At 37.8% G+C, this 144,179-nt stretch overlaps 2 protein-coding genes across 8 annotated transcripts; one reads left to right on the top strand and one right to left on the bottom strand.

The window, feature by feature from the left end:
• The first annotated feature begins 28,946 nt into the window (after nt 1-28,946).
• Nucleotides 28,947-77,987, top strand: TMPRSS15 (transmembrane serine protease 15). Its single transcript, XM_064701864.1, is given in 29 exon segments — nt 28,947-28,982; nt 30,430-30,497; nt 31,262-31,303; nt 33,533-33,669; nt 35,397-35,441; nt 37,925-37,966; nt 38,314-38,355; nt 38,646-38,687; nt 39,032-39,073; nt 40,965-41,084; nt 45,452-45,560; nt 48,321-48,430; nt 49,309-49,446; nt 50,015-50,164; nt 52,439-52,541; nt 53,008-53,158; nt 54,347-54,488; nt 57,808-57,897; nt 59,153-59,278; nt 59,722-59,853; nt 62,341-62,451; nt 65,335-65,467; nt 69,067-69,159; nt 72,384-72,433; nt 72,891-73,065; nt 74,643-74,824; nt 75,020-75,115; nt 75,993-76,132; nt 77,817-77,987. Coding segments are annotated over 29 exon segments (3,018 nt in total).
• A 3,461-nt stretch (nt 77,988-81,448) lies between these two features.
• On the bottom strand, nt 81,449-107,966 carry CHODL (chondrolectin). 7 transcript variants are annotated; one of them, XM_064703340.1, is made up of 8 exons: nt 107,783-107,966; nt 92,770-93,082; nt 91,926-92,083; nt 88,182-88,229; nt 87,730-87,813; nt 86,307-86,409; nt 83,830-83,908; nt 82,159-82,293 (listed from the first exon to the last, which is right to left on the bottom strand). In XM_064703340.1, the coding sequence occupies exons 1-8, from the start codon at nt 107,868-107,870 to the stop codon at nt 82,291-82,293; spliced, it is 876 nt and encodes a 291-aa protein (XP_064559410.1). In that variant the 5' UTR covers nt 107,871-107,966; the 3' UTR covers nt 82,159-82,290. The 7 variants fall into 7 exon arrangements, with proteins under 7 accessions (XP_064559442.1, XP_064559407.1, XP_064559410.1 ...); XM_064703357.1 differs by lacking the exon at nt 83,830-83,908 and adding an exon at nt 84,040-84,112; XM_064703349.1 differs by lacking the exon at nt 82,159-82,293 and adding an exon at nt 84,040-84,112.
• Between the last annotated feature and the right edge of the window lie 36,213 nt (nt 107,967-144,179).

Below are 144,179 nucleotides of genomic sequence, written 5' to 3' on the forward strand. Positions count from 1 at the left end.
TTCACAAGATATTTCTCACTAAAGGACGAACAATTTTATTTGGCTACTTACTATCTTGATTTACAGATTGCTTATATAGAGCACAGACTGTCTCTGTTTAGGGCATTAAAATTTATTGCTTAGGTTCAGAAAATAGCTACAAGTGTGTGAGTGTTTACTGTCCTGTGAATGATCCCATTTGTCACAGCTGTTAGATTGAGCTGGGGGATGTAACCCCTGGATGCCACATGTTTTCCATAGGAAAACCTGTTAACAGAACACAACTACACCAAATGGGTGTAAAAACAGTAGTAACAACAGCAGGTGGTAAGTATGATGTTGTTTGGGACAGAAAAAATGGAAAAGGAAGAGGAATTGTGGGTACATGAAAAAAAAAAATCAGATGGGTTTATTTTAAACCTAACTGTGTTTAGCAAGAAGTTTACAAGCAAAGGAGGCCTGACAAATAGGTTTGCATGAAATATATTGAGTTGAATTTTGCTTGGTGGCCAGTGTTTCCTGCACTCCTTGCTCTGATAGTCCCCCTGAGCAATGAAGGCAGGGATGAAGTCATTATTACCTGTCTTCTGATCAAAATCAAACAGTCCTGCTCGATGGTTTTCTCTCTATAACCTTTAAAATTACTCTTTCACAAAGTCATTGCTTATTTTCATTTGTGGAAATGTCTCTTCTTTTCACTTTGCTTGGCCTTAAGTGCTAGTTTTTCAGCAAAGAGAGGTTAGGGACCCTGGTGACCCCCAAGGAAAAGAGAATTTTATTCTAGGCTGGACAAAAGAGCAAACATAGGGCCACTCACGTGTATTCTTTCTTGTATTCCTTATGTCTCCCTTCTTCATCATAAAAGATGCATCACTGAAAATTAACCCCAAAGCTTTTTTTCATCTTCATCCTTCCTACATGAGAGACTGGGAGAATTATCTCAGGATGCCCAGGGAGAGAAAGCAAAAGACATGGTCAAAGCATCACTCTCTAAAAGAACAATTCTCTTGCTTTTTTCTCCTGGACCTGGAGCTGGCTCTGGGTCTCTTTCTTTAATCATGTACAACATAAACTATTCTGGGATTGTGATAATGTCTTGCTGCTGCTTACCCAGCAGATTTAGCTTCTCATTCATTTGATGAAATACTGTATTTGTTGAACTTACCTGTGACAGTTTGACTGGGTGCTGAGGCTATAAAAACTGCTTACCTGCACTTAATAAATAGCATTTGCAGTCATTTTACAAGTATCTTGGCTATTTTAGTCTTGCCTTCTGAATATTGTGGATATGGAACAAACAAATCTGAATTTCCCTTTAAAATTTCATCAAAGGCATCGTTCTCAAAAGTCTAGTTTTTTGACAGTCCAGGAGTGCCATCCACAGGATGAAATTCATATTTTATGCCACAATGTCTTTGATACTTTAGTTGGAAAAAAATACTTAAAAAAAGAAGAAAAATCAGCAATCAACTTTTGATACCACTTAAATTTTTACATCATAACTAAATAGGAAAATCTTTCTTTCTTTCTGCTGGAATTGAATGACAACAAAAGATGTGATTTAGATCTTTTAGGTGGTTGATAATTGGCTTCTGACAGTTTATAAAAAATAATGGTAAAAATATAACAATTATGGCTTGGGGTTTTTTTTTAAGACTGTTCTGTGATATTGACATAGAACATAATTCTTCTGTATTCATTGAAATCTCTAGGGAAAATACTCTTTGCCCAAAGAGAGCTCATTGGATATTAAAACCAGGAAGTTGTGCAGGTCTGGATTTTCTAGTTAAGGTGATAACATTTAAAGCCCATTTTCCAAACTAAGATTATATTCTCAGAAATAAATCATTAAATAGAAAACATTTCTTCATGTATATTCTGTTATTGAGTCTAACACTGCCTTGAGAAACTACAATGAGAATAAAGAAATTATGGTGATTTTGTAATACATAAGAGGAAAAAATTCCCCTCTCAAGTAGAGGGGAATCTGCAACTAGAGACAAGTATGTTTATTAAAAGGTAACTGTACATAAACTGTAAAAATGCAAATGCTCTCTCACATCTTTCAAAATACCTGTGAGTTATTATTTCCTTGAATACTTTCAATAATGGGAGTCCACATACAGCAACTACTTAAAACTACAATCGTTTCAACACTAGAAACCATTGACATACATCTTCATGATATCTTTGGCCAAGATATCATGAAGATGCATCTCAATGGTTTCTAGTGTTGAAACACTAGTTAGCAGCCACAGTGACAAAATCAGGTTTTGGTGGGGAGTTCTAAGTTATTTTTAGTGGTCCTCTATCATCACTGGTATTGGTACCATAGTTCTGGAATTTCTGGCCTGTAATTTTTGTGACCCTTCTGCCATTAGATGCAATGAAACAAAAGATGGACAGCTGCTCAAGGTCTCCTTATGGTCAGGAAAATTTTCCTTCTCTTTCCCTTTTCCTATTCTCTATCCCCCAGTACTGTTTTCTATGCCGGTTATGATTTGCCAACTCACTTCACACAATTTCTTTTCTCCCCTCTGTGCCATTTGTCTGTTTTACTGCCTTTCCTCTCTCTGCTGAACACAAGGCTGTGCTGCTCTGAAGTATGTATGAAAAAATTATGAATGACCTCAAGTCAAAACCCACTGAATCTGTTAATTTCTTTGACCTTGAATGTACTGAAGTAAAGTACAAGATAAATCTTGGTGCAATTACTAACAGAGTAAGTGTAATTATCTAACTGTCAGAATTTTTTCCATTTTCTATGCTTTTTGTGTGGCTAGGTCAAGCACATTTTCTTTCCAGTCCACAAAATGCATTCCAAAAGGCTCCAAAGCAAAAGTGATTATGATCCAGCTATCATTTTGCTTTAAGAAGAGATTAGGTTTCATTTGATATATTTGGGAATGATATGCTAGGGAAGCTGTAGACCAATAAGCAGTTCAGATGCCCAGTATAGCTTGCAAAATTAACCTTCCATGATTAACTAACCTTCTGTGCTCTCAGCTGAAAGTAACACTGAATGGGTTGGGATTACTTAAGTGCAACTCCACATACATACAGAAATACAGGTATTAGGACTGATAAAAGTAGACAGTCCTGACAGATTCCCAGCTGAAACTGCAGGAATGGTGTTTTCATATTAGTTTATTAGGCAGGAATGGAGAAGAAATCCCTATTGGATTCATAATCTTATTATGCACAGCAATATTTCAGAATATCCTCCCTGAAAAGTGTGACCCAGAAATTTATGTTATTTTTTTTCTTTTGTCAGAATGCTGGTTATCATTGCACAGGTCAGTGCTTAAACAATGCATCACTTAAGGGCTTTTCTCTCTCTTCATTTCTCATGGAGAGTAAGTTCCGGTATCATGGGGATTCTTTGTTTATGTTATTAGTCTCTGTGAAGTTCACACCTGAGAATGGAGAATAATCCTGAAGTCTGGAGAAAAAGATATCTCAACACTTCCAAGTATTTTTTTCTGGGTTTCAGATATTTTTCAGCTTTTTATTTTTTCTTCAAAGAATCTTTATGTTTGCTCACTAGACTAGCTACTCCTCGTGTCTAATTATTTTTATTTGTACTCTCTGCAGCCTCATTCTCCCATATTCCAATCTGCAATAAACTCATTTTGTTTAAAAGTGCCAAGATCTTTGTCATGTCATATATTAAGCAAACCAAAATGTACCATTTTCTCTACATTTTCCTGTGTTTGTAATCATTGACAGAATCATACTTGGCCTGAAGCTTTTTATAGCTGTGGAGCTCTTTCTGTACTGCCACAGCATTCCTACAATGGGATTTTAACCGATCATTAAAGATGCAAAAAACTCCAGTGATTTAGGTCACAGATAAAACAACCATTCCCAGAAATAGGTACCTCTTCCAGGATCATAGTGGGAGGCTAGAAAAGGAAAAAAATAACAGTTCATAAATGGAAGACATAAATGGAGAGTTCTGTGAGATGCCCAGAGAAGCTGTGGCTGCTCCACCCCTGGTAGTGCTCAAGGCCAGAACACTGATTTAATAAAAGGGGGATTGGAACTGGATGACCCTAGTAAGGTCCTTTCCAAGCCAGGTGATTCCATGAAGGTTGTGCAGGGACTAAGAGAACAACAGAGCTTCTGCTGTGACACCAGTACCCTCTAGAATGGTTTGCAATCATTCTAATGTACAGAGCATGAACACTGAGAATTCTGCCACCCTTGAGTTTCTAAGCAAGGCACATTTATTGCCTGATCAAATAATGATGTGGTGAGAGGTTGTGCTCTTTTCTGAAATCCCATTAGTAACCTGTGTACTGGGGGAGAGCACCAACATTTTTTTTAAATTTGGTCGCTTTAGAAATTCTTGTTAAAGATACCCAGAAATAACACATGCCTCAGGCCTGGCCTAAAAATATCAAATTCACTCTGAGCTGCTGGTCTTGACTGGAAACAGACAGCAAATGGTGGACGAGGTACAATTTGCTCAGACTTCTTTTTCAGGACAGCTCACAACAGTACAGAACAGAAGTGCTGATCACTTTTGGAAGGTCCCATTTGAGTGTTAACCTTCAAAACTGACCTTCCCAAGCCTGACAGGAGAGATGAGCCCACTGAAGTTTTTGAAGGGCAGGGTCTACTGGGGGAAGTATGGTCTAAGGCTGCAAGGAATTGCCACTTTTGTTCATGGGCTTTAAAGCTGAGTAAATGAGCAGGAAAAGTAAGGAGAAAAAAAAGCCTGCTAGGCCAAGGACAGATTTATTTACTCTACAGGCAGTACAGAGCACAGTGCATTATAAGCATGTTTAACAGGTTGCTTGGGAACCATCTCAGACTTTTATAACATGATATGACAACCTTTGCTCAAATTTGTGCAATACCAGCCTGGATGTAGCTGTTCCAAGGGCTCCTTATCTTGCTTTTCCACCTGGTCTATGAATGCAGCAATCATTAACAACTTCACTGATCCCATGGCTAGCAATGATAACTAATAATTAAGTTAATATGAGCATTCATAGTGTTATTATTTGTCCTAATCACAGTACTATTTGTGCACCAGAGGAATGTGAGGTCCTCTTTCAGTAAACATCATTGTCACAGTCCATTTGAATATCTCAAATTTAGGGAACAATGGTCTCTGGAAATTAAGCTTTATTTTATGAGCTCATTAGCCAAAATAAAACCAAACAAGACAAATATTGCCTCAATTCCCTTTGTACAGACTCACATGTCTATGAGCAAAATGGTGAGAGAATTCATTCTTCATCTTCCTCCCCTGCATCACTCTGGCAAGCACAAAAGCCTTGGCAGTCCAGCTGCTGCTGGAACTGTTTCAATATATTTTTCAAAGAATCATTCAATCCTTATGGTTGAGATAGATCTCTGAGATCACAGAGTTCAACCTTTGACTGATCAGCACCTTGTCAACCAGACCATGACCAAGGGCCATGTGTCACCATGATAATTTCTGAAAAATCCCTTTGCCAGGATTTCTTCTCCTGGGAAGCTGGGAAACTTCAGCTTCTCCCTGTTTTGCTGCTTTGGAATGTGATTTGGAGATTGTTTATCCAGCATTGTTTTAACTTAATGGCCAATCATAGTCCAGCTGTGTCAAGGCTCTGAGGAGTCATGGGTTTTTCTTTATCATTCTTCTTAAACCTTCTGATGTCTCTTTTCTCTTTCTTTAGTATAGTTTTAGTATAGCATTCTTTAATATAATAAAATATCATATAATAAAATAATAAATCAGCCTTCTGAGAACATGGAGTCAAATTCTCATCTCTCACCTCATCCTGGGGACCCTCCAAAACACCACAGCCACATTCAGTCATTTCTTGACCACCTTCAGGGAATTGTGACTCCAGTCTCCTGGGCAGCCCATTGCCATGTTTAACAGCCCTTTCAGTGACGAAATTCCTCCTTATGTCCAATCTGAATCTCCTCTGGCAGAGCCCAAGGCTAAGCTTGATGTAAGCCAATGTATTTCCATCTTGGAAGTTTGGTCTGTACCACATCCATTACTTACTGACTCTGAAGAGAGTTCCAGACAATTGCAAGAGGGCAGTGGGTGATGTCTTCAGGAAAGAGTGAGCTTAGGGTGATAAAGCCTCTGCTTCTTCCTGTGCATTGTATCACAAAAACACCTTGTCCTGTCTTTGAACAGAGCATCCATCTGACCTTAGCATGGGGAGTGTGTCAGGCCAAAAATGGGGCAGCAATTGGGCCAACAGCTGGAGTCATGCAGGCATGAATTCAAAACTCCCAGGACAGCCAAATTAATTGTTGGGTATTATAAGGTTATCTTTATTCAAAGAAGAATTCAGAAGGATGTTTTGTTCTTCCCTGGACCACATCATAGGGCCCACATGGTATGTATTAGCCTCCAATGCTTTGGAAGTGTCCAAAGGAATGCAGCACAATCACCAACCTCTTCAAAGTCAAAGACATTCAGATACACTGTTCTGTGACTGAGGTATCATGACTGGCTCAGGAAATTCTGACCCAGGAAAACTGGAATGACAGCTGGTGGATGAGTGCTCAGAACTTATGTGAGAGGAGCTGTAGGTGTCTACTGCCATAGGAAATGTCAACATGCATTTTCTTCTTAGACTGATTATTTATCTTTATAAGAAACATCCAGTTTTCATATTCTTTATTTGGAAGATTCTCTCAGAATGTAATATTTTTTACAGGTAGCTTGTAACTATTTGCATTTATATGGATGAAAGACTGTTATTTCTTGCAACTGACACATGCTGATAAAAATAAATATTCTTGGCATAGCTAATGGTTTCCCAGTAAGTGATCTTCCTATCTGTGAAGGATTTCTTCATGGATTACTTGGATTCCTTCATGGGATGATTCTGATGGGAGAGAAAAGGGAGAGAATGTTTTCCCAAGTTAAATAGGCAAAATTAAAATAAATATTCTTTTTTTCCGATCTGACCTAGTTTACTTTTCTAGATTCGTGAATGACTCTATGTGCTAAATATTCTCTCCCAATGACTTTCTTCAAAGAGATAATATAACATCATTTTCTAATATAACATCATTTTCTACATGTAAGTCTTCTGGATCCGCTTAGGAGTAGGCTGATTGATTATGGAAGTATTCCTGCTGCTTTACAACAGTTACAGTGTGGTTAAAAGATAGGATTTTTTTTCTTGTTTTACTTTTAGCTATTAACTGTAGCAAAAATCAACTTTCCAATATAAATTCAGGTGTCCCTGTTGTTCCCTTAATTTTTCTTCTGGTTTCTAGAAAACATCAGAGTGAGTTGGTATTCTAATCATTGCCCCAGGAACTAAAATGGGCATCATTTATACATGGAACAAAGTGTTTTCTCCCTGAGGTCAAGAAAAATTCTTAGGACAGCCTCAGGAAACCTGCTTAGAACTATCAGTATATATGTTTTTCTCCTGGGAGTTATTTGCACTGGAGTGTCCCTGGCCTGAGGAGGGCTGAGCTGGGCTCCCCCTGCCCAGCCTGTCTGAGCTCCAGCTCTGGAAGTGCCTCCAGGGAAGGGATGCAGCCCCAGGCAGACCTCTACTAGGGGGATGCAGAGCAGCTTCCACCCTTTCTCTGGGAGCAAAGGAAAGGCAGCAGGGGTGGCAAGAGAAAATTCACCATTAACATCCTTCTCCTGAAAAGTCTTTGGTATGCTGATGCCACTCTAGATGTCTCTGCTTCAAGAAAATTGTCACAATTGACTGTAGCACTTGTAGAAAAGACGAGCATAACACGTTAGAGGCACAGACAACTTGTAACTCCACCTATACAGCTCTAAGTTTTTATAGTCAGTAAGCTGTTTTTTTTTTAATTTGCTAGTTTGAACTATGTGTTAGTATTTTGTAACTCTAATAACTACATCTTCATTTGCATTTATGTTAAGATTTTTATTAGGCTAACAGGAAATTCTTGGCACCATGTTTAATGTGTATTCCACTCCATCCATCACCTTATTTTTAATGGTGTTCAGTGTTATTCATTCAGCAGATCTGTGCAAGGCAATAAGAAAATTTGATTTGCACATCTATTTTTAAGTCACCCTGAGGCAAAATCAAGGCCTAACACAACATTCACAATAAGTGATGAAGTTGGGAAGATAAGTACATATGAAACTATAGAAGAATTTACATGTGGAACCTCCAGCTAAAACAGCAGATTCCACCAGCCTTCATTGCCAGAAAAATGAATTAAAATAAAGAGTTAGAAAAATGTGCAAGTAGATACATTAGCTACAGAGAGACTCTTTATAAGCTGACAGCTATTTTTCCCCTTATTTTTCTTCAAATGCCCTTGTTGACTATGTCAACAACTTCTGAGATATCACTGTCATTTTTCAGGCAATTTGTGCTTATTTAGCTCTCTATGCTTCTTGTTCAAAGGTTAAGAGAAGTGAGCAGAGTTTCCCTATTTACTAATTATTTGATTATTTGCAGTCTGTCAGTTTAAAACCATTTAGCAGTAAGAAAATGAAAAAGAATGATTCTTTATTAACTTTCTATCTTTCTCCTCATAGTTTCTGATTATGGTCCATTATGATAGCATCCAAATGGATTTTTGTTATGGAGCTAAAAATCAGTGAATTTGAAGACACAGGGATCTTACTAGAAGTGAGCTGTGGATGTGGGTAGGGGACTGGAAGGTGACAATATAAAACTTTTGGGACATGCACCAAGTTGAATTTTGAGCCTTGGAATTACCACACAAAACTTGTCCTAATTTAATATCAGATCAGATCTGCCTTTCTAGTTGTGAGAAGTGCAAGTGGTGCCAATACAGAGTTGACAAATCTAGAGGGACCCTTTCAGTTATCCAAAAGGGAAGTCACAGATTCCATATCCAAATCCTCTGAAAAATGGTGATGTGAGCAAGATTGGAAAACAAGAATCAGGGAGATGTAATCAGAATAAAGCTGGATTCACTGATCTTTATCTAAGAAAATATTCCCTGGAAATGATTTTTCAAGAAGCACTCTAATTTGGCTATTAAACTATAGAAACCAACTAAAAAGGACTATAATTTCACAAGCAGGTCATCCTCATTCTTGTAATTATTTTTTTTTAAACCCATGTAACTGGATGAGAGTTTTAAGACCATAATTCTTTCCCCAAGACAGCTATCACTCTCTTCTGCCTATAAATAATGATCCACACATAAATCTCCTTTGACATATTCAATCTCATTTCCCATCTACAGCTGTTGTTGAGCTTGGATGGATTTCATTAAAAATCCTGTAGAAAAGACCACACTAAATTGTGCATAAAATCACCACCATGCTGGAGATGTATCACCTTAGAAATTTTGTGGGATACTTCTGGGTTCTGTAAACATGAAGAAAAAAAATTTGGAGTTTTATTTTTCTGTGCTGAAATCCTGAGTGACTAAAAACCACTGTATCCTCTTCACACATTTGAAGTTAATTAAATAACAATATTTATATGGGTACTGGTAAAGCAGAACCTAAGGAATGCTTTTCTCATCTTAATGAATGCATTACAGAGGGTAAGAACAAATGCTAATAAAAATCATCAACAGCTTTTATTCCTTTTTTTATCTTTCTTAAACTGAAAGTTTTCAACAAAAATAGGCTAAATTAATTTTTGGTGGTGTGCTGCCTTGTTTTCAATGATTTGAATAAAAAATTAGTCTAGAAGATACATAAACATGTTTATTGCTGAAGGATCCATGCCTGAGGAGTCTGTGAAGCCATCTGGAATGCATTGCTTTTCCTGATTTTTAGGAAGAGGCAATCCTTTTATCAAGAAGCAGAATTGTTCTAGCAAAGTCTGTGTGATCATCAATTTCCAAGTGAATGAAAGAATGAAACTGTTTTGATAATTACTCAGAGACCAAAATATAATGCGTGAAGAATAAATGTAACAATTTCTGGTAACTGCAATTTTTACCAGAAACAAAGTTTGTAATTATTTTCTAAAATTTCCTAACTGTAACCATAATAACAAATCAGGAAAAATGTCTCTCCGGAGTAGGAAATCAAGGCTGGCATTTTCAGAAATAGAGTTTATTGTTAAATTCTCTTTTTTTATGTAATTCAAACTAGATCTATTATTTCTATCAAAGTTTCATAGGCTGAGTATTGTCAAATCAGAGTGAAACTAAATTGTGGAAGTATCAACACAAAGATTTCATTCAAGCATGGTTTCACTGGTTAGTTAACTCCATCCAGAACATAATTTTGGGAATATTTCTGTGTGTTTTCCCTATCCTAAGCTGTCAGAGCAACACTAAGAGCCTTGAAACCCAGGCTTCTTTCTAATGCTTCCAAATAAAAAGAGGAAAAATACGGGATTTGGAAAGAGCAGCACTGCCCTCCCGTGGGCAGATTAAGCCTTCACAGAGGGAAGCCTTGGTTTTCCTTCAGATCTTGGAATATTTAAAAAGCAGTGCCTTGAACTGTACTCCCAGCAAAACATAAGGATTGAAACTTTCAGGGTAAGGTTTGGATATGAATAATGAATACCCTTTTATTTTGGAGGATTTGGGGGTTGTGTGTTGTGTTTTGGTTTTTGTGCTTTTAGTTTTTGCCTTTTTTTTCAGAAATCTGTAAAATATTTCTATGTAAGATTAGAAATCACTGCAAAATAGAAGGGGAGTGTTTATACCAAAATGAAATGATTCTTCCTTGCACCTGAATACACTGTCTCACATTTTCACCCTTCACCATGCATTCACTGTTGAATTCATATTCCCTTTGTTATGACATGCCAATAATCTGAATAATAGAAAATCTTTTTAGTTATTGAACAGAGCACAATAAAGACTAACTCAAATCAATAGCAAAATGGTCTTATTTGAAGTTAATCAGAAATAGCAAAGGAATAAAATGTGTTTGTTTTAAGTTTGCATATATACAACTATGTTTACATAGAAATAATGTTGTTAAGCAGTTATTTCTGCTGAAATATAATTCTTATGGAACCCTTTCACAGGCTTCCTTCCAGGTACCAAACCACTGATAAGAGCTTTCTGAGAACAGGATTTCAGAAACTTTGCATTCACCTTGCAAATCTTAATTATGATGAATTTATATATAAAACAGAATGAGCAGTCTGCTTAAGTCAAAACATCTGACTAAGCCAATTTAAAACCTTTGCTATCGTAGAATTCTGGAATGGTTTGACTTGGAAAGGACATAAAGATCATCTCATTGCAACCTCCCTTCCATGGGCAGGGACACCTTCCCCTAGACCAAGTCACTCAGAGCCCCATCCAGCCTGGCCTTCCAGGGATGGGCAACCTCTCAGGGAATTTTGTTTTGTTTTGGTTTGGTTTGGTTTTGTTTTTGTGGTATCTTGTTTAAACCTGATCTCTTCCTCTCCTAGTGAAAAAAAAATTAGTGAGATTGTTCTGAGTGAATTGTTTTTAAAATGTCCATGTGCTAATTCTTCTGTTCTCCTAACATTTATGTGTCATTTGGGATGCTTACAATGAGTTGGAGTATTTTTTTCCATTTTTTTCCAGACATTTGGCCTGCGAACTCAACCTGCACTGGTAGGTTTGGGGGTTTTGGCCAGCTCTTTTTCCTTTTTTTTTCTAAATATATTATGTGGTGAAAGTCCTTCTGGATTCCTTTAACACTAGTAGTTTAAGATTAATTTAGGGAGATGTTTGGGGTCTTTTAAGTACCTTAAGAAAAATTTCCTCAGACCCAGTTAGCTGAAAGCATGTGCTTAATACTAAATACTTTCTCACCATGACTTTTTCACCCAAACTTCGAGCTAAGACCCGCTCTTGCTATATTCTCTTCTCTATGGACATAGCTGAAATTTCTTATAAAGACACAACATTTGCTCCTTTGCTGATTTTATTGGCACATCTTCCCTTAAAAAAATTATTTTTAATGTTCCAACTAATTTTCTACCCTTGGATAATCTCTCTGGCTCAACAGACATTCCTCAGAGGGAGGACTTTTTACTTCACTTTGAGGCTGACTGGACTTACCAGCTCTGTGTCAGCTTTAAGCATGTGTTTTCATACTTTACTGAATTGGTGATAAAATTATGAGTCAGGTTTAATTTTCTCCTGCTGATTTTCCAAATGCCACAGCAATATGTTTCCCCCAACAATTAATTTGTTTAGTATTCATGATCATGCAAATTATTCTAAAACCATTTTCAAGATCATCACCATCTCACCTAAGCCCTTGTTAAAATGTGGGACTAAACTTCAATGTAGAGTTATTAGTTGAAATAATGTAGAGACTTTTAATGTGGCTTAGCCTCTTTTTATATGCTGAGAAGAGTTTAAAGTTAAGCTGACTCTTTGACAAATGCAATAACTCAATGAGATATACATTACAGTTTGTTAGAAAATTACTTTTAAACATTGTTTCTTAATTAAATATATGTTTTAAAAACTGAATTTGAATAGAGATTTTAAACATTACTGAAATCTGAGATATTTACATTGAATTTCAGTTTTATTTAACCAGAATAAATATAAAGTGTAATAAGATTAAAATGCAGGCATGATTTTTTGAATATTTTTTTAATAAATATAATCACTATTCTGTGATGTCCTGGGGCTTCCTCTACCACCAGTGATGGGTGCAATGGTGATGTCAGTGAGAGTCTCCCAGTTTGAGTGGGTTTTGGTTCAGGCCTGTTAACATCAACTTCCAGCTATGACCAGCTGGATTTTTAAGAGTTGGTTGACATAACTCCTAGAAAAATGGTGGGCTGTTTCTGGAGAAACAGGCACTACATCCCCAAGCTTAGCTGATACTTCCAGATATTAGAAGAGACAATTTAATGATCTGTATCTGTACATTTTGGGTGATGAAAGGGACATATCTCCCTGCTATCTAAATTCCAATGTACAGAAAAAAGACCTAATGAAGCTGAACTCACAGCTCCAGGAAAGAACATTTTAGTTCTATTATTCTCCAAAATTGCAAAAGGACTAATACAGCCTGAGGAGGATTGTAAAATGAATTATCCTTGGCTGCACTTTTCCTTATGGCCTGGTTCCAAAGCAAAGCACTTTCACTTCACTCCCTATGAATATCTTTTGCTGTCATTCTTTGGTTTATTTTACTTCAGGGACATGGTCAGCTTTTATCTGCCATTAGAGATCCATTTCTGACAGCAGGTAATGACATTTGAAACCTTTTCCCTGCACTATCACTTTAGACTCTTTGTGCCATGAAATTGGTCTTTTTTTCTTTTTCACCTTCTTAGTTTGCAGATAGTGAGTTGATGCATCTGCCTCCTTGATGTTTCCCATTGGGCACTAGGAAATGACCAGGCAAAAAGCCAAGTCTGGGTGAGATCAACACAGAGACCAAAACCAAACAAAAACCAAAATAAAACACACCAAAAAAGCAACACCAAAAACAAGAGGCTTTTTCCCCTTAACTTCTCATTTAGCTAGAATTTTATATTGACTCCCAAGCACGACAGGCTGACTTTTTCCAAAGCTCCCTTTTTTTAAGAATTGAAGGCTTTTAAAAACCGAGAGCTTCAGTTCTTGGCTTAAATCTGTCTTTAAAATTATAGAAAAAAAATCTATTACTAGTTCAGTCACTTTGTCTACCTTGATGTCTAAGGTCAAGGAAGCAGTGAGTGACTCAGGGTGTTTGCAGGGCTGCCAGACTCTGGTTCCATATGTAGCCCACTGAATTGAGCCTGAATATAGGTCCTGAATTTGTCTCCCTTATCCATGATACATAACCTATGTATCACTTCATCAGCAGCTCAATCCCCAGGATCACCTGCCTGGATTTGCTTTGATGTTGTTAGGCAGCATGAGGAGACCACATGTCATTTTCTGTGAGCAGCTCAGTGGTGTGGAGTGAAGGGTTAATTCTCTCTGACCCCTCTTCAGTCATGTCTGGCTTAGCTGAGCCAGCTCAAGGAGCACAATTTTAATCTGATATAGCCCAGTGGCAAAAAACCCCTCTCCTTTAGAGAGCCCAGAATGTGCTTAGAAAGCATAAAAGGTTGTGTGACTCAGAGAAATCTGTTAGAGTCACAGATCATATGGGATTTGCCTAAATGGGCATTTAGCCAATAGGAGGATGTGATACAGCTGGAAACAAGCTATTTCCCACTCACATTGATACAGTCTAATATTCTATTCCACATTACCACAGAGTCAGAATGGCCAGGTAGGAAAGGCCCATACATCTAGTTCCAACCCACCACAGTGGAGAGACTTTCCACTAATTCAGAAACCTTCAGAAGTTCTTGAAAAAGTTCTTTTGATGTACCAGAAGTCTAAAATCTGTGTACATTAACCAGTCCTTATGAAGGAGGACTTTTAGAAAGATATATCTTAAGGTATCTGAAAATAAGAACTGTCCAGCAGGTCCCAAAATTATCACTGCAGGTATCTTGCTCAGTGAGTGCAATGGACATGCTACAGTCAAATGCCTGTTCCAAATTTGTAATATTGATTTCAATGCACAGTGGAACATGACTGTGAAAGTTTAACAGACTGTAAAAGAAGGAAAGGATGGTCAGTGAAAATCCTGTAGCACAAAGCAGAAATCCCAGCGGTTCATACAGTGGTATAAAACCTGATCAATGACAACTAAAAAACTTGTTTTCTAACATGGAAAAAGAAAACTATGCTTTATTTTTCTGAGTTAAAATAGGAAAACTGTGCAGAGAATAAGATTCAACAATAAACACAGTGGCTGCCTCCTGATATTAAATATTTTGTTTCCAAAAGGGTGGCAGATCAAGCAAGGAGTGTGATTTTTAACAATATTGGTCTGACTGTGAGTTTTGTTAATGCAGAGATTCATATCTTCTTGCAACTTTTCAGAATTGAGCAGTTAAGAGTTTCCTTCCCAGGAGGTTAACATTCCTCATTACATAAACAGTAGTAAGTATTGGAAAAATCACCTTCACCTTTCTTTTTTTCCTCTCTTTACCTTGTAATTTAGTGTCACCAATGTGAAAGCTTGATATCATTGAAGTAGATGTAGTGGTTATCATATCTACTTTATTGATACTTATTTACTCACAAAATTGCATCATTAGATTAAGTAATATTCTTTTTATCTATAGTACTGGGTCCAGCTGGGGTAGAGTTAATTTTCTTCACAGCAGCCTGTATAACCCCATGTTTTGTAATCATGTCTGAAACTCTCATATTTTGGCTCAGCAGTGCCCAGGTTTTCTCTGTCTCCCATTCTGTCTCCCACAGTGAGCAGGGTGGGACAAAGTCAGGTCAGAGGGATGGTCCATGCCATATAACATCATGCTTAGCAATGAAAAACACTGCAACAACACTGGTTTGTATCTCATTTAACCTTTGGAATGCTTTGCTGTGATTTGGAAGTGGCGGTGTCAACACAAGACCAATGGCAGCTCTGTAGGAGTCGCTGGTGTTTGTCCCTGTCCAGCAGTACTGCAGAAACAGCTTTGATGTCAACAAAGCCACATTCAGGAAAGGAAATTTAGAGCATCCTTTCCCAGGCTCCAGCATTGCAGGCAAGTGCGGTTCTCTGACATGTTTAGTAGAGAAATTTCTTTACAAAATTTTAGAGGTCAACAAGTCAGCATAAAATCAGAGAATGTTAAAAGGCTGGAAAGGACCTTAGAGGCCATCTTGTTCCAAAGCCCTACCATGGGCAGGAACATCTTCCGCTATCCCACTTTGCTCAGGGCCCCATCCAACCTGGCCTTAAACACTCCCAAGGATGGGGAATCCACAGCTTCTCTGGGAAACCTGTGCCAGGGCCTCACCACCCTCTCAAGGAGGAATTTCCTGCTAATATCTAACCTAAATTTCCCCTCCTTTAATTTGTACCCATTATCCTGTCACTACACGTCCTGATGAAAAGTCCTTCTTCAGCTTCCTAGTATATGCTCACAGTTTCCTTCAACAGCTCAAATAGGGCTTAACAGATATTTTCTTCACTGTAACATGCAAAATTTCTCATTACTGTAGAGAAAAGGAAACAATGAGTTTCTTTAAGAAGAATTTGAATAATTAACACCTGAATTACTCATAGCTGACAAAATTTTTTTTCCACATTATGTCATGGTTTAGTCTAGACATTGTGATGTTTTCAAAATACATTACCTTCTCTCATTTTGGGATTGTTTTTAATTTTTTTTTTAATTTTTCCTTTTCTGATATTTATGGTATTTTTTGCCTGGATTGTATTTTTTTCTCATTTTCTGGCATAGCCTTCCAACATGTTACCTCTTTAACTTTGATCTTACCAAATCTAAAACTCACTTTGAACAGAATGTCTCCTAATTCTATGTATTTTAATTTTCTCTCTGATGAGTGAGGATTTTAGTTATTGTGAAGATTCAGCTTTTATCCTTTATTTAACAAATTCTTTATCTTCATTTCTGTGATTTCTGAATGATCAAGTATACCTTGCTGACTTTCCCAAGGGTGGTGTAAGTGCTATTAACAACCTCATCTGTTTCAAAAGTGTCGTGTTTTTCATGTATTTACAGGAGATGATTTAAAAATATTTTTAAACAAAAATAGCTCTAAATATTTTAATTTAGAAACTTAAGAAATAAGAAAAAATAAAAAAACCTAGATTAAATTGTCATGTATGCTTGTTTAGAAGCAATCATCAATCATGATTATTCTTTCTCACTTCTGGCAAAGTAATAGAAGCTTAATATTTGTTATAAAATATGTGGGACTCATTCAGCATTTACAGATTCTGAATGTTATATCTGTCTTGTTCTGTCAACTTAAATCTCTAAAAACTTGTTAGACTTAAAAGTCATTCTTTCAGAGCAGAGACTTTGAGGCCATTTTATAGAAGACTCCGCTAAAAGGTTTTGTCCCCAAGACAATAATTCTAATAACTGTAAATATATATGGAATTTTTTCAGTTGGTAGTAACAGGAAAATTTTGCAATACAGTTGTACACTAACAATGATTCCTAAAATTATATTTTCAACTCAATATGATCTTACCATTTTAAATTCAAGTTCAGTCTTTTGTGACTGAAACAGTTTAATTTCCCATTTATAATTTGAAGAATTGACAGAAGTTTGAGAGAGGGAACTGCAGCCTTTTGGCAATGAAATTTCCAACTTAGTTCCACTTCTGTAATCTTTCATCAGTTCTGTATGTAAATGAAAAAAAGCAGAGATCTCAAATCCATCTGCTGGGCTTGTACTTAACAGGATGTATTTTTAAAGGTAAATTATTTCAAAATGTGTTGTTTCTGCAAAGTTGAAAGAAAATCAAGGGGTTTATAGGCAATATAATGTTTGCAGGGTTATGAGTTTTCTATTGAAATAATTGATATATATGTTAGATGGAAATGCTAAAACTCTTTTGTAATTATATAGTGATAGATGAATACAAGGTAAAATGCAGATATATTTGCAAGCTTTTAAATGCTTTTTGTAGAATTGCACTGAATCATTCCATTCCCATTGCCTATCCCTTCCTTCCTACAAGGGAAAAAAATATGAAATCTGAAATATTGGTCACTTCTTAAAGGGTTTTGTAAGCCCTGGTTTTTGACATCATTGTATTTGATCTGCTTCAAATAATTTTTATGCTTTTGCCATGTTTCAGACTGACATAAAAGAGCAAGCTTTTCCTCTTTTTGTTTTTGTTTGTTTCTTTTCCTCCAAACCACATGAAATCTGTCAGAGTTGATTCACATTGGGATATAAATCCTTCCATGCAGAATAGTCCTGTGTCTCAGTTGTCCACTTCTCATTGGTTTTTCAGTGGAAATTTCAATTTTTAAATGAAGAAAAACTGAAGCTGAAGGCTTGTAATAGAAAAAAGCTATAAAATTTCAAATATCATTGTTAGTATTTTCTGCTGTGTTTGATATCAGGTTTTTTTCCCAGTTTAGACAGGCATTAAAAAAAAAAAAGAAGAAGAAATTGTTGATAGATTCAACAACAGAGAGTTATAGAACATTTTTCCATTCAGTATCTCGGGAACATTAAAGAGTTTTGAAATTAAAAGTGTTCTCTTTGTAGTACCTACAATGGGTAATGAGAAACAATTTGAACACAATGACCAAAATTCGGACTCCTATTCAAATTGGTGAGCCCAGTTCTTTGAATCTTTGAAAAAGTAATTACATGCTTAGTTGCTTTCAAAATCCAACAGCATTTTCCTCATCCTTCTGTGCTACCTTTCAGCTACTGCTAAAATAATTACTATGTTAAAAGTAAAACCAAGAAACCAATTGTACTTAAATTTCTTTATTCATCATCTTGTCAAAGGTCCAATGTGAAAAGTTAATTTGGTGCAAGAAGCTAAATGGATTATCATAGAGGTCTGAAGTGAATATCTCTCCACATGTGTTTAAAAGAATATAAATTACTTTTAGTTCAGTAGTTATTTAGAGGGTCATGTACAGAGGACAAGAAAATAAGAATGAACAAGTCATTTACTGCTCTAACTTGAGATCTGTTGTACTTGGTTTGGGGAATCTTTTAAGAAGAGGTACAATAGTTTCCTTATCACAACTTTCCTCCAAAACCCACACCTAATTGTTGTCATGCTGTTGCATTAGATACAAAGTGGGATTTTTCAAAGGATCTGCACTGATATAAATCTTTTTCAAGTCAGGCTCAGCTTCTACTGAAGGCTGCACTACAAATTTCAAAAGGAAAGGAGCAAGGCTGAGGCTGAATGTTTTTGGAAGGAAGTGTAGATAATTTTTAACATCAAAAAAGTGTCATGCTGCCAATATGCTTTGGAATATGTGTATTTAGAGAGTCAGCTTATTCTTACACTTGACACACTGAGCACTAGGTAAATGCTCATCAGTTCTGTTTTACAGCCTCTCTGGCCTCAGCTTTCACCTCATTTTGTGTGCTATTTGGGAGTGAACTGCAGAGATTTGAGATTTACTTCTTCCCATCTTCCCCCTTTATTTGGGTTATCTGTTTCTGACCCACATATCTGATTTTCCTTTGCTCTGTCTGATGTGGACAAGAAAAAAAGTAACTACATGAGGTGGCAACAAAAGGTTATAATAATGGAGAAATTGGAGGGTTTGTTTCTTATGGTCTACCCTGCAGAATCTCAGACAGTTAAGTTACATCCATAACACAGGAGAGCAAATGCTTCATAAAACCAGATTGGATTTCACATAGAGATTTCCAAAATCATTCCAATGGGTTATGGACAGGCTATCTTTGTATTATTGATTGTGTAAGTTAGCAATAGAGATAATTATTGCTTCTTAAGCATTTCTTACTTCTCCTGTTATGGAGATACCAATGGTTAGGGTTTTTCATAGTCTTAAGAAAAAAGATGAGCTTTAATATCTGTTGGTCTAAAAGAGACAGATATTTAGCAAGAGGACCTGGGAATTTTAAAGTACTTACATTTCAAAGAAACAGATGCTATTCTTACTTTTAATAATTAAAATTTTATGGCCTTTTAAGTACCTGTAACAAGCCAATATGTAGAATAGGGCATAGCAATGCTTATCAAGATCTGAAGTCAAGAGTGTTCATTGAACAGTAGAAATAACACTCATGAAATACAGATCTTAATGTGTTAATTATTATTTCAACATTAATTTTCCCATTTTTCATATTTTTGAGACAAAAATCTCTGAGTATTCATCAAGAAGAACAGTTTTCTAAGTATCATGGACAAACTCTGGAAAATCTGCTACAAACTACACAAAAGATGAAGATGCATTTTAATGACAGGAAGCCTTGCCCCCAGATTTTTCCCCATATTTTGCAGTGGTTATAGATATCCTGAAGTGGTTTACATCGGAGAGAAAGAAGTTAAACTACCCCACATCTAAATCCTTGTTTCAGACCTTTGCCTCTTCTGTGTTTTGTGCCCTTTAACCTGCAAGCAGAGATAAAGATTTCCTTTCAAACTTCTTTGGAAACAAATATATACTGACAAAGCCCTTTGATGTGTAGCACAGAAAACTTAGTTTGCATTTATTCTATCATTCTGAACAAAAGGCAAGGATGAAAGAGGAGAACCATTCCCCTGCCACTTGAATTTCCTTTTCAATGCTTCCATAACAGCCTACAAGGCACAAATCTTTATACACAGCAATGTCCCTGTGATTTGTTTTTTTCATAGAAACTATTACATTGTGGCAAATTCACTGCTGTTTTCAGTGATTGCTCCACAATGGCATCAATTTACATCAGTTAATCAGAGAATTCAGAAAAGCAATAATGTTGCTACTTCCTCTTGACCTTTGTCTTTTACCTGCCTATTTTGCTGTGCAGTGTTATCAGCTGAGCTGACTCTGATTCTTTCCCAGGTGTGCCATATCTGCTCCTAACTCATCCCATTTACTTGTCACAGAGAACTTTGCATTGACATGCTCTTTCCATTGCTCAGATGGTTTGTGCTGTTTTCTGTTTTCTTCTTGATTGCTGCTGTCTTCACTTTATTCCCATGATCCACATCTTTTTTCCCATAATAATAAGGGGAAATATAAGGAAGTATGTGCATGTAGTTGTTTAAACTCAGCTAAATAATTCAATGTGGTCTATCAGTGTTGCAGATTTATGAAAAATCCTTTCCTTAGGATTTTTCCTCCTGAGAAGCTGGGAGGCCTCAGGAACAAAATTTAAACATTGATTATCTGCTGCTGTGGAATGCAACAGGTGCATCTGTGATTGGCCCATGTTGGATGTTTCTAATTAATGGCCAATCACAGTCAGCTGGCTCAGACAGAGAGTCCAAGCCACAAACCTTTGTTATCATTCCTGCTTATTTTATTCTTAGCTAGCCTTCTGAGGAAATCCTTTCTTCTATTCTTTTAGTATAGTTTTAATGTAATATATATCATAAAATAATAAATCAAGCCTTCTGAAACATGGAGTCAGATCCTCGTCTCTTCCCTCATCCTAAGACCTCTGTGAACACCGTCACATATCAGTTTATTTTTTGAATGCAAGGCCTAATGTAATAATGCAAGGCAATATTCTCATTTTATCTAATTTTAATTTATTAAAAGTTGGATATTTATGATAAGATTTTATTTATGATATTTTTTCAATGTAGAAGGATTTGATTGCCTCCAGAAGCAAATTCTTACCCTCACCGTTGGGTCTGTAAAGTTAGGTGAAATTCCTCCTTTTTTCTGTGTCTGTTGCTGGCTCTGTGATCACTTCTGCTGAAGTCAACTGGATTAATCATAGATTTCCTTTCTGGATACTTTTAATTAGCTCCACTTTTCATTATAATATATTCAGAAACATATTTCTCTGAGTCTGACTTAAAATAAGATTCTTTGATTCTGTGTTGGAAACTGCTGGGAAGAGGAAGGGAATGCTGAGCTGCAGCTAACCAGTCAGACATGCCATGGACTGACCCAGAAAAGAACCTCAGTGCTGTCCTGTGAGATCTTCCTGGATGTGCTGAAACAAGGTCAGGTTTTTGTTTGCTTTAAAAAGGACTTCCTCAAATTGAGGGAAAGGTGACATGTTCCAGTTTTGCTTTCTGTGCAATTTTTTTTTTCCATGACAGTCTGAAGAACTATTCCTAATGACAGCAGTGTCTTTTTAATTACTTTTCTGATATAGATTTGTTAACATGAAGACAGATTACTTTCCAGCAATTTATTTGGTCTTTTAATTGAATAGTTCAGCTTAATCCTTATTTCTGAACACTTTTCAAGGGATACATAAAATCTGTAAGGGATTTATACTTCTTTTCTTCCTTTTTGTTATGGTCTTACTGGAAGTCAGAATTTAAACTATGAATGCAAACAAACAACATAGATATTTGCTCATGTGATAGGAATGTAAAACTCCTCAGAAACTTTTGTCAGTTTCTATATGGTCTTCCACACAAAGCAAATGTATTGGTTACTTCATCCATTACTATATTATCCATTGCTGTAGATATGAGGTCCATTTTCCTTCTCTATCTTCCCGCCTCTGACATACCACAGCCCATGGAGATCTACATAACCTAGACTTAGGGGCACTTACACTTGTTCCATGGCCTTGAAAGCAGGTTGGGGTTCTTTCAGCTTGGTTTTGGAGGGCTTAGCATGGTCAATTGGTTGGTTTTTAAATTATCATAAACAGTAAGACTTCAGTAGGGAAACAGAGACACTGTTCCTTCATACCTTTCTCTTGATTAAAATGCAGATATTCCCAAATTTGTTCAATACTTTTGTGTACCCTCTCTAATCCAATTTAAATAAAATAATATTGCTCATTCCTGATATCTTTAATACATCATGCACTTTTAAAATTTTGGGATCTTCTCTAAGAACCTCAGAATAAGAAATAGCATTCCAAAAAACAGAAGATTTACCAAGTCCTCCAAGCTGAGTTATTCTGGAAACAGGTGAAAAGAGGGGGAATACAAGGGCTATGTACTCCTCTGCTCCCATGACTCCTCTGAGAGTTATGGATTGCTGGGTCAAACATGAGAAGATCTTTGAAGAGAGTATAGCACATTACTGATGTATATTATGTGACTTTTGGTCAGGCAACATTTAATAATGAGCTTCCTTCCTTCCTTCCTTCCTTCCTTCCTTCCTTCCTTCCTTCCTTCCTTCCTTCCTTCCTTCCGCCACTTCCGCCACTTCCGCCACTTCCGCCACTTCCTTCCGCCACTTCCTTCCGCCACTTCCTTCCGCCACTTCCTTCCTTCCGCCACTTCCTTCCGCCACTTCCTTCCTTCCGCCACTTCCTTCCTTCCTTCCGCCACTTCCTTCCTTCCGCCACTTCCTTCCTTCCTTCCTTCCTTCCTTCCTTCCTTCCTTCCTTCCTTCCTTCCTTCCGCCACTTCCGCCACTTCCGCCACTTCCGCCACTTCCGCCACTTCCGCCACTTCCTTCCGCCACTTCCTTCCGCCACTTCCTTCCGCCACTTCCTTCCGCCACTTCCTTCCGCCACTTCCTTCCTTCCGCCACTTCCTTCCCTCCTTCCTTCCTTCCGCCACTTCCTTCCCTCCTTCCTTCCTTCCTTCCTTCCTTCCTGTTGGAATGGGATGATCTTTAAGTTCCCTTTCAACCCAGGCCAGTCTCTGATTACTGAGAAGTTGCTCTTCCATGTAACCTCCATTTTAAACTTCTCCTTTTGCTCCTGTGGTGAAAATAGCTCACAGTCTGTTTCTGTACCTTCATAGCAATCTTTTGCTTTGGTATTCTATCTTTCCCTTGGGAAAGGGCCAAACACTTTAGGCATCTGAAAGGAGCTGGCAAAAGAAAGCAGATTTTCATTTCATTCTGATAGGTCAAGGCAAGTCTATGGGGGTGACAAAATGTTTTCCCACAGAGAGCTGGCTATTAATGTAATGTCAGGCTTTAAGTATGTTTGTGATAGTCTGGGTATTAGAGGAATTATCTGAGCACAACATCCCCTCTCCTCCTATGTCAGCAGACTTTTCATCTTGTGCTGGAGACTGATCAAGCAAGGAAATGAAAACAGCCCAATAAAGCTAGAAAACTTGTGGAGCTGCAGATATGGATGCAGTATAAATGACCTAAATTGTGAATCTCTTTGATTTCTACCCTGTCAATGGCCTATTTCTTTTAAATGACCTAACCTGATGTTTTCCTTGTATGGCTATATTAATTTATAGAAACCTTGATTATCAAAATTAAATGAGTTGTCGTCTTTCTCTGGGTTTCATCACACTAATAGAGTATTTGCCTTTATATAATTTAAAGTATTTTAAAATCATATTGAATTATTTTATCATAAAGTTCAAAAGTAGTGTCATAAAACTAAAGTTTAGAAAATAACATGCAACTGATTTTATTCGTTTCAACGGAGTAATCTCATTTCTTTTTAATTTTGCATTATTTCCTTAGGTGATTAATTTCTTTGCTGCAAGGTGTCCATGATCTGTGAGTATTCACAACTTGCAGTAGATAGTAGTAAACTGTTAGTAACAGTGGCTAATGCTCACTCTTTTCCTGATTGGATCATACCATTTCACCAGTTTAGTCATGTACCAAACCAACCAAATCCAACTTTCAAGAGTCTTATCAACCCACAAAAGAAATTAAAGTGAGAAACAAATTTTAGGATTATGCAAAAAATTAAAAAAAAAATGCAACTAAGACTGCAGAAGAAGAATTAACAAGAAAATTATGTGAGGACTAAAAGTAGAAGAGAATTAAGTCAATGTCTAGAGGGCAGTTTGCAGTCACAGGATGTGCTTGTCATTAAAAGGCATAGAAATGGCCTGGAATAAACTCCATAATGTTCAACCAAGGTCAACAAGTCCAAACTCCAGCATCTGGGGTGAAATAACCCAATGTCCCAGCGCTGATTGAGCCTGACAAGCTGATAGGGATGTCAAATTGCTGCCTTCAGATATCTGAGGGATGATTGCAGGGAAGGCAAATGGACTCTTCTCATAATTGCAAAGGGAAAGCCCAAGAGGCAACAAACACAAATTGCACAACTGATATTCCAATAAGACACAGAGGGGAGAAGAAAGTCACCATGGAGGGAGTCAATGCATTGTGTTTATGGAGTCTTCCACCTTGGAAGTATTCAGATCTTGCCCTGACATGGCTCTACAGCCTGGTCTAATTTCAGTTAACCCTGTCTCAAGCAGATGCTTGTCCTAGGGCCCTTTCAGTATAAACCTCTTTGCTTCTGTAACTCCTGACTGCTGGCAAGCAAGCATTGGCTCACTGTTGAATTCTGCTCCCCTCATATTGAAGGTTTACAAATGAAAATGTGGAAATGCGTTCATTTATAAATGAAATGTGGGTTCTTCTACTGTTAGAACTTATAACCAGCTCATACTAGTACAGACTATAATATTTTGCAAACCAATTAATCCAAGAACTCACTTTTAATTACTATTCGCTCAGTGTCCTTGGCTTGCCTATTAATTATTGCTACCATGGCCTTATTGGCAGATAAAATTGTTTAGCAAATGACTTCATTTGCAGGAGTCACAACTCCAACTTGAGACTACCCATGTTAAGCTATGTCTTTGGCCAGACACTAATCAATCTGCATGAATTGTAAGTGGCCACAGTTTTTAATCTTCTGGGCTAATCTCTTCACCATTAGAGCATTAATTCAGAATTTAAAATGCAGAGGCATCTTTGGGTAATAAATGTTTGTCTTTTATTAATTATATATAGTGTCAATGATATAAACAGATAAATTATGCAAAATATGGCAAACGAGTCCATCAACACAAAATTCCTCCGATTTGTGACAAAAAACATTTGATTAGGAATAAAGCAGGACTAAACCATGGACAATTGCAGAGATTTAACCTTGTCTGGCTGTCAGATGCCCACCCAGAATATTCCTCAGTGCCCTCCTCAGCACAGCAGGGCAAAAGTCATTTGTAACCATCCTCAAGGGGTGCAGAGAGATGAGGACTGAGGGTTTGTGGTCACTCCATAACAGCTCGCTGTCACTTCCTCCTCTTCACATCCTTTCTCTACTCCCTGCAATGGCACAACTCTGCAAAGTGAATTATTTAGAGACATCCTCCATTTGTGTTATAGACTCAGTGTTCAGAAAGATGTCGAAACTTAAACCCCTTAAAAATGAAGGATATTAAAATTATTGCTGAGAAAGCACAAAAAGTTACAAAGACACCACTATGGAACAGTTCAGCAGAGCTCAGCACTACAAACATGACCTGGTCACAATTATTCATCTATATCTACACACATTTGTACTCATATATGTGTGTGTCTGGGAGATACAATATATACAAAAGCAATTCCCACTCTGTCTAGCATGTTGACCCAGAGATCTAATCCATTTGCAAGATACAGACTCAGTTTTCTCTTGCTCTGTAAGGGCAGTATGATTAAGCTGCACTGAATTTTGTTTTAAAAACTTTGGGTTTAAGTAAATAAGTATATCTTTTTAGTAAGGTGAAATATTAATATATTGCTTTCATTATGGTATGATATTATACTAAATTGAGGTTCCTGCTGTCAGGGCAATATTTTGAATGTGATTTAGTGCTTTATATCCTTTCAAATGGCAATTCTTTCAAATACCATAGTTCTCAAAGAGTGAGACAAGGGACTAGTTCTCAGACTAGTGAAGGAAATAGGGACAGAGAATTGCTATGTCATCCAAGAACCTCATTTCAAGACTTTCTCATTTCTTCACAGTTTATATTATCTCCATTTCTGCCAATTAACAGATAGGTGGAGCTTCTCTCTTCCAAAGATTGGCTCAGAAGTTTCCTTTTCCTTTGACAGGCAGGAATGTGGCTGGTGTGCTCAGATTCTCCACAAGGAAGAGTGTCATACCACAAATCTGGGTTTAGCACTCTGATTGAGAGTCAGAAACAGCAACTCCCAGGGCTCAAAACATAGAATCAGTATGGCTTTACTTTTCTGAAGCTCAAAAATTTTGACAGATTAAATTTTTAAACAAATGGTTAAATTGGTTACTACACTGCCTGTTTAATTTATTCTTGCTCTACTAAAGCTGCAGCTCTCACCCTACACAGCACTTTAACTTTATCAAGGACTTGCATCCCATGGCACATTTATGCCTGGCAAGAAAATACAAAACAAGCACGCATTTCACAATGCCTTCTCTGATTAGTTCTCCAGTTCTGTGGTCAAAGAACCATGTCTTACACAGATTAAATTTGTGCTGCTGAATTACTGCTCAGTGCTGAACATGTTGCTGAGCTATGGCACATTACTAAACAATTCATTTCCCAACACTTCCTTTATAAATGAAATTACTTTTAAAAGAAATTTCTAAGCAGAATGAGGAAAGATACAGCTTTCACCGCTGTCCTCATAATTACCTTTGTGAGGAATTATCAAAAGAAAACTGTACAAGCAATAAATTTGGCAGCAATATTTTATATTGTCATTTTAAAATATCAAATTACAAGAAATAGTGCAAATCCAGTGACCTACCTTACATTTCTGTGGGTTTGCTTGTGTTTTATCTGAGACAAGTGTCTTCAGTGCTTCCCCTCTGAGTGGATTTCTTTTCTTCTTATTTGCATATCCTGTGCATGATTATGACTGCTCAGAATGTTGTAAAAACCTGTGTCAGTGAAGTTTTATGATGTAATTCATTTACAAGCAGCTCCTATAAATATCTCTTTGTGTGGATTATTACTTTCCTTTTCAAGCTGTGTCTTGTCAGGCCCTAATTCACAGAAGTTTTTGAGACAGAAATGAAGCTGAGAAAACCATCTGATGAGAAATATGTTTCTCCTAGTAGCTATGAGATTTTCTTTGCTTCTCTGCTTGCAATTTTTGTGTGTGTTTCTGTTGGACTGATTGTACTTTCTTGGTTATCAATCCAGGAGTTGGAACGAGGTAAGTAGTCAACCTTTAGCTACAGACTTCTAGGAATTTCTTAGACTTTGAAGACAGTGCTCTTACAACTGTAGGGGGTTTTATGTTTGTTTGTTTTGTTGTTGGTTTTTTTTTTGTTTGTTTGTTTTCGGTTTTTTTTGGTTTTTGGTTTTTTATTTCATGCTATGTTTTTAATGCTGGGGGCAGGGGAAGTGGTGTTCTAGGGTTTATGTGTTTTCCTTCCCTGAAAAATGATGTGAGCAAAATAGGGGGTAACACCAAGATCTATAATCATACTCTGAAGATATATAAAATAATTTTCATGGTTTAGGCTTTGGAAAAGATCCCTAAGATGAAATCCAAGCCATAAAGCTTGGGTTATTCCCCCATATTCATCAACTGGTGAAGGTAATATGGAAAACTGAGAAATTTTACCTTTTTCTCCATGTATGAGTTTTGAATCAGAATAAGAAAAATCCAGTGAAAGTCTAATAATCTCCTATGGTTTGTGGGGCCCATCCCTTGGAATATATTAATTTTTTTTATTTAAAAAATATTTTTAAGTCATTTATTGGTATGAGAGAGTTCCTGCATAAGTCAGTTTATTTGCCCCAGGTAAAGTCACTCTTAGTCTTTATTCAGTGCTTAGAATGTGATGGAGGAAGTTACGGATACTCAAAGCAAACTAAATTAAAATATCAATATATCTATATCTATATCTATATCTATATCTATATCTATATATCAAATATATATATATAAAATACATATATTGATTTATATAATATATATAGATATATATGTGATTAGATAGATAGATAGATAGATAGATAGATAGATAGATAGATAGATAGAATGTTTCATGATTTTAAAATGGAATTAAAATTTTGGTTAAGAAATCATGTGTATATAAGTGAAAGGGCCACATCTGGAGGACTGCATCCAGTTCAGGGCTCCAAAACATGTGAGGGATATGGAGCTACCAGAGTCTCAAAGTGATTTTTGTTGCTGAAGAAATATTGTGCTACATTTATGATTTTGCTGCTTTCATAAACCAAAAACCCACACTATTTCATTCTGATGGCTAAATTTTCATGAAGACTAAACTTTCTGTTAGACTTTTGTTAAAAAAGTAAAACCAACCAACCAAAACCATTATGTCAAGATATCACGTTTGTTCCTTGGGTTGCCATTGGTTTTATTTCCAGATTTTAAAAAGTGCAACACCTAACAACTTTTTTATCTTCTTACCAGAATTTTATCACACTTCAGTAAAATAAAATGGTGTATTATTGAATCTAGATACAGGCTTTTATTTAATGATTTTGTTTTTAGAAGAAAAATAGGAAAATATTTTTAAAAATATTATTAGAACATATTTTTAATTATAGTTGATATATAATTTTAAAAGGCTTTTGCTATTTAGAAATATTTTTAAACAGATTTCCAATTATTTTAAAGACCAGCCTTCAAAGAAGCTCAAAGCAGTCTGCTATTATTAGTTGACATTCAATTGGTGTCACTAGGCTATGCCTTCCATAATAAATTGTTCACTGTAGTATTTATTGCTTATCTGCTGTTATGATTCAGTTATTAAATTTATTAGAAATGCCTCTGCCCAAATTAACGTGCAAATGAGTTCGTATGCCAAAGTCAATAGTATGGGTTTTATCTAACAGTAAATAAGTGAGAGATAAAAAGGAAGAAATAGGAAAGAGGGGCTTGGGATGGGAGAGTAAGGTGGAGAAAGATTAAGTAGAAAATATCAACTCCATGGATCCCGATGGCATCTTGTTGATCTTCTTGGTGGTAAGGGTTTCTTGAAAAACACCGAATCCAGTGGATTAATGTATGTTTGGGCCAGGTGGGAATGCCCAGGTTCCTGTTAGCAGGTGTCCTCAGGGAGGAGAGGGCTTTAGTGGTCACAGCCTCTTTATACAGTTTTGCCATAATGGACAAAACTCCTTTACAACAATGTTTAAGCCATGAACGATAATATTTCAGTCTCTTACATCTGCTTTTGTCTTAAAACTTGCTTTGATGTTAATGCCTTCAAACACAACCTGAAACACCACTGTACTGCAGCCAGTAAGCAAAAGGCATTTTTCCTTTATGTATACATCATGTCCTGTAGCATATTGAAATCAAGATTAAATTTGCAGAAAGGACCAGTTGTCTAATTTCTTTATAAATTCTCCCAGAATTTCATGTGTATAAAAGGTCAGGTCAAAAATAATTTCACTATTCTGACACTGGATGTTTCCAGTGCTGTCATTGAAAACAGTTTACACATATAAAAAAGGGCAAAAATACATAAAGTGTGAGGCAATAATTCATAATACTTTTTTTATCCAGAACATACAAAATACTCATAATTCACTATTTGCCTTCCCATTTATCTCTGTCCCTTGTGTTAGACATAACTGGGCATATCATTGTATCCTTTATGCACTCAGTGTTGCAGGAAAACAGCATCTAAAACAAAACTGAAAGTAATGAGAGCTAAGGGCAAATAGAATTCATAAAAATATGATTACCATTATAACTACTGTAAACATTAAAAAGTCTATGTTTTCTTTAAACTCAGCACTAGGCAGAACATCTCTGATCACAAAGCAGTAAAAAAACCCCTAGAAATTATTGTATTCATGATCTGTGTGAAATGAAATCTAATGTAATATTTTTCATTTATTTCTATATAATTAAAGCACCTTTTTATTTTCATTATCTAGTTGAATCAGAGGGAATTACTCATATCTATATGGGAATATTAAAAATAGTCTCTGGCACGTCTTTCACTTCAACCTTACAAAACAGTTCCTCAGCTGATTTCAAAGTCCTTGCCTTTGATGTCGAAAAATTGGTAAGAACCTATCAGGTTATGGTTTATTCAAGACTATTTGTAGGTACATTAATTCCTTAACAATAACTGCTGTCAATATTTTTTTCTTTCCAAAAAAAGGGTTATTTCAGGTCCTAAGCCTGGTCAGAACCCAATATATTCCTTATTTGAGAAAATCAATGAATCATCAAACAAATACTTTGTTTCTGTAGTCTAGAAAAAGTTATTTAGTACTGAAACCATGATTATAGTGTGAGAATGTGTGTATATTTCATTATTATTACTTTATTATTAATATCTAATTATTATTACTTTATTTTTATTAATATTAGTATTTATTATAATAATATTATTATATAGTATGGGGTTTTTTTTAATTATTGTATTTGTTCAAGATTCCTCTTTTTCATATAGGTACAAAATATCTTTCACGAAAGTGATCTGAAACACAAGTTTGAGAGATGTGAAATCTCCCAGTTCAAGTAGGTACAGCTTAATTTAACTTTGAAAATAAATGTCAAAAATCTTTACTTAGATATTTCTCTCAGAAGTATTTACCTTGATTATCAAGACATCCTTGGGAACCTCCTGTGTTATGCCTTTCACTCTTACATCTTCCAGTGTGCTCAGTTTGACACCAGTGTGTTTCCTTGGGTGAAATTCCCTCTCAAGCAGTCCCTGCCTCGACCAAGCCAGTAAGGCTGAGCCCTAACACCCACTCAGAAAAATTCCATATTTCAAAGAACTGCTGAATTATTTTTTTGCCAAGGTGCTATTTGCAGGGTTGCTGATCCTTGCCATGTAGAGCAAATTTCACGTTAGAGATCTCCTGGCATAAGCCTGGAGGCTCAGGCACTGATATGTCCCTATGATCCACTTAATTCACATTCCTTAGGGCTTTAACAAGTAAGGCTGTCACTTGACACCAGGAAAAGCTGCAGCCTCTGTGTCCTAAAGGTTCTGTGAATCTGCTTCATTTAGTAAAGCTCATTTTCAGTATTCTGAGGTGTTGGTTGTCCTACTGAAGACCTGCTGACAAAAGTTATACAGCCAGGTCTGTGCTGTTAATTCCTTCTTCACTACTCTTAATAAGGTTCTGATTCAGCAAAACACCTGTAACACTGTCTCCCATTATCCCACAATTCCAGGGTGTGTTCCCATCCTGTCCAAAACATTCTAATCCCAATGAGAACCATGTGGTGTTGGTTGTGGTTTTTCTTTTTTATTGTTTTTCTTTTTTCTACAGGAGGTCAGAAGATGATCATGACAGATTGACATCAGAGACCAGGTAATTGTATACGACAAAGTTTACTTAAAATATAGGCAAGAGACAATGATACTAGTAATTTAGACAGTTCTTCTGTGGACTGTGAATAGATTTAAAAAAAAAAAAAAAACAAAACCCAAACATTTTTATAATTTAGATAAGGCCCTCTAAAGAGGATGAAGCTTCAAGACATCTTTTCTCTTAAAACTTCCTTTAGGATTAGAGTTTAAAAAGGTGATAGTCTCTGGGACTGTCCATTTAGAAAGAAAAATGAAGAGTGAGAAAGGTAAGAAACTGTCTAGAAAGGAAAAGATATAGGTTTGTGCTGAGTTTGCTCATGTAAAACTGCTTAAAATGAGGTCAGATCTTGTGTCACTACCAGCAACTCAACTTTTAAATCAAGAGAAGTCTAATGACACACTGTGATAGGCAAGAACAAACCAGAGGATAAAAGATTGACTCTAGCAGAACTGAAGAACCCTGGGAAATGAATGGTAAAACTTGCTGTCTCATAGGTGAACCCAGAAAATTAAAGTACACATTACATGAAAACAGATCAATAGTTTTGTGCTACCACATGTTCTTGTGATACCAGTGTAAGTACATAAAGTTGATAAATATGTGGAGGAGATTAGTTTATTTGAATGATTGTCCTTGAAAAAAAACCCCACAAACAAGATATTGGGATATTATCTGACCATGAATATCAATAAGTAATGGGAAGCAGATTAATATTGGAGCAATCTTTTCACTATAGTGAGGAATAGTGAGGACATAACCCTATTAGCTAGAAAGCAGAGTATGATCACTTTATGAAGGATTATGTAACATAAAGGGAATGGACTGCACAGCAGCAGCAACACTTCCAAAGTGCTGTCCTTGTAGGTAGATCCACTCAGGAAATTTGGGTTCTGCACAAAGAAAGGGACATTTCTCATCAAAATTTGGGCATCAAACATGGAGACATCTCTGAGGGATTTGCTCAAGGCTGCCTTTGTAAGTGCTGGGTGTTTAGTTTTCTCATCTGGTCCATTTAGATGTCTTTTAGGAGGAGACCAATTATGCCAAAGAACAGCTCATTTCTTTCTATCAACCAAAATGGGAATCTTGATATCTGCACTGTAAATAACTGTTGGCAGAACTCATCCCACCACTGTATCTTGACACAACAATCATAGAAATTGCAGAAAATCTGCTGGGTTTGAACCTTGGATCCTGTTTTTAACACAACAGAAAGGATTTGTCTTAACTTCTGCATCAAATAACTTTGTCTCAGACACTACTTTCTTTTCATTTAAAATGTGTTTACCCCTTCAGGCAATCTGCTTGGCATTTCACCCTTGAAACGCTGCAGCTGAGTCACAAGGAGAGCAATAAAAGCTTTTGTTTGCTCAGCATGGCCTAGAGGTTATCAGAAATAAGCAAGGAGGAGAGCTTTTCTGCATATTGCAAACTACAAACTATGCTCAGCAAAACGACAAATCACAGGATTAATCACTCCTTACAGAGAGCACGACTGAGTCAGTTGCAAGTGGGTAGTTTAAGGATAAAAAAGTTTACACCTAAATTTAAGTGAAGGAGAAAATGTTTATCTTTGGCAAGTGTCATACTTCAACATTATCTTACTCTAGCTGCAAATATAAAACTTCGTAATAGTGTCTAGAAAGGATGGAGAGAACAAACAGAAAACACTCTGGATAAAATTCATAGAAGTTAAATGCAGTTTAACCACAATTTCTAAATATCTCTGTTTTCAGCCATCATTTTTTCCTTGTGAGAATCCAGGCAATCACACAGCAGATCTGCAAAAATGCAGCATCCACAGATTTTCTTTATAAAAATGGTCACTTTGTATTATATTTTGCCATATTATACATTTTCATAATACTTCCAGGTGCACCTTCAATATTTTAGGGCTAAAACTAACAGACCTGTTGAACAACAGTAAAGCTGTTTCTTTAGTTTTCAGCTCTATTGCATCAATTGAAATAAATGTTGTCTTGTAGGGTTTTTTTCTGATAGTGAGAGTAAGAGTAGATAAAGAAAAAACAAAGTTTCTCCAAGATTCAAACCGCCCTGATGATTAAGAGATGTTTCTTTATATCATCTTTGCCAGCCAATATTTAAAAATCAATCTGCCTTTGCCATTGGAACCAGAGTTAGAATGAACTATTGTCTAGATGATGTCGCATAGCAAATTTTTTTCATCAGTTTCAATAACGAATTAATTTCTCTGTTTTGTGTTGCTAGTGTGGTTGTGATCCTCACCCTTTATTTTACCCAGACGGCAACAGCTGAGAAAATAAAAAATGAGCTGGTTTTGGGTGTCACTGCAAATAACCCTACCGAGACTTTGAAAATTGATGTGAACAGCATACAAATCACAGGTAATATTAGAAAGGGGTTTTTTTGAGGTTTTTGCTGCTTTTTTTTGTTTGGGTTTTTGTTGTTTTTTCGGGTATTTTTTGGTTTTAATTCTAAAAATGCCTCAGAACTACAGGTAGCAGGAAGGAAAGTTTTGTCTCCCAGACAGTAATTGAATTGTTACTTTTCCAACATTCCATAACTTTCAGTAGCAGCTTAAAGAAGAATTTACAACCTTTTCTACTAGAAAGTATGACCAGCATTGTGTACATTCCCTAAGGAGGGAGTAAAGGGCAAGGTAGAGGTTTCCCAGTGAAAACCACTCAATTTCACTTCTTATGAAGCGTAATATTTGTAATTTTTAGCCCTCTAATTAAAGCAATTAAGCCCCAACTATGTTGTTTCATAAATAAATACAGTTACAATTTTATTCTGCTAAAGAATGAGAAAAGGGCTCAGAGTGGCAGTGAGTAAAGACGCATTTACTGAAAAATATGTCCTGTAGGAAAACAAACTGCTTTGGGAGGAGTGCACCCAGGGAACTGGCTTCATATTCCTGTAGAGCCTAGGTAAATGTAAGTGATGGAGAAAGGAACAGGGCTTTGAGGACTAGGTATGTTTAAATTCTGCAAATATCCAGATATTTTATGTAAGTACTGGAAAATATACCAAAGTCTAAATGGAAGCCCTTCAAGATCAGTGAGAATCCTTTTTCTTTACCTTAATAAACCTTCAAAACAGCCCTTCACTGAGGATGAGGTTAAAAAACAATCTGAATTCTTTGAAGCAGAAGTTGGTAAGCTGACATTTGAAGACCTGCTGGAGTTACGACTAAGTAAAAACTGAGGAGTGGCAATCTGCTGTGCCATGTCTCTTAATCTATACTAAAAGCTGCATTTTTTGCTAAGTACTTCAAGTATTCAAAGGCTAAATTCAGAGTCTGGGCATATTTAGTTCTCTTTACTGCTTGTTTATTACAAGTTACCACACAACACTGTGGAAATTGATTGCTCATTATACTTCACAAATGCCACCAAAAAAATAATTAAGAGCCTCTTAAAAGGTTCATCCACTGATGAACTTTGAAGTAGTCAAACTTTTACTGCTGTGGATCATTAAAATGCCTCTTTTCACGTGAGAAATCACCTGTCCATTCTACCAGGAGTGCTTCAATAAAATAATTGTAACTAATTAGCAATCACAATCATATGAGGCACTTTTGAATGGTGTATTTCAATGTGTTCTGCCAGAGACATTCGTCTTTCAGAGAGGGAGAGAGCTGTCACACAGTCATGGCTTGCTTGAAATGAGTTTTCACAGTGATTAAAAGTAACTTTCTTTCTTGTAAACTATGCCAGGTCAATTTTAACTCATTCATCTCTTCTAAATACTGTTCTCTAAGACACAGGTGCTCTGCAGATCTGTATAGAATAAAAAGCCTCGGGAGAGGTTTCCCAGGTGAAGATATTCTATGTGCAATACAATCAATAGGGATTGAGGATTGAAAGGAACTGCAGTGGCTTTGAAACCTCATAACTCCAACTCATTTTTGGGATCTTTCTTCCTTGGGAACATCATGGAGTTTGAGAAAAGATTGGGAACAGGATGAGGGAAAAGGAGGGAAGCAGGACGCTGACAGTGATTCAATGAGAAATAGTCACAGATTACTTCTTTTAAATCTTTATTTCTGTCATCTAAAACTAGACTCTGTGCTATAAAAGAAGTTTATAATGAACTTGTTTTCTTCCAGTAGCTGCTGAAAATCCTACTACAACAACACCTTTAACCTCATCAGGTCAGTATCTTTCTCAAAGCAGGCACTAATTTCTGTTACCAATACAAGATGAAGGAAAACAAGAATTGCTGTTCAGCTCACATAACTTAGTAAAGCTGCCCTGGCAGTCAAGCTGGGGCTTGACTGCCAGGGTCCATTCAGTGATAATTAACTGCTTTCACCATTTCTGACTATTTGAGAAAGCAGTGAGTGATCTGTAGTCTGTACAAAATCTGTAGGAGCTTAATTAGAGTATCAAGCCAAAGGCTGAGTCTCCATTAACCAGCTGAGCTGCAAGCTGAAGATTTTGCAGATTTGGGGAGGTAGATCAGGGTGGGGAGTCCTGCTCTCATGTTGTGGTTATTGATTTACTAAGCAATGTTGACAAACACATTTTCCTTCCACTATCCCTGGAAGTTTTACAATGATAAGACACGAAGCAGACAAAATTAGTCTCACAAAGCTGCCAAAAGTCAGCAAGAGAGATAAACAATACAGTAAGTGTTTTATAGTACAAGATGCAGGTAGTCACACACAAACTGCATTCAAATTATCACACACATACTCTCCAGGGCACAGGGTACCAGACCAGAGGCTAAACAACTGCCCCTATAAATATAGGAGACAAGTATTTATTAATATTCTAATTACAGCCATGGTGATGAAAGAGTTACTGTTAGTCTGGTTACAGGCCTTCCAACGTGTATAGTCCAAAGTGTGCAAGTACTGTGTCTATTCCCAAGATGTAGTTTAAACTGCTAACATTCAGGTTTTTCCCTATCTGTCCCTTCCTCTGGCATGCTATCTTAATGCTCCCCTGGTCCTAAGTTCAATGTTGCTAGTCATCCTCAAGCAAAATTTGGAGACTGGGGGAGGTTCCTAAGCAAAGGGAAAGGGAGTTGAGAATCGTCAGCACCCAAGGCTGGAATGGCAACAATACTCCTGGTGTGAATTTCTTCTCCCTTGGCCTTGGGTCTGCTTGAGGTCATTTTTGTATTTTTGTTAATATTTCCTGCTTCCTTCTTCTTTATGTTTCAGTCCAAATGTCACAAAATACCCACATTTTACCATACCAGATACATTCACACCTGCTGGATGCAGGGTTATGGCTCTGCTGACCCTAAAAACATCCTTTGCCATCTCAACCTGTTACTTCAGTGAGATTTTCTAGTAATTGTGCTTATATCACTGCTGCTTCTGTTACTGTCTTGCGTTTTCCTTTTTACTGTCAACTTGTGCATGCACTTTTGGGAACACCTATAGCAACCACAAATTTTCAGCAGTTTTCAAGATGCAGCTCCCTGATTAACTGTTTTCTTAGAACTGTTTGCTTCTGCATGCACTTATGTTTTAGGTCTTGGAATGTTTAATTACTTCTAAATTGGTTATCCTGTAGTGAATGTATAGACAGATATGTTAGTATAAATATATATATATATGTGTGTGTATATATATATATACACACACATATATAATATATATTATATAATATAATATAGATAATATATTATATATTTATATATATGTATATATATTAATATATATAATATTATATATTTATATATAAATATATATGTATATATATATATATATATCTTTTGAAGTTATTGAAACACTTGGGTTTCACATATATATATGTGTGTGTGTGTGTGCATCTCTTTGAAAACCTGTGATGGTATGAATTAAGCTTTTTTTCTCTGCAGTAGCTGTGAGAACAGTCCATCTATTCACTGCTCTTCTCTCTCTCTGCCAAAGAAATTGTGTCCCTAAATTTGCTGACACAAAATGCACTGTAAACAGAATGGCCCAGTTCAGCTTAACGGTATTTGCTAAATAAGCAGATTTTGAGCAAAAATTGGTGAGAAATCCTCCTGGAAATTTATGCACTAGGTCTGGGAGAGCAGGAATATCTAAAAAAAGTCATTTGATGATGGCCAGTGGTCAGCAGCTTCTTCCCACAAAACTATAGAGAAATCCTTACTGCATCTTCCACTTTATTCCTTCAGGCCCCTCATCCTATAAACTGAGGTTCAGAACCCAGTACCTGCAGTGACTTGGGAATTGTTTTCAGCCAAAGACATCATTATTCTTCTCACATATTTGAGTCTTAATTTAGAAAGTAGAAATAGTAAACAGGGATGCTAAAGCAAATTCAGAGAGGAAAAGTAAAAAGACTGTTTGGGAGCTGGAAACGCCAGGTGCATCCTCAATGAAGTGAAACGTATTTTGGAGTAATCAAAAATACACATTCCATTTTTCCAGATTGTTTTGCAGTTTGCAATCACTGATATACATCTGCTTATTTACCCAGGGATTTTTTCATGTGTAAATATGTACACCCACAGTATATACATATGTATATATATACAGACCTGTATGTAAATAGAAAAACACTCAATAGGTTGGAAGCTTCTAATTGATTTGTAGAGCAATTTTATTTGTCAGAAAATGTATTTCTTTTAGTACTACTGTTGAAGTTGTCATAACTTTTCTTGTTTCAACAGATCCCACGAGTTTCATTACAAGTTCCATGACACCAACTCCAGGTCAGAACTTTTACCGGGGAAGACAAGAAAGAATTGCTCCTATTTTGGTGGGGAGAAGGTGGAAGGAGGAAAGGAATCTTTTGAAGTTATTGAAATACTTGTGTTTCACATATTTTTTTCTTATGTTTATTGTGACACTGGAGCTTCAGGACCAAGCCACTGAAGCTGGCACTGCCTGGAGTGTGGGGAGCTTTTTTTTTTTTTTTTTTTGTTTATTTTTTCTGTAATATCTGCAAAAATGCAGCTATAAAAGCAGATTGGCTGCTGCTTACTTCTGCCCATGCAACCACAGAGGTGCTCCCAGAGAGCAAGAAGAAGAGTTCTAACCTTGGGTTGTGTTTGTCCAGGTTCAGGACAGCTCACCACAAGCAAGCCCTCAACAACAGTGGGTGAGTAACTGTGTGTGTGTGGAGGATATGCACGGAGGTTCCACAGAGCAATCTGAGATTGCAAAATTGCACTGCTCATGTGCAGCATCTCCTCACAGCATTCAATCCTTGTATTCTATTCCTGAATATATATATATAAATATATATATATACACCTGTATGTAAATAGACAAACACTCGATATGTTTGAGGCTCCTGATTTATTTGTAGAGCAATTTTATTTGTCAGAAAATGAACCTTACCTTTTAGTACTAATGCTGAAATTGCCATCACTTTTCTTGTTTCAACAGATCCCACGAGTTTCATTACAAGTTCCCTGACACCAACTTCAGGTGAGAACTTTTACAGGGGAAGACAAGAAAGAATTGCTCCTGTTTTAGTGGGGGGAAGGTGGAAGGAGGAAAGGAATCTTTTGAAGTTATTGAAACACTTGTGTTTCACATAATTTTTTCTTGTGTTTATTGTGACACTGGAGCTTCAGGACCAAGCCACTGAAGCTGGCACTGCCTGGAGTGTGGGGAGCTTTTTTTTTTTTGTTTGTTTATTTTTTCTTTAATATCTGCAATAATGCAGCTATAAAAGCAGATTGGCTGCTGCTTAATTCTGCCCAAGCAACAACAGAGGTGCTCCCAGAGAGCAAGAAGTAGAGTTCTAACCTTGGGTTGTGTTTGTCCAGGTTCAGGACAGCTCACCACAAGCGAGCCCTCAACAACAGTGGGTGAGTAACTGTGTGTGTGTGGAAGATATGCAGGGAGGTTCCACAGCGCAATCTGAGATTGTAAAATTGCACTGCTCATGTGCAGCATCTCCTCACAGCATTCAATCCTTGTATTCCATTCCTGAAAATTCAGGATACGCAGGTTTACCTTAGACCAAGGAGACCTTTTCAAGGAGAAGGGACTTCTAAGACTGTAAATGCTACAGAAATGCTGGATGTGTTATGCATGTTGATGTACACATTGGCACTAATACTAGTTGCTCTTTTTTTAAAATTCATATAATTTTTTTTACTTTTATGAGGAAAATAAAATAAGCAAACTGATAGCAAAGTATGACTTCCAATGGACAGAAAGCTGAAGATGTTTGAGTCTTTAAAAGCATTCTCCAGCCTTCTTACATACTGAAATATATATGATTTCTACAAGCAATCTAATGTGTTCAAGTCTTATGTGCTTAATGCCCTTATTTAATTGAATGTAAGACTTACAGCACAATTTAGGGTAATTTGCCATTTAAAAAAGAAGTCAGAATGTTTAAGCAGGAAAAGTTGATTTCTTTCAATCCAGGAGGTGGCAGTGCTGTTTAGTTTTCTGAGTTGAATAGGCCCAGAATTGATCATGTTGTGTGTAAACAATGATTTCTTGCCTGATGAGCTTGTGCAAAATCTCTTCCCGGGTTATTGGTTGGAATTTTTGCTCTGGGTCTAGAATGCTCAGTTTTGTTTCTGCTCATCTGTGGAGATTCATTCACTGGCCCTGTGTCGCCTCCAACACTTTACTGCAGGATGTTTGGTTCATTTTAATTTCCAGTTGTATGCAAAATGGTAAATGTTGTGGCTTTGTGACATTTGCATTGCCAACATTGAGGGTGTTTTGTAAAGCACTTTGAGTGCTGCAATGCTCCACACCAATGTCAGTCTGGGACACACAGTAAAATGTCATATTTAATCTGATTACAGAACTAACAGATCTATGGAAAAAAAATAATAAAAGGATGAAATTTTACAGATTACTATTTCTCCTTCTTTAAGCATTTATTGAAGTAGAGACAAGGAACTGTGTGAATAGTTCTGTAGAATTTAATGCAATTTTAACAATTTTCAAATCAGTAGTTCTCCAAAGCTTAGTTTAGCTGCATGTTTCTGTTCACTTTAATAGGACCTACTTCAATTCTAAAGATATCTAAGACCAAAACCCTCTAAAGATTAAGAGATTTTTTTTTTGCAGTAGATGAATATTTATGCTCTAGGAAAAGGCTATTAGTAAGATCTACAATTTCAAGGGTCTGCCCATGTATTCTTCTAACAGAAATTTGCTCTTATACATTTAATTTTTAAATCTGAACAGAATTATGGTTTCTGATAATTCTGGTGTTTAAGAATCTAAAGGCTCTTTTTTTTAGGATGTGCTGGTTAAAAAATCAGATTTCTTAGCATGATGAGGTGCAACAATATGAAGTGTTAAAGCTGAAGAAATCAATTAAATTCTGTTTACTTAAACCCAGAGATTTTTCACTGTTATTTAAACCAAAGTACAATTTTCTCACGTTATATGAACACAAGAAATTGGAAAATGTCATTCATTATATTGCATAAAGTAGTTTATTTGTGTAAAGGGAAAAAAAAGAAATTCACAGACATTTTCTTCCAGCCTTGCTTCAAGCTTGGTTTCAAAACATATTTCACTTCTGAGAACTCTCTCCATTCTCTGCCAAATTTATCTTTTTAGTATGTGATATTTCATTCCAGGCTTCTAAAAATGCAGTTTTGTAAAACACAATAGAGTGGTTGATTTGATTTGCGGTAAAGCAAGCAGAGGTAAGTCAATTTTCCTTTGTAGTGAGACTGCATTACTGTTGTGCTGTTATTGCTCTCATCCTTATTATTCCAGCTGAGTGTTTGCCACCTGCTGAACTCTGTGCTGATGGTGCAACCTGCATTAGTGAAGAGTTCTTTTGTGATGGAGTCTTGAACTGCCCAGATGGTTCAGATGAATCTGAAAAAAGATGTGGTAAGAATGTAAACTCCTGTGAATCATTCTTTTTACACATGCTTAACACTGTCAGATGTTTGTAAATAGTTTATGGGCAATAAACCTCAGAGGGAAGTCCAAATCAATTATATTAAACATAATAATGAGTGATTTTTATAATATTTATCTTGCAAGAGGGAACAATGTTCTGTAAAATTCTCACTAATGAAGCATATGCTTAATAAATAATGAAATATTGGAGTCTTTCTCTTTTAATATAAAGGTATATGGGACCGTGTTCACAGGGATCTTAGGATGAGGGAAGAGATGAGGATCTGACTCCATGTTTCAGAAGGATGATTTATTATTTTACGATATACATTGTATTAAAACTATACTAAAAGAAGAGAAGAAAGGATTTCATGAGAAGGCCAGCTAAGAATAGAAAAGAAAGAATGAATAACAAAAGCTTGTGGCTCGGACTCTTGCGGCTGGGCTGTGATTGCCATTAATTACAAACATCCTACATGGACCAATCCCAGATGCACCTGTTGCATTCCACAGCAGCAGATAACCATTGTTTACATTTTGTTCCTGAGGCCTCTCAGCTTCTCAGGAGGAAAAATCCTAAGGAAAGGATTTTTCAGAAAATATCATGGCTACAGTTATACATTTTTTGCTTACTGAAGAAATATTACTAACATAAATCCTATGTAAATTACAAAATAATACACTAATTTAATGTGCAGATTTGCATCAGTGATATCAAACAGTGTTCAGAGCAGATGACCTATACAGGTCCCACTCAACCTCAGCCAGTCTGTGATTCTATGAAATTACAGACCTGAGACCCCATTGAAGTTTAACAAAAAGAGCTTTTATCCTTCTGTACCAGTCAGTTTGTTTGCTTTTGCATTATCTTGGAGTACTGTGCCCATTTCTGGCCCACTCACTACAAGAGGGACATTGAGGGACTGGAGAGGAAGGGCAATAAAATTGCAGAATAATCCATGTGAGGAGCTGGGAGCCCTCAGCCTGGAGAAAAGGCAGCTCAGGGATCAACTTGTCACTCTGCACAACAAGATGGAGCCAGGGCAGGTAGAACCAGTGACAGGACAAGAGGAAATGGCCTCAAGCTGTGCCAGGGGCAATTCAGGTTGGACATCAGGAAGAATTTCTTCACAGAAATGGTTGTCCAGCATTGGAATGGGCTGCCCAAGGAGGCTGCCCAATTTTTCCACATCTGTAATGTTTCACATTTGTCCCATTCCTAGAAACTTAATATGGTCACATGAAATCTAAAATTGCTTAGATTTGCAGAATTTCTTTAGAGTTTCACAATGAGATTTATGACCAGTTCATAATTCATTCTACAAGTGCTCCTGCATATAAAAGGAGTTGCTGTCCTCTAAAAAACTTGGTTTGTTTTTCATCCTGATTGTTATTCCCTCTAGTATTTCTGATTTCATAATGCCAATGGTTTAAAAATATAGGATTAAAAAGTGAATTTTAGTCATCTGTTTCCTGCATTAGAGAGAATTCAGTAAAATCTCAGATTCTCAGAAGAGATACAGGCAACCGAACACCCTTTTTTTTTGTTTGTTTGTTTTATTGATTAAAATTATCTTGAAAGGTTTCTTTCTGGCTCTGCAATGCAGTGCAGTAACAAAAGGCTTCACAAAAGTACAGCTAGCAATTTCAGTGAAAGGGTCTCTAGAGAAATGTGAAGTCTGTGCAGCAGCCACTAATAATGACTGGCATTGCTGTAAAGCAGCCACGTAGGGGTACAGAAAAGGAGAATGGAGGCTGATCCCAGGAGGGGTTTCTGCAGACTCTTTGCAGTTATTATATGTCTAGACTATCATTTTTGTGATTACTCACCTCACAGCATCACTGCAGCACTGAGAGAGATTAATCAGAAAGTAATGGACTGGCCTTTGGCAGAGGAAGATGCTGTCAAGTGAAATATGTGGGCTGGATTTGACCAGTTTGGGGAGATTCTCCCTCAAATTCAAGGCTAAGAGGGTGAAGACCTTGTAATGTCCCATGTATGCAACAAAAATAAATAGAAGTGAATAGCAAGATACATATCGGAGAAAGAGTAGAAGTGGCTCCTTCAAAGGATATCTCCTGTCTCCTTAGGAGAATAACTGCAGCTTTTCTTTGGGCTCCAGGATGAGGCAAAATGTAATGACTTCCATGCCCATCCATCTTTGACCACAGCTGCTTTCTCCCTGCAAGGAGGAAGCACTGGGATGTTCTTTAGGGAAAAAGGACCAGTCCCTGCTGTCTTCCTGCTCGTTCCTGACACACTAAGCACTGACTATTGCTAGTCTACCTAAGGACTTGTTTGAATTTACTCACTTAAGAGGTAAGGAACAAATAAAATATAACAATAAGAAGATAAGAACAATCATAATAATAGGGGGCATCTCTTATGAGGAAAGGCTGAGGGAGCTGGGGCTGTTCAGCATCAAGAAGAGACAACTGAGAGGGAACTTCATCAGAGTCTGTCAGTGCCTGCAGGGAGGGGTCAGAGCAGGGACCAGGCTCTGCTCAGTGCTGCCCAGCAATGCGCAGGAAGTTTCACCTGAACATGAGGAAGAAATACACTGGGACAGATCACCCAGAGAGGGTGTGGAGTGTCCCTCACTGGAGATATTCCAGAAACATCTGGACACAAGCCTGTCCCATGTGCTCTAGGTTGATCCTGCTTGAGCAGGGAGGTTGGACCCATTGTGGTCCCCTCCAACCTGATCCATTCTGTGATTCCAAGAGAAATGAATGAGCAAACACTTGTCATTGATTTTATTAGAAAAGTATGCTTATCTTTTTTATTGTTGTCCATCCTATGAGACTCCTTTTAGATCAGATTATGTCTTACTTGTTAACAGGACCACTTTTTCCTAATCTTCACTGATAACAAGCTCAAGAACAATCAGTTCTTCTCACACTGATTTTCTTCTTCTCATTGGTAAGGACAGGAAATATGTGAATTAAAGTGGAGAAAAAAAGTACTTCTATACCAATACCCAGCTCTAATGCTAATATAGAATAATAACTATCATTCATGGACCTTTTCTCTCTATGTGCTTAAAATCTTATGTGTTCTGGTTTCCTCTCAAAGATTGCAAAAGGGAATATGTTTCTATTTTGACTCATGCATTAGGCATGTTGGCAAAGTTAATTCTGCACAGTCTTTATTTATGGTGTAGGGCTGCATGAAACAAAGCTTGACTTTTATTTTGTGTTTGCTGCAGTGATAGGCAGAAAGAATTTTGCACTTATAAAATGAACACACAAGGAGGCCCAATTTATTAGTTTATATATAATTTCCCAGAGGAAGACTATGCTCAATAAAATTCCCATTTAATTTTCAATATGTTTGGTTATTCATAATTTGGACTGTCATTATAGGTATGGTTTCATTTCTGAAATGATTAAAAGCTCTGTATAATTTCTGATGAGCTGCCTCAAACTGATGAACTTGTCCTTACCTCTCCAGATAATCATGTGCGGTATTGATTTTATCTTTGTGTGAAACCACTATGATACTTTTTGAACAACTGAAGAGAAAACATTATTAGACAGATTCTAATATAATGTTCAAGAGATGAAGCAAAACCTTCAGCAATTCCTCAGTGTCTGCTGATATAAAAATCTCTACATGAATTATCATTTCCAATCTTGCTGAGGCTTAAAAATACTTTTTTCCCCCTATTTTTTAAGTGAAGAACTTTCATAAAATAGAATACCAACACTAAAGAAAAGACCTATTGAAAGCCCTTTGAAAAAATAGATGATGATAAATGGCATTTACCTCAGCTGAATGAATTCAATAGCTGGCAGGAAACTTGGGAGATCCACTTATCTCTTCGAGTACTCAGTAATATATAAGGCAAGGAACCAGGAAGCTTATAAAAGTAGAGATAACAATAGTCAACCATATCCCCTTTTGCTTTTATTCCTGTGATATCAAATTGTCTCTGGTAGTACAAACAGTTTTCTGATTTAAAGTAGTTGTAGATAAGAACTGGTAAGGCAAGATCCTGCTTCTTTATAAAAGTATGGAGTAAAATGAAAGTATTGGATTAGCTAAATCCAGTTGCTGTTTTTGAATTATTTGGATTGGTTTAGACTAGTTTGGATTAGCTGGATTGTGTCGAATTTAAAAATGAATTTTCTATACTACTTTTCTTCTCATATAGTACTTTGAGATCAAACAGTGATAAGAATTAGAAATGGGAATAAGTTGATATTGTATTTTATTTTGTCTTCCTATTGTTGCTTACAAAGCAGTTCCAAGGTAATCCATGTAAATCAATATCCAGGGTCACCCACATTTTGGCTCTGATTCTGTTTTTCAAATGTCATTCTGACAAATGCTCTTCATTATATCTTTACAGCTGCAGTTTGTGATGGACAATTCATGTTGACTGGCTCCTCTGGGTTTTTTCACTCAATGAATTATCCAAACCCATATAATGAAAACATTGTTTGCAAATGGATAATAGTGTAAGCCATTCTCCAATAATTTTGTATCTAACATTTTTTTTTTGATTATGAGGTGATCTTATTTCCTGCACAATAGTCTTATGTCATTTGCTTTTATTCCCAAATACCTCAGCATAGAAAATATATAATATCATTTTCTCCTTTCTGTTTATGTGAATTTTCTTTAAAAACCTTCATGCATGAGCTCCATAACTATATCAAGAATTTTTCCACTTACAAAAATTCTTAGGTACAATTTTCAGAAATCTTGTATGTTATATACATCTAGAGGAACATAAGTGTAAGTTCAAAATAAATCACAGAATTCAAAATAATTGCAGGATTTTTCTTCCCCAAAGGATGATATTAAATAGTAGCTTTCAGATAATGTCTTTATATGATGTAATTCTTATTTAACAGAGTTTTCAAGAATTCGCTTGTCACTTAGGTGTAAAGGGTTTATATGTGAATTAAGAGTATATGTGTACCCATGTAATTTAGAAATATGTTTTAGAATTATATTATATTATATTATTATATTATATTATATTATATTATATTATATTATATTATATTATATTATATTATATTATATATGTTTTTACATAATAGCACCAAATGCCTGTTAAGCCTTAGGAACAAGAAGTAGAATTATTTTTTTTTTATTTTTTTATCAAGGATATGTACCTACAGACAGGGACAACTGTTTGATTTTGACTCTCTAGGTCCAGTTCTTTGGCCAGGGACAAAAAAAATAGCCACACTATATGATGAAACTCATCCAAAAGTACATATCAAAAAAAAATTAGATGATCGCAAGTTAGACAGTCCTAAAAATCTTTCCTATGACTGAAAATTCAGAAGTTACTGCTTTGAAATGCAGTAATTCTTACTATGGTTTCATAATAATGGCTGCACTTTGATTCTGAGAAGTATTAATTTGGCAGATTTCAAAGGAGATTAAGAAATTGCCTTTAAAATTGCAAAAGGTTCAAGCTTCTCATTCCAAAGGCTCCTTTGAAAGTGTTATGCTTTGATTTTGTTCAGAACTTTCATCTTTACCCTGAAATTCTAGTTTTCCTTCTGTTTAGCACATTTTTTCCTTCTCATCCTCAGTGGTACTGCTCACCAGTAATTACTGACAACGCCTGGCTTTAAAATACAGGTGTGTCCCAGGAAAAGAAAACAATTTTTTCCCTTCTGAGTATATCTGCCTTGTTCCTCATTTCATGGCATTGCAGAATTTGAGCTCAGTAAATAAACATGGCCCCAGTGCCCTCCCTCCTTCTACACTGTTGGTGCTGCTCCAAGAGCTGCTATAGCTGCAAAAAGCATTGTATTAGGTAGATATCTAAACCAGAGATGTGGCTAGTAAAAACATCATTTTGGAAAGAATCATGAGCAATTGCAAATAATATGATAGAGGTTCTGCAGATATGTGTAATTACAGGTTGAAAAATGACAAAAAGCAACCATCTGAATTAATTTTCCACTTTACTGCTTTAAGAAATCAGGCAACACTGAGAGTAAAGCCCAAAGAAATTCAAAGTGGCACTCAAATTTTTTTTTTCTTTCAAACAGAGTTTTTTCCATGAGGGAACTTTTGGGTTTTCCAATAACCTACATTTTTATTATCCGTATAAAAATGTGTTAGAAGGCAACCTATATTACATCTGAGATTGGATGTGCCTTTGTCTAGAAATATTTCCCCATTGCCTTTAGGAAGAGCTTTTACATTTTCATGCCCTTTAACTCTAAATGAAGATCCAATGTCCTCTCCTTAAAGAGCAATATGCTCAATATTTCCCTGGAAGTTTAGCTTCCTGAACCTTCCAACTGCATGTTTTACTCTTTTCTAACCAAAGCTGTTTCTTCCATCTGGAGAAATATAAAATTACAACAACAACAAAGAATTTTAAAAGGCAAAATATCTAAGTCTTTATTTCACACTTCTGTACTTATCATTACTGATAAGCACCAGCAGATTGCTGTTAAAAGCTTGTTTTCATTGATGCCCTGAATTCTGAAAAAAAACTCATTGTGGTAGCTAAGCTGGTAGTTTAGAATTTGTACTACCATATCTGTCTAGTGGAAAGGAAATGGGAGAACAAATTAAATATAGATTATTCATAGAGCATAACAGTAGCAAAATAAGGCCAAGAATTTTTACGCTTTACTTCAAGTGACTTCTGTCATTAAACTTTGGGTGTGATGATTTGGATTTGTAACAATTTCCCAAAGAGTGTGCTTGACGTCATCAAATCTGCATGCAAATCCTGTTTTTGTCATAAGAGACAATGTTTTGGACTTTCAGGAGAGACATTTTGCTATCTTGCTGTTCATGTTGATATCTTGATACTGTTCCTCTGGGTTTGGGAAGTCTACCTGAGCAGTGCGATATCTAAGAGTAAAATGTATGAAAAAAGGGATTCAGTTCAATGAGATGCAGAGGACAACAAAACCCTCCAAAAAACCATCCAAAAAAAACCCTTCTAGAACTGATAATCACATTGTAGAGTTCAGAACATTCAGTTTCTAGAATACATTTAACTCCAGTGCATAAAAGTGTGCGCACACTGTTACAAAAGGTTTATGTCAAATTTCTTTGGCAATTTTACAAGCTGAAAGTTAGACAAATAGATCATCTTGATTAATACTCTTGATTAAAATAATTTCATGTTGCTTCTGAATCTATCATTCAAACATTCAATGACTTCAGTGACTTTACTAAAGTCAAATAATAGATTTTCAGTTTTGAGTTTGTTTCTTTTGTTGCCTTAGAGTGCCTCCAGGATTGTCCATTAAACTGAACTTCACTTCTTTTGAAACACAACCATATGCAGACGAGCTGAGTATTTTTGAAGGACTAGGACAAAACAAGGTTTTAAGAGGTAAGTTTATTTTTCAGCTAATAATACTAAAATCTAAGTGGTAAAATAAGCATTTTGAGGTATCAAAAGCTGCACATGTATGTTTAAAAGGAAGACTGGATCTGTGTAAAGTTGCACTTTTAGATATTAATTTCAATGTACCCGTCTTTTAATTTGACCAGATAAAACCCTTATACATTATGAAATTTTTACTTGGTTTTTTGAGATCTTATTTGAATGATCTTGATAATTTTATCAGCCTCATGGTCCTGTGGGGTCCATGTTTCATTGGAAATATATTGTCAGAAGTTCCTGTAATATCACACACAGTAACATAAAATGAAAGCATCTAAACTAAACAGGTGAGAGAATTGCTACAAAACTTCCTGAAAATCTTTACAAGTATTTGTAAATACATTGTTTTCCTCAGATCTTGAAATACTGATAATTCCTTATCTCTGTCTCTATATTCTACTCTGAAAACTAGGATTTTACCCATTTTTCATATGACTCTGTCTATACAGCTGAATTCTATCAGAGATTGAAAGCATATTCTGAAGATAGACTATAGGAAGATAAGAATATCAGAAAGACATTATTGTTTTTCCTTATTTCTGGAAATAGGTGGAGAATGGGAATGAGAAATGGCAGAAGACTAGCTGATATCCATACTGATGGATATGAGAGATGGAATATGCAGAATATTTATGTGTCAGCCAAACAGCTAAATGCTTCAAGAGTTTGAAGCTATTGTAGCAGGATCACAGTACAACAGGAAAAGCATTCCTTAAGACTCAGTAAACTAATCCACTATGGTTTTGTGACAATACTGGAAATTTTAATGTGCCTGTGATTATTTTCTCTCTGACTGTATGTTGGTTTTTTTTATTTGTTTTCAGCTTCTCTGTCAGGGACCAATCCTGAAACAATTTACATCTTTTCTCATGAGGCTACAGCACAGTTTATGTCTGATTATGCAGAGAATTATAATGGCTTTAATGCAACATACACTGCATTTAATGCAAGTGAACTAAACAGTAAGTATTCTGTTTGTGTGTGTGTGTTTGCTCTTTTGTTTCTTTTTTATCCCAGAATTTTGGTGAATCTACACTTTCAGTTTGAGAAAATGGCAGTGGAAAGGGAAGCAACATTTTCTGGCCTCAGTCCAATAACTAGATCCACTTTGAATAAATTCGTACTGATTTAAATATCAAATAAATTATTTCTGTAAGGCCATTCACATGTTTACAGGCCTGTATCTAGCAGTAGGGTGATGTCTTGCAAAACTCATCTGTGTAAATAAACCTGTGTCTGCACCTCCATCAGATTCCTCTCAGCCAGCTTGTTCACTAAACACTATGAAATCATTGACCACAATGTCTTTATAAAATAAAACATTCAGAACGTCATCTAGAAACAACATGCAGAAAAACACACTTATTTGAGTAATTTTGTTGCATTTCCTAAAGAGAAAATTAAGTCACTATAGGCTGGTTTACAAACATATTTAAAAATTGACATTATTCATCACTGCTCCCCATGTAATTCTAAGAAAAAACTTACCATCTCTGTCATCTTTTATTTACTAGAAGTTCTTATTCACAGATTATGAGAAAATCAACTGCACTTTTGAAGATGGCTTTTGTTTCTGGATACAAGATTTGGATGATGATTCAGACTGGGAGAGAGTTCAGGGTCCCACCTTTCCCTTGATGAGTGGTCCTGAATTTGATCATACATTTGGCAACTTTTCAGGTAAGATCAAAAAAGTGGCTTGAAGATTGAAGGAAAAACTTGATTTAGCTTATGTCACTGCATTATGGATTCTTCATAGTGCTATTACTAAAATGTTGTATTATTCTGCCATAAAAATGTCAGTGCTACCAGATTAAATGTTTTATCCTTCTGATTGCCATCTTGTGGAAATATACCAAAACTAAAAGGAAAAAAAAAAAAGTAAAATTATTTAAGTGTGAAGTACTAAAAATTTCAATGCTTTTATTGCACCAAAATGCCTCATCTGAGAAAGGAATTTCTATTGGGCAAAAATGTTATAGGTCAAAAACCTGCATGTTTAACTTGAGGGGGAAAAAAAAGTATAATTGCATTATTAGGCAAATCACTTCTGTTTCATCCCTCTCTACTGCTGACATCCTCATGGTTGTCACAAAATAATTTTGATTTGAATAAAGCTGACCTGCAGTTTTCAGGGGGCATCTGTGTCCCTGGTTACTGCACAGCAAAGACACCAACTGTGCCAAACACCCCACAAACACTCCAGTAACTATTAGAGTTAAATAACTTAATTGGAAGAGTGGTCATATCAAAAGTGGAATCTATTTAAAGAGACAATACTGATAGGAATTAGATTTTGAATGTATCATGAATCCCTATACCAGCATTAGATTCCATAAGTGTTTTTCTACTTTAATAATAAAGCCAAACAATCACTCTCTCAGCTGATTTGTCAGTCCAGCTAAAACAAGATAAAATACAAATTGGATTTTGCAATGTTTATATATATTCTATGCAAGACTTACATAAAATTTATTCAGTGACAAATGAATGGGAAAATTGCAAATTATTCTGAAAGAAGTTACTCCTGAGAAAAGAAAAATAGTATTCTGCTCTTTATCAGATAGAAATTATTCACCCCTCTCTGAGTAAATGCACATTTTCTAAACAATCTTCATAACACTGTTTTGTCTTCCCATTGGGCTCCTAGAATGCAAATCAGATGAAAGAATGTAATTTTTTTTTTTTTAACAAAACACTTGACAATGATTTCTTTCTCTCAAAAATATTAATGCATTTTAGGGACTCTCAGTTTTCCTATGCCAAGTCTAAGCTGAAATATGCAATGTTCCTATGTGTAATGTTACTATTGTATTGCATATTTAAATTTCTGTGACCTGTATTTTGAGGAAATTGCATCATAAATATCAAGCTATTACATTCATGAAACACTTTTGTTGTTTTTTTCTTCTCCAAAAAAGTAAAGGCCTTAATACACATTCAGAAATTGATTATGAATGCTCAGAGGATTGAAACAAAGACAGAGAATTGTCCCTTTGACTATATGAAGAACTTTTTTCTTTAAGTTAGACACCATCTCTATTTTACTGCAGGCTAAGTGAAGGAAGAAAATTAAAAGACTGATTCATATTTCAGATTAATTTTCAGGAATTTTAGCCTCCCACATGAAAAAAATGAGATAATCTGGAAATATAAATAACAAAATACAGTGTACATAATTTAATTAATATAATTATAATTATATTAATTTGAAAATTCTGTTAATATAATATTTGCATATATATGTATTGGTTAGATAGAAGAAAATACAAGATTACATCCATGATTTAAATAAAGCAAGAATTTTATTTTAAAGCTGCCTAAGTTTGCATTTCTTATGACAAATCCCAGTGCTTCTATGGCCTGGCCTCATATGGCAACAAGAAGTCAAAATTCCCAGCTGCAACAAATTATCTCAGAAAAAAGCTACAAACTCAATTTCACACATAAATTTTGTTGTTGTTGTTGTTTGTTTTTTTATAATGCCTCACCTTGCTATAAAATATTCACAGTCATTCTGCCACCCTCTCAACACACAATCCATATTTCCCATTGTCATTTGTGGATACAAATTATGAAAATGTTAGGAAATTCTTCTGCAAAATCACAAGCAGTATCAAACATTTTTATAAAGGCAGGAGAATTTCCCCCTTCACAGAATATAAGGCAGAATTCCCACTGACTTGGAAAGGGCTATATTGGACTAGTATATCCCATTGCTTATCTAGTTCTGAGGAGTATCCAAGAAGCTTAAAAGCTCCATTTAATATCTCATTGACTGATGAATGTATCTTGGGATAATCCCTGACATTTACTGTATTGGGAATCTTCCAAAGCATGGAACACTGTCTATGCTTGATGTCATTTTAAATATAAAAACTCTAATTCAATAAGTAAAAAAGCAAAAAAAGAAATTTCTTCTGTCCTGGCTAAAGTGTGACCATTATCTTGCAGGATTTTATATTTCAACACCCATTGGACTTGGATTCATAGAAGAGCGGGTCCGGATTCTGAGTTTGCCTTTGGTCCCTTCAGACACCTATTGTCTAAGCTTCTGGTATTGTTACATAATTCCTAAACTTGTATTTTGTTTAAGAATGTACCCAAAGAGTTTTCTTTCATTTAAAATATTATTCCCACTCAGCGTGCCAGCAGCACCAGCCTGGTTCTGTTTGGATTTCCACAATCAGTCTCAGCTCCAGGCCTGAAGTTTAACTCCTTCACAGCTTTGACTTTTGCAGTTAGCTATGAAGTGTTTTATTTTTCACCCTGCATCCAATATTGATTTCTATGCAAAAAAGATATTAATAATCCTTGAAATGTTTTTTTTTTTTATGTGCTTAATTAGGCCTCTACACTTCCAGGTGTAATTTAAACATGCAATTAATATTATTTTCATGCTTGCATCAAATTAATCCTGATTTCATGAAATATTATAAAATTAAAAGAGTGACATTTTTTCGTGGATTCTGACTTTGTTCTAATTCTGACTTTGTTCTAATAAAATGCTTTTCCCCCTCTAGGTATTTCATGTATGGGGATAATGTTTACCGTTTAAGAGTCAGCATAAGCAATGAGGGTGGTAAGGAAAAGATAATTTTCGAGAAAGAAGGAAACTATGGAAACAACTGGAATTATGGACAAGTAACTTTAAATGAGACTTCTGATTTTAAGGTTTGTTAAGCTGCTTTTTTTTTTCTTTTTTCATTTATTTTAGCTAAACTGATGTCAGAGATTTTTGTGAAATGAATCCAAAATTCCACTATTCCAAAGATAATACTTAGTATCACTTTAAAATATCTACCATCAAATAAATATTAGCATACAGAAGACTGGAATCCCCATTTAAATTCCCACAGCCTCCCTTCCCTACTCTGGAACTTAAAGTATTAATATTTCAGAAAACATGATCATTGTCAAGGAACAATGAATGTTATCATGAGAGCTTTCCACAAAACAAAAATGTTCAAAGCCTATCAAAATCTGCTGTGGAATATAAAATCTCAATAGTGAGGGTGATGTGAAGCATTTAGCCATGAGAAGATTTCAATTTAAATTACTTCAGATTGTGAATCAGTGTTTTCACTAATTACTTACAGATTAATCCACTGAAAGTGTGTTGCAGATGGAAGTGCAATGATTAACAACTGACTTTGACTTATTTGTAAACAAAAGGATGAGGTTTATTCCAGACAATTCTTTCAGCACCTCTCTTTTGAAAACAATGTCTTTTTATATGCATTTGGGATGGTTTTCCTTGCTACAGTAGTTTTGATTGATTTCTGGCAAGCACTGCTAGAAAGATGCATTTAACATCTGAGGAAATAAATGCATCTGTGACCTGGCTGCATCAGATTTCCAGGAAATCTGCAACCACATATGATCTCAAGAAGATTGCTATATCTAACTGCAGTTCATCAGTACTAATTCTTTGTTTGCAGGATTACTTTAAATATGTGGATATTAAAGAGCAGTTAAAAACAAATGAGATTAATTTTAGCTTTTTGTGCCATTAGTTCAGGAGAAGTTTGGGCTAATGAGCAATGCAGAACTGCTTTTAAAATTACATTTTAAAAATAGATATAAAAAGCAAAGGTATTGAATATTTTCGAATCATGATCATCATTTTAATGAAGAAGCTACTACATTCCTTCGAATGATCCACTCAGTTTGCATAGTGTTGTTTTGTCTTGTGAGAAATTCTCTCTCATCCCCAACACCTTCCCCTGAGCGTAGCAGCAATGTAGATTACTGTGGAAATAAGAGCATTCAAGCAAAGACAGAATGGTGCAGCCTAGGAAGCTGAAAATGGTTCATTAATTTATAAAATTCAGATTTATTTTTTTTTTTTTCTGAATTCAGGTTATTTTTGATGCCTTTAAAAGGCGTGGTCCCAGTGACATTGCCGTGGATGACATTGGCCTGACAAAGGGAAAGTGTAACCTAGACAATTATGTAGAGCCCACTGTGAGGCCAACTACTGCCACCACCCCACTGGTTCCCAGTAAGTCAACACCAAATCACTGTTAATTTCCTCTTGATGTATCTGAGTTTGAGTGGATCAGAATTTTCAGCCTCAGTTTTATAAAAACCTCTCGTCAGCATTATAAAATTATCTCCAGGATAACACACTAAGATTAAGCTCCATGCCTCTCCAGACCCTTCCAGCTGCAGAGTATTTTAGAGCAAAGTACAGAGGTCAAATCTTACTCCAAGCATTCCAGTTTCACAGAGCTAAACAGGAAAATCTCACAGCAAAATAAAAAATAAATAAAAAAAAACCCCACAGAGAGAATACCTGTAACTATCCTTATAAATCTGAATAACTTATATAAAAGAGAGAGGAAACATTGTATATGATGATAAAGAAGTCCAAGCCCATTCAAAGGAAAAACCAAAAAAAAAATTAAAATCTGATAAAATCTAAAAAATCTGATATTTTAATGATTTTTCCTTGTGGAAATATCATTAAAATTTGGGATGGGGCTCGCTTTGTAATTTATTCTGCAAGTGGATGAAATTTTGGAAAAAAAAAATCTACAAAAGGCCTGTTCAAATATAGATTCAATTCATTAAAGCAAACATTGAGCAGGTTCCAGGACTGCCTTTTATTAGATTTACTGTGCCTTTCAAAGCACAGCTGGTTTCTCTGTAGACAAAATAAAAAATTTAAAACATAGTCTAAATGGTCTAAAATTAAAATAGTAGTAAGACTGTTCACATTGTATTCATGTTGAAACACTGTATACTATTATTATTCCCTCAAATCTGTACCTCCAAATCTATTGTATCAGGACAGGTAAGCAAAAACCTTTTAAACAGAAGAGTAAAATGCAGTTTCAGAGCTCCATCATGAGACACAGGGAGGTAAAGTTCAACAAGGCGTGTCTGTCAGCAAAATGAAATTTTAATAACAGTAGTAATTTCAGTCCTAGTTTCTCAAAATGAGTTTTGGAATTCAATAGCAGTTTTTATTAAAGTAATTTTGTGGAGAGATGCTGATGCCTGCCCCCTCCAGCTAACCTTCAGGTGCTGTGGGTAAACACACCTCACAAGTCAGCAGCACTCATGATTAGTGGTGGAACAGCCCTGTGCTAAAAGTGGCTGAGTGCTTCTGAGAAACACCAAAGGAATATCAAACCATACATCTCTGCCCAGTGCATGGTCATAAAATGTTAGCATTCTAAAAAGGGACATGGTAATATGGCTTATAACTCCTTATGAAAGAGATTAAAGGGAGCCATGGTACGAGAGGACAGTCTAAGCTGTTGCTGGGGAAAAAACAACTTTCATATTTTTATGAAAAATAACTGCTACGTGTTATCTGTAACCTGATGAAAAAAAAGTGAATGTTATCAATCATCTTCAAAGTATGAAATGACTTTGATGAATGTGTACAAGCTTACTAACACTAATGATTTCACTGCAAATGTCATGTCCATAAACAAGACATGAAAGAATTTGAGCTGAGTCAATTTCTTTTACTAGAATTAGAGCTTCAGTACGAGTCACTGGCATCATTCACAGTGCCACAAAAGCTCCTTGAAATGTAAAAAGGGATATTTTTGATGGTGGCATGGAAAAGCCGAATTTGCTTTTGTCTTTTGTACAAGTCTGTCACCTTACACTTTCATCTAAAACAAAGATTGCTTTCATCTTCATGTTAATTTATAATCTATCTTTTAACACAAACAACAGTGTGGAAAAGTGTACATTCCATACTTATGTCAATATAAACTGAAGTTTAGACCAAAAAACAGAGATACAGGTCATATACAATTTCTGAAATGTTGAGAGAAGTTGTGCTCTCTCACACCTCTTTTGCTCAACCAAGATTGTTGGTAGTGATTACTGTTTGGTTCTCAGCTGTATGAATAACTCCTTATGAATTTATGTTCAAAGATCACTGGAAACTTTTAAAACATTTTTTCAAGAGATGAGTAAATTCAATTTCTTCTCTCATTTTTCCATGATAGACAAAGATCATTACTAATGTGCCGTATGTGTAGTCAAGACCAGATCAGATTTCAGGAGCCGTAATATTCCATTAAAAAAAATGTAATCTTTATCTGCTGTCCATGGTATTTATAGAAAATAATCTTCCTTGTGAGCCATATGGCTGAAACATAATATAATTATTAGTCAGGATAAGATTGTTAACAGTTCCTTTTCCTTTCTGAGCTTTTGGCTTTTCTTGCCAGGAGTGATTCAGTGAAATAGAAAGTTCTAGAAAATGGCTGTTGTGAGGAAGTTCAAATTTTTCTTGGTTTTGGGGTTTTGGTTCTTTTTTTTTTTTAAGCTTTCTGCCAATGGGATTCAGCGGTCAGACTTGGCAGAATTTATAGATTATGCAGTCCCCAACCAAGAGGCTCAGAGTGTGAGATGCTATCAGACATCATGGCACGCAAACTTGAGCCATAAGGGATGGGGAGGAGAGAGTTAAAGTTTAGCCAAAGTCTGAGAGATAAAAAAAAAAAAAGGCAACAATTTTAATTCAAGAAATAAAACATTAAAAAATATATGTAAGGTAAAGCTATTTTGCCTTAACTACGATTTCCTGAAGCAAGTGGAGGAGCACTGTTCATTTTGAATGAAGTGATTGTGAGCAACAAAATTGGGAAAACACCAAAGTTCATTCTCATGATTCATTTAGTCATTCTGATGGCTAAAATGAAAAGAAATAATATTTCTCAATATCAAGTAAAGTTTTTGAACACAAAGCTGATATATTTGGGATGTAAACCACCATCAAAATTATAATTGAAACAAAGTATTGAATATATAGAGTTAGCTGTGTCCCTGTTGTGAGTGCATGTTTATGTGTGTACAGAGATCTACAAAATTTGTGTTTACAGAAATTTTATTAATTTTTACCTGTAAATACATATACATCTTGATGACAAAGGTCTTTCCTACTAGAACAGTTGTTTTAAGGAAAAGGCAAATGACTGGTTTAACTACTGAGAAGGTTTAGCTGTAAAAGGTTTTGGGGTCCTGAAGAAAACAAAGGAATGGTTTGTGGGTTTTTGCAGGAAGTTTACTTGCTAGATGACAAAAGGAGCTTTAGATTTGGGTATCTCTGCTGATGCTGCAAGAATAATTTCTCCACCAAAAGAGTGGTCAGGCACTAGCTAGGTCCTAGCTTTTTTATTCCTGTAAATGAGGCAGATGACTGTATCATATTCTTGTCTTCTTATTTCTGTCATGGTTACGTGTGCAAACCAATAATCATGAATATTACTTTTAGAAATTGTCATTGTTACCACAGATTAAAGGATTAAGAGAGCAGGTTAATTGTGGTTTTGAAATGTTTTCTTTTCCAGCTGACTGTGGAGGGCCGGTTGAACTCTGGGAGCCAAACAGTACATTCAGCTCTGCAAACTTTCCAAACAATTACCCTAATTTAGCTTCTTGTAAGTCATTCTTTTCCAAATCTTCAGGCGAAGTTTAACCATATAAAAGTAGAGATACTAAATCTGCTTTTCCAACTCAGACACTGTTAAGCAAACAAAACATCTAAGGTATATACAGTGGGATCTTTTAACTGCATGCTATATGGAACTGAGCAGAAGCTAAGGAATTACGTGCCAGCTGAATAAAAAGGGATGAAAACAAGCATAATCCAATGGAACAGGTCCAGACAGGCCAATTCCATCCTGCCTCTGATGTCAAATGTCTTTATGTCAATGCAGCAGCACATAAGGTGATGAAAGTCCCCATTTTGCCATAACCTGGTGTATCTGCCAGGTTAATATCATCACTTCTGCTGTTAAATAGCTCACATTTTCTAGAGGCAAAGAATATGCGCATGCATTTTATAAAGAATCCTCTCTTTATTGAATGTTTCTTAACACACTAGCGAGATCTTATTCCACTGATGTTACTTGATTTATATTAAATGAGAGCTGACAAAAGTGAATGCTTCAAGGAGGATCACTATGTCTTGTTGATGGATAAAGCAAGGAAGAGAGTTTTGTCGTTGCTTCTTAATGAAATTTTAATTATTTATCCCTTCAATTCTGGAGAATTGTGCTGGGGTGGTAATCATAAGAGTTGTCATTTTGTGTTTTTGTTCACTTGAGATATGTCTCACATTTCCAGGATTCATTCCACAAGTTCCCAAATGAGAATCCTGCTAGTGAGAAAATACTTTTCACTCCATGAAATTTATTTTTTTTACTTTCTTTACAAGATTTGTATAGTATCCACACTTAGATGAAATATGAAAGTATTGGCTAAACAGAGGCAAAGAGCTATTTTAACTTCAAAGACAGGCTTCTGTGACTGATTATAAAAATTTTCTTACTATCAAATGAGACTTAAGTGACAAGACTATTTGTCACATTGTCACTGTCAGAAAATAGTGGGATATACTACCTTGAGAAAACTCACAGCTGACACAAATGATTAAAAACACGTGTATATGTGGTAGAAGCCTAAAATTAGTTTTTGAAAATGTTTTGAGAATGACGAGCAATAGAATTTTGGTTCTTGACAGCTTTTAAATACAAGATTTAAACTTCTTAATTTCTTGGGTGATTAATAACAATTTAGGAGATTCCCCCCCCCGCCCCCCACCAAAGCCCTTCAACAGGAAAAAGGCACAGTAAATGTAACAACAGAAAAGGTGATTTAAAAGGTGAGTGTATGTGTTTTACTATTTTCCAGGTGTGTGGTACTTGAATGCTGAAAATGGAAAAAACATCCAGCTTCATTTTCAGGTCTTTGATCTGGAAAATATTTATGATGTGGTTGAAATCAGAGATGGCAGAGGACCAGATTCTTTACTTTTGGGCAAGTAGCAGCAGTGGGTACTAAAATGAATGTAATCAGACAGCTGGAGCAAACTGATGGATATAATATCATGGAAATTAAATTCCTCTCATTTCAGAGGAAATTCAGAGAAAAAAAATTGAGAAAGCATACTTTATGTGACACCAGGTTTCCAAAACATTTGCACGCACTCAGCTCTCCATGCAATCCGTGTGAGATGAAATTCTCAGGGAGTCAGACTGTTTATGTGTGTGGACAAACAGATGGAAAATCTCTTAGCTGAACCTTATTGCTCTATGCTGATTAGTCAAACCTGGTGTTGGGCTCTGACCACAGCAATCTGAATTAGGTTTGGGGGAGCAGCTACATCCCTGTGGTGGCAGTATTTGCTTGTGAACCCAGAACATTTTGAAAAACACAGGAACAAAATATGTTGAATGTACTCATGTTTTCCTGGTGAACAGCTGTCTACACAGAGAGAGGCCCTCTGCCAGATGTCTTCTCTGCAACAAACCAGATGACAGTGATCCTCCGGACAGACGAGTCTTCAACTGGGAAGGGATTTCTTGCAAACTTCACCACTGGCTACCATCTGAGTAAGCATCTGAACCTTTGTAATTATGAGGTTAAACCACTGGCCAAATGTATTTCAGAAAACATGGGGAGTGCAAAGTGACTCTCAGCACTTGCTCAGTAGAAAAAATGGAAATGTTAAAGAGAAAAAGGCTGGTTACTCATCTGTACTTTATATTTCCTGGCAGGAAAAGTGATGGGTTTGTTTCTTAGTGTAATTGGAGCAATGTCTAGATCATGTGCAACTCTGTGATATTATGCGGAAAATTGAGTCATTATTTTGACCAAAATCTTTTCAGATGATAAGAGGGCAAATACTAACAATTCCCTATTAAAAAAAAAAAAAAAAAAAAAAAAAAAAGCCAAAACCAAAAAAAAAAAAAAAGTGCCAAAAAAACAAAACAAAACAAAAAAAAAACCCCAAAAAACCCCAGGAAAATATATCACTTTTTAAATCATTTCAGTGGGTCATTAAAGTGTGTTTAAATGCATTTGTAGAATATTTACTATTGATAACATGCACTAGAAAAGAAAATATACCACTGTGTGTGGTAACTCTGATCAATATTTGTAATATAGTCCTTCTTGCATCTCTAAAAATTTGGTCTTCAGTGTGTGAATAATCTAAGAACTAGTCTCTTAAATATTTGGGCAGCAGTGTTTCTGGTTCCAGCCAGATCCCTCCTGAAAGGCTTTTGATTTTCTTGGGGGCTGCAATTAGACTTGTCACTCATAATTCAGCAATCAACTCACCAAAATATGCAAAATGAAGCATAATGCAAATTACATGGAACAGTAATAAGCTTAGCAGGACAAATAATTATACAAACTCTAGGCCACATCTTGACTGCATTAATTAGAGGCTTTGTATTACTTGTGTAGAAGTTTGACAGGAGAAGAACAGAGAAAGAAAAAGCAGTATGTATTCAGAAATGTGTGAAGTACCATGCACTTACCGGAACAGAAAATCAGCAAGGATCTAGGCTCTTTTTCTTACTTTAACTCTCAGAAATCTTTCAATTTCTCCCAGCTTGTTTAGCCAGTGGCAGATTTTTCATGGATTCACAGTAGTAAAAATAATATTACTTTTATTAATATTTTTTAAAATCTTCACCTTTGGTCTGCATTTATAAAATTAACTCTGTTTAATCCCATTGTGCAAGACTGAGATGTTAGTTTAAATGTCCATATGAAAATTTTGCTGCTTCTTGTTCTGCCTTCTCAATCACATTTGTTCAGTCCAACAACTCTCTGCCTTTTTCTTTTATAGCTGGTTCAGCATATTTACTGGGCCAGCCTTGCCCACACTTAGTAAAATGAAAATTAAGCTTAGCAAGGCAGAATTCTCAGAGTTGCCATTGCCAGTTCTGGTTAAATATATTTTAAATGTTCCATTTGCAAAAGAATTATGCTTATTCATGATCTTTGCAGCCAAAGAAGAGAGACTAATATCATTAGCATGCAGGCTTAAGGACAAAAGGATTGTCAGTAAAAAAATTAACTTTAAAAGAAATCAGATTTTTCTTTGTTTTTTTTTTTTTCTATGAAATATTGGGTTTTGGAAAAGTAAGACTTATTTGAACAGAAATAATTTTTGGCAGGATGCAATATAATAAAAACACTTTCAATTAAGAACTAAATTCTGTGTAATATATGTCATTAGTTATGGACACTGAATGTGTGAAAATCTGGTTCAAGCTTTTTATAAACCATATTCTTCTGCTTCCATTTGGTACAAACCATGCTGATTGATGAATGAATCATTTTATAAGAATATTAAAAATTCAGAAGTAAAGCAATTATCTTGTTTTAAATAAGACTTATAGATAATCAAATATTTCTGTCAGTATGTCCAGGAAGGTAAAGTAAACAATTTGTGGAATTTAAGTTTATGCCTGTATATTTCCTGTAATACAAATGAAGCCATTAAAAATAAATTTTGGCTGCAGAAAGAATTAGAATTTTACATTTACTCTGTCCCTCATTTGTCTTTATTGTATAACTGATTCTGAAGTAGCTTTTATGAACACTTTCCTCATTCATTCCATTTACTTTTATTTCTTCCACCTTTCCCAGCAAATACATTTCAGAAGGAGACTCAGCTCTCATTGCCTCTTTGCTCATATGCTTGATTTGACAGAGCTTAAGATCTCTAAAATTTGTGAAAGTGATGAACATTTGAAAATTGAAATCATTAGCCACTTTTGACAGGATTTGACTTTTCAATCCCATGTTTATCACTTGCAATGGAAGAACACTACTAACTGAGCAACACTAACTAGAGCAGAAAGTACAAGGCAGAGTACCACAAATTTTATTCTTAATTATCTTCTATTTATCTGAAAATTATCTTTATTTTGAAAGAGAGATGGGTGGAAATGGAAAGAAAAGGAAATCAAAGGTTCTTCATAATATTTACACAGTTTTCTTCAGGTGAACTATAAGACCTCCTGTGAACATCAACCTTCCTCACAACTAGAGATTAATTTTCCTCTCTTGTTTCCCTTCAGGGGCTTGCACAGTTGATGAGCATCAGTGCAGTACTGGGAAATGCATCCCATTGCACAACCTGTGTGACAACATCCCTCAGTGTGAAGATGGCTCTGACGAAGCAAAATGCAGTAAGGTTTCCTTCTTACAAAGAAAACATAGATTAATTTAGGTTTGGAAAGATTATTAAGATCATCAATTTGAACCATTAATCCAGCACTGCTAAGTTCACTGATAAACCACGTCCCTCAGTGCTACATCTCCACATTTTTAAATCCTTCCAAGGATGGTGACTCCATCATTTTGCAGGTTGACATGCTTAGCAGCCCTTTTGGTGAAGACATTTTTCCTAATATCAAACCCAAGCCATGCATATTTAGCAGGAATTGCCAGGAAAACAGCCACAGAAGCTCAGCTGATGTAGAGCACTGCAGGCCATGCCAGTTTGCACAGCAATAGCTCACTGAGCTTGTCAGGACCAGGAAAACAGTCACTTTTCTGAGATAGTGTACGGAATCTGGTGAAGAACTCTGGAAAAGGTAGGAAGCTCCTCTGTGCTGAAAACTGTAGTTGTTTTTAACGGCCTCAAAATTAAATGAAAACTCACCATATGCTTTTCTTCTGTATTCATTTTGTATTTCCAAATTATACTGGGTTTTTCTGTAACTAATTAGAGTGAAAATTCTGCAGTGCAGGGTAGAGAATAAACATGTTCTTGGTGGAAATTCCCAAATAGTTTTGTGGGTGTGAAGCCAAACTATAACACATGGCACCCTCCAGCCCACCTGGACTCCATGGGGTGAATGGATGGCACAGCTTCAAAAGCAGCATCCATTGTTCACTGCTATTCCTTACTTCTCTGGTAAAGTGGTTCTTTCCAAAGAAATTCCAAGATGCAAATTTCCAAATTCATTCCAAAATGCATATGTACAGTATCTGAATTCATTTTACATAGCAGGGAAATAAATAATTTAAATGTAAGACTAATGCTAAAATCATGTTTGCCTTAGCTCAGCAGTAAAACTGGTCTTTCTGACAATCTACTTTGGAGAACTAAAGGAAGATTTATGGTGGTCTTTAAGCTTAGCACAATTCCTTTGTTTTAAGGAGCTCTATTAGGGATCAGATGTGTTTTAGATATGTGCTGACAGTCAGTTGCTGATTTCAAATTTTTTTGACATGCATATATATAAAAATATACATGGCATATGCAAATACATGTAGATAGATGATAGATTAGATAGATAGATAGATAGACAGACAGATAGAAAGATAGACAGATATATAGATAGATAGATGTCTGAAGACACAGATTCACTCCTCAAATTAGTTCCATTGGCTATTTTGTGGCAAAATAGCCACATATTCATCCTTTAAAATGTATAGAATAAAATTCACTTCAGTTTTCTTCTTAAGAAAACTTGAATTTATTTTTTCCATTCATTGCTGAAGTAGATCTGAACAAGAAAACCATCACCTACTTTAACATGACATACATTTTCCCAAAGATTTATTTTGCCACTGATTGTCTATTACTTCATAACAAATTACCTCACATGAAAAGCCTGGGAGATTTGTTTCCAAAAACCCATTTAATCCAAACTTTGGCTAAATCAATCTATGTCTTAAAACAAAATGAAAATTCAATTAGAAACTCTCACATTGAGTCTTTCCAGTGTCCAAAAGCCTTGCTCATTTTCCTGAAACCAATTTTAATGACTTATCAGAAGTGGCAACTTGAACTAGACAAACTGTCTTTTCAAATCTTCCAACTTCTGAAACTTCCAGGGACTGCAAAGAAATGCCAAAATTCTAAAATATATGATATCTGAATTAAGCAGTTGTTGGATCCTTAATGACTTTATTATTCCTTACCAATGATGTATTTGAAGAAGAACATGGATCTGATGAGTAGAAAGGAAAAGGACTTATAGTTCAAGTTCTCTCAAGAAGAGAGGTGTCAAAAGTAATTTGGAGAAATCTTGCAGTGCAAACAATTCCAAGATGCTTAAGAAGCTCAAAAAATTAATTTAATTTAATCTAAAATCTACCTTTAATTAATTAATCAGTGTAAATCACCCCTTGCATTCATGCACTCCAGGTGTCACGGAGGCATTTCTAAAAATCTAAATGTTTTATTTACTATGGTGGGTACTCTATGTGAAAGCATTTTGGTGAAAAATGTTTTTTGCACAAGTAAGATTTTTTTAAAAAAATATTTTGGAAAACAATAAATGTCAATGCATTGCATGCTTTTTCTACTTCTCAATGGCAATACATGTAATCTGCCTAAAATACAGCTGTAGCTGCCAAGTCATATATGAGACTCTGTTGACATTATTATATATAAATCTAAGATTATATAATAAAATTCTTATTTTATATAGATGGACATACATGAGATTCTGTTGGCCATACAGTCCAACTTCCTTAGTCTCTATGCTGACAGCATAAGACTTTTTACCAATAAGTTAGATTTTCTGAATTCTTGTTTTGTATATTTTCTTTTGGGAAAAGCTTTTATACAAGGACTGGTTTTTCAGTGAGCTTTAATTATTAGTATGACTGTTTTAACTAAAACTGCAGTGAAAATAGTAGCAATTGGAATTGGAAATAATTTTTTTTAACCTTATTTCCAGTCAGTATTACTGAGCATTATGGAACTAAGGCTTCACTCATTATTTGGAAATTATATAATGCTGACTAAGAAAAAAATGCATTGTTTAGAGTTGATGGAAAATGTACTGTTTATTGTCTATTTCTGAGACATTTGCAAAATACAAGGTATGAAACTCTCCTGTGGCAGAAATATAGGAAATAACAATAGCATTTCCTTCCTGTGGGAGCACAACATCTTGGAGATGCTGGGTTTATTACCTCTATAAAGCATTTTACCTTTTTTTTTGTATTCTTCATTGGCAATAATAAATCTCTTTATATTACATTTCTGTTTGCTTGGGGTGGAAAGTGGTTTGCCACCTATCTAAAATGCTTCTGCATGTTTTATTCTCCAGTGAGATTGCTCAATGGCTCTCAGAGCACCGAAGGGCTGGTACAGGCCAGGGTTGGGGAGTCGTGGCACCTGGCATGTGCAGAGGATTGGAGTGGAGAGATTTCAGACAGTGTTTGCCAGCTGCTGGGGTTGGGGTGAGTGATAAATATTCATTGCCCTTTGTGACTTGTTTGCAGATTTGTTGAGTGTATATTGGCATTTTCCTCCTTGTTTCACTGGTGTACTCTCCAAAAAAATGGCAAATGTATCTGTCTCTGTCAAGTGCAGCGCTTGGTGTGCCAACAAATTTGAGAACGTGGCAAACTCTGTCTTGATGACATTCAGCACAGGATTGATGACTCTGAACATGGCAGGTTGGGCATGAGGATGCATACTGGAGAACACTGGGAAAGTGTTGTGGATGCATCACCCTTTTATCACTTTATGTCATCATTTACATCTTCACTTTCATAAGGATGGCTCAAGAGTAAAGCTGGAGCCAACAGCAGCCTTGGCTGCTCTGCTTTTGTAGTGCTGCTGATCATTCCAAGTAGAGATCATCACTTGGATACTCTGCTCGAATAGAATGGAATTCTAGAATTCTGCTAGGTAGAATGGTGGACTTAGAGCAAGGATAGAGTAGCGAAGTATATGGCAGAAATATAGATTTGGCTTTAGTCCCTGTTCAGAATTTTCAAGGGAAACTTGGGATTGTTGAGTGCAGGGTGTGGCATTTTTCAATCTGTGGTAAAATTTATGGCCTAAATTTTGGCCTTACTTACATCATGTTCTACTCCACTTCCATCCACTAAATAATAATTAGCTTTCCTGCAGGGATGAATTTTTTAGGGAATGTCACTCACACAACTTATGATCAAACTAAATTCTGACCTTACAATTCATTATTTTGGTCTGTGACCAAAGAAAGATGCTTACAAATCCCCTTCCTATAAATTAATTGCAGTAATCACAGAGTTAGAATGACTTAGAAAAATATCCAAGAGTTTTTTCAGAAATGCTTCTAATTGGATGAATGTCTGCTGGTTTTTTGAGTTTTCTACTTTTTTCCTTTGGGTGAGTACTGAGTTTACATAAAAATCAGGTAGCTACATGTAAAATTCTTGACTGTAATTTATATATGCATACATATAAGAACATACAAACTGTGTGTAAATCTTCTTCTGGTCAAATCACCTGATTCCTTAGAGTGGCCTTCTTCCTCTGATTCTTTCTGCCCCTACCCTGCCTCCTGTCCCTTCTGGACAGAAGTAATTTTGTGGTCTACTGATTTAATTGACATATTTGATAAGCTTCAACAAGCTCTTCCTTCCATGGAAGGAACTATTAAATAATAGTTAATGCTTTTTTTCTTCATAGCATTCTCAGTTTATTACATACTCCCATTGTCTAGAAAAAATATTTTTAAACCTAACTTGTATTACATTTTTGTAACCTGGGTGCTACTGCAGTTACAGCACAAGACAAAATTCTCATATGGGTGTGTCTATATTCATGCATATATTAATACATGAATAGGTGTATATATATATATATATATATATATATGTGTGTGTGTGTGTGTGTGTGTGTGTGTAACTTCGGTGAGCACCACACTATTCTGCTTTCCTTGACTCCCCCTGTAGCAGCATATTTCTTAATAAGCATCACCACAGTTGTTACTAAATGGATGTTTGCAATAGCAGGTCCTGAGTAGGCTGTAGCTCATGCTCCTACACTGAATTACCACCTAGAATCATGTTTTATTAGAAAGACAGGCTAAAGTTCATCTAGGACAATTTAGTTTTACTATTAATTGCTTATACATTTGCTAGTCTCACTTTCTGTTTAATTTATGAAAAGGCTGAGCTGATAGGAGTCCTGTATCATATCCTGATTATTTATGTACCCAGGCTACAAAGTGCCATGTTCCTCACAGGTTCCAGTAAATCTCAGTGTGAATCCTTTTGCCTCCATTTATTAAATATGTGGCTGTTGCATTTGTGATTTGTACCAAACAAGAAGCCAGTCTGGGGACATGCTTATCGTGCATCTACAAAACACACCTTAAGCAAATAATTTGCAAATCTTCTTAATTAGTCTGGGCTGCAAGATGAGCAAATTGATGCTCTGGAGAAAACTGAAAATTATCCTTTGCTCAGCTTGCACTTGTATCTGTGTGCCTCTGACAGCACTGCTAAAATCTGTTGTCAGCATCTTTTTTCCTGGAACCAAGGAAATCACACACTGAGTTTTTCACCATTGATTGGGCCAATGCAAAACAATCCTGTTTCCCTGGGACCAGAGCCAGCTGGGCCTTTGCTAAATTGTACCCAGGAATGGGGGTAGACCTGGCAATTTTATCACACCTAAAACTCCAACAAGAGTGAGTTTTTCGTCTTTACTCTGCAACCCTTCATTCTATTTTCTTCATGAACTTGCAACATTCTTCAGAAGGCAATTAGGTCCTGGGAATACTTTGCTGGTCTCAGCAAAGTTCTTCATTACAGAATTTGACTCTGCCTACCTGGCTTGGCACTTTACTGCTCTCTCAGACTGTCTAAAAGCACTTCCAGGCTGGGAAATGCAGCAGTAGTGACTTTTCCGGCAGGTGGATCATACAACTCTCCTGGTGGCACAGCAGCGTTGTTGAACACCTATTTACTTCATACACAGCAGATTTGCAGGCAGATTCCAGACTTCATCCTCCCCAGGAGAGTGAGATTTACTGCATTTGAGGAGAAGACACAGTGCAGTTGCTCCCTGTGCATTAAACCTGCAGGTGCTCCTTGTGCATTAAACAAATGGTTCCCTTATTTCTCCTGAGTTGTGTAAGGTTAAAGGGCCAAATGGGAGGTTGTCATCCCCCCAAAAATTATTCAGTCTAACCACAGCTATCATTTTTCCCCATGCTTCCTCAAGGGAAAGCAAATATGTTTCATAGTTATGTGTTCTAAACTGGTCATATGAAGTATCACAAAGTGCATAATGCAGAATGGACTAGAAAGTAAATCTGGATATGGGTTCTAAATGTCAAAACTATTTGTCTCACCAAAAAGCCATTGCTACCTAAACAAAACCCCAAAAAATTAGTTGAAGAATAGACTAATTGATTCCTTTAAATTGTGACCTTTAAAGCTTCCATCCAACCCAATCTGTTCTGTGATTCTGTGACTCTATGAATACACCCCACTCTTGATCAATAGCAAACTTGACACTATTGACTTATTCCATAGCCACTCTGATTTCAGCAGATCTATGACGTGAAAATTAACTATTTTTTTTACTCCATTAGATTCTTCATTATGCAAAATACAATTTCATTTCTTTCCTAGATATTATAGTATAACTGCATCCCTTCAAAAACACAAGATTTTGATACCCCAAGTTTCAGATATTACTGCCCTAAGTTCTAGCTCCATACATTTAAGAACTGATATTTCAAACCCTTCATTGTGGCAGAGAAAAACCAAACTAAATATTTACTGCTGTCAAAAGAACTAATATCCCTTTCAATATGAATGAAGCATTAGAAATCTTAGACTAAGATGTAAGACTGGAAGTAAGAGACTCACATTTTAATCCAAACGAGTTTCAAGCCTCAAAAATCCTCTGCTAAAGGGTCATTATTTGAGAAGAAGAAAAAAAAGTTTAAAAAGTTGGTGTTTATTCTATCAGCATCATCATTTCCCAACTATTGCTCTACTGGTGGATTAGGGTATATATCTAAAAATATACATGTGTCTTTTTGTCCCAGGCATGCAAATATGTCATCAGCTGTATTATTCACTGGAGATGGTCCATTTGTCACCATCACCAAAGGTAACCACAGCCTAATTTTCACAAAAAGGTGGGTACAGTGAGATTTCTTCCTCATACAAACCATGTCTTTAAGTGTTGTGGTGATTATTTATGCACTAATATACAGCTCAAATCCTAATTGACATCTCTCTCCATTTACTGTGGAAATGATATGCTCTTTTATGAAAACATTTCTTATCTATCTAGAGAAATCTCTAAATTATGAGTACATAATATAATAGAATTAAGACTGCCTATATATAGTATAGAAGAATTAGGATGGAGTGAGAATCACCCATAGTTACAGAGTAGTTGTCAAAGCTGGTTCTCTCTCTAATCAGCAGAGAAAAATAGACACTCCAAAATGTGATCCATCAAGGCATCTCTTGAAATATGATGAGTCACACTCTATAACTCTTTAACCTTATTGATACAGACTTTGGACACACTGAGGATTGCCAATTTAAAGCCATTCACAGACAGGAATCTATATTTAAACAAACTATACCCACTCAAAAATGACTTCTGGAATTGTCTCCACCTTTACAAGTGAATCATAAGATGACATGATCCTCAGAATACTTTTGATTCTATTCTAACCTTTCTCAGTCCAAATAACTGCTAAGGGATTCTGAAGGGTACTAGAAACTGGTCATTTCTTGTAGATGAAATGAAAATGTGTAATTAGCCCAGGATTACATCCTCAGGAAATGATGGGATTTACAACACAACTCCCAAGCAGAAAGGCTTGCCATCATCAGTTTAAAGAATTGTAATGACTTCAATTACTATTTTCTGTTTATAAGAGGCTTTACTGTATAATTTTTTCTGGATTTCTACCAGAACACTGAGCCAGAAAATTACTGTCTAATTGCTAAAATGCTGAAACCATGTTGAGGACAGCAAGAATCCACGTTCTTTCAGTTTCCCTTAATAAACACAACACATAGTGACAAAGCAAGAGACATGTCTTAATTTTCTGTGGTCTATTATTTTGTCTACGTGAAAAAAAAAAAAAAGTTACATTTTATATTCTAATTATACTCTGTTAACCCCAAACATTTATCATTTTTATGAGTGCTAAAAGTATCTTAAACTAATGGAATATCATTGGAAGCTATTTTTCTTTTTTTCTTGAGTGAATGTCTAAACCAGCATTGCCACAAGACATCTTGAAGAGCAGTAATGATTTAAAGATGTCTTCTGTTAATACCTGTAAAACACTAAAAGTTATTAAAGCAGGAGGAAATGGAATAAATTCATTTATCTTAGTTGTATTTCTGTGGCAGAAATAGGTATCTTCTCCCATGTTTCATCTGGACAGCTGATAGGAATCATTTTGCAGGGTGACACTATTGCAGATTCACACATGGTTTTTCTACATATAATGAGTGCTAGAAAGATCACACAGATTTGATAATTTAAGCAACTGAATTCTTTAACTGGTAATCCAATTATCAAATGTATTTTTTAAATTGTTTTTTTATTCAAGTGCATCCACCATTGAAACAAAGGAGGGCACATGTAATAGGGCTTGAAATCTGCAGTGACAGAGAAAGCAAAAGAATTCTCTGGTGCCCTTAGGTAATGTGATTTTTGGCAGGATTTTTTTGTAAGAGCCCCAGATCCTGCCTTTTTGATACATGTGAGCAGATTCCACAGGGACTAATTGTTTTTGCCAGTTCTAAGTGAAGATCACGCTCACAGATGCCCTAACTACTCCAGATTTCTGCCTGGCGTGCTGCTTGACAGCTGACACTCAGGGAGGCACAGAGGAGGGTGCTCAGCACATGCCTCTGGTGCCTTTTGGCCACTCCTGTGCAGACCAAGAGGCAGCTGAGAATTGTTGGGCTCAAGTGCAGGCAGGAATGTGCTTCTCCTGCTGGGAGCTAGCTCCACAAAGAGGAAGAAGCAGAGGCAAATGAAGTAATTTCTGCTGAAGCACCCAACCAGTGGGTGCTTGTGGTGGGACAGGCAACTCCCTTTACATGAAAAATGTAAAATTACTTATGACACTTTGATTGTTAGCTCAGGTAGTTTATGCATCTACCTATGAGAAAGCATAGGATTAGATAAGAGACCTAATATACAGCACCACTGACCCCCACATTGAAAGCCTATGAAGGCATCATGGAAAAGGGTATTTAGTTGAAGTTTATGCAAAGGTGATTTTGGTTTCTTGCATTTTTGGTTTCTTAATATTTGTCTGGTTACGGATTTGGATACGTCACAGAAAATGGTTTCCACTTTTTAAATTACAGCTTTAAAATTAGGTACCTACCTTGAAGTGGAAAATGGCAATGTGGGACTATTCAGGGCCAGAGGAATATCTCATCTGAACCCCACTATAGTGAAAGTTTAACTGGGGTGGTGGTGGGTGGTTGCAGTTCCCACTTTATTTCATGTCCCTCTGTGCCATTGGGAAATTACTGGGTCACATCTCACTCACAGCAGATAACAAATTTTAGAGCAAACACAGTGAGGGATACATCATTCCCTATCATGTTTAAAGTATCCTTCACCTACTCTATTTACAAATGGAATGTGGAAATGCTCACTGGAAACAAACTGTTGGCAGAGCTTGGTTTTCTATCTTCCCCTCATTCTCATTTCTGTATCAGATTTGAATTGCTAGCACGCACACTGTCCCAAGTGTTTCAGATTCATTACAGACTATGAACATAATATTAAAACCTCTGGGTATCAGAAATGCTTGAGCAGTTTTGATCTATGGTCTTGTGCTCTTCGGACTCTGGCTTTATATATTTGCTAAATAATTTCTAGCCTAACATATGCAACTGTGTATTTTACAGTAGCATTATTTTCTTAGTAAAATGATGCAGGGATATAAAACTAACCTCTTAAATTCTTTGGCCACACTGATCTCTAGTGGTAAGGTGTTGAAAACATCTCAAAAGGTAGGAAAAATACCATAGGCAGCTATAACTTTATTGCAAGTCTCAGGCAGATGATCCATTTCCCTAAAACACAAGAGTATACTTTTATTTCCATAATGTAAATGAATTAAGTGCCCACTGAAGAGGAATATATACATTTAAAGTTGTAGAACATATAATGTTGTATACTTATAATTAAAACATAATTTAAACATATACTTAACAGGCTGATACTGCTAAATGAATGTGCTTTCATATATATGATTGTATGCATTTCTCTCTGTGTATATATATATATATATATATATATATATATTTGACAGTCAGAGTTATCTGTTGTGCAGACACTTGTGATTTAATTGCACTTTTATTCTAGAGAACACTGTCGGGACAACCTGGTGGTTCATCTGCAATGTAACATTCAATGTAAGTACAATGATATTCAATGTAAGCACACAGAATCCAGGAATGTTTCACAGAGAGATCAAATTGTTCAGATCATAAAGCCAAATGTTTATGGCTTGAATGGAAAGGTTAGGGAATGGACTATAAATGCTATACTCATAATGATATAAACAAAGGAAAATTTAGTCTTCGCTTGATTTCAGTGTTAAGTGTATGCTAGAGTTGGATCTGTAGTGAAAACATTTATAAAATAAATGTATAAAAATTCCAGAAGATCTGAGGAAAGAAAACATCTAAATCCAACTTAGACAGTTGCATCTTGATTTCAGCTATAAAAACCCAAAATTTTTCCCACAGTATTTTTGAATAGCAGTTCAGATTCTACAAAGCCTTGTTCTTTCCAAGAAGATGGACTAGTCTAATAAAATATGCAACATCCCTTTAGTTTTTTGTTTTATTTTATTTTGCTTTCTCTTAGCTTGTGGAAAAAACCTGCTAACTCAGAATAATGGAACAAGAATTGTAGGTGGAAATGATGCCAGAAGAGAGGCTTGGCCCTGGATAGTTTCACTCCATTTTAATTTCCAACCCGTTTGTGGAGCTTCCCTTGTCAGTGACGAGTGGCTGGTGACAGCAGCACACTGTGTCTATGGGTAAAGTTATTTCATGTGCAAGTTCACTGAGGAGGCGTCAGATTATGAACAAATTGTGATGGTGATATGAAAAATTAACAAACTCCTGGTTTAATTACCATGTTTTGAATCACTTGTAGTCTCAGCTGAAAGCTCCCAGGTAAATCCTCAGTCCTTACTTTAATGCAGACAATTGTGGAAACAAAGCAGCATTTCCTGAACAATAAGGAATTGCACTTTAAATGCATGGTATTAATACTGAGCATTGGTTCTTAATCCATAATTATTGTGGGTCTCCATAAATTGGGTGAATTCCTCTACCAGTGGTATAAAAGTTGACATCATATCCCATAAATTAAACACAGCATTCCTCCTACATATTATCCTGGATTGATCAAGATTTACTGTGCATCACTGGAATGACTCTTGATTTATGTGCATTGATTAGGCAATAGTAGATATCTTCTCTATGGTGTAATTTGTATCATTCCAAGAAGTGATGCATATTGAAATATTTTCTAGGATATTTCATAATATCTACAATAAAACCAGATGTTTTAAAAGACATATAGAAACTGGAATGGCAAAAAAAAAATCAACCAAAAAAACCCTAAAAGCAAAATTAGAATAGAGCTTTCACTACAAATAGCTAAATGGTAAGGCAGTGGAAACTGCCAAAATCCCAACACTGCCTCATGGCATGATGAGCACTACATTCCACACAAAGACACTAAAATGATAAGGATTAAGCCCCTTAGTTTCCTCACAATAAATCCACAATTGTCTTGATACTTCCTTTTCATGTGAATCACCTTTCTCTTTTCAACTAAATCTAATTTTGCCTTTGCTAGAATTTTCCTAAATTGAAGCTTGTGGTTTCACATGTTCTGAACATTTAACTTGGACACTCCTAGTTTAGAACAAAAGAACTTCTTGATGTCAAACCAAAAGATGAGCAGAAACCAATTCAGTCCAACAATCAGGCTGAAAATGTACTTTTTAAATCATAAGGTGATTGATTAAAAACCAGAAAATATTAAAGTTCTCTGATGAATACAGCCTCAAACCAGCATGTGTAGATTAAGGAAAAAATGCCGATTATGTCATATTTTGCTTTAGCATATCTTGTTTGACTGAGATTAAACCTGAGGGACTAGTTTTCTGAGTCTGTGAGCTGCAGCATTTCCAACATCTCAGACCTCTTATCCCTTAGACATTCCATTACAATTTTCTAACTAGGACCAATATTAATTGCCAGCAGTCAGCAGTATTCTTCATAGTGTTTAAAAAGCCATGGTAATTTAGTTAATGTATTTCCCTCCTCTGCACCACCATCTGATTAATTCATTATAAATAATGCATTATAAGCTCACCATAAAAAAATCAGCAACGCATATCTGCAGTGTGGATGTTTAAGACAGTATGCTCATGGAATTCTAAGCACATCTACCTTGTTCTATTTTCTATGTTTTATTTGACAAAACATGCAAATGCTACAGATTACCACAAGGCTAGATATCAGCATTTTATCTGATACACATTTTTTAAGACTTCCATTAATCATTCCTAATTGTGAATACTCTCTTTGATATTTCCAGGAGACAGCTGAAGCCATCCCGCTGGCAAGCAGCTCTTGGCTTGTACAGCCAGTCAGACCTGGCAAAGCCTCCAGCAGTGGTTCAAAACATTGACAGAATAATTATAAATCCTCATTACATGAAGCAAACAAAAGACAGTGATATTGCTCTGATGCACCTTCAACACAAAGTGCAGTATACAGGTGAGTTTTTGTTTTTCCAAAAGACCCATTTATTCTATTATGCTGAGCATATGAGGGTGGTGGGGAGTCTGCTCAGTAATTCCTGGATATCTTGGCAAAAAGTGGGTTTGAATGAATGAACCTTTTCTAGTATGACTTCATAAAACCTGAATACAGGGAAGAGGTTGAAATTGATTACTTGTTTCTCATTCACAGATTACATCCAACCTGTCTGCCTACCAGAAAAGAATCAACAGTTTCCACCAGGAATTAACTGCTCCATTGCTGGCTGGGGGGCTATTCGCAATGATGGTGGGTCATGTAGCTGTGAGGGCAGGCTTGTTCCTATCCCACAGGAGTTGCTAAGGTCAAATAGTTTAGAGAGCTACTCTTCCACATGAAAATTTAAGAAATATCCCATTCCACTATTCCTTCTCTGAAGCAAAATTATACTTATATCTCTTAGGAAAAAAACCATGCGTATCTAAGTTCATTAGGCTATGAAGAAAGCTTCTTACATCCACTTAGAAGTTATGATGACTGCTTTTCTCAACATGAAATATGTACATCTGAGTTCCAGATATTGGGTGGGGGAAGAGGAAGATTAGTCTTTGTGACAATGTGCAAATGATTTTCCCCAGAAGTCAAGAAAGCTGACTGCAGTGTGAAATGTATGTTCTGTTTGTATGTCATGTGCTCCAGATTTGGAGTCTCTCTGAAATAATGAACATGACATTTCTCTTCCACAGTTGAATACATTGACTTCTACGTTAAATTGCATTTAAAATTTTGGGTAGGAATTATTAAAATAATTTAAAAATAGCTTTAAATAACCAAAGTTACTCAATGAATAGTGAGGAAACACTGGACAACCCATATTCCTAAGTCTTTAATCATCCCTTAGATCTCCCCACAGTGAGTTCATAGTCATTGATTTTAGTAATCTTGATTCAATTATAACCAAATTCAGTCCCATTACAAAAATGAAAGACAGGATTCAGTTAATGAGCCCTGTTTAATCAGAGACTGCGTTACAGGGGCATAAGCCTGAGTAGTACAGCAGTAAGGCAGGGATTCCTGCTGCTCAGGAGTGTGCTGAGCATACTGGCACAGGAACAAAACCATCAGCGTTCCCTGTGGGATGCACGTATTTAATGCCGCAGGTAAATGTACTTTGTATTCTCATCAGGTCCCTCTTCAAACATACTGCAAGAAGCAGAGGTCCCTCTCCTTTCTAATGAAAAATGCCAGCAATGGATGCCAAAATATAATATTACTGAGAATATGCTCTGTGCAGGATACGACATGGGAGGAATAGATTCCTGCCAGGTAAGTAGAAGCAACTCATTTTCACTGCTGTCATAAACCTCATCTAGTTAACTGAATAAAACTCTCCCTGATCCTCCACTTATGAAAAACAGAACAATCCCTGTCCATTAATGTAACTTCTACTCATGGTACTTTGCCCATTTAATAATTTATCAGGATACAATTAAAATTATTTGTGTGTGTGTGTCGTCCTGGCATAAACAATCATGGAGGGAGATAAATATGAGGACTGGGAATTTTTTGCACTAGGCTTTGAATAATTCCTGCTGAGTAATTCCATGAAGGTGAGAGGCACACGCTTACAGAAATGCAGAGAACAGAAAAATAAATAAAAAATAGACTGAAGTCTCAGAAATCCTTCATTATGGGAAAGAGAGAAAGCAAAGCTGCTTTTCCCCAGAATCTGTAGACTCTGGAGACCTTTCCCAAGCAGACACCAGAGTATTTCAGAGGCTGCCTTTCTGCACTGATATATGTTCATGTGGGTTTTGTTTTTATCCATTCCAGCTCTTTTTAACTCCCCGCTTCTCTTTGAGAATGTCCTCAGAGGTGGCTGCCACGTGATTTTTATTCCAGCAGTATGGAGTCTGAGGCATGGAGACTGGCTGCCCTCCCTCAAGGCTGATGAGGAGCATTTTCACATAATTCCTACTGCCTTGCCCTACCAACCTAAGCCTTCACCACCTGCCCTGACTTTGCCCAGTTCAGTCTAGAACAAGGATTCTATTCAAGACTAATGTCCTTTCCCCTCATGGTTTTCCTCTTTCCCTTTTTCTTTCTGAACCTTATACTGAACAAAACCAAAACAAAACAACAAAAAGAAATCCAAAACACAACAACAATTCCATGTAGGAGCACAGGCTGATAGAGAGTACAAGTGACCAGCCCTGTGATCAATGACCAGTCAGCCATGAGCAAAGATAAACAAGTGATTCCTGATAGCACATCCCCCTTTAGGCTGCTGTCACAGCCTTTAACATTCTGGGATGCCTCAGGGTTATGGGCAGAAGCATTTTAATGGCCGGGTCCTTGCAGAATTCTCTGGTAAAGATCCATTCACAGGGCCTGGAGAAGACACAATTAATACTGGTTCAACTAACTTGATAGACAATGAAAAATAGTAATTGTTTTCTTTCTCATCAAAACAAGACACCCACGGCTGACTCATCCCAGCTCAAGCTAAATCAAATTCAGTCTCTATTACAATGCTATGTCTGCTAAACTATTGAAAAGGAGGTGAGAGAAAAGAACACCTCTTCTGGCAATCTTGTTATTTTGTTCTCTAAATTTGAAACTGTGGAAACTCTGGGGTGACTGAAAATAGAACTGTGTTTTGGCTGAATATATTCAATTGAAAAAAATCCTCCACATTTACTTGGACTTTGTGAAATATGAAGGACTGTACGTAAAAGGAATAAGATTAAAAAAAAATCTCTTGAAGTCCAGTCCTGAATTGGAAGACTAATGACAGCTTAAGCTCACATAATTTAAAAAAATAAAGAAAAAAAAATGGATAATTTCAATTATTTTTTCACATGGAAATATTCATATTGATCTTTCTGGTGCTAAAGACATACAGGGGTGGAGCATCTATGATTAAGGAACAAAATGAACAGACATCATAAACAGGCTCTGCCTGAAAGTTGACACTGCTCACTTTTAACTTTTGAATTTGTCATTGCAGGGGGATTCAGGTGGCCCTCTGACATTTGAAGATGGGGACAAGTGGTTTTTGGTTGGTGTGACATCATTTGGAGAAGGGTGTGCCCTTCCCCAGAGACCAGGAGTGTACGCTCGAGTCACCATGTTTGTGGACTGGATCAAAACCATCATCTATTAGCTTGATATTTTTTAATTATAGCAATGGAGTTCAGATGTTGAAAGCAAGACATTGCATAATGACCTAAACTAGGCTGCCATTTCAATCTCACAGAGAAACTAAATAAACACGTAAATCTTGGTGAGGAAAACATTGGTAACTTCTGTTTGTTAATAAGAACCATTTCCAAGGGAGCACAATATTTCAAAAGAGATGCTGTGGTTTTGTTAATAAATAGTTTTTTCATTTTAATTCTTATTTTATATAGGATTTTAGGAAAACAAATTCTTAGAACATCAGTGCACTAACTGCACAGTGGAGGGCCTTACAAAGCACGGGCAGTAAAAAAATGTTTGCAAACTGTAAATTCTGCAGTGGAAAAGAATCCAAATTGTCAATATCAAGTGAAATATTATCTGGTTTATGTTTTTACATTGTGTTTTTCAATGTGCAATTTCACATTAATGCAGTCAACTCTTCCCAGCAATCTCTCTGCACATCAAAATGAAGGTGCATGTCCTCTCTTCAAACTGGCTCATGGGAGTTCCTCTGCCTTGCCTCTTACAAAAGGCTCTGGAGTGAGGTTTATGGATTGTGCAGAAAGGCTGACCATGGATCATGCTGCTTTCTAATGAACAAACTGAATGTCAGCCAAATGTTCTCTCTTGTGTAATGTGCTTGGAATTAATAGAGTTAAAAAAGGATTGAATAAAGATTTTTAGTTTTCTTTCTAGGCAAGTGTTTGGCAATTATTCAAACAATTATAGAGATGTGCTTTTCCACACCCAAGCACAGACTCACAATACCACAACTTCTTCTCATAAAAAGCGATGTTTCTAAAAACATTTGACAATAATGGGTACCAGTTCTCCCTCAAGAATAATAGTGTTTCCATATTACAAGCTTTTTCTGTACTGGCGATTTTTAATATATATTTTGGGTTTTGTAAAAAAACCAGCAGGGTATCCCATTACAGCATTCTAAAGAGGAAAGAATATGAAAACTAAAATAAGGGGTTTATCTTCTTGAGCTCTTTTATAAATAGGTTTCTATTAAAAAATAATTGCTTACTTGTTCAAATGCCTTAAATTCTATGGCATTAGCGTAATATGATGCACTTCTTTATTTCTGTTTTCACACCAGTGTAGGACCTTTATGTATTTATCATTCCATACCCAAACTACAAATGCATTCTCACTTACTGGATTTGGTTCTTACAACCCTAAATGAAGGTATGGAATGCTTGCAGAGGTTGGCAGTCACTGATTAAGAAAATAAGTCCCAAACTGCTTTCAGGTCTTTGTAATTAGAGAATTAGGTCCAGACCAAAATCTGTAGCTTTATCAAAGACATCTGTGATCACAAATAACACAGATAAATATAATTATGACAGAGAGAGGGTAAGAAGGTGTTTTAGACACAGTCTCTCATATGAAAGACACAGTTTTTCAACATTAAAATATTAGAGTTGCAAATTTTATCTTTCTTAGTGAACTATTGTTTCTCCTATTACTCTAAAAAGTAGAGCATTTTGCTACCAGTATAAATCGATTTGGATTAAGCACTTACATTAAAATGCTTAAGTACAATATGACCTGATTTTTGCATTATTTACCATAGATCACTATTGTACATTGTGTTTCAGTCTATTAATGAAATACAAAAACCAAATGAAAGCAGATCCAGCCACTAGAAAATATGCTTCCCAGGAATACAGTAAGATACTTTTATCTGGGTGCATTTTCTTGCTTTCCAAAATGCAACGCATATTTTGAGATATACATTGATAAAACAACTCATCAGACTGAAAAAGTTGTGTACTTATGCAGTATACAACTGTATAAGTATACATAAATATATAATATATATTTTAATATATTATATAGTATGTTATATATTTATACCATATAAACCATGGCATAAAAAGATATATCACAAAAACTATTTTAATTTTAAAAACCATTTTATTTCACCTAATTATGTTTAGATAAAACTGACATAACCTTAGTCAATCACATTCTAGCCTTTGGTCAACATCCATGGCTTCAGTTGCCTGCAAATTAACCTGTGAAGAAACCAGTCAATACTATGTTAAAACACTTGAGCAGAACAGATTATTTGCAGTTGAGTCAGTTCCAAAATGCTATGAAACAGAGGATGGTTATGGTGATAGATATGGAAATATTTCACCCCAATAGCTAATATTTCTTATTTCTACGTAAAATCTGAGCACACTACAACAGAAGCACTGGATCCCACTTCCCCATCTGCCTTCACGCAGAGTTTGAGACAGGTCTGTGCCAATGCCTGCCTATCCATCACTTTCACTCTGTAAAAAACACTCCTGAAAGTATTTGCACTTTCCTAACTGCTGCTTCAAAATCACTTCTGCTGCCATTAACCATGATATTGATAGTGACAACTTTACGTGTCCTTTGGAAGTATGAAGAAATAGTTAATCCCTAAGTTAAAGGGAGTTAATCCTTCAAGACCATAAAAATGAACTAAGTTCTTTTTACCACAACTCTTCTCAAGAAAGAGGTCTCTCCTCCCCTCAGTTGAGTTCATCAATATTTACATCAGTAGGAAAACAATTCTGGTCTTGGTGATTGTGTAGGATCATAATATTTTCTCACTGCAAAGGAAACTGAAGTAGGGGATTGAACAAAGAAGTTCCTACTGACTGGAAGAACTATAGAATATTTTACGTAGGAATAACAATACTTAACCTGAACTACAGGAAGAGTTTTCTTTGAAAAGGAAGCAGAACCACTGCATAACAGCAGCTTTAAGATACTTCCAAAAGTGCTTCAGCAGCTAATTCCACAATTAGTATTAATGGAAACTTTCAAATATTTTTTTCTGTACTCAGAAAATTGAGACAGATTTGTGTCTGAAGTGATGTGGTGAACATCAGCCAGCACAGTGCAGGCAACCCCTCAGCTCTGCTTTGGTCAGGCTCTCCCCAGCCAGTGGTGGTTATCAATCTGTGTTAAAGCCAGCAAGGTTGAACTCAAGCTCTTGACCTCCTGCTGCAATGGCAGTAAAATACCTGAACTTTTGCTCTGACACCAGATTGTCACCAACAAATCAACCAGAGTGCTACTGCCACCACCCCAGCTGCTCTAATGACCAGCACAACCATTCCTAAGGCACAGAAAGCTCTTAAGCTACCAAAGAGAATGGACATTAATGATGTTAATCATAACTCTAAAAGCCAGCTTTAAATGTACCACAGTTACCTCTAAATCTATCCATCAATTAATATAATTAATGTGTTTCTAGATAATAGTCTGAGTAATGTAGGAATCAATCTATGAGTGCCACTTCCAAGAAAAGGGCTTTTTCTTCTCTTTCTCCAACATTATATTATTCCTAACAAACTATTAGCTATATTTAAATGACCTTTAATGCCTTTTTTATGTAGACTTACTGAAACAGTAATTTTAATCTTAAACTCTTGCCCAATGTGATTTTTTTTCCATCAGAAAAATATTTGACTGAAGTAACAACTAATAGCTGCCTTTAAAGGGCACACCATTAATGAGGTACCACTTTCCAAGTTTTATGTTGACCTTGAGCCAGTATGAAAAAAGGCTATAGTCATTCCATGGCAAAATGAATTAATTCTATGACAGCAAAGGGCTTTGATGAATCCTTGAATTTTGCCACATCAGGTTGATGTCACAATATGGTGGCTGTTTCTGTCAGCAACCATGTCATTATTTCATAAAATAATATTTGTTCCCAAGGTTCAAAAACTGTGTTAAGTGCGCAAATAAATACTAAACAAATATTTTGTATCAAACTTTTATGCAAAGATAAATAATTGTTACACTGTAAAATTGTCAGTTCCATTTACTGTACATTGACTATACAATACAATGCATGAGAGACTAAAAGAAACAGAGGAGGTTTGTTTAACTACAAACAGTCTTAAAACTGACATACACTGTGGATATTTCCCCATAAAAACTTCAAATGCTCTGTTCATTTCATTGCTCACAACTAGCTAACTTACATCTCTTAGCAAAATAAACACATACCCTTTATTTAGCATGGCATATTTTGTTACTGAATTAATAAACAAACATCATATAAAAATGATCTGAACATTTGCCTCAAGGGGGAGCTTACAGTTCATTCTTGTAGATCCTTTGCATTTTCAAGCCATTCCAAGCTAATGTTCTTTGACGACATTATAATACAGCCTCACTGCAAAATGTTATTTTTGCCTCATTTTCAGTCAGTAAATCATTATACCTCCATGCTACTGTCCTTCCTGGGTGTCTTTGAAATCCATAGTGTGGATTGGTTTGGACTGGTTTTTGTTCTTCCTTTACTGAAAAATAAAAATACAAACCATTTTCAGTCCATGTGTGCCTCTGCAGTCCTGATTCAGCTCTGTGATCAGACCTGAGCATCCCATCCCCAGATCTCAGGGCCACATTTGGTGCTCTCACAGTGTGGGCTCCCCATCCATTACCAAAAATACCAGACCACTCTGCTTAGCAGTGCTGGTCCCAGGAACTGCACTGAATTTGCCTGGATGGTTTTTATTTCTTTTTTCCCAATTCCCATCCAACCACACCTCTCGTACAGAGTAGTCTTTTCAGAGAAGGACTCTGTTTCACCAGGGCTGGTGAGAGCTGAGCACTTCCCTTGTCTGGGGGTAAGCAGAGCACACAAACCCCCTAAATCCATGCCCAAGGTGCAGCCCACCCACCCCAGTGGGTACCAGACCCCTGCCCACCCTGGGTACAGCAATGGGGTCACTGCACACCCCTGCACCAGCAAGCCCCTTCCCCTTGGGGCTGGACCTGACACTTCATGAAGTGATGGCACATGGATCAGACTCCTGGCAATGAATGACTGGTAGAAAGCTTCCTGAGGGCTGGTTTTCAGTCAAAACTGTCAATAGCAAGGTTTGTGTTTGGTGTTTTTCAATTAAAAAAAGGAAAAAAAGATAAAACTGGTTCCAAAAAGTTCTTGCTCTGAAATGCTGCTAATTTGTTTGCCCTGATTTTTCCATGGAGTCCTGGCACCCTGAAAGTTTATGGCAGTCTTTCCACATGGCTACAAATGCCACAATACACCATCCTCCCTCACTTAGATTGAGAGATGACAGTGCAATGCAGACTACTGAAAGAGGAGCCACTTCAGGAGCCATTGGAGCTGCATTTCAGTGAAAATGCTTCAATCTCTGGGTAGAATATTGCACACTGGTGATTTTTTGGTTTTATTTTTTTCCCCAATTAAATAAGAACCAGAAGAGGAGAAGTAGCCCTACATAACTCTATAAGGTGGAAACCTAAGAGTCCCAACAGTCCTACACATTCAGTTTTATTCCTTTCCTGGTGTGTAACTGTGAGCGAGTCTGAGTTGATTTAAAACGCACTTCGAGGGTGCTGAATGCTACAGTAGTTTTCAGTCCCTCCAGACTTACCTCTGAAGTCCTACAAAGTAATGCATTATGTACCTGAGCCCATTGGAGTAACTGGAAAGACTCCCTTTGGCTTCAGTGGACTTTAGATCAGGCCACAATGCTATAAACAAAGCAATTGCAATGAATCGAGTAGTTCCAGCGCTTCCATCTTAAAGAAACGAAGTCACTACTTCCCTCTGGATTAATCCAGCAAAAGCAGGCACAAATTAATGATGAAAGGCTTTGAATGGAGAGTTCTTGCCAGACAGCAGGAGCAATTTCTAAATACCTTGGATCAAATGTGTCAAATGAGCTTATCTTCAACAAACCTACGCTGATTTTCACAGCTGGTTCAGGAAACAGATTTTAGTGACAAAGGTAAGATGCAATAAATAGCTTGAGCATATTGGTGTTTTGACCATCAAATGCAATCATAGAAACTGAGAAATATACCAGGTTGGAATTTAAACTTTCTGCAAGGCATTCAGATGATAATGGAGATGGGTCTTTGAAGCAGTTTCTCCTTGCTTCCCTGGAAGAAATGAAAGGGAGAGCATCTAAGCATGAATGAGCTGATCATTTCTGCCAGCTACAGGGACGAGGTGCTGCTCTGCCTCATTACTACCCTTCAAGAGCCCAATGACAGGCAAAATTAGTCATGACCTTTCAAGCTAGGCATGTCCTGGTTGGCCATGGGTTGTGGCTTTCAGAGGAAAGGTCACCATGTTGTGGAAGCCTAAAAAAGAATGAGAAGTCAGGTTCATGTGGAAAGTTGGGGGTCCCTCCTTCCCCAGCAGGACAGAATCCCTTTCCTAAAGTTCTACAGTGTCCAGATGATAAGTTCAAGTGATTGTTTCTTCTTTTGATTTGGTTTTTGCCCAAGACCTTCATATTTGTGGTGAACTAAAATGGTTTGCAAGGGAGGTCGTAGGTGGAAATCGAAAATAGATAGGAAAATATTTTTTAAAAAACAGTTTTGTGTCAAAAGATAAAATACTTCATTTCTGGTGATAGTTTTTTTGATCTAAATGTTTTTTTTAAATGGTTTAATTTCTTTATTTAAAGGTTTTGATGTAACTCAAAATAGACATTCTGGGAACAAAAACAAACAAACAATCAACAAAAAAGAGAACCCTGTGTTGCATCAAAACCATTTTTCCTTGATTTTTGTATCATTTCATCTATCAAACTAATCAGCTGACAGAAAAAAAAAATAAAAAGGAAACCTTCCAAGGTGAATTTCCAATATCTGTGTCATGCAATTTTGAAGTATTGGAAGTTCAGATGAATTACTTCTGGATGAAGTGCTATAGCATCAAAGGCCTGATCAAAGCCCACTGAAGTCAACACTACTTTTTCTATTGATTTCAGTGGGCCATGAATCTCTCACTGCTTTCCCAGGAGCGTTCAAGGGCTGAAACTTTTCTCAGAAATGAAGGACTTGCCAGAAAAGCTACTAAGATGTACAATACTTACCAGGAAATCCAGGGCCACTGGTTACAGGGTTCCAGAATACAATTACTATGCAATTCTTAGTGTTATACATATTATTTTACTACTCTTTTCTGCTTTGAGCCTCCAACCAGTGGTGAGGTTTCTATATAACCTTTCACAGGCTTTGTGAAATGTTTATTTGCCTGTCATAAGACAGGTTGGAAAGTGTACCTTTTCCTTTTCTTTATAGAAAATGCATTTTTAAAAAATCAAGTTTTTTATGCAGACCTCATAATATTCTGCTGTTTATGGCTACTTGTTTCAATGAGGCATGGTACCAAGGAGTACTGCTAATATCACAGTACATTCACTCACACAGACAGAAACAGCCTTCACATTTGGAGTGTTTTCTCACCTGAAATAAGTTACTGCAGCTATTGGCAGGAAATACTAAGTAAAAACCATAAGGAAAAAATAAAGAGCTAAAAACAAGGATTTCTTTTTTTTAATTTCTTAAAACAGTGATATCATATTCCTTTTAGTTATTCCTGGTCTTCAAGAGGGAAAACAGCTTACAAATCTTCTCATTGCTCTTGATATTTTAGGTAAACAGCATTTATCTACAAAACATATTTCAATTTAAACTCTTCTGGATTACATAAAGCTGAAAAGACTTTCTGAACTAAAGGCTAAATGATATTTCAAAGTTTCAGAAACATTCTGTTCAGAAAAAAATATTAATTATATGCTGTCATGTCGTTACGTATCTATATCATATTTTGACAAAAATGAAAAGTCCAAAGAATTTTAAAGCCTGAAGCAAATTATACTGTATTTCAAAGGCTGAAACGTTTCTTTTTTGCATAATAGTACCCCTTGCTACGAATACATATCTATTTCTTTTATGCATCCTCTTAAGCACATACATGATGTACAAAGGATATCACACTAGTGTGTGGCTCAGAGCAAGCTTTTGCTTTTCATTTTCAATTTCTGCACTCCAGTGGTCCATCTGTTGCTTGTATGGTATGTGTAGTGGAACAGGATTAAGCAGCTGCTGGCCCTTAGGCTTGTCCTTGGAACAAATTTTTACTTTGGGTTAGAAACTGAGTCCTTCGGTTCATCTGTGAAGGACCCCTCTACTATTTCCCACAGCCCAGGTACTTTAGAGGTGGTAATCACCATAAAAAGAGGTGAAATAAAAGTGCTGACAACTGCCCTGACTATCAATGGTCTGCAAAGAGACTTTCTTCAGGAACAGGTGGAGTCCCAGCAGCAGCATCCTTTGAGACCTAGAATTATCTCAGCGTGTTGTGGAAAAAGCCTGAAGGTGAATGTTCAGCTGTAACAGCTGTAAACTACTTGCATTTTAATAGATGAAAAGGCACTTATTTGCATATTTGGGGATAGATGTAAGCAGTCTTTCAGTAGGAATAGCTTGCCAATGGAAATATGAATTCTGCATCATAAAACCACTATGGATGAGTATATTTTACCTTTTATGAAGCATCTGGAAACAGCAAGTCCCAAAAGCCACCAGTATCAACAGCAGCAGTGGTATAGTGGGTATTACAACATAAATTAAATTCGGAATTATACCTACAAGACAAAAATTCTCATTAATGTCTCCCGTGTTGAAATGCTTTTAACCATGTCAGGAAAAATCTGGCATAAAATTACAGGAATACATTAACTTACACAAAAGAACACATATATTCCTTCTATAGGAAGAGCTCCAAAGAGAAGTCAGCAGTATCAAGAATAATGCAGCGCTTGAGTTATATGCAAAATGTATCTTAAGGTCTTCAATTCTGATATTTTCCAATTTTGTAATTCAAAATCCAAGTGTTTTAATGGAGTACATTTCACTGCCTAATTTTTTTTTTTTGCAGTCCATTTCAACTGTAGACTCTGTCATCTTCATATGTGGATTCCCTGCCCATGCAGGACCACAGGAAGAATGAGCCTGGCTCTCATCTTCCCTTTCCCCTTAAAAGACACAAATTCTCTCCTTGACTAATGGGGAGAGCTAAAGGTGCTCCTCTGCAGGTGCCTCCACAAAAGGAGTGGGAAATGGCACAAGCTGAGACTCTATAACCTGTCTGCAATAGAGGATGGGATCTGCAACTTCCAGAAGGGTCTTGTGTCCCAGTAACCACATGCCCATGTTTTGTACTAGTACACATTTAATGTACTAATTGTGGAGCTTTTATTACCTATTGTCCTATTTTGAAAATATTTTCCCTAGCAAGAATAAATGTGAATATTCGTGTTGTGTTTGAGTTTTAGAGTCTTCGCACAGTTTGTATTAAAAGGAATAATTGATTACAAACCACAGTTCCTCAACATAATAATTCCTCTGGAGTTGAAAATAATGGAAACACCAGTTAGGAAGCTGGCTCAAAATCAGTAAACCAGTGGGCAAACAAAGCACCCCCTTTCCATAACTTCATGGTGCAATCCTGTAAAATTCAGGGCTGCTCCTTAGACATGTTCAGTTCCTACAACTCTTCCTGAGCCTCAGGATTTCATTCAGAAGATAAATTGCTGAATGAAGCAGCCAGGGGCATTGCAGAACCTGGGAAGCAGGTATCCACTTCCCAAACATCACCTCTACTGGGAATCTCAGCAAGGCACTGAACTCCTCTTAGCATGTGGTTTTCCAAAACCATAGGGTACTTGGGGCAGCTATGGACACAGTGTCCATTCTAAGTTTGGTGAGACAAGGAAATAATTTGTTTCCACAGCAACTAAAAGGGACTAAGACTCTTGAAATGTTATTAAAATATATGTATTTTCAGGGCACTTCCCAGGGAAACAGACTGTTTCTTCCTTTTGACAAAAATGGAAACTGAAATATTTATTTAATTCCACTGTTAATATTTTTAGCAGAACACTACATTCATATGAACACATTACCTGTTTCAGTAGCAATAATATGATACTGATCTTCTGGTTTGCTTGTGTCATAAGGATTTCCTGCTGGCACTGTTGGAAAAATATCTGAAAAGGAGATCAGAAATTTTAGGAAAACAGTAAAAAATATGGTCATTATGTAGTTAATAAATTAATAGTAATTATATTTTAATTTATATTGGTAAAATGAATATTTTTATGATTTATTAAATATACATGTAAACAGGATTTTATTACAAAATTGGAATTATATCTGGAAGAATTACAAGCAGTGTTATGATGAAGAACAGCCATATATTTGTAGCTGTTGCTCTCTGAAGAATGAATTTTTCGTATGTTTTTTCAGTTCTTAACTGTGCCTGTTAAACTTGAGTAATTTTGGAGGCTCTTGAATGGTATCCTTACAATTATGTATTTACCAGTGCAATGGAATTTAATGTGTCAAAATTTCTTACCGTATTCTGGCTCTGCTCTGTCTCCTAATTCTTTTTCTAAGACATTATCTGTTAAATCAATATTTGAAATTGATTGTTGAAGAATGAAAAATGTGTGCAATAAAACAGATGTTTCCATTTTTTTTCATGCAGTATCACAGAAATAGATACATTCCCCCAAACAATAATTGCTTAATTCTTCAGCATTTCATCTTCTTACCAAAGACTCTTTGCAAAGTACTGTCAGATCACCTCTAGTTCATACTTTTTGCTCCTTAGAAGGCTATAATTTAGTCTAGATTCAATTCTTGGTGGCCTCTGATTTAATGGCTAATAGTCAAACCCTAACTTCCTGTGCTGAATAAATTTCCTAACATATCCAAGGCTTCATTTGTGCAGATAATTCTAGAACAATATATGAAGTTCTCTCTATCATAAGGTTATACTAACTTAACAGTGCTATGAGACTACAGTTCTGAGTGCCTTGATAAATACAAACTGCTAGGAGAAATCAAAACAGCAATAAAGCCTTCTAGATAAAGGCAATTATTTCACCTACTTGGTAAAAAATAGCTACATTTGGCCTTATATAAACAAAGACACCAAGATACCCCAAAGAACTGAGCTGCTGTCTTTTGACAGCAGAAGAGGAGATGAGTTTTTAATTTGATTGCGTAATCAAACCTACAGGAGCTGGACAGGAACTAAATGAGGTCGCAATTACCAACCTATAATTAAGTTTAAGATCACTGAATGATCAATAAGACCCAAAGCCAGACTGAACATTGCAGCAGTAAACGCTGTCAAGGGAGGGCTTGGAAAAATAAAAGTGTCCACCAGAAATGTAGCTGCTACTTGAGCAAGCTGTCTAATGAGCACTGTCCTGGACCTGCTGATGATACAATTAGATGCAGCTTTATCAAAGTCACCTGCAACCTGTTTTGGCCTGTGGTTGGTGTCATGCATCCTATATTGAATACAGACAGGAGAGTTGTGAAAAACAACATACTCGGATAACAAACTGAAATTCAATATGCATGTGGCACTTCAGCACTCCTGGTGAAATGGATGTATTTTGCACTGCTAAGAGCTGACACTGAAGCCTTTACAGTGATTTAAGGGGGGAAAAAAGGTCGTTTGTAAGTCTCACTTGGTTTGAGATAACAAAAGTAATTTTCCTACAAACATTATGTTACTTTCTTCAGGCAGTGAAAGAAATTACATATATCTATTTATATACATTTTGCATCTACTCCTTTCCTCTATATGACAGAAAAACACATTTCTGGAGAATACTCTGTTTTGCTAAAGAGCACAACTCCAACAGTTTGGAAAATAAATAGCTACAATTCAGTAGCACTGCATTTAGCTGCATAACAATGTCAATACTAACAATAACCTACCTATGCATTGTTTGCCTTATATGCCTCATTATAAACTAATAACCCACTTTCTACCTAGAGAAAGAAATATAAATGTATTTTCATTGTTTCTATTATCACCTTGTTTTCTGACAATCCAAAATATCCAGCATTTTCTCAGATGGTAAAAGCAATAGAAAAAGCAATTCTTTATCACATCTCAACAAGAATGGTAAGCCATTCACAAGCAGAGAATAATTATTTAATTTAAATTTGTTTGCTTTTAAAGCTACAAAATAGACCTGAAACCAAACCTTTTTAATAAAGCCCGCAATTTCTGACATAAAAATGTTGGGCTTTTAACAACATGAAACATTTTTATTTTGTTACGCGATTTCAAAATAATTCTAACAGTTCTAAAAGTGATAAAATTGTCACATTTCCTTGAAAGGCCAATGATGATTACTGATCATCATAAAGAGTGATAACCACTAACAATTTCAAAGGCAGGAACAGGTTTTGGGGGTGGTAGTATGCCAAAACATGTTGGTATATCAACTCTGCCAAATATTTAGTATTTGCTGGCAATATTAATTAACATCTTCATTAAGTGAACAAAAAGTGAAAAAGATATGTATCCACCAAAACCAGAGGAACAAAATAGCCTGGATTTGTATGGACAGATAGATCTCTACAAAGAGAGTGATAATTTTCTGATCATCAGCATAGAGAAACAAGGTAGGAAACTGCAGATTATATAGTTCAAACAGCTGCTAAGAGTAGGATTTCACAGAATCATAGAATGGTTTAGGTTGGAAGGACCTTAAATAACAGCTTTTTTCCAACCCCCTACCATGGGCAGGAACACCTTCCACTGCCCCAGGTTGCTCAGAGCCCAGTCCAGCCTGGCCTTGAACATTCCAGGATGGGGCACCTACAAATTCACTGGGCAACCTGTGCCAGGGCCTCACCATGCTCACAGCAAAGAGTATATTCCTACTGTCTAATCTAAGCCTGTCTAATCTTTCACTTTGAAGCCATTCCCCCTTATCTTGTCGCTTCAGGCCCTTGTAAGTAGTCTCTCTCCATCTTTCCTGTGGGCTCCCTTCAGGCTCTGGAAGGCCATAATTAGGTAATCCAAAAACCTTCTCTTTGCCAGTCAGAACAATCCCAGTTCTCCCAGCCTTTCCTCCCAGCAGAGCTGCTCCATCCCTCTGATGCCCTTGGTGCCTGCTCTGGGCTGGCTCCAGCAGGTGCCTGTCCTTGCTGTGCTGGGAGCCCAGAGCTGGATGCAGCCCTGCAGGTGGGGGCTCAGCAGAGGGGGCAGAGGGGCAGAATACCCTCCCTGCCCTGCTGCCCACGGGGCTCTGGGTGAGCCCAACACACGGGGGGCTCTGGGCTCCCAATGGCCAGGCCATGGCAGCCTCTCACCCACAGCACCCCCAGGGCCTTCTCCCAGGGCTGCTCTGGGTCTGCTCATCCCCAGCCTGCATTGGTGCTGGGGCTGCCCTGACCCAGGTGCAGCACCTTGGACTTGGTCTGTCAAACCTCATGAGATTCCCATGGGCCACTTCTTGAGTTTTTATTAATTAACAAATGAAATAAATCCATAATTTCATATGCATTCTTTTAGCTTAGTTTTGAAAAACAAACACGCAAAAAATTATTTGAAAACATTTGCATGGTCCTGCAGAAAAACACGTTTTCATTCACTTTAAGTATGGCCAGGAACAGAAAATTTTACAGGCTCAAACTGGAAAGTTTACTTTTTATGTCCTTTCTGGTTTTGCACCTTGTTCTAGTTTATAGTTCACTTTTCCTCTATTGACATATACAGAACTTATGTCATGTCTGAAAGTACAGCCAAATTGCTGAAGATCTGTTTTTTCTGTCACCATCTCAACTAGCATGCATCTGCTTTTCATATCTCTCTAAGTCTACATGCAGGAATGCAGAAATTTTTCCTGCTGTTCTGGACTTCATTCTTCAAACCATAACTTTTTAAAACAACCACCACATGTAAGTTGGTATAAAATGGGAGAGCTGCAACTATGAGGACAGCGCTATATTTTTTACAGTAGGACCAAGATGTCATAGTCATCCATAGAAAGTAGAAAAATGTACACTTAAAACACTTTGTAAGGGAATTAATTAAATCAAAAAAACCCTGGGAATGCATGATAATGAAGCTAACTTTGAAATCATGCTTGTTAGATATAAACAGGTTTATTTAAATGTACTAAAAATGTATTTTAATAGTTGTTATTGACATATAATATCCCTTGTTAATGCCAGCTCAGGCACACACCAAAGGAATCAGTACCACAGGCCAAAAGATACTTGAAGATTCCCTCACAAACAAGACAATGTCCCACCAGTGAAATATAACTTCAGTTTTACCTACCTGGGACATATTTGCAGATAAAATTGTGCTTCATGTTGCATCTGTCATCGTTCCACTGATAAAGGTATGGCCCTCCCAGACCAGGGTTTGCAGTTGGCTGGTGATACATCACCACACAGGCTTCGCTTCCACAGGAAGGCTCATCTGTGTACCAGTTTCTAGTTTTTGAAGATAAGGTTCAGGATGACAAAGAAAAGAGTTTGCATCACTGTAGAAATATCAACCCAAACAGTCCTATCCTCTTCAAAGGCATCCTGCATTTCCCACCCTTCTGTGAAAGACCCAAGAATATCTCTGAATATTAAACAATTCTGATCAAAGCATCTCTGCAGAAATAACACCCTACTGCCCTGCTTTCCTCCCTGTAAGACTCTTATCTGTCCCCTTGTTTTCAGTTCTATGATTTGCTGTGACTCTGGCCTTTGGCTTCATCAGGAAGTTAAAGGCTTTTCAAAAAGGGTAGAAGCACAACAATTTATGCTGAGCATCTCACAATAATTTATTTGGTGGCTGACTCCCTGATTTGAGGTGGCCAGAGCCCTGCAGAATTTACCTGCCTGCTTTCAGACCACACCTGAAGGACTCTGTGTGTGGCAGAACAACCTCCAAACATCCTGCAGAGGCAAACTCTGGGGGTGGGAGCAAAGAAATTCGTAGGCTGAAGCCACACACACAACACCATCCTGTCACATCTTCAAATTCAAAACCCTGATTGCCAGCTACCCTTCATCTGGACAAGTCAAGGGGTAGATGCCACAAACTTCATGCTGGCAAGCAAGGTTTAGCATTTCAGGGACTATTTCTTTCTTTGGAACCTTCTCAAGGAGCAGTTTCACGGCCTTACCTGAATGGTGACATACTTCCATCGGCCCACTGGTAGAGGTCGGGGCAGGCACTCGACGTGGCCAGTCCATCACCGCTCCTCCACAGCCCAATCCAGAAATCACCATCAGAAATCCCAGAGCCCGATTTGGTGAGGTTCTGCAGCATGTTTTCTATCAGCTGCTGCTCAGCTTCACTCTCCAAGCTCAGCAGAGCCCCGCCATCGATTTCACATGCCTGGCGGGCCTCCTGGAAGCCCACGCGTCTAGACAAGTCCTGGAAATAGGCTAGTTTGTAACAAGAATGCTTGAAGGCACCATAGCACACCTTCTGGCCTGAAAAACAAACACACGGGGCTGTTCAGAGCACAGTGATGAATATCAAACCTGCAAGAAAAGAATACAGCACTTCATGCATATGGTGGTGAAAGACGGGAGATTTTTTGCCTGAGAGGATTCACGGTGATAACCTAGCACCACTGAAATCCTGTGCTCTAATTTACATTTCAAACAGCACACAGTTCATGGGAATCTATGCCATCTTGCCATGGCCTGTGAAACTCTCCAAAACACTGAAGATTCCCAATAGGCTCTAGAAAAATATTTACTTTATAATGACTGTACCATCAGGACTCTCTGTTATAGCCAGGATCTGTTTGGAGTGTATTTCCTTGACTATTGCATACTAAAGGACTAACTTCACTTTTATTGTGTAATCAGAGCTATTCAATTTGAAAAAAAAAGTTTCAAATACACATGTTTAGTGGCAAGAAGCAGCTGAATTTTTTTTGATACCTTAATTTTGAGAGGCTATATATGAGAGAAACCCATAGGAACTCTTCACTTCAATGGGCTGAGGCACAACCTGTAAAGTCTATGGGAGGAGAAAGTCTGCTCCTTACAGTTCTTTGTCTGAGAAAGATTTGTTTCCTAAGTCTGTTAGAAAGTCTGTTTCCTAAAAAGGAAAAATAATTATAATTTTCAACTCTCTAGAGTTTATTCAAGATATACAAGATGAGGAATTAACACACTCACTTATCAGCCACAACTGAACTCCAGTATGTTTATTTAGGGAAGAATAAGGCTTCTAAATATATCTCTTAAAAAAAAAATAAAATCAAGCTTTTCCAGTATAGAAATTTATCATTGGAGAAGAAAAGTAGGAAAATTTATTTTGTTAAGTAAGAATGACTGAAGGATACCAAACTAATAAAAAACTACCAAGCATTATCTAGACTGTTTAGAAATCAACAAAAGTCACTATTTTACTGGAAAATCTGACAATCACACAACATGCTTAGCTGGAAAGGATCACTGAGGACCACTGAGTTCCAACTCCAGCCCTGTGAAAAACAGAACACGTTTCTGAGAATGTTGTCAAAAATCTTCTTGAGCTCTGTCAGGTTTGTGCTGTGACCGCTGCCCTGGGGAGCCTGTTCAGTGCCCAGCCACGCTCTGGGTGAAGAACTTTTTTCCTAATATCCAATCTAAACCTCCCCTGACACAGCTTCAGGCCATTCCCTTGGGTCCTATCACAGATCACCAGAGAGAAGAGATCAGAGCCTGCCCCTAACCCTCATGAGGATGTAGAAGACCAAAATGAGGTCTCCCCTCAGACTCCTCCAGGTGGAACAGACCAAGAGACCTGAGCGGGTCCTCATAGAGCTTCCCCTCAAGGCCCTTCTCTATCCTCATAGCTCTCCTTTGGGCACTCTTTAAAGGCTTTTTATCCTTCATATATTGAGGCACCCAAAACTGCTCACAGCACTTGAGGTAAAGCCACATCAGCACAAAGTACAGCAGTTTATTGTACTGTATCGGATTTGCATCTGAAAATCTCATATTTAGTCTCACTTTTAAGCAAACCCAGATATGTGACTCATGTAAATAACATCTGAACATGATTTATTCTGTTTCACCTTAAAAAAATTGCAATTTGTCACTGGGAAACAGCAACATCCTCACATAACTTCAGCTATATTTATGTTTTCCCAGGCAACGTTTTTCTGTGCACAAAGAGTAAATATCAAAGTAAAAAAAAAACCTTAAAAGCTACATAAATTTCAGTCTTTTTGCATTAGCAGTGCTTAATTTTTGTATTTAATAAATGGGATGTTTCCAACAGCAGACAGCACAAGGGCTGAGTCAAAGACATCTCTGTATTTGCACAAAGCATAGTTTCATGTATTTGCAGAGACTAAGCAGATTGTATGAAAGATGCATTAATATAGGAATGGAAAAACAGGATCAGCTCTTGACTTTTAGCTAAATCTGAAAGTAACTCATTTTTTTGGAACCATTTCTGTTGTAGAAAGCTAAATTATAGGGGCAATAAGGATATATTATGCTTAACTTTCTAGGGTTTCCTACAAATCTTGTAATATTTCTATTAAAAAAAACCAAACTAACAACAAACTCTGAAACCTTCACGTTACCCTATTAGTTCATCTGGAGAAGAACTATCAGGAAGAAAAGCATCTTTTTAATCTCATTCTTACCTTGGCAGACAGACTTCTGAACATTTAGTTGTTTATCAGTAATTTATCTACCAAAATAACACAGGAACAAAGAACAGTCTAAAAAAGGACAAGCTTGTGCCACAGATATGGAAATAAACAGGCTCTGAGATCAGGCAGAGAGTGCCAATTTTGACTTTCTCTGATAATGTCCTGACAATACAATGTATGTCCCAATTTTTTTCCTGATATTTCCCTTTATTTGTATATGTTAGGAGCCTTGCTCCCAATAAATGTAGCAAGGGCCATAGTCCTAGCTGGGCTGTGGTGCTGAAGAAGCAAGGGACACTCCATTTAACAGAGCTACACATGAAATAATGGGCTTCCTCCTAGGTTTCTTGGACAAAAAGAACTACTATTATCAAAGCAACAAAGTGATAAGTCTAAATGTTGCAAAGTGGGAAGCACAACAATGAAAGTCCATTGTTGAAATGAAATCCCAGCTCATTCCCTTCCTCTACAATGCTGAAATTCCAATTTTGCTAACATGATCGATTTTCCCCCTAGGAGCTGTGTCTCACTGACAGGACAGAGTGCACAGGGAAGGAGGAGCTGATCAATATTTTGGCCCTCACTGCTGGGTGAGTGACAATGGCTCATTGCCAGAGTACACATGTGTACACAGCAGCACAAACAGCCAAAGCCCAGCATTGAATTATGCAGGACACTAATCACTTCCAAGGAAAAGTGACCACCCATTTCTCTGTAGTTGGAGATTGGATTCAAAGCAATAATTCAAGATGCACATGTAAATTTAGGAAGAGTGCTTTGTCCATTGTCTTGCTCTTTTTATTTTCCCAGACAATCTTTGACATAAATTCTTCCTTGATTCCTTTCATTCGGTGCACATACCTCCCCTTGACATCAAGGAGTAAGTTATAAGCAAATTCAGGTGTCAAAATATCCTGGTCACAGTTTCAGTCATGCAGGAATGTTCAACCAACTGTGATGAGCAGGCTGATCACTATGGATCATAATTCCTGTGCTGTTCCTCCCTCCCATGGGAAAACAACTAACTTTGCCTTTATAACACACAATCCACTCCCACCCCTGCATGTTTCTCAGGTGGCTGAAGTGCTCCCCTCCCACTCTGTTCTCATGCACAGCCTCTGCTTTTCTGTGACTATCCCAAAATCTGGGCCAAAGAAATGGATCCTTGCTGGCTGAGCTTCCTCAGGATGTTCATCTGCCAGTCAGCTGCTAAATAGGGACTCAAACACAATCATAGAATCTTTTAGGCTGGCAAAGACCTTGAAGACCATCAGGTCACAGCAAGTGCTGTTTCTGACCTGCTCCAAGGCCTGTATCCATAAGCTGTGCTGTGTTCTTGTCCAACACAGGGGCTGCATCAATGCTCATCATCCACACAAGGAAACCAGGTGGGACTCTATGGAGCAGCAAGGAGGATGACAAGCATTTGTGATGCACAAAGGCAAAGAGCTACTGCAGCCCTAAATATGTGCCCAGCCTGTTCCCATTGTGCACTCAAAGCAGGGAGCCCTCTCAGAGCCATCAGAACACAGATGTGAAGGCCCAACTTCTATCCAAGGGTTTGCAAGTTAAAACCTTGAAGCTTTGTGGAAGACATTTTCTTCCTTCCCTTAAACAGACCAGAATAATTTTTAAAGACACCGTTTTTATTGCAGATGTTTGGGCAGGGTTAAGTAACTCTAAAATCAAGTTTTACAAAGTGAAAGAATTGAAAAAATGAAAATTTGAATGAAATCCAACTCCTAAATTACTGCTCTTTCATTTCTTTTTCTCTCTCTACCTGTGGCAAAAGAAATAATTTCCTCCTCACAGGTTGATCATTTGTGCAAGAATATACCTCCAGAAACCAACAGAGAAAACAGCAAGAAACAAAGAAATAATTGGCATTAGGACCCACAGACTCAAAGAGTGTGAATGAAGCATGTGAGGCAGAGCAGTGAGCTTTCTGGAAGAAGCTGTGAATTTCTCTTGTTCTAGTTAATTTAATCCCTGTGTTTAGGCAGTGACCTGCTCTGAATCTTTTCTTTCTTCTTTTGAAGCAGACTTTGAACCAGTTCCACTGCAGCAGATAAATGTGTTAATGGAAATCTGCAGTTGTGCCTTAATAGCTGGCAAATCAGTTGACATTTTAGTGCTCTTCTCGGAACAGACTGAGATGTCAGGTTTTAAAGCTTCATTTTTTTCTCTCACTACTAATTTCTGAACTACAAAGCAGAAATAATTTACCACTAAAAAAATGACAGAATGGACCACATTGTACAGGAGACAAGATAAGTATGGAAATATCAACTATGTGCTGCTTTACCTTATTCTAACACCTTTCAGCAGACTCCAAAATTAGTTCTAAAGCAACATTTTGTTATTTCAGCTGTATAAATTGAGTTCCAATTTTTCTGTGCCAATTGAATAGAAACTAGATTTGTAAGCAAGACTATTGGAATGAATCACGCTAAGATACTACCAATGTAAATAATCCTTTTTTGTTCTCATCATCCCATTAGCTGATGAAAGCAAGTGAACAAGATTTGCTCCAGAAAGTGCTAGCTACCATCTATATGGGTCATTTTTCATCTTTGGGTGTTTCCCAGAAGCTCCACAGTAGAATGTTTAGATATCAGCCTCAGAATAAGGATATTTATAAACTAAATTATTCATTAAAATATTTCTGGAGATAATTGTACAGGGGGGAAAGAAAATCTCCTTCAAGGAAAAAAAAATAAATAAGCAAATAGCAAGCTGTTATTTCAATCAGTTATATCTCCATTATGCTTTAATAACCATGCTTCATTAAACAAATAATAGGTTCCTTGATTACTGTCATGACAGAAGTTACAGCAAAGTGTCATTTAGAAGCAAAATTGCTGATAAAATACCCAGGTCAAAGACTTCTCTCCCTAAGAGCATCAGGCTTATTACTAAACTAAGCCCCCACAGGCCCATGAGAGGCACAGAGGTCATTTTGAGTGACACACCTCGCTTAGCTGGAGTCTTTGAAGACATCAGGTAGAAGATAAGCTCCCTGCTGATAAATCCTATTCCTCTTCCTCTTGACCCTTACAAACTAACCCTTCTTGAACCTTAAAAACTAACCTGCAATCCAGGGCTTGATACCATTAGCATCCACCTACATTAGGTCAGCCACTGCATGTGCAGAGCATATGTGAAGAGAGACAAAAATGAATGCACAAAGCCTGATGTACTAAACTCCATTATGTTTTTGTATTTTGACTTTTTTTTTCTCCCCAAGGTAATGGATTCAGCAGAAAAAACAGAAGAGCACTTGGCAAAAAGCAGTGTGAAATATTTAACATTAACCAGAGCAGCAAGAGCCTGATGGAGACCTCTGAAAACAAAGTGATAAACAAAAACACAAGGACTTAAGTGAAAGAGATAATGAAATAGCAAAACAGAAATCTATGGCAACTAACCAAAATCTTCTCTGCCTGTGTTATGAAGACTAGTCTTGCCCTTGAGCTTGCATGAGCTCAGTGACCTCAGGGATGACCAACCAGCATGCAGGACACTGGGCACAATTTTGTTTTCACCTGTCCCCACACCAAGTCTCAGTGATGCACTCCAGAACGTGGCCAGGAAGAGACTAAGTGGTAATAAATTTTCCTAATCACATTTTGTTCCAAAGCTGATGCATCTTGTCAGATGGTCTTTGTATCACCCAGTCAGATTTTGCCTGGGTTCAGCTGCTGCTCACATTTTGCTATATTACATTACTGCTGTTGATGTTTTACTGTATCATATTTGCGTTCATCCACCAAATATAATTTTTTTTATGATTCATATTACTTTAAAAAAAAATGTGATAACATTTTATAATTACGTTCTGTCTGCATTTATGATAAAAGCAAGCTGCCATCTTTTCTCCCAAAGTTTGTAACACTCAAGGCACACCATTCTCCAGCTGAGCCAGTGTTCAAAGCACTGATGTTTCGCAGCTCATAGTCCTGAGCAGTTTAAGGAATTCCATAAAATTGACATTCAAATAAAACCTGCTGTACAGATCATATGCCAGCCTTTATCTGATATCTTCACAGCAATCTCTTCCATCCCTTAGCAGGTACTTTTTTCTCCAATCCTCCTGAAAACCCAAGCCTTCTGAGGGAAAAGGAAGTTGTTACTGATTTATTCTGGATTAAGGATTATGCCTAAAATGTCATCATAGAGCTTTTTCTTAAGTGATTTCCCAGGGTGAAAAATTTTCACAGGTTCCAGGTGACTTTTAATGGCTTATATAAAAACCCCTGAGGGTCACATTTGCCTGTCCAGCAGCTGTGCTAAAGGCAGATGTGCACAGCAGACAGCTTGAATGCATCATACCAGAGCATGCAGACCATGCCTAAGGTGCCTAAATGGAGGCTCCCCCAACCTCAAAACTGCAAAAAATTCATCTATCAGCCATTCTTAAAATACTTCTTGTAATGGATATCCTTCTTGCTAAATACTTGTGCAAGTAAAAGTTATTGATGCATTCATAGACAGCAAGTCTAAAATGATAAATAGGATTTTTTTCTATTCGCTCTCAAACACAAGCCACATAAAGTAACTTTAGCCATTAACCATCCCATATCTTGTGAATTAGCAAAGATGATGCAAGAGGTCCTCAGACAAACAGGTGTCTCTAGGATTAATGCAGCTTTTGCAAAGAGAAAAAAAAACAGGGATGATGAAGCTTTAAGTAAAATCAAATTACTGTATTATACCATTTATACAGAGATTTAGCACAGTTATGCAGAATATGAAGCTACACAAGATGCATTTATCCTGTCCAGCCCTTTTTTTTTTTTCTTTTGCCATGGAAAGTCATTTTCAGTACATTTATTGCTGAAAATGGGTTTTCACCTGTATGTTAGCCTCTACCAGATCAGTTATTGTGTTTCTAAGCCCTTTTAGGGAGAGGCAGTGGGTTTATTTCTGAATGACAACTGTCCTCAATAGACCCATTATAGCTACACCTTTTAAAAAACACAAGCAATCAAAAAGGAGACAGTGCAAAGGAGCACCTGGCAGTGCCCATTTATACATTAAATGTTGCTCATTCCTAACACCTGGATTTTGCCATCAGCTGAATGGAAGTGCAATTAAAATTGGATCTGAGAGCTTCCCTGCACAATGCAGCAAGATTGCTGGTCACAAAAATGGGTAGTTAAGAGTACACATATGACAAGTATTGATCTAAGCAGGTTATTTTTGGGAGGTTTGTCAAAGCCTCTGTGAGCTCAGAACCTGTGCTTTTCTATGTCTTGGGAAGATGCAGGAAGAGTCCTTGTCCTGCAAAATCTTCTTCATCGTGTTGAATAAATTGGTGAGAGAATTTGTCTTTTCCACTGCAGATTAAAAGTTTGTCTGGATTTTCAAAATCCGTGATGTGGTGCTTCAGGCTTGTTCTTGATGTACTGGAACTGGAATACCAGCCAGCATGAAAGCTGCCATCTTCACACAGCAATTCACTTATTTCCCAAAGAAAACAACACACATTTATTTCTTGTACTTAGCTTCGCAGCCCTGGTGCACAAAGGAGGGAACTCAGGCCATTGACAACAGAGCTGTAAAGAAGTAGCTTGATGTCTAAACCTCATTAGAAGCTAATCAACACTTCACCGTTCATAATTACCATTGCAGGAAAACATACATTAATCAATACAGGGTGTCTTCAGCTGGAAAATTAATATCCATTTTTATGGAAAAGTTTTAGTCACTGATTCAAGTCATAACTCAGAGTCAAAAAAAAGTATCTAAAGTATTTCCCAAAAACTATTTCTTTTTTCCCCCAGGTCAAATCATTAAAGCCCTGACAGGTTTCCTTTCTTCTAAGTGAAACATATCTTCATTTTGGCATCAGCTCTGGTTTCAGCTATCTAACACATCATAAATTTCAAGCATGAGATCCATTTAGCTTTTCCTGTAATAACTATTTTCCTTTCTTCTGATCATGTGAACTTAACAGGTGTATATCACAGGGCTCGCCATGGCAGTCAGCCACTTCCTTCTCTAAGGGGCCAGCTCACAGCTGCACTGTCCTGGGGGCTCACAAAAAGTGGCAACATAGCTGCTAAAACAACCCCCTAAAGCTGCCAATTGCCTTCCCTTTTTTAAGGAAAAACTTGGACAGGATCAGGCAAATGATAACACCCAAGCGTCAATGGCATCTATTTGAACCTATTCAAAATAAGAGGAAATAGAGTGTGTCAGAAATAGCTACATATCTACAAGTCTGCTCTGGGATGTGAATGATTTTACCCAGAACTTTAAAACCTCAGAACAAAAAGAAACCAAACCAAACAAAGCCCCCCTTAACAGCTGAAGCTGTTAGCAGTGGGTTTGCTTTGTTTTGTTTTTTCAGTTCTTACAAACACAGTAATACATGGGTTAATTCTTATAAACACACACAGTGACACAATAAATTTTTATATATCATAACCTGAAGACACACCAAGCACTCTACAATTTCAGATGTTTATTAAAAAGGCATAAATACTGACAAAACTGGCCCAGAGAAACTGGGTGTCCCATCCCTGGAAGTGCTCAGGGTAAGGCTGGATGGGGTCCTGAGCAATCTGGTCTACTGGAAGGTGTCCCTAACCATGGTAGAGGATTGGAATGAGATGATCTTTAAGGTCCCTTCCAACCCAAACAGTTATATGATTCCAATTAAGTCCACTCATCAATAGTTTTCTATGCAGCTATGAAGCCCAGAACAGAATTCACAGAAACTTTTAAGACAGACATACTAAGTATGGCAGCTAAGAAATTGTTGTTAATTTGCTGTGGAATAGACATAATAGACAAAAATTGTACTCTGAATGTTTTAAGTGTGTGTGCCGGCCAAGGGGAGCAGGGAATAGTTTTGTTCTCCTATCCCAAACCAGCAGACATTTTTCCAAATACCCACTTTTATACTCATCAGTCAGTTCCCTCAACAGGTTTTCTCCCAGGCATAAATATAAGCACTTCTGACAGTTTCTGCTGATGGTTTATTTCTTATTTTTGCCTCCAGAAGGAAATATTTCACAAGTCTTTGGTCACAGAATCACAGAGTATCATTCATTTGGAACAGACCCCCAAGGATCATCAAGTCCAACTCCTGGCCCTGAACAGGACCATCCCCAAGAACTCCACCAAGAGAGTGTTCGCCAGCTCTTCTTGAGGTTTCTCAGGCTTGATGTGACCAGTGACTACCTCCCTGAGGAGCCTGTTCCTGTGCCCAACCACCCTCTGGGTGAAGAATATTTCCCTGATGGCCAATACAAATCTCCCCAGCCAGCAGGTCCCCTCCATGTCAATTAAACAAAGAAAAAAGTGAGAAGAGAGAAAACATACTCCTTCTCAATTATTTTTTATAGCAAGTATCATCCATTCTCAGTAATTTTCAGTGAAATTTGAAAAATGCCTTTTTTCCAAGTAGGTGTAGTTTCATGCACTTGTTACCAAAGTATTTGCAATAGATGTAGGCAATATATATCGGTGCAAATTATATTAATTCCCTTGGTTTGAGAGCTTCCTAGGGTGTAACACCCTTTATGCATTTTGGTGCAGTACTGTAGAGTGCTTTCTTTTTGGGGCAGTTTCACAATTAAAAGAGAAAGCAACAAGCAAAGCCCTGCTCATTCACTGCTCCTAAGAAAGTGGGAAAAGCCAGTTCACATGGAATCTTAAAATTGATGACAGTTCACTTAAGGCAAAAATGGAGAGGAAGTTTGAGGGGAGGAAAAGTCTGCTAGAATATTTTCAGTGATAATTTACACTAAGAGAAAATTCAGAGGTAAAGCATCACTGGTTAATTCACATTACATGTAGTCCTCAAGATACAGTGTGGGATTCATCTCACCAACCTTAAGTTCTTCTCAATAACCTGTCCATACCTAAACTGACTCACTGACCTCAGTGTAGACAGCTGAACAAAACAAACACAGACTGTAGTATCCATTAGTGCAGATCTGCAGTATATTCAAAATCCAAATTTAAATGAAATTAATCCCACTCTTAAGATATCAACCTTTTTCCATCCGTCCTTATAAAGCGAGCCTAGATTAGCTGGATACTGCAGCTACATTCAGATTTAGTTAGAGACATGCCAACTTTTTAGTTTGGATTCATTAATACTGGTCAGAACTGTAGGTTCCACTGTTTGTCAGTGGTGGCAGTAGGGACTGCTACAGCAAGAAACTCAACTTCCAACTAGTGAGTGAGAGGTAAGAATTAGATTATAATGGGATTAGAGTGTAGCAATTACTATCAAAGGATTGTTTCATCTTACCTATTGCACATTAGCATCTACCTTCTTTTCTGATCCATCAGAGATTTGCAAAGAGAAAGCCATTATGGGAATTAGTTTCAGAAAAATAATGCTACATAGAACCCTTTATGAACCAAAGCATGTTCCCCTGCAAACATCTTATAATTGAGAAGTTTGACCTGCACAGGATCAGACCTGGCCTACAGAGAGGTAAAATCAAGGTACAGAACAGGAGTTCAAGCAGGCAGGACCCCATATTTCTCTCTCTGGGAGCAAGAAAAGCCATGTGAAAGCAAGCACATTGTCCATACCATTCCACAAGGTTTTACCATAGCTTCCTCCATGGCAGGGGTTCCCTCTTGGGCTCTTTAGCCAAGTGGAAAACTGGGACTTGACAATTGTGAGTTTGAGCTTTGCAATGCCCTTCTATTTTTGCACAAAATGCTGTGAGCAAAAAGCTGTATTCCTGGAAAAGCAGCATGCTGGTCTGAGTCACAGCACTAGGATTTTCCAGGTCTCTTTCCTTATCCCTGAGCACAACTGCAGCCTGGCCAACCTGCACAACTCTCACTCATGAGGAAGGTAAGTACACATGGTTGACAAAGAGGGAGGGGGATCACCTCTAATACAGAAATCTAACTCTAGAAACTGATTTAAGTACTTGGATATTTCTACCCTGCTACAGAAGGATAACTCCACCATCAGAGGTCTCATCAAAACTGGGTTGTCATTCCACATTTGGAATTTCTTGGTTTGCAGCAAGGTGTGTTTAGTAGAAACACGTATTATATCCAAAATCATCACCAGATTTCACTCTAAGAGCCCAGCTCATTGATTTGCCCCCAAAAAGACAGTGCTCAATACAGCTGGATAAGGAGAAGAAATAATAAAGGAGTCCATGGGAATTCAGTGCACAGCTTCTCCTGCACTTCTCCAAGTCTCAGCTTTAGTGATTCCCGAGACCTTCAGCTGAGCAAAAGGATCTTGTACTATCTGGGTATGCCTATCCAAGAAAAGATTTTGCAGAATGGAACTAAATGCTGCATATTTCCAACAAATGTGTTCAAGACACACCTGTTGCACATGTAGATGAGATGTCAGGTTTTTTGTCAGGTTTTATCCTTTCAAATTCTGAGCTGTATTTGTATCTTGAAATTTACAGTTCACACCAAAAAAAATCCAAAAAAACCCCAAAAACAACAAGGCACAACTTTATAGCAGGTTTTATATAGAGAAAATGCTTGCACTTTGACAGACAAAACTCAGGTGTAATAAGCAATCAAGGAAATTGAATTAAATTAAATCATGCATCTTTTGAGAAAGGGTTTGTTATCTCTAGTCAATCCAGTATCCATGAAGACATTGCTTTAATTCTCTTACTTTGCAATACTTTATGCAGAACTCAAATCTGATCATAAGCCATGTGAATGAACATATTCACTTCCTTAAAGGCATCTGAAGCAACAAAGTCAATAGTTTAGGGGCAACGCTGCTATTTTCCTGACTCACCAAGTGGTTTTCCTCATTTAGTGTTTTATATATCCAAGTTTTGCACCAAAATAGATACATACTGTTTTAAAATAAATCACTATTTAATCTGCTATTGATGCACAGCAATAGCAAAGAGCAAAACTTTAAAAGCTGCAGAAATACAACTAGACAAACAGCAGTCATTAAGCTATAATATCTATGATTAATACATAGGCTGTTAAATGATTAGTAATAAGATTAGCTTGCATCTCTCCTGCCCAATAGATACTTAAAGTAATTGCATCTTTGCAAACTGCATTATCATCACTTCACGTTCTTTATGATGTCATGGGACAGCAAGGCAGACTCAGCACTTTCTCCTGAGACTGCTTTGGCTTTTTTCCTATAGGAATCAATTCTCTGGCAACACTAGACAGTTGGATATGGAGGCTTTGAGCACTGCTCACAAAACATGTCTAGATACATTAAAAATTAAAAAGCATTTTGCATCACTGTTTAAGACTTCCCAAAGTAAAGATGGCAAAGAAATAACACTAAAATGCAAATTGCTTGATGCCAGCAATAGTTTTAATTATATCCTAGGAAAACTAACATACTTGGAAAAAGCAACAGAAACCCTTTACTTTAAAAAATGGCATTATGAAAATTCAGGCTTTTTCTTCTCTGTCCTCTTGACACTGTGATCAAAATGGTAGCAAATCTGGAGTTATTCCTAGGTCTGCTGCAAACTTGCTGCAGTCAGTGGGACTCTTTACAAGGTCCAGCCAGCACTCCAGCAGCCTCACAAACAGCTTAGGGGAGAGATAGGAACTATATATTTATTTGGAATGAGAGCTGTGGAATTTCCTACTATGCCCAACTATTAATCATGACTGAAGCATAAACATTTCTTTTTTATTAGGAATAGGTCTGTTTAAGGTATAGACTTATGGTTTCAAACATAAGCTTGCTTAAGTCCAAACTGCTGGTTCTTATGCAAGAGAGAGGTAAGATAGATGGGAGTCAGGTGACAGCACACACTGCCCAATTATTCAATGGTAATATTTCTTGCCTAAAATAGTGTCAGCTACTGCTAGTACTGCACCTATCCATGTGCATGTGCCAGGATATGGGTGTGGTCCTTGAGAGAAAGAAAGGGGGGGAAAGAAGTTCTTCCAGTACATAAGAATATTTGCAATAAGCATAAATAAATAAATGTGGCTGTTTTTGTCTAGGAAACCTTTATCTAATGAATACAACTTCAACCAATAAACTAAGGATACATAAAATGGTTCTGTCTATAAGTAGCTTCAAACCCTCTCCTGTATTTTATCAGACAAGAATTATCAGCATGATTCAGTGACATGAGGCTCATCATATGGTTTGAAATGCTTCAGGGAAATTTGGGGCAGAGTCTGTGTCCTCCCAAAATCCCCAAAGCCTAATGTGCATCTAGGAACAGCCTGACAAGGCACTATACACACATCACACATGGCTTTAAAAGCTGCACCTCAGTTTCCTATGTCTCAGTTAAACACAGAAGCTGCAGCTGGAAGATTAAGGGACTGGGTTTCCTCAGCCACAGGGATTCCTGCACTGAGGCTGCTAATGCCAAATGCATCTCATAGATAATTATTCTTCACTATTCCTTTAAAAAAAACCCCAGTGTTACATAGCAGTCATATAAATTGTAATACTTAGAGCTTTGATGTACCATATAAGCCAGTATAATTCACAGTATAACAGAGATAGATTAAACATTTCAGGTTACTGTTGAGGCAAACAAGCTTTTTCAAAGCTACTTAGCTATTATTTCCTGAAGATGCTGGTTTACCAAACCCCAAGAGCTCATCTCAGCTATAGCATCAGAACCTACTTCAAATAGAGCATCATCAAAATGGTCCAGTGACTGCAACTAAGAAAGTTATCTGAATTCAGCAATCAAATGCTTGCAACAAAAAAAAAATCTACAAAAAAGTTGATTGATATGCTACTGTTACAACTTCTGAAACAAAAGTATACAAATAATTTGGAGATAGTTTGTAAGAACCACGATTTTAGCCACATATACACACACAACTTGCTAAGAAACAGAGTGGAGAGTGTAAATTTTTGTTTCCAGCCAAATGCACGGATCTGTAGGCACACACAACATAGCCCCAAGAGCCTGTCAGCTTTAGTCTGGAGACAGTTAAGCTTAAAAGGGGTCTTTTCACTAAATTTAGCAGTTTCTGAGCATATGCACCTGTATACTGCAAACACACAGTGGGAGTCTACAGCTCTTAAACTCAACCTGAGCTCCAATGTTAGATACAGGTTTCCAAAGTATTGTCTTCCCTTTGGTTTTGAGAGTTGTGGACTCACCCACACCCAACAAAACTATTTTACACCGCACGCTCTTAAAAGTTTGCCCTCTCCTCCCAACAACAGCGCACACAAAGAAGAAACATCCCCGTCCAGCCGCCAACAAAACTCAGCGCACAGACAGACGCTCCTCGCAAGACGCTCCATCTTTTGAGGCAATTCGAACGCAGCCGGCAATGAACCGGGGCAGGGCAGGACTTGGGGCTGCCTCGGGAGCCCGCATCCCCCGCGATGGCCCCGCATCCCCCCGCGTTCCCCGCAGCAGCAGCCCCGCTCCGCCAGGCCAGGTGCGCCCGGGATGCGCTCCCGGCGCTCGCTCGCAGCAGATACGGGGGGTTCGGCAGCGAGCTCGGTCCCGGGCTCGGTCCCGGCTTTGAGCAGCGAGCTCGGTCCCGGCTCGCCCCCGGAGCGCTGCGCTCCCGCACCGCTCCCGCTCCGCGCACTCACCGCTGAGGACGCGCCCGGCGAGCGCCCCCGGCCCGCACAGCACCGCGGCCGCCAGCACGGCCAGCCCCAGCCCTCCTGCGGCCCCCATGGCGCTGCCCCGCTGCCGGCTGGCTCCGAGAGGCGCTCAGGGCAGGGCGATGCCGGCGGGGAGCGAGGGACGCACACTCAGCTCAGCTGCTGCCCTCCGCCACCTCCCCGCCGCCCGCCGCCCTGCATTTATCTGCTTCCCCCGGGGACGGACCGCCCCCGCACCGCCCCCAGCCCCAGCGACAGCGCCAGCCCCTGCCCCAACCCCTATCCCTGCCCCAATCCCTGTCCCAGCTCTAGTCCCTGCCCCTGTCCCAGTCCCTGTCCCTTTCCCAGCCCCTGCCTCAACTCCTCTCCCAGCCCCTTTCCCAGCTCCTGCCCCAACTCCTGTCCCTGCCCCAACCCCTATCCCTGCCCCAAACCCTGTCCCAGCTCTAGTCCCTGCCCCTGTCCCAACCCCAGCCCCTGTCTCACCTCCAGCCCCTGCCCCAACCCCTGATCCAACCCCTTGCCCCAACCCCTATCCCAGCTCCTGCCCCAGCCCCTGCCCAGCCCCAGCCCCTGATCCACCCCCAGCTCCAACCCCTATCGCAGTTCCAGCCCTTGCCCCAACTCCTATCCCAGCGCCTGCCTCTGATCCAGCCCCTTTCCCAACCCCCATCCCACCCCCTGCCCCAACCCCTATCCCACCCCCTGCCCCAACCCCTATCCCAGCCCCTGCCCCTGATCCAGCCCCAGCCCCTCCTGCCCAGCCCCTTTCCCGCAAAAGTTCCGGCACAGGTTCCCGGTGTGCGGTCGTTTCCCGCTCCTGGCTGGAGGCTGCAGAGCTGCGGGTCCCTCCCAGCCCCGCTGCCGGCTCATTTAGGGTTAGTCACTGGCCCAGTGGCTTGGGAGCGTGATCCATACCCAGGTGTGGGTTTCATAGCTGTTAAGGGCTTTGTAGACCTTCCTGGTCCGTGTTTTCCCTAAGAAGAATAAAAATGTCCTGTTGCCAGCTTGAGAATGTGGGAATATATGTACACAGGTGTATACCTGGAAAGCACATACATACTCTAGACTATAAGAATACACACTGGAAAGTCCCCTTTTCTCATTGCCCCAGAAGATACTGTAGTTAAATCCACACTGGTGTCACTCCAAAAATGCACTGGTAATTCTCTGGATCTCCTCAAAGGACCACTTGCAAGACTTGTTCGTTCTTCAGAGTCACGCTGAGGTTTTATCAACAAACGCAGTTCAGAGATTTCTGTGATTACTCATGTACTTCGTGCACTTTGCTTTTAAATGTGATAGATCACTGCAGATGTGTTTAAGGGACATCTTGTATGCAAATTACTGGATGGTTTACCAGTTAATTTCATCTTCCTCAGAACTCAAAGATCATATATGGCATATTGTTAAGTCATTTTCCCTTTAGATGTTTATAGCCAGGTTTAGAAGTCAATACATCTCAGATTATTATGGATTTTAAAACATTTGATGGATTCCTAGCTGCCTTAAAAATACCTGGGATCAGTTTTTTACTAAAAAAAAGCCCCAAATCCTTGAGGTTCATAAGTAGCATTGGAAAATTATTTCAAGCACTGTTGTATTTTGCTACCAACTTTTTCAATTTAATAGCAGAGTTATTTATTTGTTTGACTGATACAGATATTTTTCCAAGTGAATTTATTCTTCCAAGCAATAACTAATTTTTCTCTGTGTCTATAGGTAAGTTGAGCAGTGATCATACTGAACAATAAATTCTGAAATGGAGAAGTTACCTTGAATCTCCATGGCATCTGAGATTCAACCTTTCCTTCATATAAAACTGATGCAGAAAGAGAAGAGCACAATCCAGACCTAGGATAAATACAATGAGAATTTTAAAGCATTTTTGGTAGTCCATATGTTTTTAACCTTCTCCTAAGTTGCTAATATGAGGGAGTTCAAGTTTCTTCAAATAATCTTGGATTTTAAGTGATGTCCAGCCAAAGGAGGTGGGAGAATTAAGAAAGGTGTTACTGGTTTTCTGGAATGTAGAGTCTCCTACTGTCTCAGAAATGATGAATGGATAATAAGGGACAAACCCCTCTAAGTTGGTGGGAATCATATGTTGAATACCACCCATAGATACTGAAAAGATTTTCTATCTTATTCTTACACCCTTGCAAGTTTTGTTTGCCAGCCTCTAAAGTCATTTTGAAATGCAGCTATAGCAGCTAAAGAAAGGCTCCAGGCATCCACACCACCTCTTTTCCAATGAAATTAGCAGGATGCAAGGGAAACATAACAAATTCTGTCTTTAGTAAATGATGTATCACCTTTCTGACATGCTTTGTGCTGGTTCATTAGCCAAAATTGTATACAGTGTTGTGAAGTGACTGGGCAACCTAGAATTTTAGGAAATACAATAATTGCATTCTAATTCTGAAGCCTAACAATACATATTTCAAGATTTTGGTACCCAGAATATGAATAACATCCAGTGCATTAAAATTTTGTAATTATTTTGGCTAAATCCTAGCAACTTGTATGTCCATGAAATTACTCTTTGAAGGAGAACTGTGTTTTTTCTGGCATCATTAATTTGCCATGTTGCAAACTTTTATTTCCTCATTTAGAAAATAAGAAATTGGAAAGAGAACAGTTTAGCTGAATATGAAGCTTTCAAAATGTTGCTATCTTCAAATCAGGGCTAGGTGCTTTTCTAAGGTAACTTTTCTTCTGAGTGAAATTATTTAATAAATCAAAGAAGAAAATTGGTAAAATTGAGCAGTGTTGTTCCAAAAAGTAGGTGAATAATTTTTTAATAAATTTGATCATTAAATGCTTCTCATTGCTTTATGAACACTCGAAAGACCAGATTTGTACAATTTTAAAGGATTACAACTATTCAGTATCACTAATCAGTTTTCAAGTAAAGCTAGAAGGGTAAAAAAAGTACATTAAGTTGGAATAGTTGCTCTTTGCCGTAGAGTTCCTCTGCTTTGTGATTCCCCAAAGTGGCAGAGCTCTATACTCTACTTTCATTAAATGCTGTTTAAAATCTGAGTTACAGTTGTTTTCTGAGTTCATTTGTCAGCAATGAATATTTTCTTTTTAGTTTTCTCACTCATATGTAAAATCCTTCTGACATTTGCCCATAAGTTTAGTCTTTGGAGCTGCCCTGGTACACCACTGAAAGTAGGAGGAGAAAGCAGTAGCTTGCACATGGGTAATTTATTAGATAACTTTGCTAGAACTCCATCAATTTGATATCTCATTGGCTTACAAAAATGGCTTAAGCTACTTAGCTCCTTCTGCCAAGTTTCTTGGGTCCATAATGGCATTATATTTTTAATGGGTTATTTATTCTGTAGTTACGGAAAAGAATTCAGTACTGATGCTAAAAACATTTGAGAAAATATAAGATGTACTAGAGCAGGGAAGGGGATGGCAAAAAATTTTGAGTTTCCTTCACCCCTTGTGGCATTAACTGAGGTAGCAATCACCCATAAGTTTAATGCAAGTCAAAAGAAAAATAAGTAAATAAATACAAGGGGAACAGGAGAGGAGAATGGAACTGCACCATTATTTGGTATTCAAGTGCCTTCAAAATTTATGTCCACCCTGCACAATGCAGTGTGGCTTAGAAATTCCCAAACTACTTGGATCTCAGGTAGCCACTGGTTTGCCTGGCTGGGGCCAGTGGTCCCCCAGCTCCCCTGGCAGAGTTCCCACCTGGGGCTGCGCAGCTCCCAGGACAGCCAAGTCAGCACTGCCTCGGGTGTTTCTGCAGAGTGCTGCATTGCACAGCACAAAATGCCACTGTGCCTGCTGAACGTGCAATGCAGCAGGACTGACAGCTACAACGGGTTCTGCCAAGGAGCACCAAAGTAATTGAATTTCCTTCTATTATAATCCATTTAGATGTAACATATAGCAGAAGTAGCTTAAAAAAAAAAAAAAAGAAAAGAAAAAGAAAGAACAAAATGGTTTAGATAAACAGGATTTCTTAAAGGCCACAGGACTTTTTTATATATCAGCACAAAAATTTTAAGTTCACAATTTTTTTTAATATTCTTAAGCTGTGATATCTTGCATCTACTAAAATTACATGCTTCCCCCACACAAACCACCCCTTAAAGTCCCATTAAATGTAGTTCCTCAGCAAAATCTTCATGGATTGAGGCCCAAATTATTATTATCTCATGGGCTTGGATCAGACTAATCAGTAATGGAAGTCTGCATGCTAATTAAGCCTGATTCTCAAACCAGCAGCAATTCTAAGTCTGCAGCAGTTCTGTCCCAAACTGAGATAGTAAACTGAGTTTCAAACTGCCAAAAAGAACATTTTGACAACTTTAAAGCTTTATTATGAAAACATATTCAAGGCAAGGAGGTAAATAAAAGCAACTATTGTTTGAAAAATTATTTTTCTGGGTAAAAGTACTTGTTCACTGGAATTAACAGCTGAGTCAAATTTCTAGCCCTTTCTTTCCCTGCCTTCTCAGTGGAAGCAACAAGTGCATAGCAATATTCTCTTATGAGATATGCCCAGCTTCCAAGTCCAGCTGGTCTCTACTGGAGGAATTTAAGTTCGATCTTTGGATGAGAACAAGCATGTGCATATCTTTTATTTCATCCTTGACTTGAATGAGAACTCAAGTCCTGATTATTGGTGTTTGTCAAACCCACACAGCAAATTTGTGAGAGTAAAAGTATTGAGATTAATATTCCTCTTTCACAGTGCTATCCTGTTTTCTCTGCATACCAGAGGTGATGACAGCTATGTATTACAGCCACTAACAGTATTTACATGTCTTGTACCTTGCATGAAATATGCACTGCACATTTCCCTCCTGCTAGGACCCTTGTGATTGTTTAATCTGATTTTGTGCTTATTTTCTCCTAAAAACTTTCTCTGTTTCTTAAAACATGACTACTGGGCCAACATACCCATTCTTTCCTTCTAAACTGCTTTCAGGCATTTGAAAAGAAAATGTGATTTAAAGGAGATGCCCTGGCCAATAAAGATGACTCAGGTCTGCTCAGCAGTAGAGATCACCTGACAGCCTCAGGATCTTTCCTTTCCATGTGGAACTGAGCTGTGGGCTGTGTTTTGCTGTTTCTTCTTTTCCCTGGAGGCATTTGTACCTGCCAACAGAAAGAGTTCAAGGCTGTGGAGACAAAAGGAATGTCATGTATTGCTTTTGGGTGCATAGTGATTTTTTCTTTCTAGCACTTCATTGCAAAGCTTCTCTCTTCTCCTTGGCTCTACCAATGCTTATTGTGTTCCTCTACATTTCACCCTTTTATCCCAATTTGATAATTCAGAGGGTGTTTCTGCAAGAATCCTGCAATGCTACCCTGTCTGAACCCTCTTCCTTCAGCAGTTGGTCTCCTGAACTCTGCAGATGCTGATAAAACTGCAGCTCATTCTTGCTCCTCATGATGAGTGTGAACCATGTCCTGCAAGCCCCATAATGCCATGAAAGCAACTCTGCAGTGCTGTTTAGTCCTCGTCTCCTAAACAGCAAGGTTCTGTTAAGTTCTGATGCTGACACACAGGAACCACCATCAGATGAAGAAGTGAGAGTACTCAGACTGCTGTGGAGTGGGAGGGATGTCTTCTCTTTCTTCTTCTCTGGAAAGGACTTCGTATTTCTTGAGTAGAACAAGGAGTTCTGCTTGTTCCTCTGTCTTTGATATTGTCAATGTCTGAACTTTTTAACAAACTAAGCTAAAATCAGCATTCAAATAGCACAGAAAATAAGACCTTTGTTTCACAGCCTTCTCCTGTTTTCTAATGCATTCTGATCAAATTTTGCAATTTGTTTGCAAAAACTCTCACCACAATTTGTGTTATGAGTTTGTGGTGGATGTGTTCCTCTCCCTTTCAAGCAGAAGGGGCAATGTTGGTGCTGGCAACATTACCCAAAGAGAGTATGTTTTGTGTTGTGTCAAAGCAGACCAAATATGCTCAATATCAAGATGAAAACACTCAAAGTGCAATAAACATGTGTGCAGAGGTGACTTCTGACACATCTGCTGCCTGAGCTTTGTGGACTCTGAGTTAATGGCAGCAGGACCAACCGAGGAAGGAATACAAGAACAAAGAAAAAGAGACACCAGAAACCCACAAGATTATCTCATGTGGCTCCCAGGGCTATTTGGATGTCAGCAGTTGATGATTCAAATTTTTCCTGCTGCCTTTCTCGTCCACTCTTGCCAGCCATAACAATACCACTTAAAAAACTTTAAGGAGAAACATGTTTCTTGGGAAAAAAATCATTATCCTTCTTGAAGAGCCACACCAAAATTCCACACAAGAGGCCTGACGCAAGAAAGTCAGGTTATATTTAGTGTTATGTAGTCAGTGCTTCCCAACCTTGTGTGAACTTCCAGCCTGGCAGTCTCCACCTGGGACTGAAGTAGAAGTAAGAAATCCCTGGATCTCTGACCTGCATTTCCCTGTTGGCCTTGAAAAGGCTCATAGCTTGAAATCTTTATATTTCCTCCCAGCTCATGACATCCTAATGTGCACACACCAGATCTGATTAAACTTCTATCACTTAAGTCCAGATTTCCACTAAAAAAGACCTCAGTTTAGGGAGAGGACAGCCCTCTGGTGTGTAACAATTTCAACCCAAATTTGATGGGAGAGAGGCCAAGATCAGAGACACTGCAGGTGTCTGTAGTATAACAGCAGGCTAAAGCCTCAGAACTCTGAAGGATAACTGTGGACTTCACATCCAGTGGCTCAGCTCTTTAATTCCTCTCTATGAGAAGGAATCATCCTAATTCTTAAGCTTCACTGCTGAAGAGTAATGGTTAGGTGCTGCTGCCCTTGCTACCTTGGTCTTTTCATTTCCACACAGAACACATTTCTTGCACATTTCTTCACAGCTCTGGCTTTGTTTTAACCCCAGTTGTGAAAGTCAAGGCTCCCCAAAGCTGCCCCTCTCTGGAAGCATAGGAGGTGATGAGGAGAATGCTGCCTTACTCTTGTGCTTCAGCTGCTGATAACTGGGTGCCAAGGCCTTTCTGTCTGGGCAGTCGATTGTGTACATTTGGGAATTTTTTTGGAACAGTTTAAAAGTGAAAGTTTTCTGTAATGAAGATGGGCAGCTTGTATGAATATGTCACCCTGATTTTTTAAGATTTTCTAAGCCTTCTGATGTTGACATTCTTGTAGCTAACTTTCTCACACACTTTCTGTAAATAACTCATTGTTTTGCACTCTTTTATGGAGGAGGAGAAATTTCATGGACTGTTGACTTGTCCAGTGTCATTAGAGAGGTGGCACTTTCACCCTCCAATCCACTGTCACTTTTGGAAATCTATAAATGTTGGAATCAGGAAATAAACTCCCCTTTTCTTCTTCACCTTGAGAGCAGCGGTGTGTGTACATTGTGTTATTTCAGGTCCTACAGTGACATGAATACAGCTTGAGAAGAGGAAGAGGATGGGGTGGAGAAAAATTAGAGTCCAGCTGCCACCTAGATGCAAATTAGGCAAAACCTACAAGCATAGACTTGTTAGATCAAGCACATGTAATCTTTAAAATTCTAATTATGGAAAATGCTCAGCTCTAGCAAGATTGCTGCCTTTCATTCATATCTTACATTGTCTTGTTTACTGGCCTTTTAGCATTTCATTTAAAAGACCAGACATTATGGCTCATTTTTAACATGATCTAGTTCTCTGACTGGAAGCAAATGAGCTGTGATGATGAAGCTCTGGAAGAAGCTGTCCCAAATGTCATATTGCTGTTCTAATCCAACATATTAGCTAAACCAGCAACCCCCATGGATTTTTTTTGTCTTGAACAAATGGTGGGGTTCTCAGATGAAACACTATTTACACCTCAGGGCATTGTTCCATCCTAGATCTGCCTTCAATGGGGAGAACTACCATGGCCTCACAACTCTGAGTATTTTAGAGGGTGATGATGGTGGCACCAACTCCTCACTGTTTCAGGATTCTAATTCCTGGAGAGCTGGGCTTAATTCTCTTGCAGATGTCACTTGTTGCTAATTCAGCTCTGCAGCAATAAGGCGGCTGATTCAGCAGGACAGAGAATTCATTTTCTCCTAGACACATATCTGGTATCTCTTTTCATGAGCTAAGCTATTTGTGATCCTCCCTACCTTGCAGAAGCAGGAGTGCCAGTTATAACTACTGCTCTTGCATTCCCAATGAGGTTTAATCAATGCTAGGGATGCCTGGAACTCTGGTGACTTCGCTTTCTGTCCAAAACTGAGCTTTGGCAACTGACACCATCTGAACACACTACAGCTCTTAAATTGTTCTGTTTTCCTCCTTTCCATCACTTAATCTCTGTAACTTCTTGAAGTGCACTTGGGGAAGGGGGAAGTTAACCCACATAAAATACTCTACACCAGCTAGTTGAAAGGATAACATACATGAAATAATAAAAAATATAATCATCCTCTCTCTCAGAAGACTGAATAATCTCATGAGACTACATTGTTGAATTAAAGCTTCCATTCTTTCAAAAGCTGAAGATTTTGTTCAAGGAAAGCAAATTTATGGGATCTGCATCCCAAAAAAAGAAATCTAGAAATTAAAGACATAAAAATTCCTATACAAAAAGTTGGATTAGTAAAATCTTGGGAAAGTATATGTAGCTTTATAGAAGAGAATCTTTTCCTTAAGATCCTTTTCCTTAAGAACATCTGACAAAGCTTATTTTTCTTGCAAGAGGATATACTACCCAGGATACTACTTCAAAAACAAACATCTGAGGGACTTCATCCTAAGCAAACCTAAGTAAAAACAAACACAGGCACTTCAAGAGTGCTGGCTGCACTTGGTACAACAAAAGCTCCATGTAATAAGCTTGTGCAATACATTCTCTGACTTTAAATATGTGGCATACCTTAAGGATATATGCTCATTAAAATGATTCTTGTCAAACACTATATTGCACAAACTGACCCATGGGTTTATGAGTTTCCAAACTTGGAATGCCTTCAGGTCTCCAGAGTTGAACATCAAATGACAGGTAGTATCTATGAGGAGATGGGATGGAAATTGCTTCATGTCCTCTTGGAGGAAATTTGCTGCAGAAAACTGATTACAATACTTGTTATTTCTTTTGGATTTACCAGGCCGTTCTTCTGTATGTGGTGTGAACCCTTGCCCTCAGTTTTGCAAGTGAGCTGTAGAACAACTCAGCTATTGAGGAATGGAACAGTGAAACTGCTGACTTGGTATTGCCAACAAAGCTTCCTCCATATGGACAGCTCCACAGGTGAGAAAATTAAGGATGACTCAGCTTTTTTGGATCATCTTCCCAAGCAAAGTCCAGTGTCTCTGAATGTGTTTGGATTCTATTTTTATCAAAATATTGCTAACAAGTACTTTGCTGAGGTAAATATACTATTTAAATAACAATAAAAGTTACTTTTCACAGTTCAGCTAAATAAAACTAAATAAGAAATAACAGTAAAATAAAAGAATAAAGACTAAAAGCTACTATGGAGTCAGCCTTTGGTGTCTATTATCTTAGTTCTGGAAGCATCAGAGTAGCAGAACTGCTCATGAAAAATTAAACTATACCTATAAGAAGCAACAGAAAACCTGCTCATTCATCTTTGAAAGCTCACATTATGGACTAAATATCTGTTCTTTTGGAGTCATTGATTAATTTGGATTACTTCAATAGGAGAAAAATCTTGAAAACTATATTTTTTAACATTTAGTTTCAAAGAGATACAAATGTGTCAAGTATCGGAGAATATATATTATATAGGCATATATATATATATATATATATATATATATAGTGTCATGGTTTGAGCCTGGCACAGAGCCAGTGCCCCCATGAAAATGCCTCACCCTGGTGTCTGCTGTGAGATGTGACCAGGAATAAGCAAAACAGGCTCCAACTTAAACATAAAGAACACTTTATTACCTAAAACTACAGGAAAAAATAGGGAAAGAAAAAAAAGAAATTGAAAACCTTACAAAAAAACTTTCCTCCTCCCACTCCCTGACTTTCCCAATCCGATACATTCTCCCAAAAAACACCAACTGCCCAGCCCGGCACGACACTTTAGTATACTCAAACTGCAGTTCATGAAGAGGAAAGGAGTCTTTCTCGTTCCATAGGCTTCTCGTGGAAACACACTGAGAACCTCGTGTGCTTCCCTGTCACTTCGGCACCGCCCGGAAAGTCCATTTGCCGCTTGTAACATCGTCCTTCCATGCCCAGTGCTCTCACCACTGACGGCATGGACCAGAGCTGCTTTTAGGGTTGTCTTTCAAGGATGCCTTGTCTCACTCCAAAAAGGCACAGTCTCTGCTTTTGGGACCTCTGTCCCCCCCATATTTTTCCAACCCCCTGGGGCCGGGGGGTCCTCACGAATGAACCTTCTTGGTTTTGAGGCACTGCCTCCCCCTAAATGCAGTCTGTGTCACAGGAACAACTGAGTCCATAGCCACGAGAAAAGTCCAGCCAAAAGGCCACTCCAAATCATCTCTCCCCATCCAATCATCTCCACATTCTCCGGGCCAGGTCCTTATCTTATCTCATCTCTTATCTCCCTTCTTATTCAGCTTCGAGGAGGATTAGCATTTTTGCAAGGCCCCAATCATGCAAGAAAGGGTTAAAAGTTTTCAGTCTCTGTCTGTCCTGGGACGAGATGATACTCCCACACGTGCTGCTGCTGCGGCCGGCCGGGCTCCCTCCCCCCTTCTCCTCCTGGCTGGCTGCCATCACATTCGGTGCCGCCGGCTCTCTCTCTCTCTCCTGGGGGGGGGAGGGGGGGGGGGGGGGGGGGGGGCTGGCTGCCCGATGTCTCGATGTCTCTTGGGGCTCCCCCACCCTTCCATCCTTGAAAGCCCCCTCAACCCCCACCTCTGTCCAGGCCCCAGGCCTACCGCATGGCGGCCCCTCCCCCGCCCAGCAGCAGCGGGCCGGGCGGGGGAAGAGATCTGACCTCTTCGCCCGACGATGTCCAAAAGAGGAAGTGCCAGGGCAGTGCCTTGCTTTTAACCCCTGTGTATTCTCGGAGGTGTGTCCAAACCCCACTGGCTACACCAGGTGTCAGTATGAAACCCAAAACCTTCATTGGTTTGACCACAGCTTCCCAGAATTCCCACTCCTTCCTGGTCAAACCATGACAATAGTTATATGGTAATACATGTTGGTGCATATTCTACATGTGTGTACACATTTAGAATCCATATAATCCATATAATTATTTTTTAAAAAATAATATCAGGCTATTTTCCTCTTCTTTCTTTGTAGATCCTCCTTTCCCTGTTCCTGGATTTTTGCATGAAGCCAATCTCCTGTCCTGCACTCAAATTGAGCATTTCAACTGCCAACAGAACCATACTGTTTTATCCTCGACTTTTTTTGCTTTCATGATTAAATATTTGTTATTCTTCAAGTTAGAAGTAAATTTCCCACTCATGGAGATAATTCCAGTACATCATGATCATTGACTAGATGAATCTTTTCCTTTGGATGCTGCTTTACCTCTCTTTTATTCCTCTTTATTGCCCCAACTTTTACTCCACCAATGTTGGCTTCACACAATTCCTCTCTGTAGAGAGCAGGGAGCAAAATTGATTAAATCATTAAATGCAAAACATCTTAGTGTTTGTGGCTGTTCCAGCTGCCTAATATGCAAAACATGAGAGGGTTTTTTCAGTAAGATGGACTACAGAATTGCAGCCAAGTAGATGCATGGGGACTGTGATAGAATTAGTGGTCTTAGTTGGCTATGGGAATGTTGTGGTGCTGAATTAACTCAGGAAATAATTGTTCTTGTCTAGGCCTTAAAAACATCAGAAAAAGGTATGAGATAAATTGCATATGCTGCAAGGCACTTTATTTCTACCTGTCTCCTAAGCATGTTAAGGAAATTAATATAATCACAAGGCATCTTTGAGAACTTGCAACAGCTTTGTTGTAGGAAAATCTGAGTGGAAATTAATTTTTACTTTGACGTTTGGGGTTTTTTGTCTCTCCTTAAGTGTTCTTCCTAGTTTTCTATTTACAGGAAAATTGTTTTCCATCTTGAAACACAGAGGCTAGGAATAAGAGGTTCTGCTGTCTGTTATAGGAGCTGCATTTCAGAAGTTTGAAGTATCTGAACACCTAAAATCTAGTTTTTCTGATCTAGAAGTTATGAACAAAATCTGAAAAATGTCAAGGCATCCTGTTCTCATCATATGTGTGTCACGGAGCTTGCTCTTCTTGCTTTGAGGCCCATGAGGTCTTTCTTGTGACTTGAATGACCCAAGACTTTGGGATCCTCTTTCCACAAATAACACAAACTCGATATCTCTTTGGGGCTTTATTGATCTTGATTGACATGATGCCACAAAAATATTCCCAAATATCCTACATGTGTTCCCAGGCTGCCAAGACCTCATGGAGCTCTGTGTGGGATGGTTTTGAGACACATGATGTGTTCTTCTGGAGATGGGTGGATTCCTCTTTTGTCAATGTGAATAAGGTCATGGACAAAATTCTATTTAAAAATTAATACTAATGGTTAAAAAGCATTGCTGATAAAAACTGGGCAAAAATTGTGGCCCTTCTAAGAGTGTCACTACACTGCCATTCTCCAGGGGTATAGAGGAAAAAGAACTAAACAGTGAAACATGAACAATGAATTTAAGGAGAATATCCTCTACTGTAAAAGGATCAAAAAGCTCCTCAATGACTTTTTAAACTAATTTGCAGACATCAGGAGACACACGGATGCTAAATTCCCTTTTGCACCTTCCTGACCTCTGAATAACCTGTGCAGTATTATTTCTGATGATTCAGTGCTCCTCTGTTTAATACTTTTGATCTGATCATGTAGAGCACAAAAAATAAACAAGAGAGTCTGCTTTCATCTTCAGGCCTCTTCTAAACCAAATATTTTCACAGTTCCAGGACAAGCTGGCAAAAATTTACTTAGGAAAAGTTCTTAATTTTTGGTTAAAATCTATTTGAGTTACAAGTTGGAGAGGTTTCCCTTCCGCATTATGAAAAAGGAAATTTATTTTATAGGAATAATGGTTAAAATCCTTCACAAAGTAAATCCAGAGGAAACTATTACGTAGAAAATATCCGTAAAATTATTTTTTTCCTCATGATTCTAATTACAATGAATCTGGAACCTAATTGTCAAATTCTCATTTTAAAAAACAGCAAAAACTTAGTTTTTCTTCATATTTGTTCATTCAGTGCTATTGAATGAAGTTGCCCTTTTCACATTGCTACTTTCCTGTTAATACTTTTCACTTTAAGACTAACTAGGTATTCCATATTAGAGCTTTCTGCAGATAGAGTCAAGACTTCTGAGAATTCCAATGGGTGCAAGGAGAAGTTTGACAAACTGCATTGAAAGGAAGTGGCGGAAGGAGTGGCGGAAGGAAGTGGCGGAAGTGGGGGAAGTGGGGGAAGTGGCGGAAGTGGCGGAAGTGGCGGAAGTGGCGGAAGGAAGGAAGTGGCGGAAGGAAGTGGCGGAAGGAAGATGGCGGAAGGAAGTGGCGGAAGGAAGGAATGGAAGGAAGGCGGAAGGAAGTGGGGGAAGGAAGTGGCGAAGGAAGTGGCGGAAGGAATGGCGGAAGGAAGGGGAAGGAAGTGGCGGAAGGAAGGAAGTGGCGGAAGGAAGGGAGTGGCGGAAGGAAGGAAGTGGCGGAAGGAAGTGGCGGAAGGAAGGAAGTGGCGGAAGGAAGAGGCGGAAGGAAGGAAGGAAGGAAGGAAGGAAGGAAGGAAGGAAGGAAGGAAGAAGGAAGGAAGGAAAGTGGCGGAAGAAGGGGAAGGAAGTGCGGAAGGAAGGAAGTGGGGAAGGAAGGAAGTGGCGGAAGGAAGTGCGAAGGAAGGGCGGAAGGAAGGAAGGGAAGAAGGAAGGGAAGGAAGGGAGAGGAAAGAAGGAAGGGAGAGAAGGAAGGAAGAATGGGGAAGGAAGGAGGAAGAGGAAGTGGCGGAAGGAAGTGCGAAGGAAGGAAGTGGCGGAAGGAAGGCGAAGGAAGATGGCGGAAGGAAGGAAGTGGCGGAAGGAAGTGGCGGAAGGAAGTGGCGGAAGGAAGTGGCGGAAGGAAGTGGCGGAAGGAAGGGGAAGGAAGTGGGAAGGAAGGCGGAAGGAAGGAAGGAAGGCGGAAGGAAGGAAGGAAGGAAGGAAGGAAGGAAGGAAGGAAGGAAGGAAGAAGGAAGGAAGGAAGGAAGGAAGGAAGGAAGGAAGGAAGGAAGGAAGGAAGGAAGGAAGGAAGGAAGGAAGGAAGGAAGGAAGGAAGGAAGGAAGGAAGGAAGGAAGGAAGGAAGGAAGGAAGGAAGGAAGGAAGGAAGGAAGGACATATTGTGATAGTGTGTCAAAATAACTCTTTGCAGTTCAGCATACTTTCTTCAAGCAATAGACTTCTCACTCAGTTATGAGATCATCACACATGGTCCATATTCCATAATTTATATTTCATCAAGTTTTCAGATTTCAGATCTACTTGCTCATCCATGAAAATCAATATAACTTCTGTATCCATTTATTAAGCTGTGGTGGAAAGGACATGAATCATCAGGGGCTAACTTTACTTTGTTCAATATGATACAGCATTAACTTAATAGCCTCTGAAGATCACATTTAGCTCTATCCCAGAGCTGTGGCAACCACTTTTCCTTTAACAATGATTTGTATGCCTTAGCCCATTCCAGTGCTGTTAATGTGTTTCAGGAATTCACCTCTATAGAGTTCCTAAGGTGTGCAGTACTGATGTGTACCACTGCAGATGCAAGGTGCAAAACAAAAGTGGCAAAGAAATATAAATGTTGGTTCACTTCAAGACTTTGTGTTTTGACAGAGAAGAATATAATTCTCTAAATGTCACCTTGATGCCACAGAATCCCCTTTGAATCAGAGGATGGTTGGAAAGGACCTTAAATAACACCTTGTTCCAACTCCCCTGCCATGGGCAGGGACACCTTCATCCAGACCAGGTTGCTCAGAGCTCCGTCCAGCCTGGTCTTGGACACTTCCAGGGATCCAGGGGCAGCCACAGCTTCTCTGGGAAACCTCTTCCAGTGCTTCACCACCTTCACAGTAAGGAATTTATTCCCAATCTCTAATCTAAACCTATTCTCTGCCAGTGTGAAGCCATTCCCCCTTGTCCTGTCACTCCAGGCCCTTGTAAAGAGTCTTTCTCCATTTTCTTTGCAAGCTCCCTTCAGGCAAAGCAAGGCTGCAATTAGATAGTCCCAAAGCCTGATTTTTTTTCCACTTGGCTCTGCTCACATGGTGCTAAACTGTGCCCAATCTCTGCAGCCAGGACACTGAGGAATCATCCATAGGAACGCCACGGTTTCCAGAATCCTGTAGTGTTCAGAATTTCGTAGTGTTTAAGTACCTCAGATGACCCTTTGATTCACTGATAAATTTGAGAAGCTCTGTGATGTTGTTGTAATAAGAAGGGCTTGAGTCATCACTGGCTGACTTTTTGCGCTTAGAGAGATTAGACTGAGAGAAAACCCTTCAGCACTGACCTCGGCAATAAATTTAAAAAAATTCTGGGTGTGCTAGAAAGTTCTTGATGAAAGCTGCTTGTGTTTGTGCACTAACAAAATCTGAGGTTTTACTCTTCTTTTGTGGTGGGACAGACCAGGTAAAAGAACAGTACCAAAAATAAGCTGGACAAGATGGACATAAAGCCCAGTTTGGCAGTCTGTAAGTGCTGCTATCAAGTTACTTCTGGTGTGGATGCTGAGAAATGTTTATCAGACAGCAACCAAGCTGCTAAAAAGGTCTCCAGATGCACTTTCACGTGCCTTTTTTATTAATTTTGGATTATTTGAGGCAAGAATATTGGATCAAAACTGTCTCAAGTCTTTTCCAAAGGACTGTGTTAAAGACCAAACTATGTTGGGACTGACTGGACACTGAGCACACCTGACACATGGTGTCATGATGCCGATTAATGCTGTTTCTCATTTCACTGGACCCAAACCCATTCTGTAGCTGTTTGACATCCTCTGCACTGATATTACACTGATTCTTGCAGCCAGGTCAGGGGAAATCAGATCTGATGAGGGAGAATCAGATCTGATGAGATGTGGCCACACAGGACCTCCATTGCACCCTGGACACCTCCTCACCTGAGAGCTGTGCTGCCCCTTTGCAATATCCCTATAACTACTGGCAATTATTCCATGTGAATTGCATCCTTGACAATTATATCATAATGAGTACTCTGCTTTTTAAAACACACTTCCTGAATAGTATCATGTGAACATTAATTAATTCTGGTAGGCTCAGAACAGGATGATGAAACTACTGGCTAGCCTATCTAATCAATTTATTGCATCAAAACAACAAATAAAGAAACAGAAATAGGGGAAAAAATATTCTGGCTACAGACTAGGTTTTCTTATACTGTGATTAAAAATATCAGTTCCCTAAGGAGGAAGAGAATTATGCTGTAAGTCTGCTGTAGCATTCATGGTACCAGAGCTAATATAATAATCATTACTCACGTCATCTTTGTGAAATAGAGGAAGAGAACAAAGGTGAACTAAATGGTCATAAAAAGTACTGAAGTTAGGGAAGGTGCTTTTCTGGAACACAGACTTCTCTGCATGCTGTGGATTTAATTTTGACAATTTAAATAGACTTGATAAGAAAGCAGAATTTTCCCTCTGGAGTAATAGTCTAATTTTTCTACCTGCAAGTCTGAAAATGAAATGTAAGTGAGAAGACTCAAGACCAATAATTACAGGAACAGCACAGCAAATGTATAAATACAGATCTGATCAGTAATGCCTTACTCCTAGTTCATAATGAAAGCAAAGTATTTAACCTGAAACTAAATGCTGCAGTAGAATCACCTACTAAGAAAATCAAAACAAGTGAAGTTTTTTCCTCCCACAATGACCATTGCTGAGCCTTTACCCTTGCCAGTGGCTAATTTCAGGTGACAACAGTATGACAAAGAATAAACACAAGGACAGCTGCAAGAAGGTGGGAAGGATGAGTCCTGAATGAAACTAATATGACACCAAGATTGATAAATAGCATATGTAGCCCTTTTTTTGAAGACTTTTAGCCTTAGGTTTGTTTCTAAGGAAACACAGTCAGGAACTTAAGGATTGAAATGAGGCTCAAGCATTTGTCTCTTTTCTTCTCAGAGATCTGTGCTGCAGCTCTTCAGAAGCTTCCCAGCCACAGGGCCATTGCTGGTGCTGGGTCAGACTGTACTTCATGTACAGTGAAGTGTGCCCTGGAACTGCAGCACATGCTGAGTCCCAAGGGTCTGTTACACATCCTTGTTGTGCTCAGCTGAGAAATTCTGACTCTTCTCCTCTTCTCTTCTCTTCTCTTCTCTTCTCTTCTCTTCTCTTCTCTTCTCTTCTCTTCTCTTCTCTTCTCTTCTCTTCTCTTCTCTTCTCTTCTCTTCTCTTCTCTTCTCTTCTCTTCTCTTCCCTTCCCTTCCCTTCCCCTTTCCCTCCCTCCCCTCCCCTCCCCTCCCCTCCCTCCCCTCCCCTCCCCCTCCCCTCCCCTCTCTTTTGTTTTCTCTTCCTCAGAGATACTGCCCAAAACTCCTATTTCATTTCAACCTACCATAATTACTGATAATGTCCTGGCTTGGAAGGGACTTTAAAGATCATCTCATTCCTACACCCCCTGCTACAATAGAGACAGCTTTCACCAGACTGGATTGCTCAGAGCTCCATCCAGCCTGGCCTTGAACTCTTCCAGGCATGGGGCAACCACAGCATCTCTGGGCAAACTGTGCCAGCACCTCACCATCCTCAGTAAAGATTATTTTTTTCCTAATATTATTCTAAACCTAATCTCTTTAAGTTTGAAAGCATTCCCCCTTGTCCTGTGCAATGATAAGAAAGGGTGGTTTTGTGGCCAAGCTTTGAGATGCGCTTCATTTCTAGCTTTTTCAGCATCCCGGAATGCATCAAGCAGTACTTCAGATCCCAATCAGCAAAGTAAGGTTGACAGCACTGCCCTTACACCAGTTATCAGCATTTTCTTTTAAAAGAAGCATCTGATTTGAGGCAGGCAGGATTTCCTTCTGGATCATCCTAGCAAAGGTGGTAACAACACCAATCAGATCTTCTGGGCAGCTGAGCAGCATAAATAATAATGCTGAGCACAAATCATTCCAGCAAGGAGCTGATATCTGCTTGCATAGAGGATCTTTTTGCTTCTATTTTAGCAGTAGTGTTTTGTCTGTATTGTCTTTGCTAAGACATTGTGCATAGTCAAAACAGAACATCAGAGCAGAATATTCGCTCTTGATAGGTTTCTTCTGCAAATTAGTCAGTCTCATTTCTCCTCAAAGAGAAAAATGTCTCCTTTCATCTGCCTTTTGGGCTGGCTGTAATTAGTCTTCTGAGCTGTGCCACTGGACATCATCAAACACTTGGAAATCTTGACAACCTTTTCAGCTGGTAGATAAGGCAGTAAAAACAGTTCTGTTTCTCTATTGTTTTCAATATTAAAAAATATCAACATTTAATATTCATAACTTAGCTGCTAAATATTTACATGTTTAGTCACTGCAATATTTACATGTTTAGTCACTGCAATATCTAAACTCTTATCATAATGCTAACTAGTGAAAATAATTTTATTTTTTTAAAGAATTGCATAGTGTACTCACAGACTGTTTGCAGCATGCCATTTGCACAAATAAGCACAATCTGAAAAAAAAAGTCAGGTTCAGAACTGGAAATGATAATGGCAAAAAATGCATTCTAAAAGAGTACTAAAAGAGGTGCGGTGTTAAACACCCTAGAAAAAAATCTGATGAATGTGCACAGAGCACAGTCAAACTACACAAAATTTGTGTTGTTATGAAATTGTCGGAAAAGTGATTGGGGAAAAAGACTTCTGATTTTGCTTTGTCTGAGTGTTCCTGTTGCATGTCTAAATGGAGCAAGTGTTGCCAGGTATGTGGTTTCTTCTTTTTTCCCTGCTGCTGTGCCAATCCAAAAAGAGAATGATTTACATCTGGTTGTCAGTTCTTCTGTCATAACATATGTGTAACCCCCTCATCTCTTACACCTTATGCAAAATTGCATAGATTGAAGCCCTTATTAAGGACAAGACTAGTGTCAGTTTGAGCAGGGGTGAAATTAGGCCACCAGAGACCTCATTTCTACTGGAAAATGCATGAGCTGGGAAGAAAAAAGTAGCTTGGCTTTCAGATTTAAGCATGCTGTGACAGAACTGCTAGTAATAAAATCCAAACAAAACACTGTTTTGCATGTGAACTGAGCAAATGTAATCTGAAAGTCACCAACTCTCAGTGTACCCAGAATCCTGAAACCAGTGTGCTGTGGCAGGGCCATATGGCCTGTCTGAGAGGAGCTATTTGCAATACCCAAATCTTGCAAACCATTCCTTATCTTGAAGAAAACTCTAAGAGTTTGTGGTGGTCTTGGCTGGGGTAGAGTTAATTTTCTCCACAGAGGCTGGTGTGGGGCTGTGCTTTGGGTTTGTGCTGAACAAAGAGCAGATAATGTAGAGATGGTTTTGTTATTGCTGAGCGAGGCTTGCACAGAGCCAAGGCCTTTTCTGCCTTTCATACTGCCATGCAGTTTCCTTCACAAATGTCCATGTGTGCCTGTTCATCTGCCTGTTTTTTAGTGCACTCATAATGCCCACTACAGATGGTATTTTGTTCCCGTGGATGGCGTGATGGTTCCGTCAAAATTTTTGACAGAATCCAGCCCGGAGGTTGTCTAGCCAACCACTCAGCCCACACACTGAGAGATAAGTCCACCAAAGAGATCCCTTTGCTGTCTGGGCTTCTCAAATTCCCAGCAAAACATCTGAAAAAAAAAATAAAATAAAGAGAGAGAGTGAAGCCTTCCTGCCAATTGCATTAAGTAGCCAAAGGATCACTCCATTAAGGTAAGCTTTGGATCATGCTGGCTTATGCTGAGACATCCAGAAAAACAGAAGATGCACAGCTTAAGTGGCTGTGGATATTTATTTTACGTCTATAGCTCCCCTCCAGGTCATTATTTTATGTAATCGTATCGTTTTAGTGAGTCTGGAGCTTTTAGGATACAGAGGTCTTCATTACAGATTTTCTGTGGAAGCCATAGTAACAATAGAGATTTTTTAAGGAAAATTTGATAAAATGTATTTTCTGTTTAACTCAAAGGAGCAATTCTATAGGGATGAGGTTGAAACAGGCTAAGGCATCCTCAGATATTTAAAACTGACTTTTATTAGAGCATAAAAGCAAGCTTTTATTGGTGCACTGCAGAATTTACAACCACAGTTAAGAATATTACCTTACTGTATATTTCAAGGAATTCTATTTTCTCTAACATACTAGCTACCTTAGCTGGTAAGTTTTTCTGATATATGTACATTACTTTATTGACTTGCACTTTGCTCCATGATAGATTTATTCCTTTAAGTGACACTGAAAGTAATAAATACAAGACTTCAGATGAAAAACACTTTTATTGGCACACTAGAGAGAGAAAGTAAAAGCAGCGTATAAAAGCTTGGTGCAAGCAGTCTGCATTTGTGAAATGAGGCCAAATTAATGAGGAAAACCAGTTAAAATGGAACTTCAGCATACTGTTCATTTTCCAAGAGCTAAAAAAAAAAGAAACACTGAAGCCAGGTTGTGAATTTTTTGCTGAAGTGCATGCAGTAGTATATTTTATTGTCTTATGGAAAAATGAGGTGTTTTCCCGTTTCTAAAAATATCCCATTGCACTCCTTGCCACAGTTCCTTATTACTGTGGGTACTGCTCAGAAGTGGGCTGTGGAGATGAAATTCACTGTCAGAGTTCATCATGCTGTGTAAGAGGGCTGGAAAAAAATGCAACACATTTCTGCTGCAGTCAGGTTAGCTCAGGTTACCAGCACAGGGGCAGAGGCCTGTTCTTATGTGCACAGCAAGAAGCTCAAGAGCTGCTTTGCCCTGAGGAGGTGCCAGTTCTTTTCACATCCCATAAGAAATGCACTCTCCATGCAGATAACTATTCATTAGTAGCCCAAAAAGGGTGATAGCAGTTATAAAATCTAATTTCTGATGCTGGGAACCCTGAGGTGATGCTGTATGAGAAGGATCTATGGTCAGGGCACAGCTGGCAGTGCAGAACCCAGCCACAGTGAGGTTCTCCAGCTCAAAGATCCTAGGAATTCTGACAGAGCCTTGGTCAAAATACATATTTCTCAATCAGTGACAACAGTCAGGACTGGAATATGCACTTGGATTTGAAGAGTCCCTTGGATATGCACTTTAATATTCTCATTAATAAAGCTGCAGGTCCTGAACAGGTGCATACAATATTCCAGTGGAACAAGACAATATCCATTTACTCAATATTGATGCACTTTGACTGCAGGTACATCTACAAACTGTAGCTGGCTGTACAGATATTGACTGGATAGCTGTCACATGACATCCACAACACAGAGGCACTCACCTAGATTAACCATGATGGGGATCACAGAGTCCTGTGGTATTCTTCCAGGCTAACCAGTGCAAGGGCAGTTTGGGCTTTCTTGCTGAGATCTGAAATAAAGGCAAGCTACTGTGCATAGACAAGAAGATTGGTAGGTTTTGGAAAACTGAATTGCCAATTAAAGTTAATATAATAATAATAATGCTACAGTTTTCAATTTCTAGCCATTAGTGATTTAGAACAATGAACCTCAAATTCCATTTTATCTGGGAATATTTATTTCAATGATGCCTATATTATTCATCAAATCCATGAAGTGTCTTGAATTTTCTGTTTGAAACTTGATTGCTCTCTCCATACCTTACACACTGTGCTTATTTAACTCCTGCCTTCCCTCACTGTTTAAGAAGTCTGCTGTGCAAGCCCGCTGAAGCCTGAAGAAGAGGGCTGTTGTATTTTCTAGGACCCCCATCATCAGAAGGAATCTGATTCCATGTTCTCAGAAGGCTAATTTATTATTTTATTATCTATATAATATTAAAGAATACTAAACTAAACTATACTAAAGAATACAGAAAGGATACAGAGAGAAGGCTAAGAGATAATAATGAAAACTCACAACTCTCTCTTCTGAGTCCCGAGACAGCTTGGCCCTGATTGGCCATTAAGTCAAAACAATTCACAGCAGAAACCAATGGAACAATCACCTGTTGGATAAACAATCTTCAAACACATTCCAAAGCAGCAAAACACAGGAGAAGCAAACCAGGTAATTACTGTTTTCATTTTTCTCTGAGGCTTCTTAGCTTCCCAGGAGAAAATCCTGGACAAAGAGATTTTTCAGAAAATACAATGGTGACAATTCACCAGTCAGCATCAGTGGGAGAATAAAGCTCATTGTTACTGAGGCAGTGAAGCATCCTAACAGTCCCTCTCCTTTAGAAGATCCTGATTAGAAGATCATAATCATAGAATACCTTGGGTTGGAAGGTTAAAGATTATTTAGTTCCAACCCCCTGGCATGGAGCAGGGACGTCTTCCTAGACCAGGTTGCTCAGAGCACTGTCACACCTTGAACACTTCCAGGGATGGGTCATCCCTCAGAGTAAAGGTATTTTTTTTCTGATATCTACTCCCTGTAGCCTTAAGTAAATAACCTTTTCAGAGGGGAATACATTGATCAGAGAATCTTTTCAGTTTTAACACCTCTGAGCACACCTGTATTTCCAATATTCCTACCTGATTTTTCTCCCACAACATTGTCATTACTTGTGGTCTATCCAAACATAAGTTGATCATTCTGATGGACATGTAATGCTGACTGCTATATATAGTTATGGGAATAGGACATGCAGGAGAATTGTAGCCAGAGTCAGCAGTTAACATATCTGCAATGAGGAAGGCAGGAATTTATGTTTATGGAATTGGAATTAAGCTCTGCAGGTGCCAACCCATAGAAGTTCACTGAAACTTCATGGCCAACAGCCACAGAAATTAAATATCTGCTGAATAGGGTGTTAAATTAGCAGGGCTGCTGAAGCAGGCTTGCTGATACAACGTTGTCATATTTTAGTGTCAGAACTGTTTTGTGCATGTTTCTGACAAAAAAAAAAAAAGATGAATTTCACATGACAGATCTCTTGTTCAGAGAGAGCAGGGTGATTAAGCTGTTAATACAGTTTTCTATTATTCCTATGCAAGTATTCAAAGAGTATTTCTTTAAATACAGCTCCACGTTGTGTGGCAAAGGTTGAGGCACCTGTGCAGCAGTGAATGAAGGCTATCTAAATATGAATGACTAATTATCAGGGAACAGGAAAACACTAGTTTTCTTTCATGACTGAGATGGCTTCATCCTATTCAGAATAATCTGTTGGGAAAATAATTAGCATAAAGAAGATGGAGTTTTGATAAATAACTTTGATGTTCATAATTATAGTAATTTTTTGTATAATTTCTTTCCTTTATGCTCATGTTTTATTTCAGTTTTTTCTTTCAGTCATAAAAGCTGATATTAAATTTTTAAAGCAAACCTATCTCACTGTAGACAGACTCCTTAGGAAAGAGTTTTATCTTTGTATGATAACAGTGGACTTAGCACAAATTTGCTGTTGGGATTTCTTTCCATTTCTCTGAATTTGTCTTCTCTACCATAATAAATCACACTGATTAATGTGTCAGGAAGGATGTAGAATTATTAAATTTAACAACTCATTAAAGGAAACCTTTTTCATTTTGTTTGTATAATATTTTATATTTTTAACCATATTCTAGACAAAAACAGCCTCTGAAGTGTTGAGCAGAGTAGAAATACTTGGATCATTGTGCCATCTAACAATTTCCTAGCTTAGCTCCAAATTCTGAAGGAATAGTGACTGTTAGAGGGCTTTGGGTGTTGCCAGCTTGAACAGTGCTTGTTGTTGTGCTTAGTGGTGTAAAAGATTCTTATCCTGTCCCAGCTTTCTTTAAGGCTCTATAAAACATCCCAGTGTTCTGAGAAATAGAATTTCTTACACAACATTTCTTTACACAAAAATGAAAAAAAAATCCCTTTGGATATTCGTAATGCTTTTCAGATCTATTTAAAGATGCCTCTATAGAATAATTGCTACATTCCCTCTCTCATTTGCTCTCTAAGGAATTAACTACTGGGTACTCCTCGTAGCTAATTTGGTGTTAAATTGCTTATATTGTTCTTCATATCATAGACCAGTACTGAACAGTTATTTCTCTCCTTTTTCATTTATTCCAGTGTTTGTGTGCACGTGTTTTTTAGTAGGAATGCTAGAAATTTTGCTTACTTGCTCTCTGAAACCCTGCTTAAAAACACCATGTTGTTGTGAAGGATATTTTAGTGCTTTTTTTCCTCTACAAATTTTATTATTTAAAAATGTCTATCAGCTTTCTCATAGCAGGTGTAGTTAAATTCTTTCCCTGTCTACTCAGGGATAGCTATTTATGGATACCTATTTATGGCCAGCTATACTACAAGAAGAAGATGCATGAAACACAGGAGTGTCAAAGGATGAATTGTTACATTCATCCCATCAAAATCCAGAGAGACTTTAGTGCAATAAAATGGTTGTTGTGCAGCTGTGAAACAGCAATGAGTGAAGTCAGGGATAACTTGACCAGCACAAATCCATGGAATCATCCAAAGGTGATGACAGAGCTGGTCCTTGCAAAGCCACTGTCATATTTGAAGGGACATGGAAATCACAGGGGCACCTCTGGTGAATGGAGGAAGGTAAAACTCACATTCATTTCAAAAAATGGCCAAGAAATCCACCCAGGGAACTGCAGGCTGGGCAGCTGCACTTCAGTCCCATGAAGGAATCTACTTTGGAATGTATTTTACTGTGTGTAGAGCAGAATGTGGTGATGAGGACAACAGTGGATGTATGAAGGGTGAATCGTGCCTGAGCGGTCTGATCACCTTCTGAGGTGAAACACCTTGGTCTGTGAACCAAGGAAGAGCAGCAGATACAGAACCATAGAATGGCCTGGGTTGGAAGGGGATTTAAAGATCACTTGGTTCCTGTCTCCCCTGCCATTGGCAGGGACACCTCCCACTATCCCAGGTTGCTCAGAGCTCCATGCAGCCTGGCCTTGAGCACTTCCAGGGATGAGGCATCCACAGCTTCTCTGGGCAACCTGTGTCTGTGCCTCACCATCCTTACATGGAAGAATTGTTTCCTAAAATCTAATCTAAACCTACTCTCTGTCAGTTTGAAGCCATTCCCCCTTGTCCTGTCACTCCAGGCAGTAGTAAATAGTTTCTCTCCATCTTCCTTGTTGGTTCCCTTGGAAGGCCACAATCAGATCACCCCAAAGCCTTCCCTTCTCCAGGCTGAACAATCCCAATTCTCTCCACCTTCTCTCATAGGAGAGGTGCTCAACTAAATACCATTTACCTTGATTTCATCAAAGCTTTTGACACTTCCCACTTTGACCCATTGGTGTTCAAATCACAGTTTTATGGCCCAGATGGTCATCCAAAACTGGCTTGATGGTTCAGCTGAGAGAGTGATGCAGTTATTCCTACCTTAACCACAGGCTATTAACAAGTGGAATATTGATGAGGGTTATCCTGGGATGTGTCCTGTTTGATCCGTACCTGCAGCCTGAGGACAGGTAGACGATGGAGCAGGTTGTCCAGAGAGACTTCACACACCCCATCCCTGAGGTTTTCAAGACCTCCCTCGACAAAGCTCTGAGCCACCTGTATGACCTTGCAGCTGACACTGCCTTGGATGAGCAGCACACCTCCAGAGGTCCTTTCCAAACTGTGAACTTAAATATGGGGTTTGAGATGCTCAGTCACAGGAAATCACTGCCTGAATGATCTGTTAATAGGTGGGTTCCATTAAATTCTCCTTTTCTGTGATCTTGATTTGGTCTTATTAATGTCAAATTGCATGTTTTTCTATAAAATGGCAGAAATAACAGAAGGGATAGAAAGACATGTGGCAAATGCACTGATGGTCTCAAAAAGTTGATTTTATTCCAGTTCTTTTTTTTTTTTTTCCTTATTACTTAGTGCTTTGGACATCATGGATTAAGAAAAAAAAAATAACATATTTGGCTCCTTGAAGCCAGATTCCTTAACCCTGTACAGTTTGCATTTCAGAAACACACACACACTTTCCTGCACATCAGGGTGAAAGGAATTGCTGCTAATCATCATCCTCAGAAGCCTATGGTAAAAATTAATAGTATTCAAATAAAATTGATGTCCTTAATAATTGAACAAATTTCTTTTTTTAATTTTTTTTTTCCATTCTATTAATTTCAGTTGCTACTAGTAGTATGCAGTGCCTCTTAGGGACTTGTTACTACCCACTTTTTCTTCCCACTTTGCTGACTTCTTAGTAATTTTTTGGGTCCTTTAAAATAGGAATATTCCTCCATTTCTATTTAAAAATGCATTTTTAACTGTTGCTTGAGGTGTAATTGCTCAGAATAATTTTCCTGAGCATTGAGTTCCAGTTTGGTGTTTTTGATGTGTTTGAGACCTCTGTACAGGAATGCTTTGATAGCACAGCTGTTTCGTAGTAGTTCCAGATTCTGGACCATGGGGATAAAGTGAAAAGTCTGGAGAACATCATCAGGGAAATGGCTTTTATTTCAGAGTCTGTTTAGCAAGAAGTAATAGGAGGGGTCCCCACATGTTTTCCTGAAAATTATTTTCCAGTTTTGTGTTTGTGAGGATGAAACAGCAAAAAAACCCCAGATTTTATCTGATTAAAATTTGAGCAATTGCAATTGATGATTCAATATTTTTGCTAAGAAAATTAGTAAGAAATCATGAGCCAGACTGTTGTGAAATTCAAAGTGATGAATTTATTTATTTGACGCAAGCGCAAGAGAAATGCCATGAAAGGAGTGAAGATTAAAAATTCTGCTTGTTTTCATCAGTTGTGATGAAGAATGTAAATGTATAATAAAATAACCTTAGGGCAAAGTAGAGGCATATTCAAAGCATCCAATTAGTGAGTCTGGCAATGGTATTAAAGAAATAATGATGAGACAAAATGTTTGAAATGTTGGCTAAGTGATAGAAATGAGGCAATTAGAAACTGGTGTGGAGAAGCAATTCAAGCCTTCACCAAAAGCAGTTTTACCAGTGATGAGAATCTGTTTTACTGCTATTTTCAAGTCATGGCCTTCAGAAACAGCATCAACAATTGCCACGCAGCTGGAGCCAGTGTGCAGGCACATAGTGCTGGGCTTGGCAGGAAATCCACAGGCAGAAAAGGGACCTGCTGTGTCTCTGGTCATCCCATTTGTCACATTCTTTGCCCTCTCTCAGTATCCTAGCACTTCATTCTCCTGCATAATCCCTACTTCTTCCCTTGTGTTATTTCCATACCCCATGTGTCCTTTTATTGTCTCCTTCTCTCTGCATATAAATCTCCAAATCACCTAAGACACTTACACAAACACTGCTTTAACACCTCATTTGTCCATTGTCCTGAATCTCATAATTCAACATTTCTCCATCAAAATTACTTGTTATTTAATTTCTTCTCCTCATTCTCTCCTGATTCTCATATTTTAGCATTTATCCATCAAAATTACTTGTTATTCAATTCCTTCTCCTCATCTGCATCTGCCATGATGCTTATTTTCACCAGCAACAGCTCAACATTTAAAACAAAAGCATTATTGTTCAACTATAACACATTGTTCAATTTTATTTGTGCTTGGATTTTTGAGCATGTCTTTTATACACACTTTTCAAATGTTATTGTGTATGTAATTTTTCTTAAATTATTTTGATATTCCAAGATGCCCATGGTCTTCTATCTGAAAGAAAAACGAAGAAATAAGAAGATTAATAATGTAACCAGTTGTGGGGATTTGATCCCAGCTGGACATCCAGTGCCCACCAAAACCACTCCATCACTCCCCTTTTCAGTTGGACACAGGAGTGAAAAATACAGAAAAAGGCTCATGGGTCAAGCTAAGGACAGGGAGTGTCACTCACCAGTTACCAACGGGGGCAAAACAGACTTAACTTGAGGAAAATAGTTTCTTTTTTTATCAATCAAATCATAGTAGGATTATAAGGAGTAAACTCAATTCCTAAAAACACCTTCCAAGCAGCCCTCCACCCTTTCTAGGCTTAACTTTTTCCTGATTCTCTCACCTCTTCTTCCCCCTGCACAGCACAGGGGGATGGAGGCTGTGGTCAGTTCATCATACGTTATCTCTGATGTTCCTTCAAATATTTTAAGGCCAAGTAGGAAAAAATATAGGCAAATTGCACAATTAAATAACCACAACAACAAAAAACCAAACCAAAATAATAATAATAATAATAATAATAATAATAATAATAATAATAATAATAATAATAATAATATGCTGCAAAGCAGAGACTGTAGTATTTCAGTCTAGGTTTATCCTTCAGTTATTATTTGCTGGTACAAAACTCCAGCACATGATTCTGGAATAAAGAGAGTGAGTTTAAAGCAAATTACAGCAAATTTACATTACAGATGTAAACACACACACAGGCAGGAGAGATGTTGTCCTTGATAAGGAGATTCTGAGGGGATTACCAATCATGAGTATTCTGCAATTATCCATGATGAATTTTTGATGCATTAAACCTCTGCACAATGTAACCATTGCTTTAGTCTTACAGTGAGCCATTATTGGTTCAGACAGAAAAAGATAAGAGATTATTCTGCCAAGAGTATGAATGAAGATAATTTGTCATGCTCAAACATCATTGATACTGGACCCTTATATATCTGCTCTGAAAAAAAATGGGTTTGAATTATCAAAAAAACCCCCACTGTATCAGATCGTTATGATAAAACTGAGAGAACTCTTCCCTTAAAAGCAGCAATATTTTTCAGTCTAAACAGCCTCCAAAAAGCCACTCCATTTTGCTGTGTTTATCTTAGACTACTGTCATAGCCTGAATGCCATACCTGCTTGGTTATTTGTGCTGCTGGATATGTTTTTTTCCTTTGTGAGTGTTCTTTCTCTGAGAGAACCTCAGAATGCTTGTACATGAAACTTAGGGAGGTTCATTTAGGTAAATCCTTTTTCTATTATTGTATATATATATTATATTTGTTTCAAACCAGAGTAAGATATGCTATTCAAGCTGTATCATGAGTCAAATTCATGTTGCTCTAACTGGAACAATCCACAAATAACATCAGCCAGGCAGAACTGGTGGTGTGAATTCCAAGCTTGTATTATACACTTTGCCACAGAAAATCTGTTGAGATGCTATTGCAGTGACTTGTCCCCAAACAGAAACACCAAAGGCACTCAGAGATACATTTCAGATTAGAATTTGACTCTACACAGAATCATAACTATCATTCAAAGAAATCCTGAATACCGTGTTGTCAGACTAAATGATCAACTCAAAATTTATGATGTACTGTTTGTCTCTTTTCCCTGATACAAAACAAGGAATCTATTGATTTTTTTGAGGCCAATTTTTATTGTGGTGCAAGGCATCAAAATTGCTATTAACTATGATATTGTATGGGCAGTGAAATAGTCAGTGCTATTAGTTAATGTGCAAGCAAATATCGACCAGCAGTTCTGAACAATAAATATAATGATACGAGACATGAGTGTTTGTTCAGCATTTATTCTTACAATCCAACAACTGAAGAAAATCTCAGAGTTGGAATCTAGCTGCCATTAAAAATTATGCAGTGGTTTCTATTCATCTAGGTTTGGAAAAACTGGCTGTGTTCCAAAGGCCTGATGACTTTATCTTTAGAAGAAAATCAATGGTATGCAAATAGCTATTGAATTGTTATAGACTAAGAAAAGCAGCTCAAAGATTTAAACAAAAGGAGGGGTTTTAACTCAAAGAACAAATAATAGTTTGCTACTATTTCCCTTGGATGCAGCCAATGTTTGTATTAGTGGGGATTTTTTTGTTTTGTTGGGGGAATAGTAATGGGATGCTGAGTGGCAGGCACATCTAACAGTGTAGTTACCAGGAGCCTGCTGGGGGAGAGGAGGTCAGTGCCAGAGGTTTTCATCTGTCTGCCCAAACTGCTGTGTGAAGCTCCTGTTTGTTTGTTTGTTTTCCTGAGAGAGAAGTCCCCACCATCGTCTATGGCATGGTGTGAACTGGTACTTGTTCCCTGGCATTTTGGGTTTTTGTTCCACTTTGTTTATGGGGATATGGTCTGACAGCTTCATCTCCAGCATTTATTTACTTCTTTTTTTGCCTTGGCTTGTGGGCATTCTGTTTGTTAACAAACTTTTGGGGTTTTTTTTTTTTCCACTTCCTTGCACTAGTATTAATTTCACGTTGGTAGAAAGGGATTGTGGAAACCCTTTCAGAGGAGACAACTCTTTTCAGAGTGTCTTCTCCTAAACTTGTCTCTAAACTGAGACACTGTAGTAAATACTCTTACCCTCTAAATACTGTTATGGGAATAGGCAGTGTGTAGTATGCTTGTCCAATTAGCATTTTCATAGTCAAACACTCCAAATAATTTAATGCAAAAAAAAGAGACCTTATTAATAATACAGTCAAAGTTGTTACATGTACAAAACCACCTTCCTGGCATTCACCCCTTGCCTGTGGTGGTGTCCTAAATCTCTTGTCTCATTCCACTTCATTCCACAGCTTCTCCCCTCAGCTTTCTCCCTTCCCCCTGCTCCCAGGAAGGAGTGAAAGCTGCCTGGGGCTCCAGCCCCTTCCCTGGCAGCATTCCCAGAGCAGGAGCTGGGAAAGGGCACTCTGGGAACCCAGTTCAGCCCCTCTCAGTCCAGACACCCCTGGGAGCTACCCCTGGGATGTCTCCCTGCAGGGACAAGTGTAAAACACTTCCTGGGTGACAATGTAATGTTATTAATTTAAAAAAATGAAAGGCAGCTATTCTGTACTGACAAAACTGATGGAAAACAGTGTTTTAAAATAATATAGTCTACTGAAATAATTGACTTCCTTCTAATTCCTTTTTTGAGAAAATGAACATTACGCATATTCTCATAATGTATTTCATAAAAGATGAGTGATTTATGAAAGACCTGCCTGTGATGAAGAATTAAAAACATGCAGCCACAGATTCGGATCTTAATTGTATTCTTTGTGTTTCCTAGTAATTCAATAATAAATCTTTCATCTTTTAGTGGTATAAGCTAATGTTAACAGAAAAATCATTTGGTTTTCAATAAAGAGGTCAGCAACTCTTCTGTTTCATTTCAACACATCCTGCCCTACACAAAATAGATAGCAACTATTTCTCACTTTTCTGCAGATCTCCAGCAGCAATCTCTCTAATTTCAATATTTAAATCTGAAAAGAGGCATTACTCATGCATGAAAAGAACTCACCAAATAATTCCTCTAGGATTAAATATTCACCAGCTATACGATAATTTGGTCTGAGAAATATTAATTTCTTTTCTGTATTATGAATTTAAACCTTATTTTTTTCCTTGCAAGCCATTCCCATTGATTTGGCCATGAGACACCTGTTAGAGTTAGCTCAGCCCAGGGCAGGTACAAAATCATATTTATTGGGAAAAAACTGCATTCATCTTTGTGACATCAGTGGGGTGCAGCCTGAGAAATGCAGCCTTCCCAAGAAAAGGTCTGTGAGTTCTGTGAATTCTGGGGAATGCAGCTCTGCAGAAGCCAAGGGCACCGGGCGAGAATGTTATACACACTGAGGCATGGCAGAGAGATTGTTGTAGAAGTGTTCTCACATGCATGCAAAAATTCAAATATTTCTCCTCCTGTCACGAGGTTACTGGTAACTACACTGTTAGATGTGCCTGTCACTCAGCATCCCATTACTATTCCCTAACAAAACAAAAAACTTCACCAAGCAGGTGGGCTTGGTGTGCTCTGTGTCCCGGGCTCAGCTTTCCCGAGGTTTGGGGCTGGGATGGATCAGCCCCTCTCTCCTGCCCCTCTCCCACAGGTCCTGTTGTCTCTCTCTGGTCCTGGGCTAACCAAGCTGCCCAGCTCACCTCGAAAGATTGCCCAAGGGCTGCTGCTGCAGCTTTTCCATGGCCAGGGAAAGGAAAACCTTCTCACCTGGGCTAACAAAACCAAGCTTGCCAAGCAAACCCAGACTGCACCACAGCCCAGACACCTGGAGGCTTTGGAAAAAAGCACCAACACGGGCAAGTTTCATCCCACATCAAGGATACAGCAACCATTTTGGGGCATAAAGTAGAGGATCAGGGAATACACTGTCATCACAGAGCACCTCAAGACATACAGACAATACATCTAATTTATGTTTGATGCTAATTGTTATAATAAAAAATTAATTTGTTTTAAAAATTGCGCCGTAAAGTGCACAGGTGATTAACTTTTCCTCTTGTATGATGAATAGTTAAAGCAACGTTGTCCCTTGGATAATTTGTGCATTAAGGACCCTTCAGACATTATTTGCTGCCTGCTCTCCTTTCATGTGAACTGCAGCAAGCCATATTTCTGTTCAGCATCTCAAACACCTGACTTTCTCACTGACTCCAGGGCAATATCCTTGCAAAATGCTTGAGAAACAGGAAAACTGCATAACTTGCCAACCAAGGTACAGAAACAGTGACTTAACAGTGGTTTTTGGAGTGGGGAATAAAACCTTGGCACTGCAAGGCTCAGGGTTCAGGTACCTACTGTCACTAACAGCAAAATTCATCCATAATGCTACTCATTCCTAAAAATATGAGTGACCATAAACACTCAGGAGCTATGGAGAGGAGCAGAGACAGTAAAAGGATCCTGCTTTGGGATTACTGACTGCTCAGAGGAACTCATGGACTGGAATTGGATCTGGTCATTTGCAAAGTCAAGATCTGTCTTCAGGACCTCAGATGTGGTGGTTGGTGTCCAAAGATTCATGTGCCTCTGTGCAGCAGGGTTTTGTGCAGGAGCAGAAGTAGGTTTTGTGGTTAATGCTCTACAGATCTGCAAAAACATCTTGCAGGTGTTAAATCATTGTTCATAAGAGATCACAGTAATGTTAGATCATTGTTGATAAGAGTGACAAGATCAGTGGTGCTTGTGCAAGACCACAGCTGACAGAGTCCATCTCCACAGCTCCCACAGCCACTCTTCTGCTTTTCACCATTTCTCTCTCTGAATGGCACAGAAAGGAGTGGATGTTTTCCTTCTCTTCCCCCTCATAGTGAGAGGTGCTCTGGCAGGAATTCCACAGGAATCTCTGTCTCTTTGGCACCACCAAAGACTCTCTCTTGGAGAAACATCTGCAAGATAAGGGGCGTCAGAGGTGATTTTTTTACAGGATTCACAAGCAGAAGTGAAGATGGTACCTTGGCAGAAAGTATTTACTAATAAGATGCTACTTCTCTTTTGGCTTGAAAGCTATTAAGTGGAGCAGATGGCAACACTATCAAAGTAATGTAAGATAAGGGATGTTGTCTCCTACTGGAATACTACTGACCTGCTTGATACTATTTATGCACTTGGAGACTTTTTTCTCTTTTTTTTTTTCATTTTTAATAACTTGATTTCCTTTATCAGGCAAGAATTACTTCCAAAGAGGCACTGTTGTTGTCTGGAAGTCATCTGGAAACTATTCAAATCTTGCAAAGGTCAAATTAAATGACTGTCCTTATTTCCAGAGTGGTATACTTCTAACCATAAGATCCCTTCACACTGAAGCAATTATGAACCTTTTCTTACAGAGAGAGTGGATTTTTGATAAAGAATTATTGGGAGAGTTTTCTAAAATCAGGTGAAAGCAGGCTGAGAGAGTTGGGAAAATCCAGGCAGTGCAGACAGGGATTCATTGACTTTCTTGGTTTCAGTATTCATCACTCAATCAGCCACAAATAAAAGCCACACATCCAAATTTTGGAGGATTTCAGAGTTCACTGGATCTGGAAGTCACCATTTTTTAAAAAAACAGAATTACTACTGTGTATGTGAAACAGTGGAGCGCATGGACTAGTACTAAGTAGATGCAAAATATTAGACTGAAGGCACAGTCCTACTTGACCTCTAGTTAATACACATTGCCAAAATATTGTCTGAATTGTAATTGTTAAGTTTGGATTTTCTAATTAACCCATCTTCTTCATAGTGATTGATGGAGGACTGCAAGATCTTTAAATTTTGACAAGTAAATCAAATATCTTTGCTACAGAATTCAATCCAGAATCTAAACCTATTAGCTTTTTAGGATATCTCGTAGGAAATTATTTAATCTATTTATTTTAATTCTTTTGCCTGTAGGACATCTCTCTATGTCTTGGAAATAACATTTGACAAGGACTTCAAGATTATATTGTTAAGATTATAATAATAATTAGATCCATTTGCAACATTTCCTAGTCATATTATAATACAACAGTACTGTAGAAGGAACTATTCAGTGCTTGGAAGAAAGAGTCTGATTGTTGTCTTGTGCAGATTCTCAGGTGGTGTAAATCAACATTGCTTCCAAGAGTTGAATATATTGGCTTCTTTGCTCTAAACATACTTTGTTCACAAGTTATTTCTGAAGTATTGTGATGGTAATTTTTTCCCTGGCAATTATCAGTTTTTCCAGTTGCAGGTTTTCTTTCTTCCATCTTGCTTTCATAGAAAGTAAAATGAAGGAGGGTTTTTTTCACTTCATCATCAGTTTGGTGACTTGATAAATGATGCTTAGTTAGCATAAATTTTACTGACAAGAGGAGAGGATTTTTTAATTCTGTTTTGTCCCAGGATAAATTTTACTGACAAGAGGAGAGGCCTTTTTAATTCTGTTGTTTTCCCCGGATAAATAGTACATATCTTTCATAAGTAGAGGGGATTTTTAAATTCTCAGGTAAAGTTATAGGAGTTAGACATTATTTCCAGTTATTTCCATGTATATTGATGTGGGCACTGTGTTAAAATGTCCTATCTGAGATCTGACTAGCAGGTTTTGTTTTGTATTTATACACTCAAAGTGAAATCTTCCACAAGAAGTAGTAATTCCAATCACTGAACTTTGATTCCCTGTGTCCCAACTAAATTCACAGTCAAACTTCTCCCCCTCTAAACCTTTTCTGTTCATAACTTTTCTGTTGACAGATCTGTTATTAGCTGTTAGTCTCCTGTGCAAATATCATGTTTCTTGTTTCTCAGTTCATAGGTCTTTCCAGCTTTTACTCTGCTTACAATTCCACTAAGGTATTTTGTGAAGCAGGTACACCTGTTCCCTATATTCCATCCTTTCTGAAGATCATTTATGTCTTTTTTCATTCTTTCTAAAGAACCACCTGTTCTCCAAGGTGATGTGGTGGCTGTTTTGCTCCACTCCTCTATTCTGCACTGATTTGCTTCACAGTACCTGAATTCCTCTGGCACATTCATTCCCCTCCTCAGTCATGCTGATCTACTCTTGGCTCAATCAGGTGAATGTTTTCTGCTTTATTCAGGAAAAATCTTCAGTGATGAGCAATATTTGACCTAACATCAGAGGTCTTAAAGACCTTTTTTTTTCCCACACAGGTGGATTTAAATTAATCTTAATTCCCTGTAGGTTTTTACAGTATCAGGCTTCCAAAATTATGAACTGAGCCTATCTAACAAACAAGTCATGATATTGACTGAAAAAACAGTATGTGGCATGACAACCACAACATTGTATTAATACAGATGAATTGTGTGGACTGCAGAAAATACAATTTCTTTAATGCAGGAGGTGACATTTGCTTCTGCATATTTGCCATGGATGGGATCGTTTACATGGTTTGTAATGATCATTTACATGGGATCATTTTTGCTCTAGCCATGGTTTGTGCTTGGGAAGTTGTGCCGAAGCCACACAACAGGACTGTACCTGCTCATTGGGATGGAGTGTGGTATAATTCTGTCCCATACATGTCACAGACATCTTTTATGAAAAATCCTTTTCTTAGGATTTTCTTTTTTCTCCTGAGAAGCTGAGAGACCCCAGGAACAAAATGTAATCAATGATTATCTGCTGCTGTGGAATGCAACAGGTGCATCTGTGATTGGCCCATGTTGGATGTTTCTAATTAATGGCCAATCACAGTCAGCTGGCTCAGACTCTCTGTCCGAGACACAAGCTTTTGTTATTCATTCCTTCTTTTTCTATTCTTAGCTAGCCTTCTGATGAAATCCTTTCTTCTATTCTTTCAGTATAGTTTTAAGGTAATACATATAATAAAATAATAAATCAAGCCTTCTGAAACATGGAGTCAGATGTTTCTTCCCTCATCCTAAGACCCCTGTGAACACAGTCATATATACAGTATAAATCCTGCTTGGAAAAGGGTGATTTTGACTCTGAAATGGATTTCCACATGAACAGCAGAATGTTTCCAGCACGGTTGGTGCTCTTTTTACACACTGAAGCTTTGCAGTAAACTGTAGAGGGTAATGTCAATATCAAGAGCAGATTGCAAGAATATATTATGAATGAAAGTGTTAGCTGTGTTTGGCATAGTAGCCTTTATTGTCTCCAATGGAACAGTAGTTACTTCATCCAGAACTGTGTAAGATATCAGTACTTGAAGACTGAGT

This window comes from Zonotrichia leucophrys, chromosome 1 (assembly GCF_028769735.1).
Source record: "Zonotrichia leucophrys gambelii isolate GWCS_2022_RI chromosome 1, RI_Zleu_2.0, whole genome shotgun sequence".
In the NCBI taxonomy this organism is placed as follows: Eukaryota; Metazoa; Chordata; class Aves; order Passeriformes; family Passerellidae; genus Zonotrichia; species Zonotrichia leucophrys.

Coding starts and splice junctions, on each gene's coding strand:
- CHODL (XM_064703332.1), bottom strand. CDS start 107,870: ATGGGGGCCGCAGGAGGGCTGGGGCTGGCCGTGCTGGCGGCCGCGGTG. Junction 88,230..91,925: donor TATCTGCAAATATGTCCCAG/GTAGGTAAAACT, acceptor TTGATTTAACAG/ATAATGTCTTAGAAAAAGAA. Junction 87,814..88,181: donor CAGAGCAGAGCCAGAATACG/GTAAGAAATTTT, acceptor TCTCCTTTTCAG/ATATTTTTCCAACAGTGCCA.